The sequence below is a fragment of the Anguilla rostrata genome, chromosome 18 (assembly GCF_018555375.3).
Source record: "Anguilla rostrata isolate EN2019 chromosome 18, ASM1855537v3, whole genome shotgun sequence".
In the NCBI taxonomy this organism is placed as follows: domain Eukaryota; kingdom Metazoa; phylum Chordata; class Actinopteri; order Anguilliformes; family Anguillidae; genus Anguilla; species Anguilla rostrata.
In genome coordinates, this window is record NC_057950.1 from 20,229,112 (window position 1) to 20,343,366 (window position 114,255).

At 43.3% G+C, this 114,255-nt stretch overlaps 6 protein-coding genes across 10 annotated transcripts; 2 read left to right on the forward strand and 4 right to left on the reverse strand.

The window, feature by feature from the left end:
• Positions 1–32,794: 32,794 nt before the first annotated feature.
• Positions 32,795–55,434, reverse strand: actn2b (actinin, alpha 2b). The gene is made up of 21 exons (XM_064316772.1): positions 55,052–55,434; positions 50,597–50,711; positions 50,236–50,355; positions 49,941–50,027; positions 49,413–49,500; positions 47,269–47,347; positions 45,383–45,464; positions 44,063–44,148; positions 43,675–43,767; positions 42,996–43,226; positions 42,570–42,717; positions 42,001–42,151; positions 38,540–38,648; positions 38,071–38,211; positions 37,579–37,761; positions 37,017–37,151; positions 36,439–36,618; positions 35,523–35,669; positions 35,064–35,129; positions 34,110–34,268; positions 32,795–33,934 (listed from the first exon to the last, which is right to left on the reverse strand). Exons 1-21 carry the CDS (start codon positions 55,175–55,177, stop codon positions 33,776–33,778), a joined length of 2,685 nt encoding a protein of 894 aa, XP_064172842.1. The 5' UTR covers positions 55,178–55,434; the 3' UTR covers positions 32,795–33,775.
• A 2,811-nt stretch (positions 55,435–58,245) lies between these two features.
• On the reverse strand, positions 58,246–79,826 carry LOC135244472 (prolyl 4-hydroxylase subunit alpha-1-like). 3 transcript variants are annotated; one of them, XM_064316775.1, is made up of 16 exons: positions 79,652–79,826; positions 75,251–75,345; positions 73,896–73,992; positions 73,459–73,610; positions 73,053–73,190; positions 72,393–72,632; positions 70,781–70,950; positions 69,922–70,095; positions 67,765–67,835; positions 67,021–67,086; positions 62,305–62,404; positions 61,797–61,850; positions 61,456–61,521; positions 61,231–61,299; positions 60,951–61,047; positions 58,246–60,633 (listed from the first exon to the last, which is right to left on the reverse strand). In XM_064316775.1, exons 1-16 carry the CDS (start codon positions 79,687–79,689, stop codon positions 60,560–60,562), a joined length of 1,701 nt encoding a protein of 566 aa, XP_064172845.1. In that variant the 5' UTR covers positions 79,690–79,826; the 3' UTR covers positions 58,246–60,559. The 3 variants fall into 3 exon arrangements, with proteins under 3 accessions (XP_064172845.1, XP_064172844.1, XP_064172843.1); XM_064316774.1 differs by lacking the exon at positions 67,765–67,835 and having other exon boundaries at positions 67,021–67,091; positions 79,652–79,825; XM_064316773.1 differs by lacking the exon at positions 67,021–67,086 and having other exon boundaries at positions 79,652–79,825.
• Positions 79,827–84,869: 5,043 nt separating this feature from the next.
• On the reverse strand, positions 84,870–88,397 carry LOC135244910 (serine/threonine/tyrosine-interacting-like protein 1). The gene is made up of 5 exons (XM_064317580.1): positions 88,182–88,397; positions 87,557–87,699; positions 86,984–87,161; positions 86,495–86,631; positions 84,870–86,199 (listed from the first exon to the last, which is right to left on the reverse strand). The coding sequence occupies exons 1-5, from the start codon at positions 88,292–88,294 to the stop codon at positions 85,550–85,552; spliced, it is 1,221 nt and encodes a 406-aa protein (XP_064173650.1). The 5' UTR covers positions 88,295–88,397; the 3' UTR covers positions 84,870–85,549.
• A 1,031-nt stretch (positions 88,398–89,428) lies between these two features.
• On the forward strand, positions 89,429–94,654 carry LOC135244572 (uncharacterized). Its single transcript, XM_064316987.1, has 4 exons — positions 89,429–89,688; positions 90,018–90,225; positions 92,222–92,516; positions 93,627–94,654. Exons 1-4 carry the CDS (start codon positions 89,618–89,620, stop codon positions 94,025–94,027), a joined length of 975 nt encoding a protein of 324 aa, XP_064173057.1. The 5' UTR covers positions 89,429–89,617; the 3' UTR covers positions 94,028–94,654.
• Positions 94,555–101,219, reverse strand: ecd (ecdysoneless homolog (Drosophila)). 2 transcript variants are annotated; one of them, XM_064316986.1, is made up of 14 exons: positions 101,070–101,219; positions 100,486–100,717; positions 100,038–100,155; positions 99,622–99,709; positions 99,281–99,459; positions 98,460–98,652; positions 98,037–98,165; positions 97,826–97,951; positions 97,431–97,516; positions 97,005–97,105; positions 96,188–96,398; positions 95,836–95,903; positions 95,481–95,713; positions 94,555–95,368 (listed from the first exon to the last, which is right to left on the reverse strand). In XM_064316986.1, the coding sequence occupies exons 2-14, from the start codon at positions 100,688–100,690 to the stop codon at positions 95,171–95,173; spliced, it is 1,935 nt and encodes a 644-aa protein (XP_064173056.1). In that variant the 5' UTR covers positions 100,691–100,717; positions 101,070–101,219; the 3' UTR covers positions 94,555–95,170. The 2 variants fall into 2 exon arrangements, with proteins under 2 accessions (XP_064173056.1, XP_064173055.1); XM_064316985.1 differs by having other exon boundaries at positions 94,555–95,371.
• Positions 101,220–101,401: 182 nt separating this feature from the next.
• Positions 101,402–113,634, forward strand: fam149b1 (family with sequence similarity 149 member B1). 2 transcript variants are annotated; one of them, XM_064316982.1, is made up of 16 exons: positions 101,402–102,327; positions 103,669–103,785; positions 104,441–104,585; positions 105,678–105,820; positions 105,901–106,020; positions 106,316–106,474; positions 106,826–107,001; positions 107,769–107,911; positions 108,862–108,930; positions 109,496–109,608; positions 110,063–110,287; positions 110,748–110,871; positions 111,193–111,318; positions 111,924–112,005; positions 112,231–112,368; positions 112,619–113,634. In XM_064316982.1, the coding sequence occupies exons 1-16, from the start codon at positions 102,281–102,283 to the stop codon at positions 112,699–112,701; spliced, it is 2,010 nt and encodes a 669-aa protein (XP_064173052.1). In that variant the 5' UTR covers positions 101,402–102,280; the 3' UTR covers positions 112,702–113,634. The 2 variants fall into 2 exon arrangements, with proteins under 2 accessions (XP_064173052.1, XP_064173053.1); XM_064316983.1 differs by lacking the exon at positions 108,862–108,930.
• Positions 113,635–114,255: the final 621 nt, after the last annotated feature.

A 114,255-nucleotide genomic window follows, 5' to 3' on the forward strand; every position in this document is an offset into this window, starting at 1 on the left:
ATTGAACAGGACATTCGGGCACTTCTGTGTCAAGTGGAATGTATACAAGCATGTGTATACATTTCACACAAGCCCTTAAGCATATTATGAAATTGATAAGACTTTCCAAACAGGACTAAGCCACATTTGGTCACAACACTAGTTGAACTGAGAAAATGCATGCAGTGCAAACCATAGTGTACCATTTGGTACTGTCCCTTTACAAACAATGTGGGGGCTCTTTCTTAAAGAAGCAATGTAGCTTCAATTATAATAGCCTATGCACTCCCATCAAAATTACTTCTTCACTTTCAGTATGTTGCAAATCATTTTTCAATCTTTCACTCATGACTGATGTAGAGTGTGCATCAAGCTGTTCACCATTCAGAAACACAATCCTGTAACAAAAATTCCAGCATTCACCCCTGACCTTTCCCCATTTGCTTCTACATATTGGCAAAATTGGAAAATGTTTAAGTCTGGAAATACAATCATTTTTTCAAGTGTATATTTGTGGAAGAAAGTGTTCAGAAATGCTTAATCCCTTTATTTGAGCAGTTCAGGCAGTGAACAACCACGCAGAAATTGTCATCAAAATAAAAAATAAAATAAAAAACAAACAAGAAAGCAATCACTTTGCCCACGAGTGGCTACTCAAAATTGAAAAGAAGCAAGCACCAGCCCTTCTGGGCCATGAGTCCCACCTTCAAACATCCTCGGGTAAGAGCCTGTCCCTTGCTACTGCAGTGGACTTACATAGTACAGCAAAATGTGTGCATTTCAATTCCTAACATCAGTCACATTCAGTCATTCAGTTCACAAACTTAAAACTGCCCATGCTGTTCTTTGAACATTGTCCTTCACCGCATGTTCTGAACAGAGTGAAATGAACTGGAATTGACTCCAACCCCAGTGAAAACACCCGTAGAATTTCTACTAAAACTCTCATTTTTAATTTTCTTCAGAAATAGTGGAGCCTGGTCAATTTTTTAACATATTTACCTCTCCAAAGCATAGTCCTTTACCTTAATCATGTTTTGTGCATTGTGCAATTTTGTGCATTTTATACAGAGACTGAGATCATCTGACTGTCTTATCAAGTAGTAAAATGGTAAAAAATTAATTTCCCTAGAATAAAAATTATATGAATGGCCCTTCATAACAGCTATGTAGCACACTCATTAGCACAACATAAACATGCATACACGCTTATGTTAATAACCGCATATGGTGTGTTAAGTAGCCAATGATGCGTGACATTATCATGTCTTTCTAGTTTTTGATATATTTTTCTTACGTTATATCTCATAAACCAATGATAGCTAACTGTTTTGAAATTATAGCATTATGTGGTATTTTTGGTGTAGGTTGTTGTATTTTTTAAACATAATGAATGTTATTGTTGTTCCTCACCTCTATAGCAGTTTTATATTCCCGTTTTCTTTCATATCACATATCAGCAGGCATGCCTGCACACACACACACACACAGATCCAGCTACATTTTTTATCTGTAGGGGTGCAGAGAATACAAACCTCCTGGGAAGAGATTACTTTAAATTGAAAATTGAATATTTGGGAAATTCCACTTAGAACACATACTGGGTTTTTCCAAAAGGGAAAAAATTTAATTTGTATTCCTAGTAAATTATTTTCTTTCTACAACAAGTACTTGTAAAACCTCCCATAATAGTGAAATGCTATGTTCACCATCAACATGCAGCCATAGCCTCATATGACAATAGGACGGTACGGTTGAAAACATAGGCTTCTCTATTAGAATAATGGGTTACCCTGCAGAGGTATCAGGCTGCTTTAAACAAACTTTTGTGCACTTTAATAACAAACAGCACAACTGCAACCTTCTACCAGCTGCAAATGAACCGCATGCAAGAACTGAACTGTAAGCAGTGTGAAGAGACTCATGAGAAATGGGTTTTATTTTGGGAGCCCACAGGCACAGCAATATTGCAACAACCCTTACAGTTAGTATTTGCAGTGCCCATTTTTACATTGAACTTGTTGCAGAACAGACGTGCAGTGGATTGGTAAGTAGGCCTACTGTTAGCTAGCTATAATTAAATAGCTTTCAAACTTACACGTGGAATCAAAGCCTTTCTTTATTCGGGTATAATGTCTGGAGTTTCAGATTGTTGTAGAGTTTAATGTTAGTGTACAGTAGCTCAGTGTTAACAGAGCAACACAAGTATACAAGGATGATTGGAAATGTAGTTCTGAGTTGAAGTGTTAACCTCAGCAGATTTCAAAGATACACGGGTAATATTATTAATCTGGTTATGGCAGCTGTAACTCATTTTCGTTTACACAATACTGGCCTCACAGTAATACAAGATGTCACAAATGTAATAAAAAATAAAAAAACTATTTATTAAGCTTGAGTGGAGGACTGAGTGCTTTGTGTCAGCTGGAAATTTGTCGTAATGATGAGTGTTTGAGAAATGCGAGAATGGTCATGGATTCTGTTTTTGTGAGCTGTGTGGAACAAATACAATGACAGTGAAAGGTTTATAAGGCTGTAAGAGAAGCTACAATGAGATGTGCTTTCTGTGCTAATGGGGTAGACTTTCCAGTGCAATTCTGAATTTTAGAAGAAACTGACTGACAGGACAGAAAAATCCCAATATGGAGTCAAGCAAAAAAACTTTTTACACCTCCAACAAAAAACTATCCTTTACTGGACTCTTGCCTTTCCAATTTTATATTAGTCTATTTTAAATATGTTTTTTAATAGAGGACAACCTGTAAAGGACTCCTATTAGAGATGGTTTGGCCTTGCATTTTAAACTGGATTCAGGCTATGCATGCTGCTGTACATTTTGTTGAAATATTCATAGTGACTCAGCGAGTGACAGCATGTCTATAAACTAAAGAACAACATGTCCAAAGAACAATAAAGGTCTGAGATTAATGGATAAACGCTAGGCTGGCTGGAATTGATGTTGAGGTTCTGTTTCTTCTCCCCAAAGGTTCATAAGTATCTAATGAGGCACATCAGACTATGTCTGGCAAATGGCCCGAGCACCTTAGGTTAGAGAGACTCAGCAGTACTGCAGGTTTTCTACTGGATCATTAAGTGATTGATCAATGCCAGAGATTCCACTCACCTGGTGTCCCAGTGCTAAATAGATGGGAAGAATGACAACCAGTGGCACTACCGGCCTCCAGGGCCCGATTTTAGTACCCTGCTTTAGATGATTACCATGCACTCATACAGTTGCCTGGATGGGGATGGGATCCTTGGCTGCCAATTCATTTCGGTTTGTTAAGCCAATAATATCACAGGTACAACCCTTTGGCTTTAGCCATTTATGTTAATGAAACGGTAATGGAATTTAATATGCATAGGCTACATTCATATATTTAATGCTGAGGTTTCTCTCTCTCAAATTAAAAGCATTGCTATAATGTGCAGTGTAGTAAATGTGTAGTGTAGTTTTCTAATTAAGACCAGCAGTCTGTTAAAACTGACATGGAATCTAATGTGAGATTGCAACAGAAACATCTCAGAGCACAATATGGACCTAGCATGAGTGACTGCATTTCCAATGTGGATTTAATTACATCCAGTGCTTCCCATGTCTCCTTTCATTTATTTTTCAAAAAAGTAGTTCCACGTGGCCTATATTAAATTTAAATTACTGTTATTATCATTATCTGTTCATTATCTGCATGGTTATTATCTGACTACTTTCATTTGCATCAATGTTGTACGATGGCAAAAATACGGAAGACGCTGCTTCTGAGAGAACATTTTTGAGGCTGGGCTTTAGAACTTCACAGGGTTTATGTCACTGACTGCCTCTGGACAAGTGCTCCCTTATTCCCCCAGTAAACGTTCAGACCTGCAGCTGGCAGATAAACACTGCTGGAGGAAAAGGGATCAGCTGGTGGAGAGATCACAGTCCCAGGAAACCTTCACAGGGTGTCAGGGGAGTGTTACCGGCCTCGGGCCTGGGGGAACCTGGGCCTGGTACAAACCACACTCTTTTAACGCTGCAAGACGATAAAGAAGCGAACACAGTTCCTGTGTATAGTCAGCTCTGGCGCATATTTTATTCTGTTTTTCATTGTCTCTATTCTTTTGTTCAATTAACAAAATAAACAGATTAAGCATTCACTTTGTTACATTGCCTTTTCCTTCTGTTCACATAGTTATTCCAACCATTAGCAGTGCACAAGTTCATTTAACCAAGAATACATTTTCACATTAGTTCCATAAGAAAACAATTTACATTAATTGGTCAACATCTGAAAAAGTGCTTTTAACTTGTTTCACTTGTTCCCATTTGGAACTTAACTGGAATGAACAAAAATACATTTGCTTCAATTCCATATGCAATTATATTGATGCCTCGCCATAGAGCTACTGCTGGCTGACTACCAAATCATTTAATTTAACATTTGCACATTAACTTCGGCACACAAACCGTGGGCCTCAACAGCGAAAAGTAAATGGGTAGCCGGTGCCGCCATTTCAGAAAAAAACCTGTGCTTTCTTTTGAGCTACTCCATTAGCCAGCACCAGGCACCGAAACTCTGTAAATACACTGCTACGACACAACTTGCTCGTTTGTTTTAACAGTACAGTTCCTCCAATATGTAGAAACAGCAGTAACAAAGCATAAAAACCTTTTTAGTACTTTTATAGCTGTTTAACACAGTCTAAGCCACGGCAACCGTGTATTCTAGGTTTTATGGCACGCCTTCTCTTTACTCAATAAACTTCATAAAACATCACACAAAGTTCACTGCACAACAGCATTGCCTTTTGGCCAAGTGCACAAACCTCTTCAAATTCTACAAACCTGAATTAAACTGACTTTTACCGAGTTTTAATACATACAGTAATGCCAGTTTTGGACCAAACGGCACGCAGTCGCATTTTATTCAAAAGCCCCTTTAGAACAGTAGGCCTACAAAGCACTTCACTGTCGCTATATGATGTCGAACTCATTTACGCAATCATTTCCAATCAAGCTAAGCCTACCAACCTCAGTAGCAATATAGGCTAAAGACATTGGTAAAATTTTACCTAAAGGATGATACAGAGACGGTTATTGTGTTTAGTCAACTCTGGAGCATATTTAAAATTCTGCTTTAGCCGCGAACTAGCCCAGAGGCTCCCGCTTCTCTATCAATCCAGAGCAAGATCGCCATCTATTGGTCTGGCGGAATTTAATACCATTACTATTAGTGATAGCATGAAATAGACCATCAGGTTTAGCTTATAAATAAAAAAGGGGTTGCCTGTTTTTCATTCAACTGACTAGAAGGCAATTTCTCAACCATCTACAGGGGCAATTAGATTTCTGAAAACATTACGTTTCTGTTAGACAGACACTCCTCACAGATCTTGGGGCCTGTGGTGTAGTGAGGTGAACCCGGCCTAAACAGCAGCAGAGAAGTGAAGGCGTTTCAGGTAAAAGATAAAGACTGGAAATCTGGAAAGACACTAGAGTCCTGCCACAGATCAAACTGTGTCAAATTACACCACCGTGCTGCTAAGGGGGAAAAATGTAAAACCATGGAGGCTTCAAAACCTCATCACAGCATGACAAATAGACTGCGGGGACTGTCACACAGCCCTGCTCTATGCGCCATGGAAAATCTTGACATTCTGAAGACAAATTTGTCATGTTTTTGTTTTCCTTGATTCATTGTCACAACACAATGGAATAAAACGATGGTGAGAGACTGTCGTGTTCATACATCACTGCAAGGTTGAAATCCCCTTTTATTTGTTATACATCAGATCTTTCATGCCATGTTTGGAATAATTACTTGCCAATACCAGCGATACACGCTATTTGAAAAGGGTTGAATAGTGGCAAATAAACCAAAGTAATGTGAAAGGAGTGATGTTCCTGCTATTGTTTGTCTATGGCTATCACAAAGTGTGACTGGGACAGTCCTTGAGCTCAGAGGATTTGTACAAACATCCTACTTCTTCTCTTCATACTGCGGTATTAAATGGGAATGATAATTATGTCATTTTTAAAACAGAAGCTGTGCACTGAAGGTTTACAAGATTATGATATGATGTCATTTGGCAGCAATTCCAGATCAAAGAGAGATGTTAGGAGGTAGTTGGATGAGGGTATTAAGATTGATTTAGTGACTGCAAAAGGTCCACGTCACATTATTCAAATGCACTTTTCTTTATGCAAAATGCAAACAGGTAATTAGAATATATATTTATAACTAAAATTTTTGCCGCTTTTGGGAAGCACAATCACTTTACAAATACCACTCAGGAATTTAATAAATCCATGAATCATAAAATTCATCTTAGTAACCAGTCAACAATATTCCTCAACATGTGAGGTGGTGGTACCTCTCTCTCTAATTTCTGCGGGTTAATTGACCCTGACGAGGGGCAGGTGTACGAGTACTATGGTGAGGTGATAGCACCTCACAGGTATTTGTCTGAGCTAATTGTCCCTGATGAGGGCCAGGTGTAGGAGGCCTATATGTAGCCCCTGATTTCTGGGGTTCAGCGCAGACTCATTGTTTGTCAGACTCTTAGTGTGTAGGGGTGTGAGAATCGGCAGAAGTTACCGTGTTGATCCTATCTGCCTGATTTGATCACCAGTTAGTTTCTTCTCGAGTTGGTTATCTCTCTGCGCTGTGGAGGACATTTTGCCCTCGTCTCTTTAGTTTTCTTTTTGTTTTCTACCCGCCGGGCTGCGAATATCCTTTTTCTTTTGTAAGTGACCCCACTCTGTTTTTCTAGTGGGGGTTTTCTTTTTGGGGCAGCTACGCTGCGGTGGTGTTTAATTTCTTTTAGTTTTCTGAGCCCGCTGACAGAAGTTTCAGTGAGTGGAGAGAGCGATTACTTCGCTCTTTATTATTTGGTTTTTCCCCTTCCCTTTCTATCGCTCAGCGATTTGGTGGTTATCCCTCAGGGTTAACTTTTAGATCCCCTCGGTCCGCAATTGCGTCCCACCCTCCTCAACCGTGACACATGTTCACACTTTACCGGTGCACTCCACAGCCTTTAATTTAAAACTCTGTTCCTTAAGTGAGTTCTTTACAGTGACTTGGAAAAGATGGTACATGAAAGATGAAGGTTAAATATGTGCCATATTCAAAAAGAAGTCTGCATTCCTGCAGACATAAAAGTACTTTCCACCAAAGTGAACACAGCTACATGGCTGAAATATTTCAGGAAAGACTGAATCTGGCTCAGAATGAAACACTGAAAGCTGTATCAGATCTAGTTCATTTTCTGTGCTGCCTCACAACCTTTACCCTTTTGAGGTCCAGCCAGGTTTGCTTGTATCCATGAGCAGAGATCTGCTGTTCTGTCTCATTAAATTTAAACTCCAAATCCTGGCATGCCCGCACTAATTCCCCCTTTAAACCCTGCGCTGACTTAGATGCCCTCCTGAGGGTGATAACGTTTCCATTAGTTTTCCCTTAAGCATACTGCTTAAAGGGGGAACTGACCTCAGATGGATGCAATGCTCGGAACATGATGGATAAACAGCTAAGGAGAAGGTCAGATGCCTCCATGAAAGGTCGTAGGACCTGACAGATGGAGCCCGATAAAGAAAAATGGATCGATAATATCTACCTCCCGATCTTGCACTGGGCTCTTTGTCTAAACATCTGAAGCTGTGGACCACCATGCTACAGTGATCAGCTTCAGTAACACTGTGGGAACCTGTATGAAGGCATTATAATCATAACACATGCACATGGATCACCTGATATGTGTATAAATGCACTCAAAAGTATTGAGAGTGACGCAATTTTAGTTGTTTTGGCTATGTTCTCCAGCACATTGCATTAGAAATAAAACAATGAAACGTGCAGACGGTCAGCTTTAATTTGAGTGCATTCACACCCATATCAGGTGATCCATGTAGGAATTATATGTATGCCCTTGGTATAGATAGTACCACCCCATTTTAGGAGAGCAAGAGTAATGGGGCAATTGGCTGATCAGCTGCCCATCATGAGGCTGGAAAAAACAGACTAAATCGATCAGAGACATAGCCAAAATATTGGATGTGTCAAAATCAAATTTATGATATATCATTAAGAAGTCAGAATGCTTCAGTTTTCTGAAAAAGTGTTGGCTGATTGTTGACACAACCCACATTTTAAATCTTGGTAAGGACATGAATCAATGTACAGTTATGATGTACAATGCCATAGTTCTGTTCAAGCTGTTCAACTCAAAAGCAGGAATTTGCCAAGGCAATGTAACTGAAAATGAAAGACAGGAAAATCGTTTTGGCATCATTCAAGATTATCTCAGCATTCATTAGCCTCCTATCTGAAGTGTGGGTTAATATTCTCGGCGATGGCTAGTCTGTGGAATGCTTTGATAGAAAATGCTAGAAATGCTCATTCTGTCTGTTCTCTTCTCAAAACTCTCTTTTAAAAATATGCCTTATTTTTTCTTACACACTTTAGTCATCGGTTTTATATTTATTACTATTTAAGGTGTAGGTTTTACAAAAGGTAAATATTTAAGATTTTTACAAGATTTATCAAATCGATTTTTACAGGCATAGTTCTAACTTTTTTCTCTCTTATCTGTGAAGCACAATTTAATTAGAAAATGCTTTATAAATAAGCCTATTTGGACAACTATTGATGCTATCCAGGACTCATGTGTCCATTTTGCGCTTTCCATACTTCATTTAAAGGGACTTGTTTTGTCACAAAAAAAACAATATCTGCTTGATTATAAGTTACTGTTGGGCTTCAGAAAAGCACAGCTTTGCATTGTGTAGCATTCTGTCTTGGGGATAGAGTGTGTGATTCTGTCTTTCAGAGAGAGAGAGAGAGAGAGAGAGAGTATAATTGGCTGCAATCAGTGCTGCATGTTCTCCATTTTGGCTTTGGTCAGGGAGGCAGGCTCAGAGTGAGAATGTATTTTGCTGCTATCAGAGCTGTGTGTCCTCCATTGTGGCTCCGGGCAGAGAGCCACAGCCTGTTTTCTGGGCCACTCTTGGTCGGGTGAAGCTACAACAGGGTCACGCTTTTATTTAAACTCTATAGGTCTGTTGTTTTGAAAAATATTATATTTCAGAAATCCTCATATTTCTGTCCTCCTGTACTTTTCCTTCCCTCACGTTTATATTATTCTGTTGATTTCACCCCATTTCTGTCACTTTTTTCTCTCCCTTCTTGAAGACATTTGAAAGGCTGTTATTTTAATCCAGATGACATGTCCAATGTTCAGTCCAGGATTTAAAAGTGTGTATATATATATATATACTGCTGCAACAGCCATACAGGATTAGTCACAGGTGACTGTGCGGTCACAGAAAAGTGAGAGAGAGGAGGAGCGTTATGTCACATCCTCAATCCTTTGTGTTTTTGTGTTAAGGGATAGCTGGGATTTCACACAACACTATCCATGTGTGGTTTTGAATTATTCAGCTTGAATTTAGTTTTCCCTGGTACAGCCTGAATCTGACCACAGTAAAAAAGCATTGTTGTCCTCTTGTACGCTGTTTCCCAACCTCCCAAATGATGCACTTGTTGGCTGTGAGAGGACTCTTCTGCCCGTATGTGATCACTCAGGTTTTGTAGTGCCTCCCCTTTACTTACCAGCTGAGTGTGTGGAGTAGCATCCCAATGAGTCAATATCCATGAACGTCAATGAGTCAATATCCATAAATCTCAATGAGTCAATACTCATAAAACCAGCATGATCATATCTGTCACTGGTCGTTCAGTTCTACAACAGTGGCACGATTAGGGTTGCATAATCCTGTTTAGCACAAAATAATTACAATGCAAATGATACATCTCTCATCCGTTGTAGGGCACCAAGAAATTCTACAAAGCAAATGTTCTTCCCAGCAGATGTTATGATGCTCCCAGGAGTTGAGGCAAAGGAAATTGGGAAGACAATAGGACTGTGATGGCCACCCTCAGAGCACCACTTGCTGTAGGCGTACCGGCTCTTTTGTAAGCAGTGTAAAATGAGCAGTAGCGCAGGTTTTCCCTGTCCTGATTGTAAATAGCAGCAATAAACAGAAGAAATGGAGTAGAGGTCAGGGGGAATGAGCATGCGTCTGTAATGATGTGCCCATTAGGGACCATCTCAGCCTGTTGGACTCAATTAGAGCAGTAATGGGTACACTTCTGCTGGTAGAGGATTTTTTTTATTTTTAGCGCATCAACAAATGCGTGCTGGTCATTGGGCCGGGTAAGGTTATTGAATGAATTAGGGCGTCCTCTGTGAAACCCCCATTACAGTTGACTGTGACGCAACAGATACATCTTTAACATCCAAATGTAACGATGCACTTACTAATTGGACGATCTATGGCATGCCTGGGTCACATGCTTGTTAAAACCACCACTACGCAGTTACTATACACTATACATTGCAGTTATGTAAAAACAAACTAGTACAATGTACAGTGGGGAATTTTCTTCCATAGAAATTCATGTAAATTAGATGAATTGCATTCCAAGTTCTTGCACATTAAACAACAATAGATAATTATTCTTTGACACTCTCGCTGTCTCTCTCTCACATTAATCTCATAAATACTTTCTCATTCTACACATTATATGGTCTTATCTTGACACATTAAATATCATTAGACCTCATCGGCTGGTTGCAGCTGGGACGAAACAAAGTAAGTGCGGGAACTCAGCCTATTCGACGTGAACAGAAACGGTACGAACTTCAGGACGTAAGTGCGAATAGATGTATACTGTGTCGATGCATTTATAGTGCATTACGTGCCACAGTCATGGGCTTAGTGACTATGATGTAATGCACATGCAGAGAAGGATCATGTGACTTGATGCGGTGAGTACAGGATTCCCTGTGGGACTTAAACTCAGAGGGCACTAAGACTCGAGGGGGAATATAGGTAGTCTTCCTCTCTCACTCATGAACCAGCCAATTTATTTCAACCATGGACATGAATATTCAGCTATTTCACTTTTGCCTGATTCTGTCCTGCCTGGCAGTGCCAGCAATGGGAGGAATCAATTATTCTACATTAAATACTTTTTAAAGCGGTTTCACATGAGGATACTTTTTACAGCATACAGCCATTTCAATTCCCAGTGTGGGTGACCTCTGTGAGAACTGCATTGTATAAGAAACCAACCCCAAAGTACTTGGGAACTATGGAGCCCACATTCCTGTACATTTAGCCATTAATAATTGAAAAGTTGCACATTATTAGCACACTTTGTGTGAGAGCTACAGAGTGTTCAGATGGTTTTTATATACAAACGTGTTTGTGTGTTTCCTGAGCAGATGCCTGCTCCAAAGTAATCCTGTGTTTATGAACACAGCTAAGTACAAAAGAACTGAATTGCACTGCATTCATAATTAAGTGATTTCCTCCTGTTCCTGCGATGACAAGTGCAAGTTCTTCAATTCTGCCATAATTTTACAGATTTTTATTTATTTATTTTCAACAGAAAGTGGATAGGGGTACAATGCCTGCCTGTTACAATGCTGCATCTTAGTAAGTGCTGTCAGTTTGACTGTCACACAGAGAGAGAGAGAGAGAGCTCTTTGAATGTGTGTATTCTTTCTCTCTCCTGCTGCACCTCTGTTCCAGGGAAGGTATGTCCCTTCCTCTGTCATTGTGCTCACAGACTTCCTTTGTCTATCCTCTGCCAGCACATCTACACTTCCTTACTGATGGCTCTCACCAGGGAACTTCGGGACCAGTTTCAAGTACAAATGAGACAGCTCCCATGGTACACAGGTTATAAAAGCCCAGCTTGTGCCACTCAAGATACTGTACTATATGTGCATATAATATTTGTATAAAGAATACAGTCGGAGGTAATAACACTGCATTTTGCATTACTTATAAAAATATGTTCTGTTCAAATGTATTTGACAAGTACCCAGTCAGCACTGACGTGAACTAAAAGTCTGAAAATAATTTAATTCATCTGTGTTCTTCAGGTTTAGGCTCTCTAGGCTCTGTAATTGGGTTAATTAACAATAGTTAATTCACAGTATATTATCATAATGACTGTCGTAAGTGGAATAAGTGGGTGTTTGCTCGCCATTCCTCACTGAAATATCATGACTCACATCCCACTGTTTCTTAAAAAGAATTTAATAATAACACCAGAAAATAATTGCTGCCTTTCTATTTAATATAGACAGAAATAAAGGTACAGTGGAGGTTCATTTTTGTTATTTAAGGACCAAATTTCCAAAATGTACCCTGAAATTGCAATGTTCTACTTGGGTAGTAATAAGTACCTTTAACAAGCGAAAAAGGTACAAATGTACAGGCCAGAGGTAACATTTTATGTACCTATAAGGTACTACCCCTGTGACATGCCTTTGCACCTTTTTAGGCACTTTGTCATACATTTTTATCTGAAAGCCTCACAGTCTACCCCCAAGTGGTCACTGTCCAACTTTTTTTTTTTTTTTACCTTCTTAAATGAATTAATTTTAGGCTCACATTTGTAATGTATTCCTGTATATGTGTGCTTCTCTGTTTGCCTGTATTAATTTGTTTCTGTTGGAACACAGGCAGCTGCCCACGAAGACGCATCTCCTGTTAGTGTGGGCAGAATGTGCAGGCTTTGGGTGCTACATGCAAAACTTCTCATTTTGATAACATTGAGGTGACTTTGCCACAAAAAACTACCCGAGTTTGTCCTGTGAAGTCTCCAAGAAATGCAATCAGTTCTGGGTGTAGGATTAGTTTGTGATGGGTTCCGGAAGCTACTTCCCCTTCAGGCAGGTAAGCATTTCACCGAAAATTATTCTATACCCAGCTATGACAATTCAATGCTGATTATTATCTTTCAGTTTATAAGCGAGTATCACTTTCATTTTAATGTATTCTGGATTTTTTTTCATCATTCTTGATCAGCTGGTAAAGAAGGACTTAAAGAGAAGGCACTCTAATAAAATGCTATGGACCATTTATGCATATACTATAAGTAAGTAAGTATACACTATACAAGTATGCATACACTACACCACTTATTTGTCTTGGTAAAACTATCTATACACTTTGATTTTTTTCCTAAGATCCAAGTAATTTCTTCATAAGCACTGCATAAACATTTATTAAAGCTTACATAACACACTACATGCCTATTTGTAGTTACTTATGTCACCACTGATGCCACAAGCGACATTACATTCACATACCAAATAACATGCTCATTTATATTTAATGGTAAATGGACTGCATTTATACAGCGCTTTTATCCAAAGCGCTTTACAATTGATGCCTCTCATTCGCCAGAGCAGTTAGGAGTTAGGGGTTAGGTGTCTTGCTCAAGGACACTTCGACATGCCCAGGGTGGGGTTTGAACCGGCAACCCTCCGACTGCCAGACAATCGGTCTTACCTCCTGAGCTATGTCGCCCCTTTATTTACAAGCCTTTATGCATGCCTAAATAGTGTTTTTGAAAATACTATGTAGTGCTAATGAAGGAGGACTTATTCAGCTCATATGAAGGACGATAAAATAAAGAAAATGAAAATATGGCCTTCTGTTAGGTTTCAACTGTGATGAAGTTTTGCCACATACATTTTTTCAAACAGCATACTATGCTCACAAGTAAGTAATCACGTTTAATGATTAAAAGAATGGATCCAGGCTATCATAATGTAAACCAAAATGATTATATGGTCCATTGAACAATGAATGCTTTAATGGTTGTGCTGTATCGTTTTGCATTTGTATGTATGCAGTGCGTTTCATTTACGGTCTGGCTACAAGTGTACATTATATAAATACTTTAAATAATACTGGCCACTGGAGGTGCTTGGAAGATCAATGCCTTAATGATTTTACACAAGCTTTATGGTTGAGTACTATTATTGTTAATTACATTTCGGGCATGTAACGTATTCCATTTCTGTGATTCTGCCATTGACAAAGTTTATACATATGCGGCTGCATATATTGGATTCATAAGATGTTTCATTTGGAATCAATGGCAAATAGCTTTTACACCCCCAGCTATTAAGTTTGGTGGACTCAAGATTATTGAACGGCATAATTAGATCATAACAGAAAGAAACATAATTGCACAATGTAATTAATGAAGGGCGCACTCAAATCAATTTTTTTGGTTATTAGACCTGTACTTTCTTACTTTTAAAACAAATAAATGACATTATTTTATGAAATGTAACTAAACTGTTGCAAATCCATTATATGCACATAAAGTCAAACTGCTAAAATTCAAGCTAATGTTACCTTTATGAAATACTTTTTAAAAACAAAAATAAGAAAATAAAACAGGAAAATGCTCTTGGTTCTTTAGGTCATTTGTTTTCCTAAGGCAATTAAATCCTTGTGTACAGATCAATATTCTGTATTGCCCTGTTTAACAATAGGGCCCAGGCTGAATCAGACACATGATCTGCATTATAACTCCGGTTTTGTGGAGGAGGGGGAAGGGGGGTGGTCATTAATAATTAAATCCTCATGTGCAGATCAATGCTCTCGGGACCCTGACTGAATCACGACACATGACCCAGGTTCTGCACCATAACTCTGGGGTTCCAGGGGTCATTAATCTTCTTATTATGTAAACTGCACATGATGAATGATGATGTTACACGCAAAGCTTATTGGAAATGCCAGAGAATCCTCAAGAAGATAATGTTCTTCTCCTCTTGGGTTTCCATTTGTGGCTGCAGTCAATGAGCAGAGGCTAATTAAATGCTCACATCAGGGTGTTGCATGCATTAATTGTGGCTTTTTATAATATTATAGCTGTTAGTGTGTAGACCAGCCATGAACCACCACTGTGCACCAACAGTTCTGTGGTGTTGTGTTCAGAGATCCTGTTCATTCCCTCTTTTGTTGGGGAGTGATGGGGAAACTCTTTACTTGGACCACTTGCCATGAAAATATTTTAAACTGTCATAGGCATAGGCCTAATACCAGTAATAACCAATCATAAATGCATATTACATTCTTACAACATATGTCATAACACTGCCGTGATGTATGTAGCAGTCAATTTATATATTTCTCCATAACAGATTTTAAATACATAACTGTTTGCATTATGACACTGTTACGAGATGTAATACACAGCCATGGCTGGATATGACAGGTGTATCCTATGGAAGCGCTACATAGGATTTATGGCATACTGTTAGAGTTACTAACAGTTTTTACTTCTGGCTGAGCATATGATATCATAACTGTTGGCAGTCCAGCAGAGCAGTGCATGATTGGCCAAGCCAACACCGAATGAGGGAGGAAAATGTGCCACATAGCTCGGCTAGTGCACTGTAGAGTGAAAACTAGCAGAATACACTTCAGAGGGCCTGCTGGAAAGGCTGTGGACATTTCAGTGATGGGAGGGCCTGTGAATATTGTAGTTCAATTCAAATTTTACAAAAATTTGGTTTAGAATGTGATAGCTCAAATTTTTTCCATTACATTTCCTATAGGATTGCAGCATTATGGAAATAGGAAAATGGGATCAGATGGTTGAACCTCATAAACAGACACGCTTACTAATTGGTAACATTCCAAATTCGTTTTCTGGGAAATTTTAAAGTAATAACTGGACGAGCACATTCACTGGGCTTCATTACTTGCTAATGTGCTCAAATAATATGGTTGCACACAAAAGTCAAGCAGAAAACCTAGTGGACCCAGTCAATGAGGACTTCTCCTTGGCTGTGTTGCAGTACCTCCCACAGTGGCTACCCCTCATATCAGACTGCCATGTCTCATCTTTTGCCAATTAGGCTTTTAATGAGTTTAACGGAAAGCTCTCCCAAACCTGATTAATCAGCCAAGAAAGCGACCCACCACAGAGACAGCTGCCAGGAGCAAAAATGCTTATAATTATCATTATTATGATATTATATCATGGTGGCCCAACACCTTACTAAGACACTTTATGTAGGTTTGTCCTTTAATTTGGCACCTGTCTGAACTTTTTTTAAACCTTTTGTCAAAGCACTTTTAAACAATGCACGGCACCAACATCACATTATAAGAACAGATACATAATTGTTTTTCTGCAATCCATATTTAGTATTCACAGTCTGGCAATTCAAGTTATGACACAGAAAGTATTGATTGCTTGATTTTGTAAAACAGTCAGAAAATTGGAAAGAAAATCAGCACCCAGCACCAGCAGCATGTTCAGTGAACAATCACTTATATTAGATTACTTGTACAGCATGGAGGAAGACTCAGTCAATATGGGAATGGGAGGGTGGATGAGATTGTGAAGAGTCTATGGACCCTTTTTACAGGAGCATCCTACGTAGTTAAAAACAGGGGAAGCATTAGGTGTGCGCGCGCACACAACACGTTGTCCATAAAAACAACTTAAACTTGAATCGTCACGGAGAATGTACCCGTACAGGGCAGATATTGAACCGCTAAGGTTTTGCGTTGATGTGCATGTTCTTATGAGGGAGAAAAAAACATTTCTCCAGTCTTCAGTTTGTCCTCTAACCCCAGTTAATAAGGACGATATTAAAACGCAGCGGGCGGCATCCCGTCGGCCGCTTCATTTCTTATTTGTAGCGTTCGCGAATGGTTTGATTAGCACTGCCGCGTGCAGTAATTGATGCGTCATGCCAGAGTCTCTGAGCTGCTTCTCTCTCATCTGTAGCTATAGCCGATAAAAATGTACAAGTAACCGATTTCACGGTCAGAGTGCCCGTCTTCGATTGGAGCGCACAACTGGTAAGGCTCAAAGTAGGCTACTGACCGAGGATTGTGGGAAAATGTTGCAGTGGTTAATTTTGAAGACACAGTAGTTCCTATAGGTCCTCATTAGATGACATTCATGTCGAAGAATAAAGATTCTCACAGTGTCTTTAAAGGTATTTAATCGAATGCTGAATTACATTACTATCGAGAGGAACATATACCATTTCTTAAATGCGTTTAAAATAGGTAGGAAGAAGACACCTTTACACTTTTCATTTGAAATGTGTAGCTCAGTATTTAAGTCATCTGTAAGAATAACACAAATACTTAATAATGAATCCCAGGGAAATTATTTTGTTGAACATGATACTGTGCTGTAAAGGATGCTATGTCTAATAAAAAAACTACCCATGGATTATGTCTTCGTAGGTGTCCTTCACGTGAACTCCATTTTAAAGTAGCCAACACAGCTGTGAATGTCTGATACATGATAAATCACGTTTTTATCAGCCTATGGTTACTTTCACTCTTCACACTTTCTCACTCATTACAGGTAATGTAGCAGCTGTAGAATCGCACATTTACCTTGGCATTGCAGCTCCTGAATCACTATAATTAATCACTTCAGCCTCCAGAGCAGACAGCGTTCTGTGAGATTCCGTTCCAAATGTTTATTTTTCAAAGGGCTGTTCTGCAGAAAGGTTTTTTTTTTTTTTTTTTTCCATAGACGTACTTCAAAGTAGGATGACAGAATAAATGTGTGTCAGCTGCAAGTGACTATTCATTCCATTTCTTAAACACCGGGGGGTTTTGAATCCATAAAATCACTTTTTTTTCCAATCTCCAGTCGGTTTGACTGTGTGACCATATTGCTAAAAATATGTTATTCCAAACAGGATGAAACCATGAGCAATCTTATAGAGTTTCTTATGTCACAGAACACAATCAGAAAACTGAGCTGAAAATCTTTGAAAGAACTTGTATGAATACAAACGCTGTCTTTTCAAACATGTTTGCAGGCGTGACCAGCATTCCAAGTCTCTTCTTATTCTTCAGGTAAATCAGCACTAGAAGATCTGAGTAACTCAACTTTTAACTATTTTTAGTAGGTCATAGAATGACATGCATTAAACATACACAATGTATTCTTGCCTTAAAGACCTTTCTACAGCTGGACATTTACTGAAGCTTATAGAGGACGTACCTTCCTCACAAGTCCAATAGCAGCTTCCTAACCGTTACTGTGCAGCCGCAAGACATAGAGGGCTCTGCAAATCCCTTTTCTAAAAATGTTCATTTTAAAAGGACACAGCAGTATTATACCACCATATTAATATTGTAAATTTTCAATAGACCATATGCTAACTGAAATAAACATCACAGTATAGCCCAGTTGGATTAACCAAATTAACGTTTTACATGCATTTCACCTTTCAAAGGAGCACACTGCTCCATTTTTCCTTTTCACATGATTAATCCGAGGGGTTTCTCTTCATACATCTCTCGACCAGGACAGGACAACACATGTTGAGTACATGCAGGGAATCATGGGAAAACTGAGAGTGTAGCAAAAAGGAAGCTTACAGAGTGAGGGCATATCAGTATAGAATACTGACCATGCAGAATAGGTATGAGGGTGTGTCAGTATAGAATACTGACCATGCAGAAAAGGTATGAGGGTGTGTCAGTACGGGACATTGACCATGCAGTACGAGTCAGTGCAAAGATTGGCATTCAGCATGATTTCCAGAGCTTAATGAAAGGAGTGTTTCATTGACACAGGAAAAAATGAGATTCTCATAGTTGTATGAATCATGCAAGGACCTGCAGTGGATCCTGGCTCAGTTTCAGAGCCCAGACCAGATCTCTCATGAGTGAAAGAAGGAATCAGATCTCGCTGGAGGAGCAGTGACTGGCAGACAGACTGTGACCATGAATGGATCTCGTCCACAACTGGCCCCGCCACCTGCTCACATGCCCACTAAAGCACAGAGCACAAGAACAACAGAAGCACAAAATGTCTTCAAAATTGTCTGGATGAAGATACATGTAACAGGTAAGCATTTAGCTGAGAAGCTACATGTAACAAGTAAGCATTTAGCTGAGAAGCTACATGTAACAGGTAAGCATTTAGCTGAGAAGCTACATGTAACAGGTAAGCATTTAGCTGAGAAGCAACATGTAACAGGTACACATTTAGCTGAGAAGCTACATGTAACAGGTACACATTTAGCCGAGAAGCTACATTGAACAGGCAAGTCTTAATCATAGCACCTACAGTTTTCTTCTCTCCCTGTTTCAGCTGACATTGGTCAGAACATTTGTCCCTAATGTATTTTTGTTGTTCAGAACAGCTTGGCTTGTTCAATCATCACTAAAACTAGCTCACCAAACTACAGTAAATGGGAACGATATTGAGCAATTTTCTTCCAAGTAATATCTGGGAATCTGGCTGGATGAGAAGCTCAGCTTTAAAACATACATTGACAATCATGTTAAACATGTGTGGGTTCCGCTTTTATTTCATAAATAGACAATGCTTCAATTATGCTGCTTGAAGGAAATTGGTCCTAGCCCACCTTTCTTCCAGTTATTATGGTGATTTCCTATACACGCATGCCACTGCTTCTACCCTACAGGCAACGGACACAGTGTAATAATGCAGTGCCTTATGTTTCATGACTAATACCAAATCTCGTGTATGAAAGGCCCGGCCTGCCATCTTTGTGTTCACAAAATCTTCCTTTTTTACTATACCCCGTCCTTCCACAGAATTTGGAGAGATGGCTTTTACTTTTTGTGCCCCATGTTCCAACAACCAGTTCCAGAAGGACATTAATCTGGACTACTTCATCCCTTCTGATGATTTTAAGATGATATTTGAGACTTTAAAAACTGGCATTTGTTACCGGAAAGGTATAATGTGTAATATGTGGTTGATTGATGTTGCTTTCTGTACAGTGTTTTATGTTGTAAACTGATTGCTTATTGTGTCTCTTGGCCAGGGCTTCCTGGAAAAAGAGATGGATATCTCAAGGGGACTCACCTGGTAAAATAAAGGAGAAATAAAAATAGTATTTTTTTTTAATTTACCTATTTGTGAAGAAAGAAGGTGCTGGCATTTGTTGGCCAGTCAGTTTAGACAAATGTCAACATGGCAATATGTCTGCATCAGGACCTTCCTGGCATGGAGGAGCGATTGGGGATTCAGCCGCCCCTCTTTACTTTGGGTTATTTACGTTCCTCTCTGCAGGACGCGCCTGCTTCTGTCTGCTTCTGAACAGCAAGGACTGCGCCATTTCTGCCACTCCACACGCCCTCCATTGAAAACCACGGCAATTACGCTGGAAAGACGTGACCGTGCAGCTCATTTTGACACCGCAGGAATGCAGGGAATCCTCCACAATTAATCAGAGCCCTGCTGATTAATAAATACCTAATGAAATGTAGTGTTCATAATGAAAAGACTGCATCTGCATTTCAAGTCAGCAGTGTAAATTAAACATGCGTTGAATCATCCTTGAATAAAAAGTCTAAACATGACAGATGAAATCTTACCATAGATGGCTCTAGGATCTTTTGTACGTGGCTTTGGATAAAAGCGTCTGCCAAATAAATGTAATGTAATGTAATGTTGCAAAACAGTTTGGATTATATACATTTATATACACGGTGTGATCATGAAAAAAAAAAAACTGATCAATAAATAGGCAGATGGATCCGAAATGGCTCTCATACAGTAAAACCCTGGGGTAAGAGCTGGATGAAAAATATTATAATTATACACACCCCAGCCCCCCGAGTCTATACACCACTGCCATTCTGAACAGAGCAAAATATCATCAAATACAAAACTTTGTCTGCTGCCAGACACACATTTATTAAGGTACTTTACTTTTCATTTCGAGGTCCAATCACATAACCTTTTCTTTACCATTTCTATTGATTCATTAAAAATATCTTCAGATAGGCAGTTCCCATTCTGGAAGCCAGACTTCTGCAGTCACATTAGGAAAAAATAATGACTCCAGCTAAGCAAGTGTGACAGTGAAAGCCAAGAGCACCCACAACCCCACACGGCACGAATCGCCCTTCCTTCTTCAGTCTTTACTGCAGCCAAGTCTCCATCAAACCCACTGCCCACTACTGCCATCTGCTGTCTGACAGGCGCCTTTGTCTCATCTCTACAAAACATATTCAAATATTGTGTTCGCATCACCAAAACATGGATAGTTACCTTGGGATTAGTGTTCCTTTTGCAAGTCTGGGTCACTGCTCTGTGCTCCAGCTATCTGATGGCCATTCCATTAAATAAAGACTAGTGATGCTGAAGTTCAAACTAGTTTCCCATTTCTAGCTCACTGAAACTCAGGCTGTTCCAGTAATAGCAGCACTTTGCCACCTAGTGAATTTGATATCATTGTTGCCATGATAGGGTATCCTTTTCTCCAGACAGTATATCTTGATCTGCTTTGCATACACATATATCAATATAAATATAAATGAAATTTCATAGAGGCCCTTCGCTGTATTCTGTTTCGGGGTTCTCCCAGATTCCTGCAGAGCACCTTGGCCATGATGAATGGTCTGCAATGCAGGAAAGATGCTCAGCTTTCCCAGTACACATTCATATTTTATGTCTCCCTTCTTCCATTCCGCTCCATGAAAGTGCAGACACACACACGCACAACCACAAATATAGATCTTGCTCTCAGAAGTGGTCTGACATGAGGTAATCTCTGAACTTTTTAATTGACTGAAATGAAATGTTCACCTCAGCAGAGACAGCTCACGGACCTGGAAACATGAAAAGGTCTTCACCCTGTCATCCATGTTATATGACTTGTTCTTAGAAGCCTTATCTTTGTAGCTTTCCCAGACAAACATGAGAAAGAAACATAAAAGCAGGACTTTGCTTTTGCAGCCGAACAAGGCATGTAATAGAAACCAACGCAAAACAAATAGGACTAAAGCTACACCCTGGGGGTCGTTCAAGTCCAGGATGCAGTGCCTGGCAAACTGCAGGCAAACGATTGGAGGAATAGCCTGTTCTCATCATTATGCATTTCTATGTTCTTATGTATGCTTTCAAGCTGCATTAATAATCCGCATTAAGAGTCCAGAAGGGTCTTTTTCAGGGGAATGAAAATATTGTGTTTTCATGCATCTGATTGGCTTGTGACGGGCGCTTTGATACTGAGCTATGTGCCCTGTTTATTCTGGGGTACCTGCTGGGGTTTCTGCTTCCCCCACACTGTGGACCAACGAGCTGCTGAATCTGTTTGTCCTCACCCTGCCAAACCCTCTCAGGTTCCTTTACGTCAGGTGAGCACATCCTCAATGGGACGTGCCTGCCTGCAGTTTCACAATCCTCTCTGCTGCCCTAAAGATTTCCACTCTGACCCCAAACCACTCGGGCCCTAAAAATCTATACCCCAGTCCCAAACCACCAGGGCCCTAAAAATTTGCACACCAGTCTCAAACCACTAGGCACTAAAAATGTACGGTCTGGCCCCAAACCACTCGGGCCCTAAAAATGTACTCTCTAGCCCCAAACCACTCGCACCCTAAAAATCTACTCTCTGCCCCAAACCACTTGGGCCCTAAAAATCTACTCTCTGGCACCAAACCACTCGAGCCCTAAAGAGTTGGGAGAATTTAATTTCTATTCCAATTAATGAATGCACATTCTTCATTTTTCAATTCATGTATCATACTTCACTTTGTTTCTCGAATTGACTGGATTGAAAAGGGATTTACCCCAAAGACGAAACCACCAAAAATGTATTTCTTGTATAAATCATGTTTAACACTCCAAAAAAGTTCCAAAACAAGGAATTATAATGTAGCACTCTCAAATGATTGATTATTAAATAATAACGTCAGCCGCATATTAACAACATTAAACATGTAAATGGATGCAAAATCGACCGCTAACCATGATACACAGCATATGTAATATATAATGATTGAATAATGCAGCCATACTTGAGAGAATAAATTATTTTCAATGTTGTGTGTGTGTGTGTGTGTGTGTGAGAGAGAGAGAGAGTAGGGGTGGGGTGTGGGGGCGTTTGGGGCCTCCAGGTGCCCAATGTGCCGCTTTGATTCAATAAAGAAAAATTAGTATTATTATTGTTTCTGTCATTAATTTCCATTCATTCATTTTGGTAAAATATATTCTGTATTATAACTGGGTGTCGTAAAACTGTTTTTCTAGGCTGGCATGCCCTTTTCTCAAAGGACGTAGGAGGTAAACTGTGGAGTGAAACTCAACATAACTAAAACTGGAAAAAAAAGAAAAGAAAAAAACAATTTGAAAATACACATACAACTCCTTAATACAGGTCCCACCTGACACAGTGGTCCGAACTCATTATTCCACTAAGTGCTGCATTATTATTATTGAGAGCAGAGCTCAGAATACAGTCCCCTTAGCCAGCTGGTGAAGACGCTCACGACTGAGAACACCACCACCAGCAGTAAGTCTCATGTTAACACTCCAGACACAAATCCAATTAGACTAAAACTGCTATAAAACACTTCACATACTGTGATGGAAACACTGAAACACAGAAGTAAACAGGAGAGTTAGAAAGCTATCAAACCTTTAGCAGAAATTACTATAACAGCAGAGTTAGAAACCTGTCAAAACTGTCGAGTTTAGGCATTGATTGTGCAGTGTTGCATGATGCTTATGTAGCGGTAAAATATGAACTCTGTTCCACCTCACATTTTTTGTTGTTGTTTGAGGGAAAAAAAAATCACCAGGCTAAATGGTCTGTTCAGAATTGGCACAGGGCAGTTTTTACTTCACAGCTCGGCTCCTGTGAAAACAGCCAATAATTTTAAAACTAAATGAATTCAGTGATCAAAGCAAGGAAAGCAAAAATAAAAAATAAAAATAAATAAACAAACCCAGAATTTCAACCGAGCCCGCATAGTGAGGCCAAAGGCCTGTGCTGGGCCCGAAGGGGGGCTGTCCCCCAGAAAATTAAGATGATCTGCGGTGCATTCTGGTTCTGATGACTCCATTTCAGATGGCACACCGAGTCCTCTTAGGGTAATTATTTTTGAATTTCAACAAGGTTTTCATTATTTCTTCACATTTTACTTCTCCCAGAAATCTTTCAAAATCTAGATCCTGAGGTGCATTTTTGTGTAGTTCAATGACAGGATTTCAGCTAGAACAGCGTAGTGCTTTATTTTTGCAGGATAATTTCTGCACTACACAATAGATAAAACAGACTGGCTAATATCTATGGAACTGTACTTATTATCAATGAAACTCTTGACAACACTCAATCAGAATTCTGGCTCTAATTAGAATTCTAATTAGTTTATAATGCACACGGTCTAAAATTTCTCAGTGTCTGTGATGTTTTTTCCTGTTTACAGGGTCTCATATTAGGATAGAGGGTATGCCATCAGGATCTCATGTTAGGATAGCAGGTATCCCATTCGTGAGCTAGCATGCTAACGGTACATGCTGCCACTGACTGAGTCAACGGAGCGAGTAATGTTAGTGAAGACAGCACCGAAATTAAGCAGCGACATCTGCTTTGCAATTGGGACTAATAGGTACCAGTCATATGGCAAGCAGTGCCGTAGTGCTACTGGTTTTCTGTACACAACCCTATTCATGACTCACACTACATGACTACAAGGTAGGCCCTAAAACCTTGGACTATTGTTACAGACTTGCAGACAAACAGAGAACTGCCGTTCACTGGATATTTTCTCTGTTTCGGACCATTCTCGGTAAACCCTAGAGATGGTTGTGCGTGAAAATCCCAGTAGATCAGCAGTTTCTGAAATGCACTCAAACCAGCCCGTCTGGCACCAACAACCACGCCACGTTCAAAGTCACTTAAATCACCTTTCTTTCCCATTCTGCTGCTTGGTTTGAACTTCAGCAGATCGTCTTTATCATGTCTACATGCCTAAATGAATTGAGTTGCTGCCACGTGATTGGCTGATTAGATATTGCGTTAACGCAGTTGAACAGGTGTACCTAATAAAGTGGCCGGTGAGTGTACAATACCCCATTAAAAACACTTACCGTAATCCATAATAAATATGGCAAACGCTTAAATCTATTTGTAATTCAATGGTTCATAAATCTATATGTATAAATAAACGTATACACTTTATAAGCACTCATAATGAGCTATCATATAGCTAATAATTACCAAATGTTTTTTCTGATAACATTACCTCCTCCATTCCTAAATTCAGGGAATAACGGCGGTATAAAAATAGGTCATTTTAAATGAACATTCTGAAAAGTGCCCACTTTCGAAAGCATGTCTGCTAGCTAGAATGGCATGCTGTGCTCAAAGCTGATGCAGGACTGGGTGGACAGAGGGATTAGTGTTAAGTTCAGCCTGTTCTTTGATTTGACAAGACTCTAAGCAGTCTTGTCATTGGCATTCTCTAGATAAGAAGAAAGAGAACACTGCATGAGACAAATGAAGAGAGAGCTTCAAAATTACTTGCCAGTGGATTATTCAGACAATTAAGACTCTTGCTAATCATGCAAAATAAATGAAAACAGGTTGAAACCAGTGATAAACTTAAAGGTAACCTGCTTCACTATGCAGACAATTCAACAAGTGGTGTGACAGTTTCAGCTTTTAGACACATTCAGTGAGCATAATGTTTGGGCCAAGGACATACAGTATGTTTCCTGATTTGGTTGTGTACTCCACAATTTTAAATTTGTAAACAAACAATTTGCATGCTATTGAAGTGCAACTGGTCATCCTTGGCTTATCAAGCACTTCTTAATGATGCTCCAAACAATCGATTTTGGTAAGCATAAGATTTGGTCTATGCCTCAGACTGTTTTTTTTTTTTTTTCCTTCTTATTTTTCAGCCGCATAATGGCTTCTTGTGTTGACAAACACCAATAACAGACTCGATGAGAATGCCTTCCTCTCACTGAGGGAGAGTTGGGTGGCTAGGCTAACGGACAGAACGCCTTCCTCTCACTGAGCACAGCAGAGCAGCTAGGCTAATGGACAGAATGCCTTCCCCTCACTGAGGGAGAGCAGGGTGGCTAAGCTAACACACAGGCACTTTTCATCACCAAATTCACTCAGAAGTACTGGAGGAGAATTTGAGAATGCACTGAACACATCTCTAAGACCTGAAGCAGAATTTTTATGAACAGTCAGTCAACAGTGTACAGAAGCTTCTCGTCAGGTGTTTTGGTCTGAGCCTAAATTGGACAGAGCATAAACGGAACCCTGGAGAGAAGCTCAGTGTGAGTGTCTGCTAGGGTATCGCCTTTCATCCGGTATCTCATTGTTCCTGAAGGCAGTCTTCTCCCATGTCTGGAGAACGTTTCTGAGGAATCAATGTTTATAACAGCTCATTCTGTACTCTGTGTGTGTGTGTGTGTGTGAGAGAGAGATCTATTCATTTTCAAGGCAGTGATTATTTATTGACTACAGTATTGCCAATGCATATACAACAAATTTGTAGAATATGAAATTTAAAGGACTACTACTGTATTGAACTGCTATGTTATATGCTCAGCCTGCTCACCCTGTACCTGTGTGCATGTGAATATCTCTGCATGTGTTCCAGTACCTTCAGGGAGTTTTAGGGGGGGTTGTACAATAATTTTAATACAACTATTATTCCAAGGTTAATAAAAAATGCACTCAAGAAAGAATCATATTCTGAAGCTACTTTGTAGTTCTGTCAAGGTTTCCTGAAAAAAAGCGAAGAGGCAGACAAGAGAATTTCAGCCCCTGTTGGAAAGAAAGACGGTATGATTTTATAATAAAACAAGAAAACTTTTTTAACAATAGACATTTCTTACTTCCATTTCTGTCCGAGAGTGGCTGAGATTCTTAACTGAGAGAGAATGCTCTCAAAGAAGCAGAATCCACATCCTAGAGATTTATTTTATATGACTTTTCCAAGAAACAGCCTTCTGTATCTGGCAGACAGGGCTCATATCTCATAGTCGTACCCCGCCCTGGATATGTAAAAATATATATGCCCTCATGTTGTGACTGATGGGTGGACCAGGAGAATCAATGGACTATGAGTGCAGTCAGTTGTGTTATTCCGTTTTCCCAGTGGTCAAAATACACACACAATAACGTCACCTGTAATTTCAGTCAGCCATGATAAATATCCTCAGGCATTTCCCATGGATTTTGGGACATTTCCCCGTCTTCGCTTCTTCTCACATTAAATATGAGCTCGCGCTGATGCCTCAGATTCATAAATAGGCCAGAGCGCCTTTTCGTCTTTCTTCACATTTCAGCAGGTTCACAGACGGAAGGGAAACCTGACGCCCGGTGTGTGGTGAAAGGAGAGCGGACGGTGTGAGCTGTTTCTGCGGGGGTGCAGCCAGGATACATTCCATAATGCAACAGGTTCTGTTTAAAGGTTTACGAACCACCACATAGGTTACCGCTAGATGAAATACATGAGCATGTAACCTAATAGAAGATTTTAAATGTATGTTTTGTGGCCAGAGAACTCCAAGTCAGGGTTCATGCTCGGGACTTGCCAATTTTTCCATTTTTGCTGCAGAATATATTTTACATGAGCTCTTAATTTTTCTAAAAACCTAGATTTATGCATGGGGCAACAGCCAGCTTTGTCACGCTAACCTTGTGTTTATCCCCATCCGGGATGTCAGCACATGTCATCAGAGATGCCTAGAGGGGGGTTTTCGCAAAACATCATGTTAATTAACCTTCTCAAGAGCTGGCCTCAGGCCACACGACTCGTAACTGGCACAGTGTGTTCTCCCCTGCTGCAGCCTACCAATGTGCTTAAACTGATAACCAGCCTACAGCAGCCGTCCTATCAGACACTCAGAGAACCAGCCTTGCCACTTCCCCAGTCCGTTGTCTCGTATCAGGTTTGGGCTTTACTGGATTATGACTTTGGCAAATAGTGGTAATATCTTGGCTCTTAATCGTTTTAGTTTGGTAGACGTGCTGTGAATTTCCAATAAAGTAATTAAAACAGGCACTATCCCCCACAAAACCTGCTAACTAGAACATTGAGTTGGACATACGTTTAACAATCGAGTTCTTCCTAACTTGTGTTGTAATTCTTTTTTTTTTAATCAACAAAGAGTGAGAAATTATGTTGTGAACATTGCAGGGGGAAAGAGCTTAACAAAAGAAAATACGTTGAATTAATTCCCTTGTAGCTCTGGTTCGGTAATAGGCTTACTGCATGGCTACGTGCTTTTTAGACAGGAGGTTACCACGCTTTACTGGCAGTTACCCCTGCAGTTCTGGGGGTGGAGGTTACTGTGAAAGAGTGGGCAAACTAGCCAATCTTTCAGCATATTTAAATAAAACATGTATTGAATTCAACATCTCAAAAGTCACATAGAATTTGAAATGAATCCAATACTGAGGGTAAAAGAGTTGAAGCTTTCAGAGAATATGTACTGTATAAGTGTTTGCACGTTAATGTGAATACTGCAGCATACTGTGAGTTATTTTCTGCAAAGTTACATTTTTGCAAATGACAGTTGAAGATTTAGGCTGGATTCCCCAGAAATATTTAACACAGCATATTTTAGGATGTACATCCCTGGGAATGTGGTCTTTGCTGTATAAGCAAAAACACCTTCACATCTCTCAAGTGCACCTTATGTTTGCTGAGATACAGTTGCAAAGCTTGAATTTGAGACGTGCATGAAGAGCAAATAGGTAGACTGCATAGTAGGCAGGAAGTCTCTTTATCTAATGTTCCGCACCTTTTCTTACCTACCTTTGAGGACAGCATGGCTTTTACTTGGAAGAGGAGAACCATGCTGAACAGAAAAGAGGCAGTGAATTCTGAGGTACCGGTTCTTCATGGAAAGGTTCTCCTGAAAAGGAGGTGCTTAGCACTGCACTAAATGTTTCTTCCTCTTATAAAAATCTGAGTTTCTTTTGACCTGATAGATTGCTTTGTTCTGTAGTTGTTTCTGATGTTGATAAATTAAGGATGACCATGAGGTAATCTTCTGAGAAGCGCTTTCAGCCATTTCTGTCAGACCGCACATTTGTAAACTGGTTGGAGCAGAAGGGCATTTCTCTAAAATGACAACTACTTTGATTTTTAACATTTTTTTACTTTGTGTGGGAAAATTGAATTTTTTTCTGTTTAAAAGGGTGCTCCTGCAATTTATCGGTACAAGACTGTCAGCACAAAATGAAATGGCTTAATCACGCTCTTTTTTCCAATCCAGACTGATCTAGTTTTTCTTTCAGAGTAAATTGTTTGATTGAGAACAAAAGGCCCCTTTTGAAAACCATGTTTCACAGAATTTCACACACGACCACTGAAAAATGAAAAATTTGTGTGTGTGTCTGTGTGTACGTGTGTGCATACATGTTTGCGTATATGTGTGAATCCATGTGTATATGTGTTTGTGTGTGTGTGTGTGCAAATGTGTGGACACTGTGTGTGCATGCACATGCATGTTTGTGTATGTGTGCATGTGTGTGTGTGTGTGTGTGTGTGTGTGATAAATATGTATTTATATATAGTATATACTGTAGCATTTTGAGTGTGGCTCAGTCCTTTTTACTTCCTGCTCATGTAGGCTGTCTGCCCCCACAGACTCACAGGGAAATCATTTCCACTCCTAAAGCGTGAGCAGAGACAGACGTTTCAGAAAGATTCAGCTCAGTGTGGAGTAGTGCAGGTCAGCACAGTATTCAGCCAGGATTCCCCAGAGAGGGGAGATTCTGCCCGCAGCACACGTCTATGGGCTGTATCCAATCAGCTGTCTCCCAGAGAGGGGAGATTCTGGCCCCAGCACACGTCTATAGGCCTCATCCAATCAGCTGTCTCCCACAGAGGGGGGATTGTGCCCCCAGCACACATCTATGGACCTTATCCAATCAGCTTTTCCCTGGGAAAGGGGAAATTCTGCCCCAAACCACAGCACCTGTCCATGGGCCTCATTTACAAAGAAAGGGCTGCTACAGCTACAGAAATAACCCCTGACCAGTGGAGAAATTCCTGTAGCTTTCCCTCAGTTTGCACAGCCTGTGTGATCCTGGTCCCGAAGGTCTGCGGTCCTGGATCTCCCACAACATTAGTACATTTAAATTAAGGCTATAATTGAACCCAGAAAGTGCTCCAGTGGAGAAAAAGAATAATTATCCTGGACTCCAGGAACAGAGCGGACCACCCTTGGATTCTTGATGACAAGAGCTGCTTGAAACTGACAATCTTGAGAAATGATTTTTCACATATTAAAATTATAAGGCATCCCAGCTGTCTCATAATACTTACGACCACAACTATTTTAAACCATCCAAATCCTTAAGAAAACCACTGATACAAAAGTGCCATCTACTGGCCAAGATTTCAAAGTGACCTTGCAATCAAAATTAATGAATTAATATGGCACTTTATCAACAGCAATCTACTCTGATCAGAATCTGACTTAATTGTAAAATATTGCATTTTACTATGATAGATGTAGATGTGAGCCCTATTAGACACATAATATCTGTCAGAGCTGAATAAACACTAACATTTTTGCAGCCTGTGAGTATATGTAATGCTGCATATTTCCATTATTTAAAGTACTGTCTTTAAAATGTGATCGTATGAAATGGAAGATGTCCACAACATAGAGATTCTATTCATAGGACGTGATATGTTAAAATCATGTCATAGTGTTTACATTAATGAAGGAATTCCCACAGCATGTGATTATATGCCACCAGTCTATTCTGCTTATTTTTTATAAACAAATTAGCATTGCTGGCCAATGACTGCCTGAAAACTGATTGCATCAACCTGTTTATTCTCCAATGAGCTGTTGAACCCTTTGCACACTGGCTCCCCCTGGGAGAGGCTACATTAAAATGCACAAAGTCAATTAAATAGCCACTTTTCTTGGCACCCAATATTGCTATTAAATGGACTATAAAGCCCGTTTCTTTATGATTAATATGCCATATGTAAGTTTAACTAACTTACTTAAGTATTCCACCATATCAAAAGAAAAATGAATATGTATCTATTTATATCCAATACACTGAAAGTCATGTGTTATAATGGGTACAATTCAGTGGTCCTGAAAACAAATGTTCCAGTTCTGCTGCATCTCAGCCCAGCAGTTTATGAGGTCCTGGCCAGTGAAAAGGATCTGCTGTGCTGTAATTGTGCTCTGTCCAGCTGTGCTATAAGTGTGTTCTACTATGCTGTAGCTCTGCTGTTGTAGTTGTGCTGTAGTTGTACTCTGCTGCAGCTGTGCTGTGGTGGCTGTGCCTGCGCTGTAGTTTTGCTGTGCTGCAGCTGTGCTGTAACTGTAATTTGCCCTAGCTCTGCTGGAGCTGTAGCTGTACTGTGCTATGTCAATGTGGGAAAACACCGCTGTTGAATGTTCCTGATCTTCACACCTCCACATTCCCCTGTGCCCTTTCAGCGTGACACGGTGGCCCACATACAGATGTGACATCATGCCACATTCCAAAAAAGTGTCTCTGATGATCCTGCATGCAGCCACTTCACACCCCATCTGCACGCAGGGCAAGGGAGAGGACAAATCTAAATCTGAAAGCTACAGTAATTCATAAAACAATGTCTTCAGTCCAGGTAAATGTGTTACATTTTAATAGGTGGTTTATTATTTCACTATAAGACCTCTGAGCACAAAGATACAGTGACAGTACTTTATGGCATTACCCAATTTAAAGTTTAACCTATACCAGTGTAATAATATCATAGATACCAAGGTAATTAATGAATAATAACACCGCATGTGTAGGCACAGAATACGTTTTTTTGTGTAATTACACAGCATATAACAATAACCCTGAACAATTCTTGGTTCTCTGACACTAATTTACTCAAGCCAGACTCTTAACCTTGCTTTAGTCCAACAGTGCAAACCACAATCCAGCCTAAACTAAAACCACAAATCAGCTCTGACCCTTCAGCTTATGTAATAACAAATGTGATGTGTGAATGGCAGTTCCATAATGCTTACATATCATGGTTTAAAAGAAGCATATGTAAATTTTATATATGTGCCTAATAAGGCTAAACATTTCATTAAGCAAGTTCCCTGATTACTGCCACTGTTTTTTTAAAATATTTCTACACCAAGAATGCATTTGTATGTCTCTTAAAATTAGCCATTGGTGTAAGAAGGCTCAATAATCATAAGTGTCTACTGAGAACAGCTATTGTTGAAGGACAAGTGAAATGTTTTTTTACCCTTAAACCAAACTTGCTACATTTAGTTTTAAAATCGAAACATTATATAGTAAGGTTAGTGCCAGAAACCTGCGGATCCTGCATACTTCTGCCCCCATTAATAGCTAAATAGTTCTTTTAAATGCCTGCTAAACAACACATAGCATCTGCATAATCTATTCATATCCATCCCTTCTCAAAGGCAAACATCCGAAGACCTGGCATCTAATTCCACACCATGCCATTCCTAACCTTTTGACTCTCTCTCTCTCTCGCGCACACACACACACACACACACACACACACACAAAAACATACATTACATTCCATTTATTTTCATCCAAAACGACGTACAATAAGTGCATACCGAAGGTCATTGGAACAACTACAAAACACAGGTCCGATAAGGTACAATACAGTACATACAAATGCAAGGGCAGGATTGAAACACAATCTTCACATTCTGGTTGTCACAACCATGGTAATGATATCGCAACAGATCATAAAAGTGAACACGGTAAAAATGACTGTCATTCACTAGAAACACCCCTAGCAGTTGCAATGGCAGCTTTTTTTTTTTATTTGTTTCTTCTCATTTCAAAACCAATATTTTTGCCTATAAAGTATAAATCATCTCATCCACCAGCCAGGAACCCCAAACCAGCCGCTGAAAAATATTTTTATAAAGTAAAAAAGTTTTAAGTGAATTACTCCCTTTAATAAAAAGCTGCATTGCAGAGCACATTCATTTCACTCCAATCCAAAATTTCATTTTGCGCAAGTGCCTTTACATTAATTTCACATGAAAAGCTCAGTCTAGTCATGGCACAGAGGCTGAATTAGGTGCTGAATTAAAATAGTCTCTGGAAGCTTTTGATATTGACTGTAGACACCATCAATCACGCAATACTCATTAAAGAAAGCCTCTATATCCCCGAGTAACCGCTCTGAAAAAAAAAAAAGATTGGAAGTCTGTTTATGATAACAGAGTTTATTTGATGTCTGGAACACTGGGAAGTACAAAGAAACTGGGGTATATTTTACAATGTAGCTAAATCATTCATAAAGGCTATCACACACACACATGCCCGTGGGACTCGTCTTTGCCTTCAGGTTTTTATTTCAAACGTCAGTTTCCCAAACCACAATCAGACTGCCATTAAAGCAACAATAAAGCCTCAAGTTGTACTACACAAGCGTTTGGTAAAAACCTGTCATCAAAGTCAGTTATGAAGCCTACATGTTCCGATTTGAGGTAATTAGATAATACATTTTTTCCCCAGAACATTCTGTGAAATTGTAAAATACACGTGTGTCACTGTAACCTCGAAGAAAGTTACTTTACTTGTCACTGATTTACTAATTAGGGCTTCTTCCAATTGTTTATTATGCTGAAACTCTCAGATTTACTGCAAATTCAAATAATCCCTGATGATCTGAATAGTCATTATCGCTGAATTGAGTGTCCGATTCTACAGTTCTTTTAGACTGAGAAAAGTTTTATGATCAATCCTGTTCCATACAGAACAAAAACAGAATAAAACATATATTATATATAGTACTGAGGTGACATTGAACAGCAATGGTTAGTGCGCCACACACAAAGTATATATCTCTACATAATGCATTAGACTGGCACGCTGGTTGTTTGCACATTAAAGCCTTCTAGCATATGCTATGTTTTCGATGTCTCAAAATTAAGCAGATCTGGGCCAACATTCAAAAAGCATCTCATTGTTAGATTGCCGATCTAGGATCAGGTTTCTATGCCCACATTCTAACCCGTATACAGTAGATGACCCAAAAGGAAAAACTGCAAAACTGATCCTAGATCAGCTATTAAACTATGAGACCTGTGATAGAATAAAGGTCCCGATCTGAAAAGGAGGGAGAACTCTTGGGAGCAGGCGCTGGGCGACGTCAGAAGCTGTGCTAGTGTCAGAGGTCACGCCGGACTCAGAGGTCACTCTCGCCGTATAGGGCGGTGGAGAAGGAGGTGTAGTCGAGGGCACCCTCCACCGCTTCTGGCCCAGCATACGGGGGCATTCTGGAGATGCAGTACTCAGCCTGCTCTGCGGGAAGCTCCCTCTGCAGCTCCTCTACCAGGATATAAGGCTGAAGGGAACAGCAGGCCCCCGTTAGCCACAATGCTAACTCACTAAGCACCTATCAGCAGGCCCCCGTTAGCCCCAATGCTAACTCACTAAGCACCTATTAGCAGGCCCCTGTTAGCCCCAATGCTAACTCACTAAGCACCTATTAGCAGGCCCTCCCTGGCTGTGAGACCCACCTTATCAGCCGCCAGGATCCTGAAGGAGGCCACGACCTGCTCCGCTGTGTCCGTGTCGGCCGTCTCCCGGGTCATGAAGTCGATGAAGGACTGGAAGGACACCACGCCGGTGCCACTGGAATCCACCAGCAGCATGATGCGAGCAAACTCCGCCTCCCCCTGGACCGCAGAACACACAGAACGCCAGGGAACACAACAGTCGTGGTGTTATATACCCTTAAGTACCGTTCTTTCAAAGGTTTTGTTTAATCCTTTCTTTAACCAGGAAAGATCTGGAACATGTTTTTTATACGATGGCAACAAAAAATCTAAGATGCCCATAACGAATGTTATATGGTATCATCTGCTGATTTGTGCCACGCAAGCAGGAAACATTCTCTATTTTTGTTAATTAACCATACTGCAGAACAGGAAAATAAAAAATATCTTCAATATTATTCAGACATAAAAAAATTAATAGACATGATAAACTGTACATAATGTTGGCTGTTTATTATTCATTGTGAGGTGGAATTGTACTTGATTGAATCTATTAATCACATGCTATGCTAATATATGTGTGAATGTGTCAGCCAGAACAAGCACACATAAGGTCCAGGTTGTAATTGGACTGTTATCTGAGCAGTCTTCATAAAGGCTGACAGATGGACACATGGTAACAGAGAGAGAGTGCTACATTCTCTGTGAATATAGAACCTGGCCCTGTGTAAAATCCTGGCAGCTCTGCCAGGTTATAATTAATGCGGCTTCAGTAAAAAAAAAAAAACCTTTTTGTCTTTTATGTGCTGTGTGAGTCTCAATCTGTATAAAATAACACATTTTCACATCACACAAAAAGTAATCCGTGTTGTCAGTGTTAAAAACAACACCAAGAATTTTGTTTTCTTGCCTTTAGTGTTCTTATCTCGATTTTATCCGAAATTTTGCTTTATTTAATTCATGTCTGTGTCCTACCAAATCATAGCCCATGGAGATCAGGCAGGCCCTGAAGTCATCTGCCTCCATCGCTCCGTTCTTCTTCTGCAGGGTGGAGGAGGGAGGTGAGGCAATGGGTGGGGCAACGGCCAGAGAGAAAGAGGGGGGCGAGAGGGGGGAGAGAGGAGGTCCGATGTTGGTCATCGTGGTGGAGGACATTCAGAGTCACATCAGAAATTAAGTAGAGGCGGATGCACAATCGTGTGCACACTCACGCACACACACACATGCACACACACACAAATACACGCACACATACACATACACACACACACAAATGCACACACACAGATATACACATGCACATATACACACACGCTTGCACACGCACAGACATACACACACACACATATACACCTGCACACACACCGGTAAAACATGATATAAGGGCACTAAACAACCGCACGTGGACCGCATTAAGCCTGCGGAACACTGTACCCGGTCAAAGTGGTTGAAGGAGGATCGGAACTCGCTCATTTGCTCCTGGCTGATGCCCTTGGCATCGCGGGTCAGAATCTGGGTCTCAATCTCGTTGATGGTTCTGGCGATGGTGGTGAGGAGCAGCTCCCAGCCCACGCGGATGTGCTGCAGGGGACAGAGGGAGGGCGCACAGCGGTCAAAACCGCCACGAAAAGACACTCCACAAAAAACCCCCAGGAAAAAGGGTTACATCCATCCTGACCAAACGCAATGTTTTTCATCCTTCTACAGTCAAATGCTTGTCAGGAATGGTGGCATTAACCTTCATTTAATGATGAGGAGCTACGATGACCTGTTAAACCGGGTTTGTGATGATGATTAATGCACGCAATATTATACTCTGCAGCCTAGGTCCACTCCCTTTATGCCACTACTGCCTGAGACCATGGCTACCATTCATCCAGCACCTCAGAGTGGGATTAGTTTTGCTTTTAGCTCATAATGACGAAGTTAGGATATGGACAGAAGAAGCCCAATCCCAGAGCATCACTTATACGCTGAGATGGTCTGTGAATACTGGTCCAGGCTGCAATCCTTCCACACTGGAATTTGATTCAGAAACTAATGTGATGTCCTAAGTAAAAGAACTCCACAACACTTTGAGGAAATTTTGCATAGAACTTGGTCCTGACACAAAACTTTCACTTTTGAAGAGTAATTGTTAGCCACAGTATCAACCTTTACTCGTGCCCTTCACATTGAAAAGTTGACATCTGTCCATAGTGACACAACGAAAAAGACCAGGTTGCACATTGCAGTGCATCCATTTAGCAGTTAAGAGCGTTTAATCTTGCGAAGAACGGCAGCGGTGCTACTATAGCAACCACACTTAAAAGCAGTAGCAGGGAGAGTGCCTGAGGGCAGCACGCTTTACCTCCATGGTGTAGTTGGTGTGCTTGTTGTCGAAGATGAGCGACTCCTGTATGAGCTGGTGATCTCCTTCCAGGGTGTCGATGTTGGGCTTGTAGTTGACGATGACGTGCTCCAGCTGTTTCAGCTGGGTCATCTGGTCCTCCAGGGTCTCGCTCATCTCCATGGTGCAATGGCCAATTTCCTGTGGACACAATCAAAGAGCACGTTTAGTTCATGGAAAGAGAGGGTATAAACAACTAAGGACCTCTCACTGCATGTGGATGTCGCAAGAGACACTGCAGGAAGTCTTTCAACGTTAAGCACTTTTGTAGCCAGTTCAATGCTTTCGAATGAAATTATTTCTTATTAAAAATGTAATGGAAATACATCTCAATATTTACACAGAATGATATTTAATTAAGGAAATTCATGTGCAATTAACATGTCACTGAGGACTAAAAGCAAGCTGAGAATGAGGTCTAAATTCCAAAGAAATGTTGAGTATTTCAGATTACAAATTCTAAAGTGTTCTAAAAGCACCAGCTGTGGATGGGCTCATCCCTGTAACTGAAGCAGACAGAGGGCACAGAAGGGTCTGACCTCCATGCGGGTCTGGATCCAGGGCCCGATCAGATTGGCCTGGGCGGCGAACTGGCGCCTGAGCCGCTCGTGAGACTGCTGCCGGGCGAGCTCCTCCTGCAGAGACCCATCTCTCTGAGGAACCAGCTGCTTCACCTGGGGAACGGAGTGCACCTGGGTTACTACTGTATACACACATGCAGTACACACATTAGTATCATACTACTCAACCATTAATATCACACTACACACATACAGTACACGTATCAATATCACACTACACACATACAGTACACGCATCAATATCACACACACATAAAGTACACACATTAATATCACACTACACAACACCAATATCACACTACGCACACATACAGTACACACATGAATATCACACTACACACACACACACACATCAATATCACACTACATAAACACACATCAATATCACACTACACACACACACATCAATATCACACTACATACACACACACACACACATCAGTATCACACACTCACACACACACACGCACGCACAGCTGAACAGTGTCTTAATTGATCTCTGTAGCATATGAAAGGTCACCTGGTCCCACTTGGCGCTGAGCTCCTGGGTGCTGATGGTGCTGTAGGGGTTATTCAGGTCGGGGCTGATACCGTAGCTCTGGGCGATTTTCTGCACCTCGGCCTGGATGCCCAGGATGGCCTGTCTCTCGCTGTCTGCTTCAGGCAGGGTGGCTTTGAACTGCTCATGAGCTGCGATCAGGCTCTATCAACAGAGGGATGACATTACCGCACACTCTCTCTCTCTCTCACGAACACACACACACACACACACACACACACACACACACAATACAGACTGTACAATCAGGATTACTTTCCCATGCACTTGGTAGCACGTAACTACAGCTACAGCTACTGGTGTGTGTGTACATGAAAGCTGTTGTCCTCACGTCGAAGGCTTCTGGGATGTAACAGATCTACTGTACAGGTGACCCATGGTGGATCCTTACAGTGTCCCAATGTAGTTCAAAGCAGCATACCCAGGGAACTGCATGCAGGTATGAGAGCGTACCTGGACCTCTTCCACTGTGTGCACAATGAACATGTCCTGCAGGTCTTCCATGGCACCCTCCATCCAGTTATTAAATGGTGCCGCCCTCTTGGCGAACTCCAGGAACAGCTGGTCAATGGTCTCCAGGAGCTTCTCAGTCCTCTGGAAGCCAGGAAAAGACTTACTGGCTCAGGATCCACATCTCCCATTCAAAAATCATTGTAAAATATAAATACAGGTTTGGGGTGTGTTGGGGGGTCTGGGTGGGTTTTGGGGGGGGTTTTGTGGGTGGGGGTGGTTGAGTGGGTTTGGGTGGGTTTGTGGTAGTTTGGGGTGGATTTGTGGTGATTTGGGGGTGGGTGATGGGGGCTTTGGGGGGGGGGGGTGTTTGAGTGGGTTTGTGGTAGTTTGGGGTGGATTTGTGGTAGTTTCGGGGTGGTTTGGGGGGCTTCAGCAGAGTGTTGGGAGTTGCTTGGAAAGTCTCTCCTACCTCCAGCGCCTCCCTCCTCTTTTGTGTAAGAGTTCCCAGCTGGTCCCACAGGTCACAGATCTTCTGGCACCTCTCATTCACCGTCACGGCGTCATGGTAGTCCAGCTCGCTGCGCACAGAGAGGGGTAATTATGGAGAGACGGGCATCGGCTGCCACCCGCCATCACACGCGTCATCTCAGACACATGGTCTTACCGGCAAGGCAGGTCTATGCAATTTATAGTCCTGTTTCTAATGCTCAGGCTCCAGCCGTGAAAACCCCAGCAGATTACACCCTCTTCTCTGTGTCACACAGCGAATGCTTTTAAAACCCTCCATATTTCAGCCGGATGATTTATATGAAAGATGACAGATGAGTCATAAACACGGTCTCTTAACAGGTCAGGGTGAAATGAACCAACCAGTCATCTTTCAACCAGTCACTCAGGCAAAAATATCCCAGAAGAGCATAAAAACTTTATCACGCCTCATATTCCAATGAAATTGGAGGGATTAATTTTGTAAATGAGCAGCAGTAGTCTGAGCAGGATGATCATTAGCGTCGGAAGAGTGCCATTGGTCATTAGCGAGCCAATCAAATCCTCTGCATCGGTTGTGTGACAACGGTAAATCAACTGCAACTTTCCAGTTTTCATAATCATTGTAAATGAAACATTTCTGTGCTTATGCCACCTCATCCTGAAAGGCCACCATTGTTTAAAATACTGCACATACCCAATAGCTACAATGTACAACTGAGTTTGACATATAAAAAATATATTATTCTCTGTTGGCAGAGTGGATAAGGCTGGCTACTTTTATCTTAACGTGATGACGGGAAAGATTAATGTTGTGCCAAAAGTTTTACCTTCTCAGAAGAATGCTGTATCAAATCACACAGACACTACATGCAGGCCGCTCATGTTACATGTATGTAATGTATGTTTCTGCAAGCTGAAGGCCACTTGGCATAGCGAGTGAGGGAGCTGTGCTTCTAAATAAAATAAACCACACCCCCCTCTCCCATCCACTAAAAAACCACCCCTTCTTTAGACCCGTGAGACATGCCTGTCATTGAGAGTGACAGACAGACAGACAGACAGACAGGACATCTCTCCAGAAAACAACTGAGCGTAGACATCACAGTGGGAGAACTTTCAAACTCAGTTGTGACATTATGACAATGTTATGACAGGAATGTTCCCCTAATTTTATAGCTTTCAACATATTTATAGTTCTGTCAAACACCATTCTTCTCTAGTCTGACTGTACATTCATTGTTGGATATGGTTTTGTTTTTAACATTAACGAATGTTTGTACATTGTTAAAGTGCATTACTGTGGTCTTTCACTTGCATTAGTGCTATGTTACAATAGGACTGCATGGAAACGTTCAACATTTAACGTAAGTGTACAAGTGCACACATGACCGCCACGACACAATTTTAACCGCATCAAGGGCTCTCTCTGAAAAAAAGGTATCATTGGTGTACCCCTAAAGCACAACTCTCACTCCCAGGGTACCCCAGAATTATCATTTAGCAAGTACATCTTAAAATATATGTCACATTTTGAAAATGGAAGATGTCACAGTATTCTTATGGACTTAGGGAAGTTCTTCATAGCACCAGGCACATGCTAATCAATGTACCTTACAAAGCCAATTTATATTTGCATGGCATGCCAAACAATTTTATTGATTTTTAACCACTCTTTACTCCCATCTGTTCATACTTTTGGAAAATGAACAGGTGTGTCCACTACATGTGATTTTCAACATGTTTAAATGAAAATAGTCTTTGTATGTTTAACATTTTCCTCTATTTTACTGTGGTGTATTTAAGTAGTATGTGAGTCATATGGTTTAATGCATTGAATATATTGTTCATAAGTATGATATCTTATTTTAATAATTAACAACAAAATAAATACATATGAAAATTAAACGTGTTACAGTCAAGTAGAGTTCTGACACAAAAAGTAGCCTGTCAGGTAACCCAGGTGAAATGAATGATCCTGGCTTTTTACAGATGGCTGTGTCACGCCCTTCTGAAATGAACACTCCTGGCCTTCGCAGGCTGTGTCACAGACGCGCAGAGGAAAGTAATAGAGGATTAGCGGGTGACAAGAAGCCGGACCGCCATTTAATCCAAAGGTGACATGAGCACCAGTTTGATGAAGAGGGGTTTTGAGTGAGAGATTGGCTGGCGGTGCCGAGCGGGGGCCTCTCTGGAAATAGCCAGATGGAGAGGGGGAGGTGGGGTGGTGGTGGTGGGGGGGGCGGGATCAGTCTCTGGGGTCTCGGGCATGCCTGAAGGCTGGAGCTCACGCGCTGGGGCTGGGTAAATTTAGCGCTCAGAGACACGGGCTGGCTGCTAGCCCGGCTCTCAGTTTACTCACACAATTACACAGACTCCGCCCACGCTCCGCGGGAGCCCAGCGCATTTCCACTGACGATCATGACCAGACAGAACCACAAGGGCCCTGCCTCAGCATTAATTTAATTGCTCAGCATAAATGTTTGAAAAGGGTGAAGAAAGTCAGAAACACATAAGCAAAAAACATATAAAAATGCAGAAAAGACCTGCAGTAGATATGAAGTCACTGAGACCGACTATGTCCATAGTAAATAAACCCACCCCCATAACACACAGTCATGTATAATTATTCACGTTCTCCTATATTAGTCAGTATTGTTGTTGATACGGCTTTCAATATTAACTGAATGTCCTTTTGTATACTGTTAGATGCAGAAAGCACTCCATTATAAGGGTTACATTGGGCTTGTTCTCCCAAGGTAATCATTTAAAACTCGCCCCTCCATATAAATGAATACATTTGTCACAATTTGCCATAACACATGGAACTCTGCATAAGCTGAAAACATTTGTTTTGCTCAATATGGAGTATATGCACCACTGATAACACAGTCTAAATTGAGTCTAAATTGGCTAGTGAGGTAAAAGGATTTCTTTCATGAATCTTCTGATCACATGAGAAAGGTAACAGGCTTTGAACACTAGGCATATTTTTACCCTCAACAGCATTCAGTTATTCTAAGACTGGCACCATTTGGAGCAACAAAAGCCTGTGGGACCTCCCCCTCAGTCTGAATCTGTCTCAAGAGCCTCATTAACATTCTCAGTGTCTTCTCTTAAACCCCTTTGAAAGATGAATTTTCATAAACTCACATTTAACAGTGAGTACCCTTTTAGCTATGATTGTTCTTTTACTGCTGGTGCTCAGCCTTTTATTTTTTCATTTTATCGCTCCTTTTCATTTCTCCCCAGTGTTCTCATCAAAATTTATGCCTTATCAGTGCGCGTCCACACTTCTCAAATCACTCGACGTTTGATTCAAGCAACATTTGATTTCATCTTCCAAGCTTTAAAAAGTAAGCTTGTGTTTACTTACAAGTCCAACTTAAGGACAAATGTTGATTGAATACAGGCTGTTTTTTTATTATTCTTGGCGGAAAGTACTTGAGCTCCTGGGCGATGGCGGCGATCTGCTCCACTCTGTCCTGGTGAGCAGCCAGGTCGCTCTCAAAGGCCTCGTGCTTCCTCAGCAGTGCTCGAACCTCAGTGATCGACGCCGAATCGTAGTCCTTCAGCGACAGGAGCTCGTCCTTGCCTGCGTCACACGCACAGAAACACCACTGGAACCTGTTAGCACTCTGGTCTTTGTTTCTGGACAGTTTTGCATTGGCTCTATGATATGAAAGTGCATTGGGTCAATGGTGTCACAATGCATTGAGTCAATGGTATCACAGTGCATCGAGTCAATGATATCAAAGGACTGCTTATGAATGGACAGCCATTTATAGCTTCCTATTGTTTTCCTTAATTACCTGTCCCAGTTCACAGTGGTAATTCACCAAAGGTGACTTTTGAATCAGTAACGATTTTAAGGCTTTCAAATCTGTAGGGAGTTTGAGACTTTTGAATCAGTGGAGTTTAAGGCTTTTGAATCAGTATAGAATTTCAGCCTTTTGATTCAGTAGGGAGTTTAAGGCCTTTGAATCAGTAGGATGTGTGAGCTTGGGGCTCACCTTCAGTCCAGGCCTCGTGGGCGGAGGCTTTCTGGCGGAACTTCTCGGCCAGGTGGTCCAGACGCTGCAGTCGCCGGATTTCGGTCAGCAGCCAGTCCTCGTAGCCCTTCTCAGCCTGCTCCAGACCCTTCCAGGCACTTGCAATGTCCTGAAAGCAACAACAGCCAGCAGTGGCCAGCTGAACCTACCTTCTGTACTGCTCACCACACAGCAGGGATGTCCGTATTACTGATTGTTTTGTTGTTGTATGTTATTACTGTACACTGCACTCACTTTTTTTAGTCCGTCAAAGTCTCCATGTACTTGCTGACCAAACGGCGCAACAATTCTACAAAACTTTTGACAGAAATCCAAAATGTTGACTGACAGACCGCTGGCTGAACGGACGGCCATGCTACGGTGACATTAGACGCGGGGGACACTCACCGACACCATCTTGCCCTCGGAGGGCATGAAGTTCGGCCTGTTGCTGATGCGCAGCTTGGTCTGCAGGGTGTTGAAGTTGATCTCCAGCTGGCACTTCTCCTGCACCTTGGGCGGCTTGTGCAGGCGGCGGTAGTCCCGGAAGTCCTCCAGCTTCTGCTGCATCTCCGACATGGTCTTCTCCGGGACACGGGTCTCCAACCACGGGGTAGTGCGCCGGATCCACTCCAGTAACTGTGGTGGTTTACATTGGCTTTATCAAACCAAGTAGTCGTGGATGCTACAAAGACTTCAAATATCTCTCTTGAAAAGCATTATATGCATGACAAATGTAAGTCAGATGAATGGCTTGTTCTGATCATTAAGTGTCCTTTTTTAAAATCAATGTATTATGATGATTATTATTATTATTATTATTATTATTATTATTAATAAGCATTATTTTTACAAGGTTCATATATAGATCCATTGCGATTAGTCAGAACCTTTACAGTTTTTGAATTAGAATATAATCACTTGATTTTCTGTCATTTTGGTAAGAAGTGGGTGTGATGCCAGATGACATGTAATTAATAATGTCACCCAGTAGACACCTGCCTTCGGTTCAGCTCTTCAGATACATTGTGAGTGATATCTGGTTATTGCTGGTGGAGTGCTCAGTTGAAGGAGGGCTGTTCAGTACCTCACTGGCCAGTTTCTCATACTCCTCCATCATCTTCTCGTTCTCCTGGTTCACTCCCAGGACCTTGCAGATCCTGTTGGCTGCCGTCTCTGCCTGCAGGTGGAGGAGATGGGGAAGCATCAGACTCCTCAGTGATACAGAACAGAGTTGAGCATGTCTCACGCTCAGGTTTGTGTGCAAATGTATGTGCCTCTTCATGTTCTCCTCTGCAATCATGCATATTATGGCTTACTTTCAATAACTGGACAATTTAAATGCTTTGGCGTCCATAGTATAGTATCCAGCAATGAAACAAACAATTAAAACATACATATAAATATAGAAATATGTTTGGCTTTTTGCATTATGTGAAATGCAGAGATGGACTAGGGCCTATGTGGATCAGTACCTGCTCTGCTCCAGCAAAAGCGTGGTAGAAGCAGGACACATAGGTCATGATGGCCCTTTCATCAGGCTTGGGGGTGTTGATGATGTCTAAAGAGGCAGAAAAAAGGACACAGCTGAGGAGAGGGTGATGGGGAGAGAGAGGGAGAGAGACAGAGAAATAGAGCACAGAAAGAATAACAGGACAGCCAGAGAAGCCCGATGTACACAGGGGGCGCTAGAGGGAGAACAGCATATGGGAAAAAGGAAACTGGAGAAAAGGAGGCTCTTAACAGACGACCACAAAATGAGAGCACTCTGCAGCCAGCCTCCCCAAGCAGGAAGCAGAACTCAAAGAACCAAATAAAGATAAACAATAATTTTCTGGTCTGTTAGCCAGAAATGGAGAGTGAACCTTTCAGAGACGAGCAGAGAGCAAAAACCAGTGGATTGTGTGATTTCTGTTTCCTTCCCGTCCGACTGGGAGTAGAATCTCTCACTTTTATGATGAGAATCTTATCTGTTGTTTCAGAGTTCAGTTGAAAAAGTAAATAAAATGCTGTTAGGCAGAGGCATTTGACTGAAAACCAGGAGGGGGTTGCTCTAAAAATAATGATGAGCAAAGGGGATAAAAGGGGGGTTGTGAGGGGGTAGCGCGGCGTTGCCGAGCCCTCGCCTTGTGAACCCCACAGATGTGCCACAGTAACAGGATACACAGGTCATAACCGGCTTTTCACCAGGTCTGGCTGTGCTCTCAATACGTGCACAGAGAGAGAGCCAGCCCAAGCGTTCAGTCAGTCAACACTGACAGCGCCTAACACAGCTGGACCTTTTTACAACATCCTTTGAACGTGAACTCACATACCTGACCGATTAAACGAAACACTGCTATTACATTACTCAGGTCTGTCAATCAGGTAAGGAAGCTGCATGAGAAATTTGAGCCATACACAACTCGTTTCAGAAACAGAATTCAAGTTTATGCATCCACTGTTTTGGTTATGCAGTGAATTCAATAAATTATTGTCTGTGTACCTAATAATTTATAAATCAATTACTCTTTTTTTATCTAGAAGTTGATATTAGGCATTGGGTTAGCAGCCGTTTAATTGCAGTTGAGTTTGTTTGCATTAAACAGATGGGTATCCTCCAGCACTGAAGACTCCTATAATTACTCCACCTGTCCAGTATAAAACCCTTTAATCCTGTCAGACTGATTTACAGACATTGCAGACCCTCCTTTCCTTTAGTAGCATGTGTTAAACTGGGCCAATTATCTTCATGGCCCAATGTTAGACAGCAGTTCCAAAGAAACAAACTTATTCAAAATTAAGAATGCACTCACCTTCAGCATCCAACATTTTGGGGATGTCCAGGTGCTTCTCTGCAATATCTAAGGCAAGGTTCAGGTTACCAAGAGCATCATCCTAAACGGGTAACAAGGAAGTCAGCTTTGAAGTATTAAAGGAAGGATCATTATCATTTCAAAATAATTCATTTTTGACATTTTCAATGAGATAATAAATAACTACATAATATGATTCTGGGACAAAGTGGGACGTAGAAGATTCATTTCCCCCTCCCAGGGGCCCTAGATGATAACCTGGCTGTCAATAGGGGTTAGGAGGGACGAGGATGGGATGGGAGGCAGCATGCTAAAGTCAGGAGTCACAGCACACAGTTACATCGACAACCACACTTCCAGTGGTCTGCCTCAGCTGGAGGTCATCTACACTGGAGGAAAGCCTGAGCCTTTTCGTCTGCATATTGGCCCAGGGTTGACAACACGCTGGCCAAGACCGCATACAACAATAGACTGGCCTGTAGCCCATGCAAGCTAAGCTAAGTGTGTGTGTGTGTGTGTGTGTGTGTGTATCCAGTGTGAAATAGCATCACCATAAATAAAATACCATGGTCCCTTTTGAAGCCTCCTCTTGGGGATCGATGTGCTTAGCAACTGCACGAACTTGCCAAATGATCCCACTCATTTATTTACAAACAACATTCAGCCAGGGGTCAGTGGCACAAGAAAAGTTCAACTCTAAAGATGTCCCAGGGTCGGTAGCCTTGCAAAAATGTGAACCAGACCTGGGCCTAATAATTAGCTTGTCAAACAGCTGCAAAATTGCTGAATAATACTGACTATTTTTTAAAAAACAGATCAAGATTCAGGACAAAATTGTTCTTTTATATGATGATTTTTGTTTTGCAGAAATCTTTCCGTAGACAACTTGTGGAATTGTAAGAGTGTCCAGATTTACCAGGATCTAAAGAGTCTAAGCATTTCCAATAGGCATTTGACCCAGTCTTCTCTAATCCAGGCTATCGACCCATACAGAATCAGCATGTCCAGAGCTGAGGCGGGCCACGGGAGAGCAGGCTAATGTGCCGCACAGCATTAAGTCTGTTTGCTTGACTGTCATCTTTTCCAAAACAAAAGTGAAGGTATGTGAACGCATTCGGCTCCTTGTTCGAGCTCTCCCTCAGACGGTAAATTAAACAAACAGAACCCCATGAGCTTCCCGTTGTGCAATGAGTCACGGCATTAACCTGTATCCCCCCCACCCTGCCCCAGGGACAGAGGACAGGGGCAGCTGCAGGATTCTTTGGGCTCTACAGCCCCAAGCCGGCAACCTCCGCAGAGACGTATCATTTTGGGCAACTGGAGTCAGGGGCTTAGTTCTGTCTCCAGGAGGAGGGCTGAGCATTAGAGGCACCCCACCCCCAGACAAATCTCTCTGCTTCTCTGCCCAGAAACTAAACGTCAGATCTTTGAGATTCATCTTCTAAAACCGAAGGGGCCTGGAGAGACGTCACCAAACTCAGTGAGGAGTAACTGCCACTCATCACTGGCATAGTCCAGGCCCCCACTGGGGTACAGCTTGCATTTCAAAATCTATTCCAGGGTGCCAACATACTTTTTTTCTCTGTTTCTCACAAACAAGCTATGATTGACAGCAAATGGTGAGATTCTGCATAATCCACTGTTGAAAACATTGGATTAGTACAATGTTGGTAATGCTGGACTGGGTTAGTACAGTGTCTGTACTGCTGAACTGGGATAATACAGTGCCTGTAGTACTGAACTGGGTGAATATATTGTCTGTACTGCTGAACTGAGTTAGTACAGTGTCTGTACTGCTGAACTGGGTTAGTACAGTCAGTGTCTTTAGTGCAGAGGGTCACTCCTGTGCAGTGCTGGGGCAGCATGCTCTAGGCATGCTTTTTGACCTTGTTCAGCTTGGCATAGTCAATCAGGTCAGGCCGATGCCTGTGTATCAGCGCACAGAACGCTAGGCCATCCTTCCAGCTTCACGTCCGAGGGAGAGAGAATACAGTCAGAACAACGCTCGCAACGCACGCTTCTGCATACCTGCAACTGAACCCTGTAACCATCAGCTCAAACGAGAGGGACGCCACATTTTCACCACAACCCTGCCCTGCTAAACATTTGTGGTACAGTTAAAATGTTCATGGAGGAAGACACGCATGTATGCACCAAGCAATGACTCAAAGGAACCTGTTAAATGGATATTTGGTGGTCTCAGCAGGGTCCATGTTCTGCTCTGCTCTACATTTTAACAGCAGTATCTCCTAGAGCTTCATGTGAGACAGATGAAGGGCCAGTAAATCAGAGACCTGTGGGAGCAGCATTTTACATCTAAAAGTAAACCCTTTATCCCCTGACAAATAATTAGCCTGCCAAACTCACTCTGAGCTCCTGATTCCACTGGGAGGCGCTAAAGGGGTAAAAATGTTAAGCGAATAAGAATGGATTTTTTTTTTTACCTCTTTCTCAACAGAATCTACATTTGAGGACATTCAAAGTCCAGAGCCAGATGTTTTTTTTTCCCTAAAATATAGAACCACAAGTGAGAGGTTCCAGATCAGGGTGGCACAATAAGGCCAAATCTATTTCAGGATTTTGTGACAACTACTGTTCATATTTAATTCATTAAATGATTTACTAAATCGGACGTTTTGAACTCCAGCCAAACACTGCACACACACCATTGGTGAAAACATTTGTAAGGGGTCTTTCTACAGGAACAGTGGCCTGCCTGAGAAATTTCAATGAAAGAAAAACCTGAACAGTAAAAAGGCCTTTCAAATGATACAGGCAGTTAAGTTATTTTTGGTTTCACCTTTAGAAATCCCCTTTAACAAGAGGCTTAGTCACATATTCTGTTTGGGGACTTCCAGTATTTGGGAAATATTCTGAACCGTGTGCAGCTTTACTCGAACCGCAGGACATGATTCCACAGAAAAAAACCACATCCAGTTCAGTGTGAGTTTCTTCATGGGAATATGTACAGTATTGTATGAGTTACTACACTGTATTTACACAATAACCATGCTTGCTTTTCACATAAACTACTAAAAATGTTACAGATTTGTAACGCACCATGCATCTCCCATGATAAATCACCGCCTCTTTCCAACTGATCTTCATATTGGTCTTCATATATTCTTTGCCTATGTAACATTATGTAATAGCTCCAGGGGTCCATTCCAGTTTAGCAGATGGTTGTCATGCATAAACATATGGACAGTACGCAGAGACACGTTGTCAGACTGTGAATCGTATTGGGTTCGGCAGAAGCGTCAGGTGAGGCAGAATCCGAGACCTTCGTGGGACGTGGAGGATATTAAGTTATATCCTGAGGGCCGATCTTTGAAATGCCCACTGAGATTTCTCATCACGCCGTCGGCTACATGTCAGGCATGGCCTGGCCTTTCTCTAATCTGCCAGTCACCAGGGTTGTCTGTACCTGCCCAGCTATTGAGAAAGCTTTTTCTCATTCCAGCTTTTGAGATGAAATCACAGTGAGCTGTTTGAAGCTGTTAGAAATCACAGTGAGATTCTACACTCGCCTGCCTGCTCCTGTGTTTGCTATTATCAGTAATTGTACATCTATGGCCAGCATCCCATTAAAAAATGGAATATATGGCAATGTATAGTAAATACGTTTTTGAAAATATAATGATAAATGTACAATCCAGTTCAAAAGTACTCACTATTTCAGTAATAGATGGCTATGTTGGTAGTCTGTGTCAACGTCAAACTTTTTTTCTGTTGTGGACGTTATCCACATACTTTTCCTAGTCAAAATGCTACATATTAACCCTTTTGTAGTTTGTGCATCAAAGTACTGTGAGGTACACTGAAATATTTGTTAGAGGAGGTTCAATTCCTCTAATGAAGTGTAATGTAAATGTCTGCTTTTAAATATATCAAATGTAGTGTGTTACTGGTTTGATGACTGGCTATCATTGGTTTTTCCAGAAAAATATATGTATTTTCAAGTAGTGAAAAATAATGCACAGTTGGTTAGTTAATATTACAACAGGAATTGTATGCTTAGTGGACTCACCTCACGTGGAAGTTCTGGACATTAACATTCCTGTAGGGGGCAGTCTTTCTTTGGCACCACAAGAGAAGGCCTTCCTTTGCAGATGTTTCTACAAGAAAACTGAGGTTATTTACATAGTTTTGACATCAGTGCTGTTTCCTGAACAACTGGCTACTGCAAAGTGAAATGCAAAACTTGATTTCAGCATATAACCTATATACAGCGCACAGCTGGATTTTTACTAAAACACCTAAACCTGAATTCAGGGGTAGCAGTGAAGGATTCTGAGAGCTATATACAGCATGGTCCCACTGCTCAAGATAATTCTCATACTATACACTTTCATTATGAGATGCAACCAATATGCAGTTCAATTCAGTCAGTTTAGGGCATGAACTGAAATACTAATTGTAAATTGAATAATCATTATCTAGATACATAGGATTTTCAGTTTTTGGTTATTAACATAATTTACACTAATTTCCTGAATTGACTGAACTTAAGCAGAACCTTCCTCAGCCCTAGCTAAGGTTTTGGTTTCCCTCTTACCTTCAACTGAAATATCCTGAATGGCGAAGCGGAGGATAATGGTCCAAATCATCCCGAGAGTCATTTTAATGTTCCCGTCCACGATTTCTACAAGATGAAGCCACCAGGATTACTGACATCTCAACATGGATATGGCTTTCACATCTTATCTACTTTACCCTGGTCAGGTATACCTCAGTAGATATCAGCTGTCACTCCAGGGTTTAATCCACTGCATAGTAAGGACTGCTCATTCTCCCACACTCCAGACAGCAACGATTTAACAAGCAACGCACCTGAACGCAAGAACTCGTACCTTCAGCTCCAATCGAAACAAGTTTGACCCCTTTGCTTGTTATAAAATCCAAAGCTTTGTTCACGTTGGCTATTTTGTGAAATCGCATCTTTCCTCTGTCGGGCTTGGGTAGTCTTTCACCTTAAAAAGAGAGTAAGAGAGAGAGAGAGGCATAGGTGGAAATAAGCAAAAAGGTCAATTCCACACTGACATTAGCAACTACTTTATGTACGGAACAGCTAGCCAGGCCATATAGTGGCGGCAGAGACAGTCATGGTGTTTAAGACCAGACTTGACGCAGTGCTGATACTCTAGCCTTTCGGTACATGATGGGCTGAATGGTGCGTTTTCCTCTTTATATGGTTTTATGTTCGTATAATACCTGAAATGACTTCGAGTAGAAGCATGAGCTTTAGGCCATTCCTGAAGTCCTCCTCGATGTTCTCGATCTGCGTTCCCGCTTTCCTCAGGTGGGAATTACACCAGGCTGTGAAAGTCTGCAAAGCAAGAACCACGAGCCGGTGACATCATTTTGCCAACTTCATTATCATTGAGTTTGATCAGTTTTATTTTCAGTTCATTACAAGCCCAGTTCCATCATTATTGGTTAACGTGAGCTGAGTTCATTTGGTCAAATGTTTCATGAGTAACAACGAAAAGAAAAGTTTGAAGTTTGAGCTCTGGTATGTCAATGTGTGCTTTCTGTGTGCGCGTGTTTGAGTTTGTGTTTGTGGATGTGTGTGTGTGTGTGTGTGTGTGTGTGTGTGTAGACAGCATGAGAGACTTCCTGTGGTTGCCCCTGGGTTAAGTGTCTTCAGTGAGCCATTTAACCAGCTCAGTGCTTGCACTGTAAACACAATTTAAGAGATGACAGGTTAACAGCCTTTAATAGAGCTCAAATTAAATTTGGTATCATATCCATGTCAACATTTAGGCATATGTTAAATTCCTAAATACCAAGGAAGGCTAACTTTACCACTGAGAGAAAATATATGAGTGGCTATAGAAGTTACCCCTTTAACAGGGCATAGAGTATAGTTACCTCTCCCAGTGACAGTCAATCTCAGGAGTCGTTATGTGTCATCAAAATTTTCTTTTTGTATTTTAACAAACTGTACAGTTAAAGCCAACAAGCAATTATTGGATTTCTGATCCAGATCCACTGTGGATCGATCAAAAGTAGGTTGTGACACTGCACATCTAATAAATCTGCTAATTCCCTGTCTGTTCAGATAAGTGTTAAACAGCTGTATATGTGACAAAACATGCAAACAGCTTTTATCTTACAAACAACGTGCAGCCCTGTTAAAAAAAAAAAAGTCATTATATTTTACAGTTTACATTATCTGTGTTTCTAAATTACTCAGGAAGGGTGACTGTTTGCTGAAATACTCGTCTGGACTTGCTCATCAGCACTTATGAGCTAGTTCTGCTAGTAATGCAGAGATAATGACTTTCTGCAGGCCACAACATACATTCCAACTGATATAATGGCTTAAATATAGCCTAGCCTGATAGAATTCAACAGGAAGCATCGGCAGAGGCCATTTTACTTTAGAGATAATAGCTGACAGTGTTCAGTCAACAGCTTTTCATTAATCCACCAATTCAGATCATGAGAAGTCACCAATTGTTTAGTTATGAAACATGAGTTCATTACATGAGATCTCATAGTCTCAGAGATCTCAGTCAAGATTCTGACTGGTACTGACAGTGTTGTCAAATCTTATGAATGGTTTTAGATATATGTGCTAGTTTTCAAGTATTTCTACATATTTTACAATTTCATCATACTCATCTTCTATGCCAATAACAACAATGATTTCCATAGCATTTTAAATAAACACACAGAAGCAAAATAAGTGACAGACATCTAGCATAAAGGAGGTATCCATACTGTAAATGAAAAGCAGGAATAAAAAACCAGTTAGTAAAAGTACTAACTTGGACTACTCACTCAGTACACAGTCATGGCAGTGAATTTCCACTCCAGGCTCTTCTCTATATACTACTTATATATCTGGAGTACATGAATCAGTATTCTGACAGATATATTACTATGCTGAATGTGTGCCTCTGCCATCTTTCTTGGAAAAAAGGAGAAATGTGTACATTGCATAACCTAGCAGGCAAATAAGAACCATCACTTCATATGTGCGGTACATGTTAAAACTGTTCTGGACGCATTCACATAGGAATAACAATGAGCATGTTTAACTGACAAACATACTGGTCTTCAGCACTGAGCAGCCATCTTTTACCACAGAAACCTGAATGAGTATTACATTCTCCTTTCATTCTAAAGAACTAGGATACCTTATTAAATACTCCCTCCTAAAAATACTGTAGCTAAAATACTGTCAGAACTGTTCCTACCACACATCAATTAGGCATGTATGAGGGGAAAATAGTTTATGAATGATAATGCATATATAAATAATTGATCAGATGACTGAAATATTTTATTATTTTTAACTATTAATAATATAAGACCTATCTTTTTTTTCTTGTTCTTTTGCTTTTGTCATAAAACTTTTTTGTTATCCAGGGCATTGTTGCAAATATACTTATTTTTTATTTCAAAATTCAGGATCTATACACTTGTCACAAATTCTGCTAAAGGTCATGAGACTTAACCACATATATGACTCAACATGTTGGCTAAAAGCGTTTTGACAGATCTTCCATTTTCTGCTAGTCCTACACAATCTCCGTAGCAACCACCATTTGGCAGCCCTTGCGCGATTGCCTTAATTGGATTCTTCCACACTAACTGATGCCACCTCACAAGGCATGTAGCACAGTCTGGGGCCAGGTTTACTCTGCCAGGCTACAGAAGTGAACAGGAACACATAGGGCCTGTGGAGGTATGCAACCAGCCCAGAACACAGGAGGGAGCATAACTGTAAGATTCTGAAGTTCTTGCAGCCTGAGGCAGTCGTGTTAATGCTGTCCTCCAAGCCCTGCTGACAGGGGGTCGGGCTAATTCGGGAGCATGGGTGTGGAATGGAGCCGGCATGCCAGCTGACGGGAGGAGTGCAGGTGACATTGAGCTGCTGGCCTTTAAAACAGAGCTCAGCCTCGTCCCCTTTCTTATTTTTCCCTCCTTTCTTGCCCAGTTTGGGGAGCCCATCCTTCTCTGGCTGCTATCCGTTCGGCAGAGCATACACTAGCACGTGCTGTCCTTCAGAAAAGCGTACCGTCAAACCAAGGCTTCTCTTCACAGGACAGTCCACAAACTGAGCACGCACAGACGTGAATCAGAGGAAAACTCTTCATGTGCTACTGGAACAAGTACACTGTAGGCACCTGGTTGACCAGTAGGAATCAAAGGGTGAGGCAGTGGCCAGCTATGTGTCATCCTGCGAATGGCCTAAAAATATGAAAACTCCAAACTGCAATAACTCGTACATAGCTGTGCCCTGACATGGTGACCAAAGCTGAGGCTAATTCTACCAATAATCCAAATCAAAATGTCAACATTCATGAGCTGAAATAGTGGGTGTTTCAGTTTAAACTGGAATAGAGTGTGAGTTTCAGTTTAAATTGGAACTGTGGGATGAGTTTCAGTTTAATTAGAAACCCTCCAGGTGACCTTCCTGTTCCAAGCAGGGAGAAGGACAGCATGCATTGGCTACTGAGGTCCAGGGCCACCTCAAATACGGAAGGCCCCATTCTTTCTCCCTGCTTTTGTAAGAGGATTACTCTGGTGGAGAATGATTTAGGAAAGCTGCTCTTGCGCACAGTTCACCTCAACAAGATAAAGATACTAAGATAAAGGAAAAAAGGAGATTACATGAGAGGATTTTAAATTTGTACTCTGGCACAAAGCATCAGAATTTAGAGATAGTTCAAAGGGGAGTTTAAAATGGCCCTGTGGTTACTGATATAAATCAGACCCACAATTTCAGTGATAACATTTTCTGAGGAACAAATTAAAAAAATAAAATCAACAGAACACTGTGTGATGGTATACTGATTAAACTGATGTTCTTTTGTCCACAATAAGGTGATTTTCTTCATAGTTGCTATGCAAAATAAATAAACAGTGTTAAAGAACTATCTGATCTATTGATAGCTGCGTGACTTCATTCCATTGGTCCGTGAATTAACAAAACTGAACTTCAAGACCACTGGGAGAAACAAATCCATCATCAGCTCGCATTCCTCTGCAGGGCACAGCCTACGGAGCAGGACGTTTGACTGAAGAAACGAATCTGATCATTAGCCACGTCTCAATCGTCACTTACTGGACAGAACTATGTACGCCAGCCTACAGCAGCCCTGTATTCTTTCCTGTGGTTTCTTCAAACAAAGAAATTCCAGACCAAGGACATTGGATTAGACAACAATAATGCCCTTTGGTCTGTGGTTAAAATTAGATATAGCATCCATTCTAATCCTAAGGACGTCATCATGTGTTACAACCATCTGTTGACAGCTCTCATACCACGCGTATCAATGGAATGCCAAAAGTCTCTAGAGCCACCGGTTGCGCTATTCTTGGCCGGTACCCACTGCATCACGCCTATTCGTGCCTTTCAAGCTTTTTACTGGTTTCTAAGAACAGCGAGAAAAATTATATTAACCTACATGAACACGAGCTCAATAAGAACAAAATTACGGTGTTCCATGCCCAGTAGGCCGGAGATGGGCACGAGATCAAAAATAAGTAGTTTGCACTTGTGATACATTAAAAAGCTGGCATCTTCACTTCTTAGAAAGTTTTCTAATTTTATTTCACATTGTGGAAATACGTATTTCCCATTAAAAAGCATTGGCTTCTGAGCTCGCAAAAGCCTTTATCAACAGTAGCATAATTGTAGTTTCTTCTTACCTTCCTCTGCTGTTTCTCCCAAGCCGGGTCCAATAACAGGTCCCTATCCCATTCATCTTCCTGTATCATATACTCGTCCTCTTCATAGCCATTGCTGTATTCCACCGTTGTCTCTATTTGGGTCATGGTTCTGTGGATTTGCGCAACAATTCACTGCTTGATTGGGGTAATTGGCTGACGAAAATTTAATTAACCTGTTTTGTAATTGTAAACAGCGCTGTCTCGACGATTCGGTACTGATTGTGTAGGCTGACCAACTGACTGGGTTTGAGCTGAGCTAAAATTCTTTCTTTTTCTTTCGTTCTTTTCCTTTCTCTCACTCTGTGATCTTCAACTCCCTTGTCCCCTACCGCCTGGCCGCAGTCACCGAAACAGGGCAACCAGCTATCAATTAATATTGGGATGCCACGTGACAGCCAACAGGCGGCTGTAGCACACACCCACACACGCGCCCAGCACAGCGTGCATGAGTTTAACACCGTCACAAAACGCTCGAATTCACTAACCTATAATTCCTTGATTAATACTTTTTTATAACTACGTCAAACTTATTAAGGAAAAATAACCAAATGTGTTATGACATTTCAGTTAGAAGGCTTAGGGAGTATTTCAATCAAAACTGAAAACCAAAAAGTTTTCATTATTATTATTATTATTATTATTATTATTATTATTATTATTATTGTTGTTGTTGTTGTTGTTGCATCAGTCCATGGTATTAAATATACTGAACATTTAAATACACTCTTCATATATTATTAACTCATACTTAATAATATACTTCTACTTGAATCTACTTCTACAGTTGTGCTAGGAGCCAGGCATCTCACCACAAATACCATCAGAAACTGTCTACACCACCTAGTGGTATGGTAAGAGAGCTGCAGCACCGAACTGCTTACCACAGGTTAGAGCAGGGGTCTCAAATTCTGAAAGCTGGTCTTGGTGCTTTCCTTTATTTCTGCAGCCACACGGCTTTGGGAATACATGGTGTGTAAATGATTTAGTTACACACTGAAACAGATTTGAATTCAGCACTGTGGCATCCAGCTCAGGAGTTTGACACTCCAAGGTGACACATACAGGGAAAGGTGCTGAACACACTAAAAAAAGTCAGGTTTTAAGACACTGGTTCCCATACAGTAGGAGTTTACTTACAGACTAGATAGCATCTAGCACTGCATCAAGCCTGGTCTTCAAAACCCCCAGAGTTCCTGCCTCTACTACGATAGACTGTAAACCATACATATCACAGCAGCATGAGGATGAATTCTGAAATGTACAGAAACATTGTATCTGCTCAAATCCAAAAAAAATCCCTTAAAACTAATTGGGCAGTGCTTCACCTTGTAGTAGGACAGTGGAATGTTCTCAACTGGCTAAATCAATCTCCTATTCTGAATCCAATTAAAATGTGTTTCACTTGCTGAAGACAACATATAAGGCAAAACCCCCCAGAAATAAAAAGGAACTGAAGATGGCCTGGCATCACCAGGGAGGATACTCAGCATCTGGGGATGTCCGTGGGTCACAGACCGCAGGCAGTCATTGAATGCAAAGGATTTGCAATAAAATACTAAATATGACAATTTTATTTAAGATTGTGCTCATTTGTCCCATTACATTTGCTCCCCTGAAATGAGGGACTGTGTATAAAAGTGCTGTATTTCCTACACGGATCACTGGATGTGTATAAATATACCCTTAAATTAAAGGTGACAGTCTCTGCTTTAACCTCAAATTCATTGTTTTATTTCAATCCAGTGTGCTGGAATACAGAGTCAAAACAACAAAATCTGTGTCACTGTCCCAATACTTTTGTATTAAACTGTATAGGCTTGACCGTATACCATAAATATCACACAGTATTAGGAGCAGGTATTCCTAATTTAAATATACCACAAAGTGATGTTATTCCTTGATTTATAATTGACAATAACTTGAAAAATTGTGTGCATTAATGATTAATTTGGTTTTTCAAAAGAATGTGATTTTAAACACATAATTAATGTCTTTACTCTTTCCTTTCAACTGCAATATGGTCATCTCTTAATCAACAACAGACTTTGCCCGAAATATTTTCCCAAAGTTTGTAAAGTACAATCTATATTATTTAATGCATCTCCATCTACATTGATACTTATTGCATATTTAAATACAATTGTAAACACTTATCTCATACAGAGAATTTTCTGAATGAATTTTACATTTTTCCAAACATAGGTTGATCAACACAGGCTTATTCTAAAATAATAATACAGCATTCAGTTATATATAGATATTATACAAACATTTAAAACCGCTAAAATGTAAATCCTGTAGGGCTGGACAGTAGTAGGAGCCTGTGGTAATAGTATAGTGTGTGCTTGTGAGCTTGTGTGTGTGTGTGTGTATTGTTCGGTGTGATTTTATATGGTGATTGGTCTGCATCCAGGTTGAAATGTAATGCATTTCCGTGCTGACTCTCCTGCCAAGTCTCTCTTGAAATAGAGATTCTCTTAAAGTCACCTCCTGATTAAATAAACCAATGGGAATGTGACAGGGATAGTGAACAGGCCTTTTTGGGCCCCCATCCAGTGCAGGGCTCAGATATTTCTCGTGTGCTAGAAATTTCAGAGGCCACGTCAACCCATGCAGTGCCCACAGCTTCCAGCAGGGGGCACACCTGTCCTGCTGTGGCACTGAGCTATCTTCCTCACAAGCAGCCAGAGAGATCAGTTGCTCAAGTGTAAGTTTACTTTCACTGGCTGTAGGAATTCAGTGACATCAGAGCATCTTAATCACACTGTCTACCAGAACCCTCCCCCCCCCCCTTTCATTATCTGATGGTGTTCTGCAGTCACACCCCACCGAGGCGCACACTCCATCAGTTACTCCATAAAACCAAACCCAAAATAAATGGTTCACTTTCACGGTGTGCCTGGTCAATTATATTCATAGTCATCTAAATAGTCGAAAAAAAACAATAACACTAAAGACCACAACAGAGGTGGGCAGAAGTAGACAAGGAGAGTCATATCATTTTCTGGATTTAGTGCATTTTAAATGATTTAATTATCACAATCATATGCACAATCTGATATTTTATCTGGTGATAACGGACACCAGCACACGACCCAGCTCTGCAGGAATGGGGTCACACTTCACCAGGACTGAAGAGCTGGACACGATTACAAATTCACACTTAGATGACATTATTATCAATAATACAACATTTATTTGTCACAAAAATTAATTTCACACATGTAAATCATCCAAACATATTTTACGGAACAAAAGGCCCGACTTGAAGGGGATATAAATAGCGTGGATCTCACACAGAATCCTAGAAGTGTTCAGGGATGGCCAGAGCAGCACAAAGATGAACTGAACAGGGCAGAAGCAAAACAAGGACCCTCCTGCTTGCGAATGCATCCTTCCCAGGTAATTAATTTTAATAAGAAAACAAACAGAAAAGAGGGTAACTCCCGATACCACACCAGCCAATATGGGCAACAGCAACATTCTTCCTATACCATACCAGCCAATATGGGCAACAGCAACATTCTACCTATACCACACCAGCCAATACGGGCAACAGAAACATTCTCCCTATACCACACCAGCCAATAAGGGCAACAGCAACATTCTCCCTATACCACACCAGCCAATAAGGGCAACAGAAACATTCACCCTATACCACACCAGCCAATATGGGCAACAGAAACATTCACCCTATACCACACCAGCCAATATGGGCAACAGCAACATTCTCCCTATACCACACCAGCCAATATGGGCAACAGCAACATTCTCCCTATACCACACCAGCCAATAAGGGCAACAGCAACATTCACCTTCACCGTCAAGACAAAGGCCTGGATTCAGTAAACTATGACTAACAAATACATTTGCAACTTTACAGAAATATGACTTATGGAATATGACAGAAAAAAAGTATTCTTTTTTTTGTGGTTTAGGTATCTTTTCATATAAAATATGGAGTGCTAAAAATTTAGTAAAATAGGAGAGCAGCCATGTATAACAAACATGTATCCTGTTGATGGTATGCAAAATCATTTATCAGCAAAACAATGAATTCATGATAACCTGTGGATTATTCCCATTTACAGTACCAACACAGAATTATGCTTAAAGCACCAAATCTATTAGTGGTTGATTCAGGGCATACTAACAGCGCATAGGGCTGGATGGGGGCTAAATACCATATGCCTGAAGAAGATGCACATCAAAAACAAAAACACATCAACAAGAAACAGAAGGGATTGATTTGTACTTTCTTTGTGCTGATAAAACCAGTTATTTTTGACTTTTCGTGTGGTTCTGCATTGTCCTCAGTGAACAAACACAAGCAAACTGCACAAATAAATGTATTATCGATTGCACGCACGGAAACTCTCCTTTTCAAAATTGAATTTGTACATGTATGGAAAATATGGCTGATTTATCATATACACTTTGTACCTTTTTGAGGTATTGGAGTTTCCCTGTAGTTTGTATTATTATGATTAAATAATAATAACAATACAAATGTGCAAAATGTCAAATTCCCTGTCTCATCTCAAAATTCTGTACAACTTTTTATTTATTTATTATTAAATACAAATGTCATTTAAAAAAACAAACAAAAGAAAACCAAAAAGAGATGGTACTGCAGGTCTGGGGAAGATTTTTTGGTATAAATAAAGAAACCGGTTAAATTTAGAAAACATCTGTGCTGAGGAATATGGTTCAAGTCACATTTTCCATATTTATCCAGTAAAATGAATGGCAGGTTCTGCTGAGGCACTCTCACTCAGCACAGTGACTCATCCTAAGGACACACTGAACCCACACCAAGCTGGAGCTCACTACGGCTGGGAGTCTAACCAGGGGGTCCTAGAGTTATACAGAGAGGCAAACTCTCATCGATTATTAGCCTCCCAGACATTAGCTCCAGTGGCTCAGTGGGCAGATCTGTACTGGTAACTTTAATGCTAATGGAAGGGTGTGTGTGTGTGTCTGTGCGCAGTGGCGGTGTGTGTATAGGACTAGGAGTGTGAGAATGTTGGAAGCCTGTATATAGAGCTGGGGTGTGTGAACGCACTGGAGTGTATGTACAGTATAGAGCCGGGGTGTGTGTGTGTTTGTTGAGGAGGGGGCATCACGTGTTTGAGTGGCATGGACTCAGGCCTGCATTTACCCTCACACTGTTTACTTACTATTGCTGCATTTGAGCCCAAATCCTTCTGGCATGGAGAACAGTTACAAGCTCTTTTCAGGATCATCATTCGAAAGGTTCGATTGAAGACACACAGACACTTCAAACCTCTGACAGAGAAAGTCATTTGAGGGCAGGAGGCTTATGGATAAAAGCAATTTTGGTCTGGGAGGGGAATGCAGGCAGCGATGAGAATGGTGATTTTGGGGTCACAGTTCATGGCCAGAGGACGTCTGTGGTGCTGAAGAAACTGGGGTCCTGGGCAGGGGGGCCGAGGAAGGAGAGGGCAGTTCCTGCCCCTCCCCTCTTCACCGGTCCACCTCCCCCAGGGTACACGGCCGCCTGAACTCCTGGCCTCGCTCGTGGATCCATTTATTGGACACTGCAGAAGGAGAGGAGCACAGAGGCATGAATGAATTAAGTGCTGAGTAACAACAAAACTAGCAGACCCTGCCAGGAATGAGCCCATTGCTATGGACAATATGCCTGGAGCAGTGTGCCTTTAATTCATCTTTGGAGTGCTTCAGTGAGTCTGTAGAGTTAGTAACACAGGAGTACTGAGTGAGTAAGGGCTGCAGTGAGAGTCTGTAGAGTTAGTAGCACAGGAGTACTGAGTGAGTAAGGGCTGCAGTGAGAGTCTGTAGAGTTAGTAACACAGGAGCAGTGTTGGGCTGGGAAGGCAGCTGTTGAAAAACTCACCCCATTTGTTTCCCACCAGCACTGGGCAGGCAGCATGCCGTGTGCTGTAATCCCCTTCTCCACTAGGGAACAGGTTATACCAGAACACTGCTGTACCCTGGAATACATACACACACACTTAAAATGCACGTCTTTAAAAATGCTAATCTACACATAAACACACACATGAAAAAACTATACATGAATAGCTAATAGATAAAACCAATCTGTTCAAACACACAAGCATGCACACACACACACACGCACACACACCTGCACACAGCAGTGTTCGTAGCTTTACCTTTTTAGGCCACACTGCAGCGCCCACGTCTGTAAATACTGTGGCGCCCCCTGCTGCCACATCGCTCATCTGCAGCAGAGGAGGAACAGAAATAAACATCTGCACAGCACAGCTGTACAGTCACATGCGGCAAGAGTCACATGTCTTGAGTGACAAAAGGAGTGAAAAAAGAGAAGGAAGGAGACAGAAATAAAAGAGAAAAAGAGGAGGACTAGGGCCACTCACGTAGAAGAGCCAGGTAGCAATGCGGTTTCCAGTGCCCAGCTCTTTAAAAGCATCCGGCTCGTCTTTCTGTGCAGAACGCGACAGAGTGAGTGACATCATTCAGCTTCATTTTAACTGCAGTCAGGATCAAGCCTGGATTTGCTATGAAAAGCACAAATACACATGCATGCACACACACACAAAATCATTCACAAAAACCACACGCGCACACACGCACACACACACGCACACACCCATGCGCACCAAATTCACTCACTGACAACAGACCATATTCACCCCTTACAAACACAAGTGCATGCATGCAAGGGCTGGTGGCATAAATGCATAAATGACTTTCTCACCCGTCCAAAATCAAAGTGCGGCTCGTACTGCCCACCCACGCCATAATTCGCCACCTGATGAGACAGACGGACAGACAGTCAGTTCTGGACAGACACAGGAAACAGACAGAGTGCAATTCTGCATGTCAGTATAGATTTACACTCAGGCATGGGAGGATGCAAGTGAGCACCTGTAGTCTTAGTCACAGCCCCCCACCCCCCCCACCTCACCTGCAGTCTTAGTCACAGTCACAGATTCCCTCTAACCTGCAGTCACAGTCACAGATACCCCCTCACCTGCAGTCAGTCACAGACACCCCCCTCACCCACAGTCAGTCACAGATACCCCCTCACCTGCAGTCATAGTCACAGATACCCCCTCACCTGCAGTCATAGTCACAGATACCCCCTCACCTGCAGTCATAGTCACAGATACCCCCTCACCTGCAGTCAGTCACAGATACCCCCTCACCTGCAGTCAGTCACAGATACCCCCCTCACCTGCAGTCAGTCACAGATACCCCCTCACCTGCAGCTCCTCTGCTGTGTCCATTTCTAAGCCGGTCATGGCCTCAATGCGCTCGTTAAGTGTCTTCACTACAGGGTGCTCATATTCTGTCAGCCAGGCACTGTGGAAGGCGGAGACAGGCGGGGTTAAACCAATCACAGTGGGGTGGAGGAAGTTGGGGGCCACAGAGGTTATGGAAGAAAAAAGAGGAGAGAGTGAAGTGGTCAAAAGGTTAAAACAGCAAAACAGAGAACGTGATGGGAACAAACTAGACAGTGTAGGAGCCATCAGCTGGAATGCATTTAATCATTCATATCGATCTGTGAAAGACTGTACTGGAGTAAAATATAGCTAACTCTTGGAGAAAAGAACTAAAGTGAACAAGCTAAGGTATGACAGCACAGAACAAAAACTGCAGTATTTCAGCATTATGTACATTTCTACTGTAATAGAAATGACTGGTTTTGCTTATTTTACTGTGAAGTGTTTACACTGTAATTTGGGCACTCCTTACTCCAGTACTACCATCTGATGACTGATATGTCTGATTAAGAACTTTTAATATATTCCAGTAATACTCCACAGCCATCTCCATGCTTTGTGCTTTTGAATCCAATGAAGAAGAATGTGCTCTGTCTATGAAGCTAAGTTTTGTATAGAACGGCCAGATATTTTCAGTGAGTGAAACTGTGTTAGAAACATATAGCCTCATTTTCACCATCTAAACACAATCTCAGAGTGAGATTTCAATACACTCTGAGATTTCAGTACACTCTCTCCATTCTACAAGCACACAAAGCATCTTCATTGTCCTGATTTCAGAGCATGCACATGCTTTAGAGAAGGAAGGTTATGATTGGTTAATAGAGTCTAAGCTAACAGGCCACGTCCTTAGTCTTAAAGCAACAGTAAAAACATTAAATGATTGCATTTTAAAGTCTTTAGAAAGGAGGATGCAACTGCATCTTGATTTGATGCCAGATTCTGCTCAGCTTAATTTAATAAAACAATCAATCATTATGCAATCATTATGTGATCTGAATATTTAAGATCAATGTTTTTGATGAGATCATGAGCAACAGCTGAAGACCGTTCTTGAGTCCCCGTGTGAAACCTTCATTGTGATCAGAGTGCACCTTGGTCGGTGTATGCAGCTAATTAGCTAAGAAGAGGGCAAATTGTGGAAACAGACAACTGACCCCTCAAATAACATTTAAATTTGCACCCCTGGTTCAGAAAGAGATAGAGCAACATACAGACGGGTGAGAGGAGGCAGAGGTGGGGGCAAGACTTGGGTACTTATGGACATCCAATCAACTGGCAGAGCGAGGATAGATACGTTTAAACACTGATAAAGGGCATTACGGGATGTAAAATCCAGAGCTTGTGACTTTGAATTGCATTTTTCAACATCTGGACTTCAATTCCCATCAGCCCCTTTGCGAAGTGGCCTGTGGCAGCTTGCCTATTTGAATGCATCCCAGCTGTGTCTCGAGGGCCTGGCTGAGCCAGTAAGCAGAACGTGCGAGAGCTCACGTCTGCACGCTTTTAGCGCCTCCCTGTCTCCCTGCATCCGCCCCATCATGACCACACAGCCACTGGCTGTCTCTTTAAATAAACATGTGGCCCGGGACAGCATTGGTTTCTGCCATATAGGATGACCTGCCAAACCAATGCTCCGCAGATGCCTAGCCCACAATTCCTACATCACTATCACCTGATCCTGAACAGCCAATCATCTGCAGGACAATTCTACTGTTCCCCTGGGTGAAGGTTTGGCATCAACACTTTAAGTGCTTTTTCCCCGATGTCATCCTGAACCCCTCTCACTCACTCTCATGTTCGTTTTTGACTGATAAATCTTTTATTTTTATATTTGCTCACATATTTGTTGGCTATATTTCCTCACTGTTCAGTTTTACTTTGAAAGCCACCGTCTCTGGTGATTCAGCTCACAACATGAGATTAGAGCTTGTGTCTGATCTCCTGTAAAAGGAGTGTTCTGGGTTCACCAGAAGCATGTTATGACATCTAATTGCACGTCCAGGAACAAGCCTTGTTTACATTTGGAGGAACGGCCAAACCACAGCTGCACACATCTGCTGTTCTTACCTCCCTCCTCACCACCACCCTTTCCCGTTGTCTGAAGAAGCTCTGAAATTTACCACTTATTTTATTCAGAAAATGATTTTCCTTTCATTCAAGCACATAAAAAGAAAAGAAAGTAAAAGAAAGAACGCTCTTCTTTCAGGTCTAATCTGCTCAAACAGCTGGTTCCAGCTAAAGCAAGCTGATGCTCTGAGTGCCTGCAGTTAATGTCTTACAGGCCAATAAACTAAGATTCAGGTTGTGAAAGGTTTCCAGGACAGGTCAACCCCTTACCCACACGCATGCACACACAAACACACATGCACACACACACACACACACACACACAAAACACACATTTGTTGTTCTATAAAACAAATAAAATTAACCCAATAGGAAGGCACCATGCACTGCCCACTTCAACACCACATCCAAGAACACAGCATCTGGACACCAGACAGACAGACTTGCAGAAACTGCGTCAGGAGAGGAAAGCCACAGAAGTGTAGAGAGGGTGAACAGAATGATGGGGGATATTTTTAAAGATACAAATTTGCTAAGAGGTCAGTGGAGAGGATTTGGCTGCTGCCTCATAATATATTTAGGTACTTGTCTGAGATCTGTTCCTATAAACAGCTCTGGTATTGCACCAAATTAGTCCCCATGGTCTGCATAAGATTACTATGGAAAACCATAGGGAGGGTCTTAATTTCGAACCTAACTGTCACTAAATGCACCACCTGCTTCACACTGTACTGCCAAATGTTTACACTAAAATAGATTATTAATTCACATTCTACAGTTTACATTCGCAAACCATATGAAATCTTTACAAAAAGGTGAACATTCAAGTGGCTTCAACAATTTTCTATAGGAAGATGACTGTCATGTTTTAAAGTGAGTTTTCCTTGCTTAGCTTACTTTGGGGAAGCTGCCAGTGTTGCTTTGGATGTGCATTTTTTTTTAAATTGTCCACCAGGGGGTGGTCTTAACACGTTTCAGCAGAAGACAGTTACCGCTGAAAGTGAAATCTGAGCTGTGGACTCGCATGGATGCCAGGGCTCCACGCAAAAGGTGGAAGTGTCGCTGGCGTTTTGGAGCAGAAGACACAGGGGACCGGGTTAATCCTTCAGTGCAGTTTGGGAGACCTCTGTGCATAGACTACAGTGCACACAGCACATAGACTACAGGGCACACAGCACATAGACTACAGGGCACACAGCACATAGACTACAGGGCACACAGCACATAGACTACAGTGCACACAGCACATAGACTACAGGGCACACAGGACACAGACTACAGTGCACACAGCACATAGACTACAGGGCACATAGGACATAAACTACAGAGCACATAGCACATAGACTACAGTGCACACAGCACATAGACTACATGGCACACAGGACATAATCTACAGAGCACAGCACATAGACTACAGAGCACACAGCACACAGCACATAGACTACAGTGCACACAGCACATAGACTACACAGTGCACACAGTGCATAGACTACAGAGCACATAGACTACAGGGCACACAGCACATAGACTACAAAGCACACAGTGCATAGATTACAGTGCACATAGACTACAGTGCACACTGCACATAGACTACAAAGCACACAGTGCATAGACTACAGAGCACATAGACTACAGTGCACATAGCACATAGACTACAAAGCACACAGTGCATAGACTACAGAGCACATAGACTACAGTGCACACAGCACATAGACTACAAAGCACATAGACTACAGTGCACACAATGCATAGACTACAGTTCACACAGTACACAAACTACAGGGCACACAGCACATAGACTACAGAGCACACAGCACATAGACTACAGTGAGCACAGCAGGTAACAACAGCCCACAAGGTCACCTTACTAAGCAGAGTCAGCCTGCTTAGAAAGATTACATTGCATTACATTTATTTGGCAGATGCTTTTATCCAAAGCGACGTACAAAAAATGCATTTCATGGTCATAGACAACTACTGGAGAGAGATGGAGTCAGAGGCAGAGAAAAGTTCTAATATGCCCTTACAGAACCTTACCTTCAGAATGTTCTTTACACCCTGACTCTATTTAAAATAAAGAAAACCACTTTTCCCCAGATACTTTCCTTCACTGAATTTGGAATGTTCTGCTGTGTTGTAAGCTTGTATCACTACTGTAACTAATGCTCAGGGTTCAAAACCAGACGATGGCAGACAACCTGGACGCATTTTTCTTTTTAAATACGTTTTCCCCCTTTTCCTCCCAGCTTGGAATGCCCAATCATATTCATAAGCCGTGCTCATTGCTGCAGCCTCTGCTATGGCTTTGGGAGAGCGCAGACCAGCGCATGTTCTCCTCCGAAGCACTGCTTCTAATCACGCTGCAGTCCATAGGTCCAGCTCGAGCAGACATGAGCTGGAGGAAGACGCTTCATGTGCAGCTTGAGTGAGCGGACTGCGGCTGCCTGACTGACCAGCAGGGGTCACTGGTGAAGGATGAGGTCATCCTGGCCATCTTTATCCCTCCATCCCTGGCCGACTCTACAGCCAATTATGAGTCACTCTTGCAATGCTGCCAGACACAGTTGGCACGCACAGTCCAGATTCGATTCTAGACTGTGAGATTTGCGACCTTTGACCCCTTACCTCTTGGAGACTCTGTATTGGGCGGTGGTCAGTTTCCCGGTTTGGGGGTCATGCACGGTGGCGCGCCTTAGCTACTTCCCAGGGCATCGAAACAGAGACAGAACGAGAGAGAGAGAAACAAAGAAAGACAAAACAGAGACAAAGAAAAACAGAAAGAGAAAAGACAGAGAGAGAGAGCTGGTCACACACTAGCTTTCAAGGCAACACTAACGATGGTCAAGTGGTTACCATGGGGACAGGCTTTCAGGCCACCGTGCCCTTTACACCACAGGACTCTCAGTGGTTCCACGCGCTACATAATCACCGTATCAAACCGCCTGTGCCAAAAACCATGGGGAGCGACGTCCAGCTCCCCCCGTCACACCAAAGTCAGTAGCCACCATATTAAATCTGGAAATTTCCGAGAAAGGAAAATGTTGTCGTTTCTCCCTCAACCCAGTTTAACCAAGAGAAATGCCATCACTCCTTAGCAAGAACAGAGTGAGCTGCATGTTCCCACAGGACTGATTACCACAACTGCCCTTCCTTTATTCCAGAACCTTCCCACATTCCTGAACCCTACCAGGAACAAGCACGGGTGGCACTCAAAGAAGGGTCTTCTGACGTTTGTTGTGCATTTTGCTGTGGAGTGTTGGCCCAAGCGCGCAGAGGGACAGACAGGTGGGGGCGGGGGCATTTGGAGGGGTACTGGGAGAGGGGGCAGGGCCCGTCCCCCCACCCCCCCTCCATACCTCCAGGCCTTACCTCTTGCTGATGCGATAATGTGCGGTCTCCAATATGCCGGTGATGGGGTTGGAAATGGTGGCTCTGCGTAGCTGTGGAGCCAATCGGCCAAGAGGTGAGGAGTTACAGAGCACTTGCTGAACACCGCCTGAACACCTGCACACACCTGATGTATACCTGCACACACCTCCTAAACACCAGCACACACCTGCTGTATACTTGCATACACTTGTACACATCAGATGTATCCCTGAACACACCTCCTAAACACCAGCACACACCTGCTGTATACCTGAACACACCTCCTAAACACTAGCACACACCTGATGCGTACCTTCACACACCTGTACATGCCTGCTGTATACCTGAACACACCTCCTGAACAACTGAACAGACATGCTATATACCCGCACACACCTGTATACATCTGGTGAATGTGTGCACACATGCAGAACACCTACTGAAGACCTGCTGGGCTCACTTCTTAACACATTTATGATTGCAATTAATTGAAAGATCCTCAATGAATATGATGGGTGTTTTTTTTATTTCAGGAACTGCGCTTGAGTGTATAAACACAGTAAATTTACTGAACTGACTGAGCTGCAGTCTTGCCCTACACTGCTAAAATCCACACGGCCGGATCCAGGAGGTCACCGCGAGAACCGCAATGCAGTCTAATCGGGCCCACGCAAGCACGCCTTGAAAAACACTTAACTGTGGTTTTCCACCAAATAAAAAATCGAACAGCATATACAAATGTACTTACATAAATCTAAGCATTGGCAGGCTGTAATCATGCGCATAGGTGTGTGTGTGTGTGTGTGTGTGTGTGGGTAGAGTTGTTCACTACAGTAAATTCCTCGGCAGCGCATCACACACTTCTCTGCACGCTGTAATTCCCACGGAGAACAATTTACGCTTCTGATAGAATAAAGAAGACTGTCAACCATACCACTAAAGGCCTGGTAATGGACTGACGTAAAGTCACATAAACGAATGTCCCCTTCATGCTATGTGGCTTTTATCGTGCGGGGGGTTATTTCATGGGCATTTCAAGGCTCATTAGCGTACCCCAGTTAGACTGCATTGCAAAGCACAGTGGAGCGGTTCTCAGGGTGACCAAAGCTCCACAAAAAAAGATGTGGGAAAATTATTATCACTCCCAATCAGCATGGAAGCAACAGTTTGGAGAAATGAGTCCAAGTAAAAAAAGTTATCTTTTAAATAAAACCATAAATAAGTAACCTTAAAAAAACTAAAGTACTGCACATCCCCCCACCCTCCACTTTTTTTTGCCACTTCCTGTATCACACTGCAAGCTATGCTTCATAGAGGGTGTTAACCAGATGGTCAGCTCCTGCATTCAAACACACAGAGGGCTCATTCCAACTGCTTATTTTATCCCTTCATGCTTCCTTGCGTGTGTAGTGCGTGTTCAGAATGCGATTCCAGACAATTCTATAAATTTCACCTATCTTTGACCCATTTGGCCTTCCATAATAGGAAAGGACGCAAGGAAAGGAAGCACGGATGGATAATATAGCCTAAGTGATTGGAATGAGCCAAGAGAGGGGGGGAGGGAGGGTATGTGTGAGCAGCCAATCATGGGGATGAGGGGATGATTAGGTGGCCAGATGATGAGACCCAGTTTTGCGTGAATCCGAGCAGGACACCAGGAGCTACCACCATTACACAACTCAAAAACTACCATTCCACCTGTCAGGACAGTGAGTAGCTCAGAATCAAGAATTGAGATCTCAGTGAAAATTTCTGGTCAAGTAACCATGGAACAAATGAAAAAACCAGCCCACGAGCAGCCAAACCATATTTGTGAGTGGTGACCTGGTCCCTTCTACACCCTCCTCCCCCCCCCCCCCCACACACCTGGTGCTGCATCTTTATGCCCTTACACACCTGTGCTTGGACATTAGGCCCCATCCGTTGATCTACAGAAAGGAAGTACCAGTTGTACAGTATATGCTAACTCTATTAGCCACTAGAGCTAGCTAGTGCTAGTTCAGTAAACATTAGCAATCCAAACCAGTAATCTGATCTCTCCAACTCCAACCATGTCCCTACAGCCTCCCTCTCTCCTCTGGCTTCTCCTCCCTCCCCAGGCCCCAGCTCCTCCCTCCTCCCTCCCCTTAGCCCCAGCCTCCAGCGAGATGGACTCACCCTGGGCTTGGCCAGCTCCTTGACCTTCTCGATCTCGTCATGGGAAATTATGTTATGGTAGCGCACTATGTAGGGTCGGTCCCACTCATCCTCCTGCTTCATCGGGCCCAGCAGGAAAAAGGGGTTGTTGTTGTGATGGTAACGGCAGAAAAGCCGGCTCCATCGGCGTGGAGTCTGCCATTACGGGAGAGACAGATGCACACATTTACACAATACACACACACACACACACACACACACACACACACACACACACACACACACACACACTGCACACACACCCTCCACACACTAGGCATCTGCTGTATCACTAAATATACTGCAGTGAATGGACAAAAGCAGCATGGGACTGCTGAGTGTGTGGGCAGCAGGCAGCAGGCAGCAGGTTGTTGGAATGCTGGCCAGGGAATGCCAGGGAATTCCAGGCTCCAGGCCAACACTGACGGGCAGCTCAACTCCACAGTCAGCCTGTAGGAGCCCAGGACCAGATGGGCCCCACGGAAACTCTCTTCTCTCAGGGCAGGAAATGTGTATGTGTGTGTGTGTGTGTGTGTGTGAGAGAGAGTATGTGAGGTGTGTGTGTCTGTGTGTGTGTGTGTGCATGTATTAGTTTGTGTGTGTGTATGAGAGTGAGTGTGTGAGTGTATGTGAGCTGTGCTTGTGTGCATGTATGTGTGTGTGTGTGTGTGTGTGTGTGTGTGTGTGTGTGTGTGTGAGTGTATGTGAGGTGAGTGTGTGTGTGTGCGGGTATGAGTGTGTGTGTGTGTGCCTGTATTAGTGTGTGTGTGTGTGAGTGAGTGAGTGAGTGAGTGAGTGAGTGAGTGAGTGAGTGAGTGAGTGTGCGCGTGGCGCTCCTCACCATTTTGATTCCTTCACCTCGACAGAGCTGCTCGTACTTGTTCCTCTCTGGGAGAGGGTCCATTTCCTTCTCTTGCTTTGTTCCTTCTTGTGCTGCAGACTCCGTCCTCTGTTTTTCCAGCTGTTGCTCAAAGTAATTCACGTTACCCTTGGCACGCTGGTGATCAGGCTCTGCACACAGGGGGCGCAAGAGAGTCAAATGCAGTCACAGCAAAACACTCATCCTGCCCCGTAGAGCTGCTAGACCCTCAACAACAAACAAGCCCCTTCTGTCCCATCAAAAGACCAACCAGGGGTAACTAATACCACATCAGGAAACAACACCCTGCAGGTTTACTGGTCATCAACCAACGATAATTCATTTCACAGTAAAATGATGCCCCATCACCAGATTAAGCCAATCCGAGTGTGTCGTGAGGTACAAGGTAGCAAACCATCTGTAAAGAATACTAAGGTGGTCTCTCTTGTTGAAGTGTTTTGACTCAGGTTGCTGAAAGAAGCCTTTAATTTTGATCTGAGATTCGCCTGCTGAAATATGTGACGATAGCTCAGTAGAATTGTAAAACTGAAACCTCAGATAGCTTACAATGCTCTGTTTGTTTGCCCGTGCTCAGTGCAGACTGCTGTAAAAGATAGCCCCTGTCCATGCCCCAATACAATTCTCTATTAAGCAAGCGGTCAGATCAGAACATTTCTGCTAAGCTGTTATTTTATTTTACTGCTAATGCATAAATAGGGCTTCTGGATTTTGGTTTAATGTGATAAAGTCGGAGAATATTTTTTTGCAAAAACAGGACCTGGCCTATTGATGGATGGCACCAGCTTAGTTAGAGACATGAATAAGCACCCTGCTGTGGTGTGAGTTCCTCTTTCGGCCAGGAATGAGATCAAAATAGCATCTAAAATCAAAGCCACAAAGCTCTCTATGGTCCAGGCTTCCACAGTGAAAGGAACTAGTGGAGCCATGCAATTATTAGACTGACAGCTCCACTCCAAACTCCACTGCTAAACTACACACACCGCCTCCAGCTGATTGGCTGGATTCCAGGCCCAGCTTCAGCGTGGCAGTAACAAATGGAACAAAATGACAAGAGATTCCATTGGACGGGAAGTAATTTTGCAAGTCTCAATCAATCACACAACTTGGTACGTGCTGGTTCCACTGCACACCCTCAGCTATCAGGCAGAGTCTGGTGAGAACCTGGAATTTCCCTTACGTTACGTTACAGTAAACGAGCGTTAGCTATCCTACTCAACATAAACCAACCAAATCCCTGTATCTTATTACAACTTCCATTGAACTGGTGCCTAACTATTTGGCTTCTTTCACATCAATCTAAAGACTGGCATATCGCACAGCTCACACCTTCTCTAGTGTTACTTCCTTGAACCCAGCAAATGTACCAAGAATACAGTCAACGTTGACCAGCAAGGTTATATTTCATATGTAATCTCATTTCTGCAGCAAATGGCTTGTTGGCTGCTCAGAGAAATCTAATGTACGTATCTGCAGGTAGGACATAAACCATAATAAAGACTGAGACGGTAGTGGCCATTCAAAGTGAATGAGGCCTCAAGTAAAACTGTTGTCTTGTTAAGGCCATTTGACTCACCTAGCTGGAGTAACTGCTTGGTGTAATCCAGGGCCCTCTGTACCTGTCCCTGCTGGTATAGGGAGTAGCTGAGGTAGTCTAGTATAGTGGCTTTGTTGATGGAAGACTCCTCTCCATCTTCTAGTTGCCGGAGTGCCTGAGACATCCACAGCTGGGTGTGGTAGTAATCTGATTCAGTATATGCGACCTTCCCCAGCTCGAAACAGTCCTCCACCGTCATGGGGTTCTTGTATCTGACCCCTGTTGAAGCACCAATGAGAACACACTAATTATTTGGTACTTACAGTACAAAAACAGTCTGTGTACAGTTCCTGTCTCCATGGTGAGTGTGGTTCTGTGTAAATGCTGGTGTGTATTCAGTTTTTGTCTGCAAACAGGTACTGTGCGTATCGTGTGTGCTGAAGAGTGTGTGTAGATATATAAATATGTGTAAATGATTGTACCCCTCAGCAGGTAGGTCCCCAGTAGAGATGGTGTTGCAGACATGTAGTGTGTGTAAAAGTGTGTGTAACTGTGTGTGTCCCTCACCAAGTAGGTCCTCAGAAGAGATGGTGTTGCAGACATGCAGTGTGTGTAAATGTGTGTCCCCCTCACCAGGAAGGTTCTCAGTAGAGACGGTGTTGCAGACATGCGGTGTGTGTAAAAGTGTGTGTCTCTCACCAGGTAGGTCCCCAGTAGAGATGGTGTTGGAGTCCAGCTTGTAGGTGTCCTGCAGCCTCAACAGGGCCTTGGCTGCTCCAATCTGATCCTCGTCCCTGGGAAAGTACTGCCGCTGGACGGTCAGGTTGGAGATGAATTCTGATGGGGGGGGGGGGGGTTGGGTGGTAGGGAGGTTAACATGTTATATACCAATAACACTTTTCATAAACTCAAGAAATCTACATGAACCACTGACAATTTCAGGTCAGCTGCATTACAATTAAAAATGAAAATGAAAATAACTGACTAATCCTTACTTCCCATGATGGTGTGTGTGTGTTTGTATGTGTATATGCATGTGTGTATGTATGTGTGTGTGCATATATGTGTGGGCATATATGCATGCATGTGTGATATTCTTTCTTACTGTTGGAAGTGTCCTTCAGTACCAGGCTCTCCACATTTCCCCACTCTGTGTTGAGCCTCTTCATCAGTTTGAAGGCATTGACTGGGTGGCCCAGAAAGCCTTCTGGGTCCTGCATGGCTGTGGATGTCAGAGAGTCTAGCATTTCCACCCACCTGGAGCATGGAGACAGAGACACAGTTAGAAACCCCCTGCAAGTGCAAGGAACCGCGCGATTTGACCTATTCCTGGTCTTCGGTCTCTGGTTAGCCAGAAAAATGCACAAACTCCTACAGCCAATCAGAAGCTCCCGTGGTCAGGGAGTAGAGAGGGAAGAACACAGGAGTTGACCTTCTGGCCAGCCTTTAGGACCTGTGGGGACACCTGTGTGCACTAAATTAAAGCCTGAGCAGCAGGTGATCCTGGGAGGCGGGGCTCTGGGAGTGGGTGGAGTCACTCACCTTTTCACCTGTTCCAGCTTGCTCTCTTCTGCCTGGATGTAGTCCTTCAGAGAGCTGACCAGGTCCTTCTCTGTGTACACCAGGTCAGTCATCTGACCTGCAGCATACAAGAGCACACACACACACACACACACACAAGAGCACACATAAGTGCACACACAGAAGCACACAAACACACACAGACACAACGGGGACAGATACAATTAACATTAGTGTAGTGCAGTTACCAGGTGAAAATCCACTACTGACAGTGACATCACCCCTGCAGAAGCAGTAAGAGTGAGATTAGTTCCCAAAGCCAGTGCCTCTGGCCCCTGTCCCACAGAAGTAATTATTCTAATGACGGACTAATATCATAAAAAGTGCTTCCAGCACAGGCTTGGGTAATCACATTAGCCCATGTTGATTCATTTCGGCTTCACATTAAGACAAATTCACCCTTCATTCCCACACAGGTCATTCGGCTATTGTGGATTAAAATGCGCTTTCTGACAGATTATTTTGTTTTTTAATTTAAATCATGGCTACAATAATGAAAATGGGTTAAGATTAAAAGGCTGGTGCTGCCTTGAAGTGCACAGCAGAGCAGCGTAAGGGCTTTTTGAGCAGAACAGAGGTTGAGAGTACAATGCAGAGCACAGGGCACAGCGTCCAGGGCTGCTGCAGCACGATGATACCACCCCACTGCAGAGCCACCATAGGAGGACTGCGCAGAGCTGTGATCCGGTTGGCAGTGCCCAGCATTACGGTCAATTCCCACCGGCAATGGCCATGCTAAAGTAATGGGGGCGGGTCTGCTATGGCTTTCGACACACAAACCACGGTCCAGGCCTTCTGCTCTGCACAAAAAAACCATGCTGGGTGGCTCATCCTGTAAATACGCTGTTTTGGCGCTTGGGTGCAGCTTACAGAAATCTCACCTGCACTCTTCTGAATCAATAACAGGGGCTTCAGCAATGAGCACTTACATATGCATTTGATTGGCCATTCCAAAAAGAAGAGAGAGAGGACCGAACAGAGATCCAATTGACCCACTGACCTAAAGGCCAAGGCCTCCAGCTAGGGGAGCTAATTACACTCTTATTGCTTCTGCAGGGGGAAGTTCATGTGCTAACTCACATCTTTGCACTCAGCTCTACATTAACAGGCCCCCGATGTGTATCCACTCTACATGTGTCTGGCTGGCTGGCCTCCTCTACTAATGCCATTAAGGATTTAGTTGGGCCGATGGTGTATTGAACTGACCTACAGTTTCCTTTGTTTGTTATGATATATTTAACGGGTGTATTGAATGGGCAGAGAAAAAAGTGATAAAGTGAAAGGAGGAGGAAGAGGGGGAGAGGGATGAATCTCACCAATGGAGGTGAAGAAGTCATTGTGGGCTGAGGAAGGCTGGAACTGAAAGATCACCAGCAGAATGCAGCACACAGAGCACACCTGCATCCTGAGTCTGTGGAGAGAGGGAGGGAGACATCAAGAACACACACTCACACACAAACTCTCTCACACACACACGCATGCACACACACTTACACACACATACACTCTCACTCTCACACACACACACACACACACACACTCTTTCTCACACACAAGCGCACACACACACACTCTCACACACACTCATAATTTTTCTGTCTAATTCCATTAACAATGGTTCCTCCCAGGAGCTCCTCCTAGCAACAGCAGCTACAGTGACAGCCTGGGCTGAGTGATGCTAACAGCAGCAAGCAAGAGCAGCTACCGTGACAGCCGGGGCTGGATGATGCTAACATCAGCTAGCAACAGCAGCTACAGTGACAGCCTGGGCTGGGTGATGCTGACATCAGCTAGCAACAGCAGCTACAGTGACAGCCTGGGCTGGGTGATGCTAACATCAGCTAGCAACAGCAGATACAGTGACAGCCTAGGCTGGGTGATGCTAACATCAGCTAGCAACAGCAGCTACAGTGACAGCCTGGGCTGGATGATGCTAACATCAGCTAGCAACAGCAGCTACAGTGACAGCCTGGGCTGGGTGATGCTAACAGCAGCAAGCAACAGCAGCTACAGTGACAGCCTGGGCTGGGTGATGCTAACAGCAGCAAGCAACAGCAGCTACAGTGACAGCCTCAGCTGGGTGATGCTAACAGCAGCAAGCAACAGCAGCTACAGTGACAGGCTGGTCTGGGTGATGCTAACAGCAGCTGGCAACAGCAGTCACAATGACAGTTTTGGCTGGGTGATGCTAGCAGCTATGTGCATAGGGCATAGGGAATAGGCCCTGCTAAATCTCTGCCTGAAGAGGGTTAAACTAAATGTACATGTACAGACTAAAATGCACAATAATGGAGGTGACAAAATATTATCCAAAGAGATAAATAAGGTTCAAATAACAACACAATCTGAAGGTTGCTGTTTCAGTAGGCAATAACAAATGAAAAGCAAGAATATTAATAACGGAGAACAAAGAAAGACATGATATGCATGCATTCCTGTTATATATCTTAATTATAATTAATATTAAGTATGCTAATATATACATGCTATCATTGTCAAGGTCCCCAGGGGTGTCCTTTCCCTGCCTGAACAAAAGTGATGATGATGAGGTCTGGTACAGACACCAAGCTGCCCGTCTCTGTAGAGCACATCCCTGCTCTGCCAGAACACACTAAAAGCCAATCAAAAGGCATTGCTACATCACAGCAATTCAACTAAAGGCTCCAACTGGAGAAAAAAGGGAGCGCACATCATGGGCGGGGTTTCATGGATGACACAGCCAGTAGGCAAGGGCAGCAGTGCTATGGCAACAGGCAGAGCAGGGAGATGCACATGGAAAAACTTTCTTAGTCCACAGCTGCAAACCATCGAGGTCAGGGGGCTTGACCAAAACCACCATAGACCAAAAAATAACCCAACCCATGTCAATCCTAGCATCCCTCATGTATTTGCTCAGTCTCCCCCATTCATATCACTACAGTCAGACCTCAGTGTACTGATAGACATAAGACCATGTTAAAAATACAGTGGACCATTCAGCTTCAAAAGTGTCAGTTTTAGGTCAAAGCTGGCCCTCACAGACTTTCCCTCAAGTGGAATTTGATGTATTATTTTTAGGGTATGTGTGAATGAATAACATCAGTTTGAAAATCCCAGAAACTTAAGAAACTAAGGTGGCCCGATGCCCTTCACCAGTTTCCATTAGAGTACGATGCTGTGAGTGCAGGATGAGGCAGGGCCTGCCCCAGTACAGACAGACAGACAGATGTGAGAGAGGCAAGAAGGACAAGTGCCCATCACATTGCCATGGTACAATCAAAAACATGAAGGACAATGGACTGACTGTGCCTGACTATTCTAATGAGCAGGAAGTTTGTCACTGGCCTGGACAGCCTCTACACAGCAGAGCACAATTCTGAACAGGGGAAGGAAATTTCCAGAACACCTCAGTGAGACACATCAGCAGGGCGGGCCATGAAGCTACAACCCAGGGCCCAGCACCCACAGGGTCTGACCTCTCCCACAGCAAACTACTACTTATCTACTACACTGAAGGAAACACAATCTGCACTCACTGGACCACAACGGGTACTTAAGGATCACTTCAAAGACTGTGGTTCGAAATCCCCTCATCTAGGCCCATCTTTTGTGTCAGTGACCAGGTGTCCTGCAAGGAATAAGTGCACTTGCTTCCTGTTTCAGATCTTCTATGGTCACCAGGATCTTTAAGGACTAAGGTCTCAGAAACAGCACCTGAGAGCTATCACAAGAACAAAAGCACATGCTTATATTTAAGTCTTTGGTGCAAGCTAACAACATTCAAAAAGCACAATTTTGGCAGTACTTGTTCTGGTGCTACTTTTCAACAAAATCAGTAACTTGTCTTCAACAAGTTGAGCCTCATGTGTAAGGCCCCCCTGGCTGAAAGCACAGAATTTGACACGGTATGAACCCAAGTGACTCTCCCCCACACTTACTTTTACACCCAGGTGATTTATTATAAGGGTGACTGGCTGAAAATGGAAGGTGAAAAAGTGAAAGGCCTGAAGGACAAGCCAGCTCCACTCCACAGAAAACCGCCGAGTCCTGAGCGGGTTTACACTGAGCCTCACATTAGAGGGCAAAATAGGACAACACACGAAACACACAACTCACACGAGAGGATTATCAGAGCTAAAAAAGTAAGCTTGGCGGACACAGATAGAACAAGCACAAACAGGTAGCTATTTGCCCTTTTGCAAGCTTGCCAGTGAAAAGCTGGCGCGCCCGATTGAAATGCTGAATGAGGTTACGGCTCAGCTCCCTCACATCACGTTAGCACACATCACACAGGACCGCAGCCAAATGGTGAACCAAACTGCTGGGATTTCCTCATGTAGCTGCAAGTATTTTAGCTCCAGGTCAAAAGGCTGGCTTGGCCTTTTGTTAAAGGCAAGAACTGAGACACATTTGGAATACTTAAATCTAGCAGACATTTGTTAGAACTATCAAACAAACTATGAAAAACTCACAGAGATACACATTTGTGACTAAGGCTCTAAGCACCTTTTGCACACACAAACTGTGTCCATTGCAGAACACCCAGCATTTCTTATTATTTTTTTAAAAAATGTTATTTTATAAAACAATATAGATTTAGCATGTATTAACCTGCTTAGCTTTACATAGCTCATACAGTAGGATAACTAACAGGAGCTAAGTAAATGTAAAGCATACATTTTCACATTTGACCAATAATATGAGACAGCTCAATCACAAAAATAGGAGAGGAAATGTAACAGGTAACAAGAGCTTGTGCGGTACCGCACACAAACTTTTTAGACACAATTGACCAGACAGTGTTCATATTGAAGCCAACATCTAGCTACTTCATTCATCCGGACGCAGAGAGGAGACTGCCACGTCTAAGCCCCTCCCCCTCGAGCTACTCCGGGACCAGGCGCACAAGTCTAATCTACTACCAGGAAAAGGGAAAGTCATGCATTTTCAGTAATGTAAATGAAGCAAACAAGGCTGAGCCGTGATTTATATGAAACCGTTTATTCATATGCGGTGGCGTGCGTGAAATTCTTTATCCGTTCTGCAGCAAGCACAGATTCCGCCTGGGTTGATAATTAGTTAGAAGATCAGAAACGCACCTTGAAGTGCAATGGTATCTAATATGAGGAACAAATTACGAGTGAATTAATGATAAAAGACGTAGATATGTACGTTTTCAATACAACTTGGAACTTAATTCAAATTTTGAAGTCGATTTGAAAAGTGTTCAGTTGCGATGGGAGATGCACCATTCCGTAAAAATTAAACTCTCTCACACACACACACACACACACTCCTCACTGTGCGCTTGGTAAAATACTAATGCCATACCCCTCTGACAATACAGTAGCCAACACATTTAATAATACAATAAATACCCAGACGGGGGAAAAAAAAGTTATATCGGACAGGTGTTAAAGAGCACGTAAAGTTTCAACAAATCCGTTCTGCAAACCTTTCTTGTTGTCAGGTTTCAAATAAAGCCGACAAAGTATAGAGTTCTAGCACAATGGTTTTATGCGACTGATAATATAATACAACTGCAGGTGACGAACTGAATGAGCTTCCCAGTTATACAGCTACAGCGATAGTACTGCGCCTCAGCTGCATGCAGATGGGGACTCAAAGCCTCATATCAGAAATTTCTAGAAACTTTCCCCCCGCCAACTACAGGAAACTGTTATTCACAAGACTACTCTTAACAAGTAACAGCTGTAAAACACATGGTTACACCTTACCTTACAAGCACGGGATCTGAGTTTGTGTAAAAGTTCATATACGAATACGCAGGACAGCTTTGTCAATTGATTTCCCTGCTCTCCGACCTCTCTGATTAGAAGAACTGAAGTAAACTGTCCAGATTACTAAATCCTCTGTAGTTTTTGGGTTGTCCATCCCGTCGCCATCTGGCGGCGGAGTCCCAGATGCGATACGTGCGAGAGCGCACACACGCAAAAACTTTTGGAACTCCTGGTCATGAGAGCGCGATGCATTGCGCATGCGTACACCAATTTAGTACAGTGCTCCGTGGCAAGGTTCTCCCCCTCAGTTATTTTGGCTGTCCCTCCTATAAATCGGTCTACATTGAAAACGGAGTATATCTCACGTAGGCTGTGAATACCAGGCCACGGTGTCTTGCAAGAGAAAACGAAAAATATGTTGGTGAATATGTATTCTTGAAAAAAAGAAGAAAGCATGCAATTAACTTTCTGTATGTAAATGGTAAAAGTAAACACAAATCTTCAAAAAATGTATTTTCTTGTATTTTTTTTAGATGACTCTTCCCCCCACACATATGTGTGTGCTTCTTACAGTAACTACATAAATATAACTTAGCAGCATCAAATAGTCCCCACAGGGCAATATACAGAATTAAATAGAACAGGACCAGGGACACTGGGAGTCCACATTGCACATAAATGCAACTCCAACACAAGAGGTTCCTTCATAAAAACGTATTCAGCTGACTGTCAATCTACTTTAAGAGGCACACCCAAGCCTGTTGGTCATAATTCATTTATGCATGGCTAATGTGCACAGACATTTTAGATATCTTTGGAATTTGTTTGATTTGGATTTCATTGATTTACTAAAATGATCCATATCTTATCAATGAAAATTTCAAACATGGCACAAATGGGAATTCTAAAGTTCGATTCAAAAGAGAATTGAGAGTGGTGTTCATAAAAATTAAAAATTAAAAATAGACTGCTACTGCACATCTGTATACCTTAACCCCATTTAGGCAGACGTCGCCACCCACTTCAACACAGCCTGGAGAACACAATTATAATGAATTGCATTCTAGAACTTGTGTGCTAGTCATAACTTGAACCTTCTTTTCTTTGCTTGTTTTAAGAGCTTTAAATTATAATGTCCTATCATGTATTTGCATTTATTCTGTTACGACATTCTCAATGGTCTCAAAATGACACAATCTTTAGAACCCCGCACAATATATTACATTAATTTATCAGACACTATTATACAGAGAGATTTACAGTGTAGGAGAAGCATCAGTGCATTTACCTGATTAATGTGAATAATTGTGTTAGGCCTGGCAAGCAGAATTCCCAGACCAGAGAGAATAGATTCATCATCAATGAAGCACTAGTGCAAGTTAACTATGCTAACTAGGAACCAAAGAACAAACTCTAAATACATACAGACATCTATAACAAGCCCTAAGACTAGAAACATTAAATTATATATTTTAATAAAACCTAAAACCATAAAAACAACATAACTGCAGTATATATAATTTAAATCATTCCCTTTTGGGATGTATTTATTGAGTTAGCTGTGGATAATCTACCCCCTTTAAAAAGAAATAAAGAAAAATTATTGTCTTGATTTCATAGACTCAGTCATGAACATTTTAACAGTCTATATCCTGACAGTGCCATATCTGTATCCATGCTAGTGTAAAATACTGCCCCCAACCACTAACCGGGCTTACAGTTTTCTCTTTCTGCATGACATGATTTGTTTTAAAAAATACATTAAAAAAACATGGCTTCACAAAGACATAGGCCAGCTGCAAGATCGTATAATTGGAAGAAGCTGACTCACTGGTGTTTTAAACATTGCCTGTGTCTCCATGTGGGTGGACAGGATCTTCACGGTCTCTTACATTACATTACATTATGTTTATTTAGCTGATGCTTTTATCCAAAGGGATGAACAAAAGTGTATATCAAGGTCATTGGAGAAACTACAAAACACAGGTTCAATAAGGTATAATACTCATTTTGTAGAGTTATTCATAGCCAGGAACACAGTCCAGTTCACATAGTGAACATTATTCTGACCTAACCTATGCTATGTCAAACTAGGGGGCAGTACAAGCTACAACATCAGGACGATAATACAAAGTACAATAAGTGCTGGGATGGAGGGACATTAGTAACATTAGTGGCATGTAAGAGGGGAATTTAAGTGAAATGATCCGCAGAGTGGTGGCAGTTAGTCCAGGTATAGTCTGAAGAGATGCGTCTTCAGACCACGGCAGAAGATGGGTAATGAAGGAATGGTTTGAAGAGGGACAGGGAGTTCATTCCACCACTGGGGAACTAGGGTGGAGAAACTCTGTGATAGGGATAAGTGAGAACCTTTTACCCGGAGAAGGCGCACTGCTGCTACAGAGCGAAGTGGTCAAGCAGGCGTATAGAATTGAATCATGTCCTGTAAGTAGACAGGGATCGTCCTGTTGGCTGCAGTGTAGGCGAAGGTCAGGACTTTGAACCTGATCCTGGCAGCGGCCGGTAGCCAGTGGAGTGACCTCAGCAGAGGAGTGACGTGGGAGGACTTGGGAAGGTTGAAGATGAGTCAGGCAGCAGCATTTTTGAATCATCTGTAGTGGCTGTATGGCACTGCCTGTGTGGTGCACTGAGCTTGCTCAGATCGGTCATGCCTGTGGTTATATTGCATTACATGTCTCTTCGACAGGATGGATACGTTTCCCTTTGTAGGGTGTGCCAAATATACATTATAAACATCATATCTTCTCCTGTAATTTGAAAGAGTATGATGGGAAGAGAATGAGTGACAGGGGTAAAAATGGTGTCTCTCCAGAGGGGAGGACCCATCCTATTCTCAGAGACCTTTGCTGCTGCTTTTTAATTACCAGCTGAATTACAGCTGTGGCAACCAGCTGACTTCCTGTACAGGTAATTGCTTCAGTTAAACAATCAAGGGCGGAATGGACACCGGCAGACGCCACAGCTCTCCCACCCATTCTCTCCCTTTGTTTTGCAGGTCTTGTGATGTGCTTCTCTCTCTCTCTGGGGTCTTCTTATAATAAAAATACATATTTTTGTTGTGTGATGCAGGGGGATTCAGACTCAGTCATTTTAATAAAAAATCATTTAAATAACAGACTGGATCAAAATCGGTGAGGTCCAAACTATACAAAAAGTGTTGACATCTGGTCACTGAAATTAAATTAAAGAGCCTAACCTGTATCTAATTGAGGTAGGTTTAAGGAAAACAGTCTGAAAGAACTTTTAAACACCTGCTTTCAATAACATTAGTTGATCAAGAGACAGCGCACAGGGCTAGGTGTGGCTCATCTTTGATTTGACACATTTCTCACTGCAGTCATCTGTGAGTGTGTGCAAAGACAGTAAGTCTGTGCTAGTGAGTTTGCATATAGATGTCCAAACCAGTGTGAGGTTTTTTTTTTTTCCCTCACCTATGATTGACGTGCAGGATCACCAGAGATGGAATTCAGCAGTAGAGTTTCAGAAGATCTCATAACTGCTTTAAGATATTTCAGAATATTTTCTAAAACACAAATAGAGTTTATTACAGGCATCATTATCAAACCATACCCAGAGCTGTCAGTGTCAATCAGTATGAGCTGTGATGATGTGACAAGGAACTTGGAACAAACATCCTCAGTGGGGTGCTGCTGAGCGGTGTTCATTGGGTCAGTGGGCACAAAGGGAACGGCATGTGACACAAATGTGCATCCCAGTGCATTGTGGGTCTCACCGTGTGATTGGCAGACATTTTATTAGCCAAAGAGAGTAAATAAACTGTCAGATGAATTGGACATCAATTAAAGATTGGATGTACTGTAAGCTACACAATGTGCAAAATAACTCAGACAGGATGACCTCATTTTCATCAAAGGCTGCCAACTGGGCACAGGTAATTTTGAGTTTAAAGGGTCAGTGAACGGAAATAGCACAGCAGGCAGCTGGGCTAGCCTGATAGGATATGGGGCCTGTGCTTCAGAGCTCTCCTGATTGCTGATAATCTGTTCAGCCATTCTGTGAAATCACATTTCATTCTGTCACATTGAATTTATAAAGCCTGGGTGTCCAAAAGTACTGAGTAAGCTGCATTGCTTTCTCTGCAGTGTGCATCATGATATGCACAAGAAAATTAAATTATGTCACGGGTCTTAGCGAAAGCCCAAACCAACAGTGCCAGTCAAATGTGTGGTTTAGCACTATGAAAATATTATTTTTCATCTCTTTATGAAGTAACTATTCTAACATCAAACTTGAAGGGCTTGGAGTCAGAAACATACCATGTGTAACAGCTAGGTGGAGTGCACTATAATTTTTGCCTTCAACACAACTGATGACCATCGGGGGTCCCTGTTTTCACACAAGTCTTGTTTCAAAGTATTTGAGTGACACAAACATAAATCCAAGAACGTGACAGGTAGAGCCATTCTTCCTGGATTGACAATAATGTCATCAGAGACAGTGGGAATGGGGAGACAAAGAGATAATTTGTCCACAGGGCCCAGTCTGAGGGAACACATTCGCACTTCTCCAGCAGCAAGAACAAATGGAGAAAACATTTATAGGGCATTTCAGGTTCATAAAGATTACAAACTTAAAGATTCTTTACAGCCCACTGGCACTGTACCTGGCCTAATAAGATCTAGCAGCTAAAAATCAAAGATTTTTCAAGATTTTAGGCTTCATCACTGAAAGATTTCAGAAACATCACTGATAGGCAGAGAACTCTTGTAGCTCACAGGTTTGTGCATGTCTGTGGTGGGTTTAAAGCTGGGATTTGAAATGCTTCAGGAAACAATTTAATGATGTGACTGAGCGTCTGTCTTCATTTTCATCTGCGTTCTTGTGTTTCTCTGCGAAATGTAAGCAAAAGGCCCCAGCTTTTTCACATTTGATGCGGTGTTTGGAATATTGTATTGCATTATGGGAAATATGGCTTCAGGTTCAACAGCACTACAGATTGACAGCCAAACTTATTTGGAACATGAACAAGCACAGAGTTATGTAATGATGCACTTTATTAAGACTGTATGTAAGAACAGTGAGGGATGATTTTGATCGTTGTGAGAGTGATCCTTTGGAAGCACAAATCAATAAAACAAAACAAGTTATAAAAAAACTCAACAAAAACTGTTCTTTAAAAAAGTAGGTCTTAAGTTGTCATTTGGAAACTGTAACAGAAGAAGAGTCTCTGATATTCTGAAAACCTGATATTTTATATTGGAAATATACATACATATACAGTTCTTTCATGAGAGAAAACGGTCGCCAAAATTTCAAGTAGGTAAAGCCATGAGAAGGGTGACCAGAAATCTAAAGAGAGAGAGCTCTGCAGGGGTAAAGTATTTTGAAATTAAATTTTAATATTTGAAATATTAATCCGGGCTTTTGTCTGTCCACTCCATTATTTTTAGGAGTGCTTCATCTTCACTAGTGACATGTTTAGCTAAAAAAGCTGGAGTCAGCTGCATTTCAGTTCACTCAATTCAGGAAATGAACTTACTTAAATTCAACTAATTTGCTGAGAAAATCCCCATAGCAGAAATTACAGTGACGACCCTTTTACTGGGACATACATATCATATTTTCACATCGGCCCTTGCACCTAACATGTGACATCATGTATAACCATATTCTTGCAGTCCCTTTTCAGCGATGTGTGCAACACTTTACCCTTCATTCTGTGGGGGCTGGGGCATCTGCAGTCAGCCGACCCCTCGGTCGACTGAGTCAAGTGCACTTCTGCTTACTGCGGAATTTTGCATTTTTCCCGTTCGGAATTGCAGTTAATTTCCTGAATTGGCTGAGCTGGAGTGTGACTGACCCCCGGCCCCGCCCTAGTCGCTGTCTCTCCCCGCGCTAGCTTGCTCGCTGGCCTCAGAGACGGAGGTCCTCCGGGGCGGTGAGCCGGCTGCCGAAGAGGCGCTCCTCGTAGGCGCAGAGCTGGCGCAGGAAGCTGGCGTTGGGCGCCACGCAGGGGCGTCGCTCCTTCAGCCAGCGGAAGGCGTGCAGCAGCGACCAGCGGCGGTGCTCCATGAGGAAGCCCAGCGTGAGCACGGAGCTGCGGCCCCTCCCCAGGCTGCAGTGCACCAGCACCCGGCCCGCGCCGCCCTCCAGCGCCGCCGCGATGAAGCGCGCCGCCAGGGGCAGCGCCTCGCTCAGGTCCTGCTGCGCGTCGTCGCTCAGGCGCAGCCGCAGGTACCGCAGCATGCTGGGAAAGCTGTCCGGGCACTCGGCCGTGGCGTTGACCACGTGCGTGATGCACAGGTTCTTGAGGATTCGGAAGTCCTGGGCCTGGGAGGCGGAGCCCTGGTAGAGCGCCCCCTCCAGGATCTCCGAGGGGTAGATGGAGAGGGCGCGGCGTTCGGGCTCCAGCAGGACCATGTTGGGGGTGCACAGGAAGGGGTAGAGCGGGTGGAAGGCGCTGTACCCCCCCAGCAGGATGACGGGGTCCATCCCCATAGCGCTCAGCTGGAAGAAGCAGCGCTGCAGTGTGGGAGAGTCTGCCCTGGCTCCCTCACTGCCCACTGTCACACACACACACACGCACACGCGCACACAAACACACACACACACAAATACAAGCCATGAAAATAGAAATAGAAAATAGAAATACTTAACATAAATGAACATAATTAGATTAACATAAATCTGCAGTCTCTTTATCACTCTCTTTCTCAGTGTATCTCAGTGCGAGGCAGTGTTTCTAAAGGTGAGACAGTGTTTCTCAGTGTTAGACAATGTTTCTCAGTGTGAGACAGTGTTTCCTCAGTGTGAGACAGTGTTTCCTAATGTGAGGCATTGTTTCTCTTGATGTGATACCTGGACTCTGTCCCTCCTCTGCATACAGTAAGATGATAGAGAACTCCTGCAGCTTCACACAGCTGATCAAACAGCCCAGCTCGGGATGCATCACTGTCACACTCGCCCTGGCTGTCACCAGGTGGCTCTCCTTGTACCTGACACACACACACACACACACACACACACATAAACACACAGCCTTCAGAGAGTGATCCACCTACACACGTACACACTCTCACTCTCAGTACTGTCAGGATACTTGTAGAACAATCAATCCTCTCTCTCTCTCTCTCTCTCTCTCTCTCTCTCTCTCTATCTATCTATCTCTCTCTCTCACACACACACACACACTTCAGGGTAAACAGTACAGGTAACAGAAGCACACACATAGATATACCCATACTATAGAGAAATGGAGTGCAGAAACATTGTAGCAGTGCATTTACAGTTCAGGTAGCGTTGCTGAGCATTGACAGGAAGTGAGCAAGCAGTGTGACATGATGTCACCTCTCTGCGCTACGGCAGTCCAAGATGAGGATGTAGTTTGGGTCAAACAGAGCAGGCTCCCCCGCCTCGGCATTCAAAAGGTTGTAGACCTGCTGTGGAGTCACATAGCCCCGCTCCACTTCTTTCTTCTCTGGCATTAAAGGGATCAGCACCTCATCCAGACCTGGCTTATACACATCTACACACATGCATGCACACGCACACACACACACACACACATACACACACAACCCACAATCACATACAACACAGAAAACACGCTCACACACACACAAGCGCGCGTGTGTGCGTACACAGACAAAACCACAATGCAACTTCACATTCAAGGAATCTTCCAAACTCCAAACTCTTCCAAATTCCAAAAATACAAGTAAAGTAAAAACTGTTAAAGAAACTGATTATGAGCGCAGTTTTCTTTTCTATGAAGCCCAAAGAAGAAATTTGCTGCTGTCTTGTGATTATTTAGCTGAGAAATCATTTTAAAGTAGTGTCTTTCACCCTATTCTCATGTTATTTTTAAGATAATGAAAAAGGACTGAAACGTTGTGGGTCAGATAGGGTGAGGCAGCCTACCCTGAGTGAGCAAGGGAGCAGGGAGCAGGGCTGGACAATGCAAGTTGTTCCCAGTGCCATTGGTTTCCCTGTAGGGGGCGCTGTTCATAGGCTGCCAGGAGTTATGGGGCACCCTGGAGGGTACAACCGGACAGTGACCTACTCTGAAGGAAAGACACATCTATGTAAGACCTCACTTACACGGCTCCATGACATCATATGCAGTCACTGTGCTGTCTTTACAGAGGGATGCACTGTAATACATAACGTTATATGTGGGCATTTGGTATATACTCTTATACAGAGCGAGATACACAGCTTATTTCTTTACATACAATCAACTTATATAGCTGGAGATTCACTGAATCAATTCATGTACCATGTTCAAGAGTACAATGGCAGTGTCCCACCTGAGAATCAAACTCATTACAAGGGTCAAGCCCCGTTCTCTAACTGGTATACTGCACTGCCAATTGGTGCAGCTGTTCTCACTATACAAAGAAACTATCGTTCACTGGCACAGTATCGTACATCATCCTGTGCAAAACATTCAACCTGCAATGATAAGCACGGGCTACGAGGTGGCACAGATTTGACAGGAAGACTCGAGGGGTGGCAAGGCTTAACGTACTAGTGGCAAACTCACCTGGACAACACAGCCCCCATGGTTTCCAGAGGAAGACATTCGGAAGGCGCAATCTTCTCACAGCTGTGATTCGGAAGGGGATGAAAAGCCGTCACGCACACACAGACAGACATGCACTCGCCCTTGCCATGAACTCAGAGACCTGACAGCCTGCTGTGTGGCTGTTCTGTGCAGTCTTCCACATTGGTGTTAGCATCGCTTGTGTGAAGAGCTATTTTTTTCCGTCGTTGTTGTTTAACCCCCCCCCCCTCCTTTCTCCAGGCTTATTTTGGCACGTTGCTAAGGTGACCCTCCAGGCTGAAGAGCCGTCAGACGGCCGCCAGAGTGCTGGGTCTGACAGGTGGGTGTAAAGTAGGGCCAGTGCACAAAGGCTACAGCAGCCACCCGCCTTCACTCACACCTACTCTAATGTGTGTGTACACTTAAAGGGGACCCCTCAAAAAAACACCTGACTTACCTGCTTAGAATTAGAACCTACAAGCAAAATCACTTTACAGAACAAACCTACAAAAGATGGTGCTGCACCAAATTTTCACCACATGTTTGTAATTGATTCTGATTACTGCACAAAAAATTATTGTCTTATTTACAGTATGCAGACAAATATAATCTCAGGTTTTCTTTTGTACAGGTGGCCATTAGTTAAATTTTTCATTGCCAGATTTTGAGAGAGAAAAATGTAAAAAAAAAAAAAATGTTCCCTTTATCAGCAGTACATTATAGCTATCACTGAGTAAATAAATGCAAAGAAAGCCAGTAACACAAGAACATTAACACCCTTAAGTATTACCCCTTTTGAGTGTAATCATTAACACGTTGCTTGTCTCTCCAATTTCACATTCCAGTGATACCGACTAATTCATATTTTCACGTCTATATTTTGAATTAATGTCAGAGGGAATGCCTGTTTCTTTCCCACAAAGTAAAATAAAAATGAAAAAAAAAACATCCAAAGAGGAAATGCAACCTGTGGAACACAAAGTCAGTTAATCAGATGATGGTGCAGGTGAGTTAAAAATGGTTTATCATAAATGCGCACTGGCAGTTTAACGTTTAGCAATTTTTTGGCATGAAATAGAATACTATGGACGAGAAATCAGAGTATCTTCCATGTTGAGCATTTTAAAGCAACAGCGTGCTGTAGATTAGAGGTACGGGAGGAGCCATGGGTCGAGGTCAAAGTCTATCCTGCCCCCTCCCACAAACAGACGCATACACACACACACACACACACACACACACAGTGCTGCTTCAGTTTACGGCATCTGTCATTCTTCAAGTGCAAACTGAAGCAGCACCACCAGAGCGCAGGCATGACTCCACATTAAAGCAGAATGACAGAACTCAAACAGGGAGAAGAGGTCCTGCGGCAGCCAGAAACTGGACCTCAACCTGAACGGGACCCCCTCCAGAGGCCCTGAGGGCCAGTCCCAAGCATGAGACCGGGAGAAGGGAGAAGACTGGGGCAGCTCTGCCCCCGAGAGCACAGAATTCTTCCAGAAATACGGTATGTGCTCTCTCCACTCAGTGCTCGTACACACAGGAATCCCTCCTAATATACACAATGCTGCTCTATTGTTTTCTGATTTTCTCATCAGTTTATCTTAACTGCACCCCGTTATTAGATGGACAGTTAATCAGTCCAGGCAGCAAATGTGGGTAATAATAATAATAATAATAATAATAATCATCATCATCATCATCATCATCATAATAGTAATCATAATAATAATAATAATAATAATAATAATCATCATCATCATCATCATAATAAAAACAGCATTCTTATTGTTATTCCCAGATGGTGATGTAACACCCCGATTCTCCTTTCCACAGCCCTGGTTGGTTGAAACAGAAGTGGTCCTCAGTGTTTGGAGTGCTGTGGCCTGGCTCCTGGCAATCTCTGTTTCCCCTCTTTCACATCGGAGCAGCTCTGCTGGCTGTGGTGATCTACTCCATGACCCATGTGCTCTACGGCTTTCTGTCAAGAATTTTCATCCCTCAGTACCGATGCCCCTACATGGTGTCCCTCACTTTTGCTCAGGTAAGATCAGTGAGCGTCAGAAAGCACACAGCCGGGGTCTCAAACTCCAGTCCTGGATGGCCGTATTATCTCCAGGTTTAAATCCAGTCCTGGAGGGCCACAGTGCCTAGAGGTTTAACTCCCATCCCAGAGGGGGTGCTCTGCCCACAAGTTTAACATGCAGTCCTGGATGGCCACAATACTTCCCGAATTGAATCCAGTCCTGCTGTTTTTTTTTTTTTTTTTTTTTGTGGTTTTAGTTCAATCAGCAGTTAATTAAAGCCCCAAGAACCAGGTGTGGACGCTTTAGCCAATCAGTGGCTTAAATTAAGCAGTTGTCCTGAAACACACCAAAAGCAGCAGACTTTGCAGTGCCTGCAGGTCTGTGGCATGAAATGACTTTTCTAATGGTGTACTGCATACCGTATGTAGAGCATATGGTATGTGTGCATGTCATTACAAGCTAAGAATAAGAATGTGAGAATGCATGAGTAAAAGTGAGGTAATATAGAACTTATTTCACCTGTTCTGTGGCCTGACTTACACCTAGGTCCATACTGTCATCTTCGTCAAAGTAATATGTATGATGTATTATATCCCTGAGTGTCATAAGATTTGTTGAATTTATATAGTGCTTTTCTCATTGGCTGGTGACTCAAAGCACTTTACAGTGATGAGTATCGCTCTTCATGTATTATGCCAAAAAAAAGAAATTGTCGCAAAATGTCAAAATCAGTTTATAAATGATGTGTTTTCATAATTTGTGTATTTCTCTAGATTCACCCTTTGATTTATTGCATTTAATTGACATGAATCATATTATTCATTTAAAATATAATATTCCTATGTTCCATCCATGGAGGATAGTTACAGTTTTGTCAGGTAACAGGCTTGATAGCAGTAACAACGATAGAAAAGATTTGTGTTTATCATTAAATGACATAAAGCTCTCTGCATTGTAACTACTAAGAAAGGTTAAGGTCAGGTTAATAAAATCTATAGTACCATTTGAGTGTTGAACATTTTTCTGAAGAATTGACAATTCCAAATTCAATTCCAGTTTAAAATTACAGTTCAAATAATCTGAATTCCAACTCATAAACTGTATTTACAAGAATTATTTAGAATTCAAATTGGAATCAATCAATTCAAAGCTTCTTAAATTAAGATGAGAATTAGAATTCCCCTATGAATTTGAATTGAATTGATCCCTGCAGTTAACTCTACAGATTACAACAGCCTACTTGTACGTATTATTTGCATTTGAATTTGAACAGAATCAGTAACTATATGATCATTTAAAAATATAATATGTACACCTACTGTTCCAATCCATAGCAAGAATGAAAAATAAAAAGATTACAGGCTTTTTGTCAGGGTAGACAGGCTGATGTAGCAAAGTAAACAACGAAGAAATTAGGAAAAAGATATTGTGTTGTTAGTCATTAAAATGAACATAAAGCTCTCCTGCATGGATAACTACTACAGAAAGGGTTAAGGGTCAAAGGGTTAATAAAGTACATTTTCTATTAGGTAACCTATTCGAGTAGTTGAACATTTTTATCAGTTAGGTCCTAGTGTTCTTATCTTTTTGGTGATAATTGGAGACATAAAACCTTCAGAAACCCAGAATACTAAAAGTTGTGGACCAGAGTTTAATCTTCCCTGTTCAAGGTCATAAACTCAATGTGTATGTGTATGTGCATGTTTGTGTGGATGCATGTACTTCTATATACATGTGATACATGAGTATATATGTACACATGTACATGGTTGTACATGTATGCATGTGTGTGTTTATGTCTATATACACTAATTAATGCATGTTTGTGTGTGTGTGTGCATGTGTGTGCATATATGTGTGTATGTGCCCATTTGGGTGCATGTTTGTGTGCATGTGTGTGTGTGTGTTGCGTGTGTGTGTGCACATGCATGCGTGCGTGCATTTGTGTGTGTGTGTGTGCACGTGTGTGCGTGTGTGCGTGCATGCGTGCGTGTGTGTGATGTGTCCCCGTAGGTCGTGGTGACCATGCTGGTTTTGCTGACTCTCCATGCTTCTGGGTGTGTGACGCTATCACCACCCTCCCTGCATCTGGCCGAACGCTTGCTGGTGCCCTCTATCTGTGACGCCATTCAGTCCGTGCTGGCGCTGTGGGCTGAGGTCAATGCCTCCTATGGCCTATACCCCCTCCTCATGAGTCTGCTTCCTCTGCTCTGTGTGGGCTGGACCCACATCCTGGGCCTGCCATCGCCATCCAAACCTGCCACCCTTCTGCTGGCCACCATCACATTCACATCCATCACCATCACAGGTACCCACAATGCACCACTGTCCCCTTCACCATCACAGGTACCCACAATGCACCACTGTCCCTTTACCATCACAGTTACCCACAATGCACCACTGTCCCCTTTACCAACACAGGTACCCACAATGCACCGCTGTCCCCTTCACCATCACAGGCACCCACAATGCACCTTGAGATGATTCTTGGAAAAATAAGCTAGCCTCGTTCGTTGACTCATCAGACTTTAATGATATAGCATATATTTTTTTTTCTAATATTTTTATATTTATTAAATGAACATTTTCAGCATTGCACCATTTTTTTTGTTTGGTTGCCTCTGTAGGAGTTAGGGTACACTTTCGCTATCTTTTACAGCTGGTTCCCTGGGGTTTTCAGTTTTTACTATTCCCTCTAGAAAATGAAGTTTGTGAAGCAGAGGATGACAACCTGCTTATAAATAGCATTTTAAAGTTAGATTGATTAATCAGAATGAGAACTTAAAACAGCTTTCCAAAGAGTCAGTCAGTATCTGAGTGCTGTTCCTTTGCTGGGGTTTGAGTTGTGCCCAGGGAATTTACTGTACTGCTCTGAGGATGTTGTGTGACTAAGCTGCTTCTCCATTTTGTAACCCAAAGAGCATGTTTTCAGTTCAGCAGAAATGTGAGTTTAGTTTGGGGTCAGAAGAGCTGTGATATGAGCTAAAGCTACCAGTAAGACTGTGGGAAGAGGTCACTGAAGCTTGTACACAAGGACCAATAAAAAGAGAGCAAACTGGAGTGACAGCAAGAACACCACGAGCATCCCATGCAGTAATCCTATCTAATAAAACTAATGAAAAAGTGCCTTTTATCCTGACGTATTTATTACTGGAAAAATACATTGAAATGAATGAGTCTGTTTTAATGGCACTAATAAAAAAAGATATAAAAACCATGATTGGTGATACATTTATTAGCTCAGTTTATTACAGTGGGGTCCTGTTGTAGAAAATATCAGGAATATAAGACCCCAACAGTGATCCCTTCCTGAATTCACAAAATCCTTCTGCTCTGAATCTCTGCTGAGGGATGCTTATTGAATTGCTGCTTCTGTACTTGGTACTAAGAGTTCTCTCCCATATCCTCTACTTTTCAGGTATGAAGGGGGTGCTCATGCCAGAGACTTTGGGCGTTCTCTACGCCCCCCTCAGCCTGCTCCTGCAGAGCGTCTCGCTCACCTGGCTGGCCAAGGCGGGCGAGGCAGAGGAGGGCGGGGCCGGGGAGTGGGCGTCGCTCCCGAGCGTCTGCTTTGGCCTGGCGCTGAATAAGAGCCTGGTCCTGGGCTTCCTGTGCCTGCTGCACCCGGACGGCCCGCGGCTGCTGAGCGACGGCAGCTGGCGCAGCGCCCTCTTCCTGGCGTACCTGCTGGCCCAGCTGCTGCTCGGAGCGCTGCAGCGCCTCCTGCTGGCCGCCGCGGCGCTGCGCTTCTCCCCGCTGGCCGCCGCCCTGCTCACGTCCGCGTACGCCCTGGCCAGGCCCTTCAGCAGCCTGCTGTAGCTCAGAGCGCCGCTACATCGCCCACGGAGCAGCGCCCACGCCGGGCAAAGTGGCATAATGTGCCGGGTGATGCCATCTTTGTCCCTAAAGGTCGTCCCAGTAAATGAGCCCTGCAGGGCTACATCACCAGGAATGTATGTGACATCCAAAAAAATGACTAAAGGAAATCGAGCGCAGCAGGAAAACTTTGGTATGAAATTTCCTTCTGGAACTTCTGAACTGAGGTCACAAAATGCCTCAAATCTGAAGAGGAAGGTGGTGTTCATGGAAAAATGAAGTACTGAAGACCTCTGATCAGTCCCCAAAAAAGAGGGTATATAGAAGGATTCATAACATTATTAAAAACTGCTAATAAATGCAGAACACACAGGTGAATGGCTTAGGGCAAGCCCATGTTGGCGCTTGTTATAAGCAAACTGAGGAAAGGTTTACGATGACAGCATGTGTTCCTGACAGCTGCAGTTAGCTTAAAGAACGCCATTGTAGGAAGTGAGGAAGAGGAGAGGGGGAGGAAGAGCTCAAGGGAATTTAACACAAATTAATTCTTTATTTAGAATTTTCTTTCACAAAATAGTTGCTTTATTAAACCTTTCATGTGCATAATGGCACAGGAAAATAAATACACTTGGTACAAAACTGAATGCTCTCTATACAACACCTTCATAACTAGACTACTGCTAGCATTAGCCTAGCTTTTCCTTGGATGAAAGGTTTTATGTGGGACACAACAATGGTACACAGTCCAAGATTTCTACACTCTGTGAATGACCCTGAGAGAGATATGGAGGATGGTAGACTGGTAAGAATAGGTTTATTACTCTCTGAATGTACTCCATAGGAGCAGAGACTCTGGTGACTTCTCTCTGTGTCAGAGATCAATGCTGAGTGCAGTGGGAACAGATCTGGCTAAGATGCAGGGTGTGTGTGTGTGTGTATGTGAGGGGTATGTGTGTGTATGTGAGATGTATATGTGTGCAGTGTGAGTTTATGTGAGATGTGTGTGTGTGTGTGTGTGGGTGAGATGTGTATGTGTAGGGTGCGTGTGTATGTGAGGTGTACGTGTATGTACAGTATGTGAGATGTGTATGTGAGGGGTGTGTGTGAGATGTGTGTGTGTGTCTGTGTGTGTAAGTGTGTGTGTGTTCACTGGTCTGCGTTAGGTGGTAGGTGAATGCCCAGGCTCTGTAGCAGGTTGGAGGCGGGGCCAGCCAGGCCAGCCTGGGAACTGAGAGACTGCAGCAGGTTGGTGACCAGGTTCAGATCCACATCCAGCGGGAGGACCTCCTCCTCACTGTCCCCGGGCTGAACCAGTCCCTCTGCAGGACCCGATCTGTCGCCGCCCTGCTGGAGAGATTTCACAATCACTTGCGCTCACTCTGCTTTCAGTATCAGGCGATGTTTAGCTTAAAAAACACATGTGAATGAGAAAAGCCGACTCTGAAGCCCCACTCACGTTCTGGGCGAAGCTCTGTCCAATGTTGGTGTCCTTCAACTCCTGATCCATCTCATCCATGTACTTCCTGAGACTTCCCAAAGCCTCTGCTCCCTCTGCTCCTGCATGCACGGGACCTCCACCCTCAGACTCAACCGCAACTCCATCATCATCATCATCATCATCGTCGTCATCTTCGTCGTCATCATTATCATCTTCAAGATCATCTGAATCCAGCTCCTGGTCTGGGCCTCCTGTATGATCAGTAACAGTGATCAGTGAACAAGTTTAGGCAGACACAAGAACAGGCAATATAGTATGAATCATTGCTATGGCAGCACACAGCCAGTAAAAGTAAGCTTCAGAGTGATATTACCCAGCAGCCTGTCCAATGCAGTGGCCATGGAGTTTGGGTCAAAACTGAAGGGCTCATTTGAATGGGACCTGTAACATAGAGAGGGGTTACACATGCATGCATGCACAGGTACAAAGGTCGCGCACACACGTACGCATGGCACATACACACACACAAGCACTTACACAAACACACACACACACACATCAAAAGCACTTTCATCCATGTTTTAATTGCCCAGTCTGTTGAAAAGAATAACTCTCTCTTCTATGCTGCATTAAGAGAACTTCATCTCAGACAGTGATGGCCTAACAGGTGCCTTCCAGCAGCACACTGAGTCCTCCACTATCCCAGCAGCCTGTGCTCCACTCACCAGGGCAGCTCGGCTCCCTCGTGCGAGGACACAGCATTGATGAACTTCTTCATGCCCTGCGTCACCGCCACCAGGCTGTACCCAGCCTCCTCCTGATTGGCTGTCTCTGTCCTGTTGCCATGACGCGGGTCTGAGCTGCCCGCCCTCCCGCCTGCCTTCTCCTCCAACAGACGCTCAAGGTCCTGGGGAGAGAGGTCCAGCCAGCTGTCACCTGCGCACAAACACACGCACGCATGCACACGCAGACACGTACGTGCAGACACACACACACACACACACACACAGAGGCAAAAGTTACTCGCATTTTTTTAATACAATGATTTTAAAAAAAAAAAATGTATCTAGGATGAGCTTAGGGTTTATATGTCGTGATCAGCTGGTGTGTTAGGCACTCTGTTGCAAAATGGCTACCATGTATCAAAGTCTGGTAGGTAGAAGGTTAAGACACCAGTGACTCGGATGCTTCCTCCCTTAACCTTACGAGATCACAAATATGTGATTTGAAAGCGATGTAGCTCTAGAAAAGTGGCTTGGAAAAAAACTTTACAAAAAACTTACTCGTCAAGAGGTTAAACAGACCTGTAGCTGTGAGCTCAGGCAGTGAAATCTATGAATGCAACAAGAAAATAAATCCTATCAGACAGAAGCTGACCCTGAACATTCCAAAATGGAATGCTTTGTGTTTACGGTGTTCCATCCCATGGGAATCAGAGCTGGGAGGGATTTGGTTGCTGTGTACAGTTGCTCTGTACTGGCAGTAGTTTCCTGTAGGGAACGTCATGTACAGAGCAGTAACAGGCGAATGGGCTCAACTCACTGTCCTCAGGGGGGAGGTCAGGCTCCTGCTTCCTGAGCTCCTCTAGGCTGAAGGGGCAGCTCTGCAGAACCTGCAGCACCTCCTGCCCTGGAGACCTCACACTGGAGTCACACACACACACGCACAGGCACGCATGCACACAAACGCACGCACACACACACATACACACACACACGCACACGCAGAAATGCAAACAAAAATAAGCAAAGGCAGTTAGTCAATCGTCCTGCTGGCTACTTCAGATGCTGCATATAAACATTCAGAGGTTCAGCGGCCCGTGTGATGCTCTGGTACACAGAGGCTAATGGGAGGAACAGGACAGGAACAGGAAGTGTGATGCTCCAGAACACAGAGGCTAATGGGAGGAACAGGACAGGAAGAGGAAGTGTGATGCTCCGGCACACACACCAGCAGGATGCTGCTCACCTCTCAGGAGTGGACACTGACTGCCGGAAGAAGTTCTCTGCTGACGCCATCAGCTCTCTATAGCGCAAGGATCCCTCCATCTCCCCCTACCAGAGACACCAGAGCCGTCACGACTCAGAAAGAGCAACAGGAAGGAGGAAACATGACAGCAACAAGAAGGAGGAAACATGAGAGCAACAGGAAAGAGGAAACAGGGAGAGGAACAGGAAGGAGGAAAGGAGGAGAAGAACAGGAAGGATGAAACAGGGAGAGCAACAGGAAAGAGGAAACAGGGAGGGGAACAGGAAGGAGGAAAGAGAGAGAGAAACAGGAAGAAGGAAAGGAGAGCAACAGGAAGGAGGAAAGGAGTAGAGGAACAGGAAGGAGGAAACAGGGAGAGGAACAGGAGCTCTCACTCTGAAATAATCGTTCTTCTTCAGACTGTCCAGGAAGCCTTTCCAGAGGGGACTGCAGCTAACCGGGACGTCCGGCTTGGTCAACGGCTGGCGGCACCTTGAGCACAGGATCTCAAATCCGTGGGCCTGGAAAGACCCGGAACAGTCAGACGTGTGAGGAGAGGTTGGGGGGGAGGCTGTTTCGTAATGGAGTGCAATATGGGGTGCTCACCAGCTTCATGCCCAGCTCGTGGGCGCGGTACTGGGGGTGCGAGGGGGCGGGCAGGGTGAAGCAGCTACGCCGGTCTGGAGTGAAGCGCTGCTGCTGCAGCTGAGCATACAGGCATCTCGTGAACGTCACCTGAAGATATACATAAGCAATGCCTGATTTCAGATCAGCTAGAGCACAGGCTCTATATCACCCTCAGAAACACAAAGAGATACCCATTTCACTGATCCTAGATCAGTTAGTGCATATTCTCAGTCCTGCTTTGATACACAGTACACTTAACCAACAAACATGAGCAAGTGAGTGTCAGTGTCAGGATGGTTGCCATGATGAGTGTGAGACTGTCAGTGTGAGGATGGTTAGGTTACCATGGTGAGCGCAAGAGTGTGAGGATGGTCACCATGGTGAGTGTGAAAGGGTCGTTACCCTGGTGAGGACTCGGGTCTCCGGGGGAAAGGTTTGGAAGGTGCGACAGGCCTGCAGGTCCAGGGGGTCTCGCAGGTAAAACGTGGACACAGCCGGCGCCAGGAGATCTGGTCGACGGGCCAGCACAACCGCGATGCCCGCTGGCACAAAGCAGTGGGCATGGTGCAGGCTGGCCTGGATCCTGCCTGGGTACCTGGGAATACAGAACAGCTGGATAAGGAGAGGACACAACCACGAAGCTCCCCCTTTTAACACAACCGCTTTTCCAGCTTGCTGTCACTTCATATTTATCACTGGAATACAGGATTTTACTGGCTCTAAATGATTTTACTAGCTCACTATTTCAAAATCCTGACATTCCTGGAAAAACAGCACATCAGTACTGTGTATTAAAACTAAGAAAAAGTGCATACTGTAGCAACTAAGACGACATCACATGCAGCGTATGGACTGCACAACTGCTGCAAGAGGAACAACAACCAGTGGAAAATCTACTAACATGGCATTCAAACTTCTAATGTTTTAATTGGACATGGGCTACCATAAAACCATTGATGAGCAGGTTTTCAGGAATGTTTTTTCAAAATTCTAAGCCAGTGTTCTAGAACGCCATAGGTTTCAGTTACCAGTATTGATTGTTACATCAGCATTAGAATATTCAGTTAAGAACATTCTAATGAGATATTTGTGTGATCTCACACCTTAAAGGGCTAAGAGCCTGCACTATGCAGCAGTGCCAAACACTTTCACAACACCTCCCTTATTCTCAGGCAACGCAGAGGAAACTACCACAGCCGTGCTGCAGCCGATGCCGATCTTACCCCTGCAGCCGCTTTTCCATGGAGGATCGGATCTTGTGATTGGCCAGGCAGGCTTCTTTGTGGGCAGAGAGGAAAGCGAGGGCTTGGGTCACACTGGGCGTGACATCACGAGGCCAGCCAGTACCTCCTGCACGAGAAGTAACGGGCAGGATGTGCAGCTCTCCTTGGAAGAGAAACACCTGGCAAAAAAACACAAAGACCAGCCCAAAGAGTTAGAATCACCTGGCACAGAGCACAAGGACCACCCCAGAGTTAGAATTCAGGCCTGTCAATCACAATGTTTCCATTTTAAGACGTTTGATCAGTGGGGATGAAGGTGAACTTCATTCACAGGGACACACCCTGTTTTCACTGCTCTCTGGGTTAAGCCACTTGGGGAGGTGATCGGCTGCTTCGATTAAAAGGAACTGGCCATCGTTGTCTTCCACACTGCAAAACAACATGCCAGAGGAAATCAACATCATCACCATCCATCACTCACAGTGTGAAACCACAAAAAGCAGCTATCCTCATGCTGTAATATTTGTTAGGTGTTTGGTATATTCCAGGAAAGATCAAAATACTAGACATAAAATTAGCCTGCGGTCAGAATGAAAAAAATGGGCTTTTCAAATTATTTCAAATTATTTACAAAGCCATTGCAACAAGTCCATCTCTAGACTCCCTGGGCTGTTTCCATGTGAAGCATTGAAAAATGTGAACCCTGGAATTGGTTAAGCAGGTGTACTGCGCTCTCTTAGCATTAGCATGGCTGTACCTGGCTGCCAGCTTGGGGAAGGTGCGTGTGATTTGCTGCAAGAGGTACACGATGAACCACTCGTCCTCCACATTGTCCCCGAATTGTGTGGACCCTCCAATGTGTGCTGGAACACCACCTGTAGGAAGAAACAGAAAAACACCATTCCAAGACCTCTGCTTTATTTCACATTTTCCCCCCTACATTTTAAGGAGGATTTTGAGCTTTCACCCGGCTGTAAATCAAAATGTCTGAATTTCACATTGGGACACACCATAAAATATTATTGTCAGATGGAACTAGATGTGAAAAACATAAAAGAAACAGAATTAAGATTTATGTGTACATCTAAAGGATGAAAAGTACAGAACTGCAGCCAAGCAACAGAGTTTCTATTCCACACATGTTGAAAGGTAACTAGGTGGAAATTCAGAATAATACAAAAATGGTTTTAAAGCGGTTATGTTACCTTTCTCAGGGTAGTGCTTTAAATTGAATGGCTGGTTTTGCCAGATATACTGAACGAGCAGCGGGGCAACCTCTGCCAGAATCTCCTGCACCATAGCCTGCAGACGCTGTTCCTGCGCATGGTTCTCCAATGGCTCAGGCTGAACCAGAAACAAACGGTAGGACACCGAATCCTCAAGAACAGCAGGTCTTCTCAGGACATCCATAGCAAATGCGGCACGTTGATCGTGTGCCTACAGCACAAACGGATGCAACATTATTTTACACAAAACACCAGAAAGGTAGTAAGCAACCCACCAGGCCGACTTTATCGGTAAGCAAGTGAGACGAAATGTCACGTTGATTTCCGAAATAGACAAACAGAACAAACTACCTAGATAGCTGAAACGTATAGGCTCAGTATAAAATACTGAGTTTGTGTTCCGTTTCCGAATGTCAACTACATTCTTATTCTGATTCGAAATATATCTTCATGTTGGCATTGTTGCATGTAACATTACTGACAAGTTCTAAACGTACCAGTACTGGTCCAATTAGTAATATAGCTACTTAAGCTTATTGCTGTTACTTGCGCTTCAATCTCACCTCTCGTGCATGAACTTAATTATCTTCGCTAGCAAGGTAGACAGCCAGTGAAGTGTTTCTCCATAGAAGCAAATGTAATATCACGTGGAAACGACAGCCATTCGATACAGGAAATGTCCGCTCTCTATTTTTGTCCTCCAGGGGAACCACGTTCAAATATCTCGACTGAGAAACAGATTTTCTCACCATGGGTTCCGGACTGGATGACATCTCAATCTATGCATTGCGAACTGATTAGAGTGGTTTATTTCAGGGGGCAAAAAACAGCGGATGGGCATCAAATTTCAAAAGCATGCTGTTCTACAGTTAATATCGTGTATATAAATGACCTAAATATAAACATACACATGGACCCCTTAAACCTTGTTAAGATCTTTGTGAGCAACATTTTATGTCGTAATATTTATACAGAGTTTAAGAAGCAGTTATAACAGGATTACTGGCTGCTTTACAATTCGTTATTGCACAGCCAAATAGTTGACGTAAACTGCGAATGATCTGTTCTGAACCATAGACTGTATAATACAGCACTGAACCGATTCCATAGACATACATATTTAACGCTTTATGATCATGTCTCATGATTAAACATTAGAGTAAACACTACACAAGAGGCAGGACTACCTGAACTACATTTCCCGGTATAGCGTTTGTCAATTGTGTCCAACTCAATATGGATGGGATATTGAGTTCTTAACAAAGTCACTACTGCTCTGTTATAAATGCATGCCTTTAAAATAAATATACCTCTCCCATGAGCCATTGCGGTGAGAAGTTGCGTATCCATGACAGCCTGGTTGTTGTTGTTATTGTGGCGTTAATCCTCTATGGAGCTTAATGGATGTAAACATTTCAAGTGATTTCTTTAGTTTGCTGTGTATTTTGCAGTGAATTAAAATTAGCATATTTTATTTTGTACAAAGCCATATGCTTGCTAATTAAATGTACATAAATATGTGCATTTAACAGCTAGTTCAGCTATTTTCACTTTAGGAAGTTTAACGTTAACTTCTCACATAACGTTAGGCCTCGAACTGGCTCAGAATACATCTATCGTTAGCTGCACTAGCTAACTAGCTAGCTAAAAGTTACAGCGAACGATGCTTAACCCCCGGCAAGGGAGCCATCGGGGCCGGGGATCAGAAGCTAGTCCGACGAGGGAATGCCCGAAAATAGCGATGTGTCGATGAAAGCAAAGAGGAGTTGCAAGAATGATTTCGCGATACACAAGGCGACCTGTGTCGCACAATCTGGAGATGTGAGTATGCTTGTTTTTTTACACTCATTCAATGAGCTAACACAAGCTATTTCATTTGCCTGAGAGGAGCATAGGGAGGCTCCGATAAATGTAGCCTTTCCTGATTTCTAGTTCAGGTACTTACAGAACTTCACGTGCTATTCCGTGCAATAGTCTATCAGTGTTAGCGGAACAATTACAGTCGCAGCTAGCAATATAATAGCAAATAACATCTGGTATAATTTTAGCCTGCTCAGTGTTATGCATGTATACCTAACTACTTAGCGAGGTATCTAGCCCGACCATCGGAAGCATAGCAATTATGGAAGCTCATAGCTAAGTATATGAGGGGAAAATAAAAATATCTCGACCAGCCAGACGAGAAGAATTTAATTCAGTTCCATTTTCGATGTTCTAACGTTAGATACAGTTCCATTTCCATCTCCGCTTCTGAGTCATTCCATCTCGGCCATAATTCGATCAGTCCAATTCCAGTTCCATTCAGGTGTTCCAGTTCTAATTCAGGGCTCTGATATCCCGATTTCTTTTACATTAATGATGTTGTACTATAGCACAAATGTTGACGTTACTATTATTTCACGACAACTCAATTCTACGTTGAAATCGCCATTTTTTGCTGGGCGTTAATTATGCAGACTATTGCATTTCTACATTAATACTACACTGTGGCGTGTGTAATATCTTTTTATGTAAAATATACATGTACGAGGAAATCACTATATATGTAGATCCAAAGTACTGTTAATGTGAAATATTTAAAGAATTTGCCATCTCAACATTCTGTGTTAGCATAAATTCATCTTCTATCATACAGTACCTGGCAGGTAAATATCAGCAGCGTCGTGGATACACCTCAATCTTTTAAATTAGCTGCATGCAGTTCTACGGCCGGAATACTTTAGCTGTTACACTATAAAGCATCCCAGTGGTATATTAGCCTAAGATGTATCAAATTTTCTATATAATCTACAGTAGCTATTTGAACACAAATTGATTTTGACAATTTTTAAAAATCAATTCAGTGCATTTATCTCGAAGGTTTCTAAGAATTTAGTAACGGTAACTGTAAGTAACGTATGCATGTGTTTTTTTTTTATTTGACGCAAACAGGTTAAACTACAGTTTAAAGAAAAAAAGTCAGATTCCATTATTCGCGTAATTTAACGCTCTGCTTAATGATGATAAATGATTATTGAATCAGACAAAAAGAGAAGCCCCACCCCTTAGTGTTCAGCCTAAAACACATTTTCCACTTGCTCATTAAGTATTTAAATGAGGCCTTGTTGGCAGGGATGGGCAGTAAAAATGACCCCTCAGAGTTGTTTCGCTTTGTTTGTGGAGTCGCGGGATCTCGCGGACCAGTCTGGACCATCACCCCCTTCCCGAGGAGGCCGATGATGAGTACCTACCTCAGCACCTCCTACACGACCTGCAGGAGACGCTGTCCACCTGCAACAGGTAAGCAGTACCGCATGCACGATGTCTCAGCTTTTTACTGCTGAATGAAAATAATAATAGTAATGATAGTTAATTTGTTATTTCACCGGCAATCGCTCATATCAGTTGTGCATGTTGTAATAAATAAGACAGTTCAGAGACCTTGGCTGCAAGCATGGTTTGGTGCCATATAAAAGTACTGTGCGTTATACATGCATATTGTACAACGCACAGTACTGCATGGATTTCACCTCAGCTAATGGCTGCTTCTGAATTATATTACAGTATTTTCTGATTGCCTTTTAAAGATTAGTTATAAAGATCAAGTAGCATTTTTGTATTCAGTAAGAAGGTCCAGTGGCTTTCTAAACCCTCTGGAAACCCATGGGTATCCACACTGCGTATAAAGTTTTCTTTTTTAACTCAATTTTACCATTACTAAACCAGCTAGGTAGATCGACTGAAAACTCAGTTTTGCAGTGACAACCTGGAGAATGAAAGTGGGTGGAGGATGCTGGGGATTGGCTAGCCAATCAGATGTAAGGGGTGATTAGATGGCCAGTTTTTTGGAAGGAATGTGCCCAGGACTGTGAGATGACACCCTGTTGTAAAGTGCTGTGGAGTGGATGTTGGTGGATGAGATGCGCTCCCTTTCCCTCAAAAAAACCGTCCGCAGCTCAGAGGCGTCCGGGGCTTCTGGGAGGTCGGGCTGCCCCACCGTTACCAGCGGCGACACGGGAAGATCATGGTCCGGGATTAATAGCTACACGGGAACGGGGGTCTCCACGGAGCGAAGCTCTGTCTTCTCCTGGGGCTACGACGTGAGTCTCACCCGCACACAGAAAGGCTAGCGTACCTGCGGATAATGCGCCTGCAAGGTAAAATGGCATTTGTAGGATTTAAATGGGGACGGAGTGTAGCACAGTGGGTAAGGAACTGGGCTTGTAACCGAAAGGTCGCAGGTTCGATTCCCGGGTAAGGACACTGCCGTTGTACCCTTGAGCAAGGTACTTAACCGGAATTGCTTCAGTATATATCCAGCTGTATAAATGGATACAATGTAAAATGCTATGTAAAAAGTTGTGTAAGTCGCTCTGGATAAGAGCGTCTGCTAAATGCCTGTAATGTAATGTAAATGATAATACATGTCGGGTCTACTGCCTGACATGCAAGAGAGAAAATTAGTGCCTTTCATAAGCAGGCTGGTTACAGTGCATACAGGTTTATTACCCACTACACAAGAGAGTGTGATAAATACGTAAACACTTTAGTAGGTTAAGCAGGCGGTTAAGGGCATTGAACCAGTAATACATACCTCTAGAATGTCAACAGTAGCATCACTCTAGTCTGGTCAAGCAGCTCTGATTAAGTCAGATACTGAGCAGTAGTGCTTGAGTGAAAAACATTTCACACCTCTTAACAGCTTCCCTGTCAGCATCTGAAAGTCAAGTTGTGACATTTCATTGTTTTTAATAACTAGCTCAGTGTTTTATGTGTCTGTGGGGGTGTCTTTTACCCAGTCACTCTGCTGTGGTGTCTTTGAACTGCTGTTGCAGCACTGTGTTTCATAGCTTCAGTTGCCAAGACCCATCAGCACATTTTTCCTCCCAGATCTTACAGACACTGTCTAATTTTTCTTTTAGAAATAACATGAAAAAATGACTTGGGAATAGTTTATGGAACCAGCCAGCCTTTGGTGAAAAGCAGATGCTAATAATTGCTCAGGGCTTTGGTAGGTGGAGCTATGCTGTGGAATTGGTGTTTCACAGAGAGAGAGAGAGAGAGAGAGAGAGAGAGAAGCAGGGCGGTGGGCGGGGTCAAGGGTGTATAGGCGTGGTCATGGGTGGGAGCAGAGACGGGGGCAGGGCCAGGGGGCACTCTCAGCTCTCACACTGACTCCGCCCCTCCTGCAGGAGTTCGACAAGGCGGCCTCTCGGCAGGTCCAGCAGATGTTTGAGGAGATTGAGGAGGAGCTGTACGAGGGGCGGGGCGGAGGGCAGCTTCGGGGGCTCCAGGAGGAGTGTCAGCAGTGGGCCTCCAGGTTCCCGCACCTGCGGTACGTCCCCCCGTCTTTCCCACGCCCGCCCTTTTTTAATGAACCACGACCTTTGACCCCTGCGTGTCTCCGTACCTCAGGATTCTGGGGTCTCAGCTGGTTTGTCCCACTGATGAGGGCTTCCAGTGGTTCGCCACCACGAGCAAAGGGGCGGCCACCAGCGCACCAGCCAAGGACGGCAAAGACAGGACCAGCGCTGAGTGAGTGTGCTGCTCTCTGTCTCTGTGGATACACGCCCTCCCTCTATCCTTCAAACAGTCAGACAAAAATTACAGGCTTGGGTCTGACCTCACAGAAAGAGACTTGCTGGCACTCGATACCTGCTGATTTGTAAAGAAAAATCTCTAATGTAATAGTAGTAATAATAGTAATAATTTAGTGATTTTCTTGTAATGATTGGGGAAACCAGGTTTGGAGTTTTGGTGTAGAAGTGTGTGTGTTTGTACACTGGGTGTTTATGTTAGTGTAGAATTGTGTGTGTTTGCCCGTGGACAGGCTGAGTGTTCAGGGCCAGAAGGCAGTGATGTCCAAGCCTTGTCTGGAGGGTGACCAGCGGCCCGGCTCCCCCAGGGGCTCCGGGTTGGAGGAACCGCCCAGAGTGATCGAAGCTGAAGGACTGATGGAGGAGTACCTGGCCTTCGACTGTCGAGACCTGTGAGCCCCTCCTTTGCTTCCGTCCTGTCCTCACTCTGTGACTGTGTATACACACCTCATCACCTCCTCTGGAACAGACAAGCACACAAAGAGAAATGGAAAATAAAAGGAAATGAATTACAATTTTTGTCACTACAGACATTTGTAATTTCCACTTCTCTGAGTGTGGCTGGAATTCTGCTGTCCTGGTCTTTGTATCTTCTCGTGACCCCTGGTAGAGCTGCAAGGTAGCGCAATAGCATCTGGTCTTATCAGCTCCTCTAACAGGGGTGTGTGTGTGCGTATGTACGTGGGTGTGTGTGTGTGTGTACTGTATGTGTGTATACGTGTGTGTGTGTGTGTGCGTTGCAGGGATGAGGAGTGGGAGGGCACTCAGGTGGGGAGGCGTCGCCGCTGTCTGCCTCCTGTCTCTCCGTACCGCTGCCGGCAGCAGGCAGTACTGGACCTGCTGTTTGACGACGTGTGGTGCGAGCTGATTGGCTGGATGGAGGAGCTGGTTCGACGTCACTGGGAGGGCTGCGTCTCAGGTAGGCCTCTGACCCCGCCCCAGGAGAACAACGTCGCCATGGCGCCCAGACACAGCAAGGGCCCTCACCGGAGAAATGGGCCAGTTAGCAGAATGCTTCAGGGTCACTTCCCATATTAACCTTTCCAATGGTGCTGCTAATTTATGTTGACTGACACGATACCAGTTACTGTTTTAACGTGTCCAGTGCCCCCGTCTTTGCAAAAATGCTAAGAGTGGCATTCTCAGAAAGGTGTCTGGATAGCAGGGGAACTAGTGTGTGTTGAAAATAGAATGGGAAAACATTTAAGAAAGAACATATTTGCAAATGACTGGTGGCTTTTCAGTTTTCACACTCTAACAAGGTACTTTACATACGCCTAAGCTTGTAATGACTGGAGTAAATGACTCAAATTTAAAATCTGAGCTGTGTGATTTGTCCCTTCGATACTAGAGTCTGCAAAGAGCAAACAATCAATGTAATATAATAATAGACTAAAAGTGTGGGCTGTGTTGTTCAGCTTGATCTGGAGTGCTGCTGTTAAGCCAAGCACTGCTGGAAGAGAGCATGATAAACTCCAGTTGCCACCACCTTATTAGAGGTTAAACCTAAGGTGGACAGCCCTAGACCACAGAAGTGTATTATACGTGGAACGACTGGTCCTTATCTCACAGATTAAGAGTGGCTGTTCCAGCTCTCATGCAGGCCTGTGGCATAGCGGTTTAAACCTGAGGTTGGCCGCTGCTGGTAATCTGGTGACTTGCCGTGTGCGTTTTCTCCCTGAACAGATGAGGAGAAGAATGCGGCCGCCCTAAGCCCCGCCCACCCCGACCCGCACAACCCCTTCCTGCTGCTCTCCACCCTGCCTGCCGTCCTGCCCCGCCTGGGCCACACGAGGGCGCCACTGCTAACCTCCAGCCTGCAGCCGCAGGTCAGTGTAGGAGGGCAGGGTAGGGCTGGGGGGGGGCTCCGTGGCAATACAGCTGCCACTATATTTGCACTCAGGACACAATTATATCATAATATCATAACTGTCACTCTGAAGGTGGCTAACTAGTTGAAATGTGTTAGCATGACCTTTCCTGGTATTTAATCAATACTTTGACTGTAAAGGGGGCCTCAGCCTGTCCAAAGCACTCATTTTTGGGGGTATCGCCTCTTCCGTGTTGTCTCTTATGTGATAGAGTTGGGGACTTAGTGACATTAGTAGTTTACTCAATCATCTGTTACCAGGGTTGGGTCCATTCCATTACAATTCAGTAAGTTCAGGAAATGAACATTTGAAATCCTACATTGAAAAGAGATGAATGAATGTTGTGAGTTGAAGTGGAACTGAGCCCAGTGCTGGGGGTGCATGTAGTAAATGCCCAGAGCTTTGAGGTTCCCCTGCTGCTCAAGCTCCTGGAATCCTGTTAGTGCACCAACCAGCTCAGGAAACAAACCACAGTTCAACCCTGAAAATGCTTGCTATCAGGCGTTTAAATTCAAACTTTTTCGGTGTGAATTTAATTAGAATTAATTTCCTGAAACCATTAGGAGTAAATGGTATTGAGCTCACCTTTGATGATGCATTCTGCACGCAGGCGTGTGTGGCGGTTCCGTCCTAGCTTGACACGCCGTCCAATGGGACCCGGGTCCCGCACGGTGCGGCGGCGACATCACCGCTGTGCAGCGTGCTTGCCGATTGGCTAACAGTTTCGTCAGCTTTCTGCTCTCAGTGTTTTCTGCTTGTTCTCTCTGCTTCTGCAGGCTTTAAGATACATTAACTTCTCCTTTCTTTCCTTCTCTTCCCTCTTCTCCCCCGGTCTACTCCACTCCCGCCATACCACTTTCCTTATATCTGTCCTCCTCTCCCTCGTTCCTTGTCTTTTTTTCCCGAAGAGCGCAAAGTCGTGGGGTTCAAAGCACAAGTCCAGGCGGAAATCCAAAAAACAGAGAAAGCCGTCTACTGTATGTAAATCTGAGCGGCTAGTGGCGGGAGTCTCGCTGAGAAATGGCGCACGCCAGCATGCTGTCCGCGCGTCCGCAAACGAGCCTGTGCCTGATAATCTCTCTCTTTAACCAGAATGCTTTTCTCACACACACACATACACACACTCTTTTCTCTTTGTTACAAAGTAAAGAAAAAGGAGTATGTTAAATTTTTTTTTACTTTCTGCAGTAGTCAGACGTGGGATCGGGGTACTTAAGTGGGTTTAAGGAGCTAAGCCAGCTCATTTTTGGAAATATTTCCAGTCAGATAAAAATCTGATTGGATGAAAGTTTGAGTTCCTTCAGAATATTTGTTGAATGCGTGGCTGACTTCTTAAACCTGCTTGGTGAAACACATTCTGAGGACATCAGAGATGAGGTCATCAAAAATGGTGCATGTAAAGACAGGAAATGATCAATCGACACATTTCCTCAGCTGATTGAGATGTAGAATCAGGGACATGTTGTGTATAACCTTGCATTATATGGGACAGCTCATGTGATTACTCTCTCTCTCTCTCTCTCTCTCTCTCTGGTGCTGCAGTCCAGTCGGGTCCCCGTGGGCGGGGCTGTAACACATCACAACCTCAATGACCTCATTGTGATCCATGGCATCCCCCTTCAACAGAGGAACCTGGGGGTACTGGACAAAACGCAGTATGACCATGCTAATAAAACATTATTACTTAACATCAGCCAAACACAGCATGAACATGCTAATAAAACATTAGTTAACAGTAGCCAAACACAGCATGAACATGCTAATAAAACATTAGTTAACAGTAGCCAAACACAGCATGAACATGCTAATAAAACATTATTACTTAACATCAGCCAAACACAGTATGAACATGTTAATAAAACATTATTACTTAACATCAGCCAAACACAGTATGAACATGCTAATAAAACATTAGTTAACAGTAGCCAAACACAGCATGAACATGCTAATAAAACATTATTACTTAACAGCTGCCAAATCACGGTATGAGTGTTAATAAAGCATTATAACATAACAGCTGCCAAAACATCTTTGTGGTGACTTGTGACTCCTGCAAAGACCTCAGATTTAAGGGGACCCCTCTGCCTGTTTTTGCCCCCCTCCTATCAGGGATACCGAGGAGAGGGGGTCCCATCGGCCAGGTTCCAGCATGGCCCCCTCCGCCAGGCCCCGCCCCCGCCGCACCTTGGAGCAGAGCTCCTCCTCTCTGTCCCGCCCCCCGCAGTCAGCCCGCCGCCGGAATCCGCCTCCCCGCACGCTCCTCCCCCTGGTGCCCAGCCCCGCCCAGTCCAGCACGGCCGGCTCGATGGACGAGGTCATTCGCGGGACTCGTCTGTGAGCTATCCCGCCTGCCACGGGGGTGTCTGGGGTTTGGAGTTTCTGAAAGGTTCTCTAAAATGTTGGGTGGGAGGTAGATTTCCTTTCTGCGCAGAGCAGAAAAAAGAAAAATAGAAGGTCTTTGATATGAACTCCCCCGTGGCCTCAGGTTTATCAGATGTGAAGTGAGCTGAATTTGGAGGAACGGAAATAGATTGAGAGAAGCCAAGGCGGCTACCTCTGTATGAACCCTTATTGCTGTGAACTGGAGCTGAGAAGTGCACTAGTGTAGGGCAGGGCCTAATGTAGTGCACTAGTGTAGGGCAGGGCCTAATGTATGGACTAGTGTAAGGCAGGGCCTAATGCAGTGCAGTAGTGTAGGGCAGGGCCTAATGTACAGCACCTGCCTGTTTTATGTGAGGTGGGTGGGAGGGTGAGAGTCCCCTATGGGTCTAACTGTATGTGGCGCCCCCCTCAGGCCAACTGCGAGTGACCGGCTGGCTTCTCCACTCATCCCCCTCAGCCGAAACACGCTACTGCCCCCCATTGGCGCTGGAGACATGGAGCCCCCCCACACAGGACTGCACCCCCGACCTGTACAGGTAGCCTTGTCTGTATGTGTGTGTATAGAACAGAAGCATCAGTGTCTGTACTGTGTTACTGTACTGTGTTTTTGGGGTGCAGTGTCTGTGGTGACTGTACTGTGTTTTTGGGGTGCAGTGTCTGCGGTGACTGTACTGTGTTTTTGGGGTGCAGTGTCTGTGGTGACTGTACTGTGTTTTTGGGGTGCAGTGTCTGTGGTGACTGTACTGTGTTTTTGGGGTGCAGTGTCTGTGGTGACTGTACTGTGTTTTTGGGGTGCAGTGTCTGTGGTGACTGTACTGTGTTACTGTACTGTTTCCTTTTGTGTTTTTGGGGTACAGCGGCAGAGGGGAACCTCCAGCCGGGCTCACAGCGCAGTGACTGAAGAGGCGGGCAGCCTGCTGCCCAGGGACAGACTACACCTGCTGGACATCTTCTCCCGCCCCAACACCACCCACACCTTCAGAGTAAGAACCCACACCGTACTCCTGCCCCAACACCACCCACACCGTACTCCTGCCCCAACACCACCCACACCTTCAGAGTAAGAACCCACACCTTACTCCTGCCCCAACACCACCCGCACCTTCACCAACACCACCCACACCTTCAGAGTAAGAACTCCGCCCCACACCACCCACACCTCGAGTAAGAACCCCACACTCCCAACACCACCCACACCTTACTCCTGCCCCAACACCACCCACACCTTCAGAGTAAGAACCCACACCTTACTCCTGCCCCAACACCACCCACACCTTCAGAGTAAGAACCCACACCTTACTCCTGCCCCAACACCACCCGCACCTTCACCAACACCACCCACACCTTACTCCTGCCCCAACACCACCCACACCTTCAGAGTAAGAACCCACACCTTACTCCTGCCCCAACACCACCCACACCTTCAGAGTAAGAACCAACACCTTACTCCTGCCCCAACACCACCCACACCTTTAAAGTAGAAACCACAGGTTGGGCTGATTTGTATCTACAGATGATTGTGCTCAGAGAGCGTTTACCTTTACTGCTGTTAAGCTTGTTGTGTTCAGTGTGCGTTTCTGGCTTTCAGTCCGACACGCCGTACCGCCGCTCGTTCACGGTGCTGGATAACATCGCGCAGGGACGTCCTGGACGAGCGTCAGTGGGCACAGGTGGGCTCACCATCACCCGCTTTGTGCTGAATGTGTTTAATGTGGTTAGCCTGTGAGGTCATCGGGAGTGTAGAATCTCACGTTCTGAGTGCAGCCCATTTAGGCCTTGGGCACAAAGTGTGCGGACTCTTTCAGGGACTCAGATTAATGACTTAAGTTAAGTACTGGAACACTCAAAACCTAACGTGGCACACGCGCTAACGTACGCCCCCTCTTCCCTGGCAGACTCGCTGGGCATCGGCGTGACGGGCATCAGCCTCGGGATCTGCAGCTCCTCCTTCCTTGACTCGTTCACTCACCACACGCTCGGCCACTCGCCCATCGAGGACGAGGAGGAGCCCGATGCACAGGCTCCGCCCCCAGGTGAGCGGGATCCCCGATTGGACGAGGCTTCCTCCTTCACTGTTCATTAAACAAAGAAAAAAAGAAGAGGTCTCGTCCAGACTCTCAATTATTCGCTCTTCGGGGAAAAAAATATTTAGCCTCAGGATGCAGGCGAGGAAGTAATTATATTTAATAAGGACTTCATATTTAATGAGCGTTTCATGCATATGTATACCTTTTGAAAAGTGATTTTCCATGTTTTTTGTTGTGTCTCTCTTCCCCCCTCCAGCGCTTCTGGTGCCTCTGTCTGTTCCCTCTCGGTCCCACAGTCGGGGGGGCCTCACCTCACGGAGCAGCCGACCAGGACTATAGCACCACCCCATTGCCCCCCCCCCCCTTCCTTAACCAAACACCTCAACACTACAGCACACCTCCGAGCCAAGCCATCAGTGTGGGGTTCCACCCCCCTCTGGAGCCCACACTTAATACTGCAGCTCTTTTATACACCCACCGTTAGGCCATCCATTCATTTCCTTTTATTGTTTTTTTCTAAAGACCTATTTTTGTATGTCGAGTTCCAGCTTAAGTGGCTGCCAAAGACAGTTTGCTGTCTAACACTTCCACTCCGTCCCCGTTACCCTCGTACCACCCCCCCCTTACATTCAGACCCCCCCTCCCCATTGCGCACGGACCCCACCCTCCCTGTTACACTCGGACCCCCCTCCCCATTGCGCACGGACGCCCCACTCCCTGTTACGCCCCCCCCCCGCGCCCCCTCCCTTACACACTAACACCCCCCCCCCACTCCGTTAACCGTTACACTCAGACCACAGCCCTCCTATGTAGCCGATTTGGTGAAGGATAACTCAACCAAGCAGGGCGTAAAAACAGAGCCGTCGTTTCCACACCCACAACAAGACACGTTATCCTCCGATCCCGTTTCCAGGCAACAATAAGCACACGACTGTAGAATTTGCACAAGAGTAGCACAACTTAACGGAAACCTGCGGACAGCGAGCGGAGAGGAACGAGGGTTCCGCTGGAAGAAATGCCTTTACTGACTGAACCTGGGCCTGTGCACAGGAGCGGGAGCACCGCCATTGTGTCGGGCCGGTCTGTTTCACACCGTTGCACCTTCTCATCGTTTCGTCCTCTTAATCAACATTTTAAATTAATTAACTGTAAAAAAAAAAAAAATGTCAATGAGCTAAACAAAGGCTTGACACAAACACTTGCTTTATCATAAACTTGCAGTTGACGAAATTCCCTTTTTTTGTAAAAACAAATAAACGTGTACAAACATTACTGGAGCAAAGATGTTATTTTTATTTAAAGGTTTCAGGGGTAGAGGTGGCAGGTAGCAAAACAAAATGAAAAACTACACTGGAAAATACATGGAAATGTTTTTGTTTACATATTTAAGGGTTTCAGGTTAGAGGTGGTGGTAACTATACAACAATTAAAACAAGCACACTGAAAAGTACATTGTGCAATACAAAAGTTACAAAAATACACATTTGCAAATTAATTTATGGGAAAAATCCTCCATATGGCAGTTATATGCTCACTCCTACACATTTGACTTTTCAGGCAGATTAAATAAAGTTTTTGTTTTTATTTTTTCAAAAGAAAATGAGTGTGGACTCACTTTTTCAACAGAAGCAAAATGAAGGGTGTAAAATGTGAAACGGCTCCTTATGCAAAGAGCTCAGAGCAGAAACATGATGCTCATAAGTAATACACTTCTGCTCATTTCCACCCGGCGAAGTATTTGTTCTGTAAAAATCCCCTAATGCATCGTTTGATCCTACCTGGGCACACGCACCTGTGATCGCACGCTAAAGAAACAACTGAAGAACGGTGGTGCTTAACTGCAGCACAACACATTGAAATGAACCGCTTTCCCTTGCCGTTTTGAATACTTCT

What these genes read in the sequence shown, in the direction of transcription:
- fam149b1 (XM_064316982.1), top strand. Translation starts at nt 102,281, where the DNA reads ATGATTTCGCGATACACAAGGCGACCTGTGTCGCACAATCTGGAGAT. An exon ending in CTGGGAGGGCTGCGTCTCAG is followed by an intron (nt 107,002 to 107,768) that starts GTAGGCCTCTGA and finishes CTCCCTGAACAG; the next exon opens with ATGAGGAGAAGAATGCGGCC. An exon ending in CCTCCAGCCTGCAGCCGCAG is followed by an intron (nt 107,912 to 108,861) that starts GTCAGTGTAGGA and finishes TTTTTCCCGAAG; the next exon opens with AGCGCAAAGTCGTGGGGTTC.
- actn2b (XM_064316772.1), bottom strand. Translation starts at nt 55,177, where the DNA reads ATGACCCAAATAGAGACAACGGTGGAATACAGCAATGGCTATGAAGAG. An exon ending in TCAGGATATTTCAGTTGAAG is followed by an intron (nt 49,501 to 49,940) that starts GTAAGAGGGAAA and finishes GTTTTCTTGTAG; the next exon opens with AAACATCTGCAAAGGAAGGC. An exon ending in GTCCAGAACTTCCACGTGAG is followed by an intron (nt 47,348 to 49,412) that starts GTGAGTCCACTA and finishes TCGGACGTGAAG; the next exon opens with CTGGAAGGATGGCCTAGCGT.
- LOC135244572 (XM_064316987.1), top strand. Translation starts at nt 89,618, where the DNA reads ATGAGACCGGGAGAAGGGAGAAGACTGGGGCAGCTCTGCCCCCGAGAG. An exon ending in AGAATTCTTCCAGAAATACG is followed by an intron (nt 89,689 to 90,017) that starts GTATGTGCTCTC and finishes TCCTTTCCACAG; the next exon opens with CCCTGGTTGGTTGAAACAGA. An exon ending in CACATCCATCACCATCACAG is followed by an intron (nt 92,517 to 93,626) that starts GTACCCACAATG and finishes TCTACTTTTCAG; the next exon opens with GTATGAAGGGGGTGCTCATG.
- LOC135244910 (XM_064317580.1), bottom strand. Translation starts at nt 88,294, where the DNA reads ATGTCTGTCTGTGTGTGCGTGACGGCTTTTCATCCCCTTCCGAATCAC. An exon ending in TGCTCCCTTGCTCACTCAGG is followed by an intron (nt 87,162 to 87,556) that starts GTAGGCTGCCTC and finishes GCATGTGTGTAG; the next exon opens with ATGTGTATAAGCCAGGTCTG. An exon ending in AGAGGAGGGACAGAGTCCAG is followed by an intron (nt 86,200 to 86,494) that starts GTATCACATCAA and finishes TGTGTGTGACAG; the next exon opens with TGGGCAGTGAGGGAGCCAGG.
- ecd (XM_064316985.1), bottom strand. Translation starts at nt 100,690, where the DNA reads ATGGATGTCCTGAGAAGACCTGCTGTTCTTGAGGATTCGGTGTCCTAC. An exon ending in TTCCCCAAGCTGGCAGCCAG is followed by an intron (nt 99,710 to 100,037) that starts GTACAGCCATGC and finishes GTTGTTTTGCAG; the next exon opens with TGTGGAAGACAACGATGGCC. An exon ending in AGACCCGAGTCCTCACCAGG is followed by an intron (nt 98,166 to 98,459) that starts GTAACGACCCTT and finishes GTATATCTTCAG; the next exon opens with GTGACGTTCACGAGATGCCT.
- LOC135244472 (XM_064316775.1), bottom strand. Translation starts at nt 79,689, where the DNA reads ATGAACTTTTACACAAACTCAGATCCCGTGCTTGTAAG. An exon ending in GAGGTGAAGGAATCAAAATG is followed by an intron (nt 70,096 to 70,780) that starts GTGAGGAGCGCC and finishes CCGTAATGGCAG; the next exon opens with ACTCCACGCCGATGGAGCCG. An exon ending in CTGCAGTGTGGCCTAAAAAG is followed by an intron (nt 61,048 to 61,230) that starts GTAAAGCTACGA and finishes TATGTATTCCAG; the next exon opens with GGTACAGCAGTGTTCTGGTA.